This window comes from Vigna angularis, chromosome 1, assembly GCF_016808095.1.
Source record: "Vigna angularis cultivar LongXiaoDou No.4 chromosome 1, ASM1680809v1, whole genome shotgun sequence".
Lineage (NCBI taxonomy): Eukaryota > Viridiplantae > Streptophyta > Magnoliopsida > Fabales > Fabaceae > Vigna > Vigna angularis.
In genome coordinates, this window is record NC_068970.1 from 20,238,279 (window position 1) to 20,382,457 (window position 144,179).

At 30.4% G+C, this 144,179-nt stretch overlaps 7 protein-coding genes, 1 long non-coding RNA gene and 1 pseudogene across 11 annotated transcripts; 6 read left to right on the top strand and 3 right to left on the bottom strand.

Moving 5' to 3' along the window:
- Positions 1 to 17,683: 17,683 nt before the first annotated feature.
- Positions 17,684 to 22,435, top strand: LOC108319148 (protein DA1-related 1). Of its 4 annotated transcripts, none has more exons than XM_017550182.2 (13): positions 17,684 to 18,010; positions 18,234 to 18,317; positions 18,899 to 19,044; positions 19,199 to 19,289; positions 19,651 to 19,915; positions 20,099 to 20,219; positions 20,369 to 20,452; positions 20,638 to 20,757; positions 20,877 to 21,089; positions 21,199 to 21,261; positions 21,366 to 21,484; positions 21,574 to 21,632; positions 21,721 to 22,435. In XM_017550182.2, the coding sequence occupies exons 3-13, from the start codon at positions 18,934 to 18,936 to the stop codon at positions 22,068 to 22,070; spliced, it is 1,596 nt and encodes a 531-aa protein (XP_017405671.1). In that variant the 5' UTR covers positions 17,684 to 18,010; positions 18,234 to 18,317; positions 18,899 to 18,933; the 3' UTR covers positions 22,071 to 22,435. The 4 variants fall into 4 exon arrangements, with proteins under 4 accessions (XP_017405671.1, XP_052727404.1, XP_052727403.1 ...); XM_052871444.1 differs by having other exon boundaries at positions 18,242 to 18,317; XM_052871443.1 differs by lacking the exon at positions 18,234 to 18,317 and having other exon boundaries at positions 18,902 to 19,044.
- A 2,325-nt stretch (positions 22,436 to 24,760) lies between these two features.
- On the top strand, positions 24,761 to 35,789 carry LOC108319170 (V-type proton ATPase subunit H). Its single transcript, XM_052878472.1, has 12 exons — positions 24,761 to 24,896; positions 25,008 to 25,082; positions 25,251 to 25,376; positions 25,554 to 25,656; positions 25,735 to 25,805; positions 27,000 to 27,067; positions 27,201 to 27,318; positions 27,669 to 27,830; positions 28,205 to 28,330; positions 28,570 to 28,695; positions 29,693 to 29,872; positions 35,218 to 35,789. The coding sequence occupies exons 2-12, from the start codon at positions 25,053 to 25,055 to the stop codon at positions 35,464 to 35,466; spliced, it is 1,359 nt and encodes a 452-aa protein (XP_052734432.1). The 5' UTR covers positions 24,761 to 24,896; positions 25,008 to 25,052; the 3' UTR covers positions 35,467 to 35,789.
- A 3,477-nt stretch (positions 35,790 to 39,266) lies between these two features.
- Positions 39,267 to 41,408, top strand: LOC128194197 (uncharacterized). Its single transcript, XR_008245516.1, has 3 exons — positions 39,267 to 39,477; positions 39,626 to 39,703; positions 41,186 to 41,408. It is a non-coding gene; the product is annotated as an uncharacterized LOC128194197 (long non-coding RNA).
- Positions 41,409 to 41,819: 411 nt separating this feature from the next.
- LOC108338242 (probable calcium-binding protein CML41) lies at positions 41,820 to 42,675 on the bottom strand. Its single transcript, XM_017575015.2, has one exon. The coding sequence runs from the start codon at positions 42,618 to 42,620 to the stop codon at positions 42,045 to 42,047; it is 576 nt and encodes a 191-aa protein (XP_017430504.1). The 5' UTR covers positions 42,621 to 42,675; the 3' UTR covers positions 41,820 to 42,044.
- A 12,760-nt stretch (positions 42,676 to 55,435) lies between these two features.
- Positions 55,436 to 59,274, top strand: LOC108333432 (uncharacterized). Its single transcript, XM_017568869.2, has 12 exons — positions 55,436 to 55,782; positions 55,897 to 55,939; positions 56,149 to 56,175; positions 57,038 to 57,136; positions 57,253 to 57,365; positions 57,510 to 57,672; positions 57,972 to 58,073; positions 58,154 to 58,246; positions 58,377 to 58,397; positions 58,495 to 58,553; positions 58,659 to 58,749; positions 58,871 to 59,274. Exons 1-12 carry the CDS (start codon positions 55,559 to 55,561, stop codon positions 58,958 to 58,960), a joined length of 1,125 nt encoding a protein of 374 aa, XP_017424358.1. The 5' UTR covers positions 55,436 to 55,558; the 3' UTR covers positions 58,961 to 59,274.
- A 7,322-nt stretch (positions 59,275 to 66,596) lies between these two features.
- On the top strand, positions 66,597 to 67,275 carry LOC108328861 (inositol polyphosphate multikinase beta-like; annotated as a pseudogene).
- Positions 67,276 to 68,719: 1,444 nt separating this feature from the next.
- Positions 68,720 to 70,262, bottom strand: LOC108328852 (probable galacturonosyltransferase-like 1). Its single transcript, XM_017562741.2, has one exon. The coding sequence runs from the start codon at positions 69,861 to 69,863 to the stop codon at positions 68,826 to 68,828; it is 1,038 nt and encodes a 345-aa protein (XP_017418230.2). The 5' UTR covers positions 69,864 to 70,262; the 3' UTR covers positions 68,720 to 68,825.
- Positions 70,263 to 80,640: 10,378 nt separating this feature from the next.
- On the top strand, positions 80,641 to 81,858 carry LOC108333263 (elongation of fatty acids protein 3-like). The gene has a single exon (XM_017568662.2). The coding sequence runs from the start codon at positions 80,773 to 80,775 to the stop codon at positions 81,643 to 81,645; it is 873 nt and encodes a 290-aa protein (XP_017424151.1). The 5' UTR covers positions 80,641 to 80,772; the 3' UTR covers positions 81,646 to 81,858.
- Positions 81,859 to 94,362: 12,504 nt separating this feature from the next.
- LOC108322858 (calcium uniporter protein 2, mitochondrial) lies at positions 94,363 to 98,154 on the bottom strand. The gene is made up of 2 exons (XM_017555134.2): positions 97,573 to 98,154; positions 94,363 to 95,064 (listed from the first exon to the last, which is right to left on the bottom strand). Exons 1-2 carry the CDS (start codon positions 98,077 to 98,079, stop codon positions 94,582 to 94,584), a joined length of 990 nt encoding a protein of 329 aa, XP_017410623.1. The 5' UTR covers positions 98,080 to 98,154; the 3' UTR covers positions 94,363 to 94,581.
- Positions 98,155 to 144,179: the final 46,025 nt, after the last annotated feature.

A 144,179-nucleotide genomic window follows, 5' to 3' on the forward strand; every position in this document is an offset into this window, starting at 1 on the left:
ACTAATTTGTGATTTTGATTAAATGAAATTATTATTGAAAATGATGAAACTTATATGAAATTGTGGTAACATATTTAGGATTACATGTGAATTATTATTTTATTTATGTATTAAGTATTCACACTTATGTTATAACAAATCATTTTATTTCACTAATGGTCTAAATCACCAAAATTAACATATTAGGTAGTAAGAAGTTGAGTGAGATTTTTTGCACACAGTGACATATATAAATATGTGGCTTAAATTGTAATGAAATTACTCTAATAATTTTTTAAGCAAGTATTATGTTTTGAATTAGAAGTTAATCTGTGATAGAATATACCTTTTTTTTTAAAGGTGTTGGTTGATATTTTGTTTGTTAAATATATTTGATGTATAGATCCATGTTTAATTTATAGGATTGTTATTATTTTGATTTTTTGAAAGAAATTGGTTGTGACTTACTACTAAAAATGCATCATATTAATATATATATATTGTGTATTTTTGAATTACTATATAAATCTTGAGAGTTTAAGAGAAAACATGATTAGGAAAGAGCATATGTTATGAAAAGTTTATTTTACCGAAAACGTAGACTCTAACTCCGTAATTAATGCACAAAGAAATTAAGGTGATTGGATGGAACAAGGTGTTGGATGTATTAATAAATGGTGGGTCAATAATCTTTGGCTTTCTTTTGAAAAATAAAATGACGTGTTCCTTTCTTTCCCTACCCAGCAAGTTGCAAGCACGAGAAACTTGTAAAATGGACTAGTCACCTTCCAATAACTAGCCGAAGTGACTCATCAACTGCCACACCACCCTAATCCACAACTCAGACCAGACCATATTGTAAATTACGAGTCTTTTTGTTTTGTCCGACGCGCACAACCCTATTTAGAAATTTTACACCAATAACATATCTCATTACTATTTTTATGGTACTAGAAGGTAATATCATCTCATAATTATATAATATTATTTTCTTATATTTGTATTATACTTTAAAATAAAGAACTGAAATAGATTTAATAAGATAATTTTTCTGCATGTAATATTTATTTATAAATTTTAATTGCAATGGTAATTAAAATAAGAAATCATCTAAATATATATTTAAAATATTTGTATATAATATTAATTTTGAAAATTTGTAATTTATTTATAAACTTATGAAAAATAAACTATATAAATCAATTAGAATTTTGTATAGTTTTGTTGATATTCATTTATATAATAATATACACCATATTTTTTATTTAACATATTATTTTGAATGTATTTATATTTATAATGATTGGGAAACAAACATTTAAATTATATTGTTTATTATAATATTAAAACAAATAATAATTCTTTAAATATTTAAATTTTATTTCTTTTGATAAATTTTGTTATTTTTAATTGATTTTCTACAAAAATATTTTTTCATTGAGTGATCAAAATATTTGTATTTTTAATTAAATATTTATCATTTAATTTTATAGTTAATTGAGTGATGTGATAATTAATTTTATAATTTCAAACACGACAACTTAAACAATAATAAAAGGAAAGTTTTCAAGAATTATTTTGTTTTTATCGTACCTAATAGTTTCATATCATTTAGGAGTTGAGGTCTAAAATAATTTAAATAATTCTTCAACCTTTTGATGTATTTTTTAAGGATAAAACTATGACAAATTTTTACACTCTAAAACGAACAATACATTAAATATACAGTAATTGACTCTATCGATGTTACTTGATGGATTTGGGATCAGAAGATTAATCTTTAACTCCTAAACAATATAAACTATTAAGTAAGATAGAAATAATTATTTTTACCAAATACAACAATGTTTCTTTTTAAAATTAAATATTAAAGATATAAAATCAAACCATAAGGAGATACAATACGATCACTACAAAAAAAATAATTATTACCGACAACCAAAATTTGTCGAAAACGTCCAAAATCCATCGATAATCATTTTTCTGACGGCTTACCGACGGAGTTTGGTCCTTCGATAATAACGTTGTCGGTAATATTTATCGACGGATTATTATGGTCGTCGGTAATTATCGAAGACCAAATCCGTCGGTAATTACCACAAAAATCCATCGATAATTATCGAAAGCCGTCGGTAAGTCTGTTGGTAAATATCTCGATCTGGTTCATCTTCTTTCTCTTTCTCCTTCGTTTTCCTCAGATTTTAATTTTTTTATCAAACTTTCTTCATTCCTAAATCAAAACAACAATCAAATTCATTCCAAAACCAAAATCAAAGGCTCTACTTAGGTTCTCCAATTGTTTTAGAAAACCTAAAATTGGGAAAAATCCCCAATGAGTTTTTGAGCATCCCGACGGCAGCACTACTCCGCATGGTTCTCCCACGGCAGTGGTGGCGTTCTCCCATTGCAACGATGGCGCTCCCCAACGACAGTAGTGGCGCTCACCAACGACAGCGGTGTCGCTCTCCAATGGTAGCGGTGGCGGTTTTCAACGGTAGCGATGGCGCTCCGCGTGGTTCTCCCACGGCAGCGGTGGCGTTCTCCCACGACAGCGGTGGCGCTCTCCAATGGCAGTGGTGGCACTCTCCAACGGCAGCGATGGTAGTGTGGGAAGATGGTTGCACGAGAGAGAAAAATGGTTGCAGAGAAGGTGAGAAATAGTCTTGAGATGAGAGGAAAGAAAAAATGACGAAAGTGTTTTGTGAGATAGAAAAATATAGTCTTCTTCGCGGAGAGAGAGAAAGACGAAAATTTTTCCGCTCCTTTTATCGATGGATTTACCGACGAATTTTGGTCGTCGGTAAATAAAATATGTATTATCGATAGAATTATCGACGAATTTTGTCCGTCGATAATTACTGAAGACTTTATCGACATATTTTGTCCGTCGATAATTATCGAAGAACAAATATCCGTCGATAATTACATTTTTTACATCCGTCGATAAAATCCGTCGGTAATGCATCGTTTACCGACAGAAATAATTCCTTCGGTGAAAGTTTGTCGGTAATTTCATGTATTTTTGTAATGGATGTCATTTTTCGTAAGATAATAATGATTTAAAAATTTTATTTTTATTGTTCTCCATTGAAAGAAACTTAATTCAAGAATATAAATATTTTTAACCTTGAGCAAAACATTTTCTTAATATAAATTCTATTAAAAACGTTTAAATTTATGAGGACATAAAAAGTAATTAAATTATTTTTTTATGTTTTAAATGCAGACACGTATAAATAATTATGAAACAATATTACAACTAAAAAAAATTATAAGAATTACCTTTGGTATAAATCTAACTACAAATATTTAAATTTATGAAATACTCATAAATGAAATAATTGTTTCTAATAAAGCTTGATATTTGCACAAAATATTGAACATTAGTACAAATGGGTTGGTCCATGTGGCCCTTGTTTGTTTGTTTCACTTCACTCATTACACTTACACACAATAAGCAACACAGGAAGTTCGAGAGAAACGTGTGATCCAACCCAGGAGGAATAATGTGAGCATTGTTGGTCACTGATCACGCTATTTAGTTGCTGCTCATCGAAAATCGTGGAAGTAGTGGTGATGGATTTGCAGGTTAAGATGAAATGTGTAACACTCTCATCATCAAGCCTAGTTCAATGAGGGTTTTGGGCAAAGAAGGGTGTGGAGGCTCAAACGACGAAGACCCAATACAATGAGGGTTTGACGATTGACGATGGTAACCGCAGTGACATGCAATTCTTCCTTTGAGTTTAAGCCCTCATAATATACATCTCAAATAAAAAAAGGAAACACATCTCTTAATCATTTTACACATTATAATAATCATATCATAAGTGTCTGGTGACGTGACACTCGGTCTACCACGTAAAATAAACACTAATGTTGTTAACCACATAAAACTAATTTCATAAATTTCAAAAAATACAAAGACTTAACTAAATCAAACTTTCAAACAGAGACTAAAATGAAAAAACTCTTACTAGTTTAAAAACCAAAAGCATAGTTTAACCCTTAAAACAAACACATATACATACACACTACATACACGTACACACACAAAATTAAATTAAAAATAGGCAATCACATTACAAAATTTAACAGGCCAACTTACACCGATTGCATGAAAATATGTTGGAACAAAATGCATCATTATCACAATTTACCAACTATTACACAATATAAAAAGAATTAGTGACACTTCGAAAAACTTCAAATAAAAAAAAGATTGCTATATTGTTCTCCTTGTTGTAAAAAAATGAAAATTGAATGGATTACTATACATGAAAATCATCCTTAAGGTCTGATAGCATGATATTTCTTCTCATTTTAAGCTCATTACCTTTAAAATTCAATAATCTTAATTTTATTTCACAAAAATAAATTATGATTAAATAATTGTAATTTCTCATGTAAATTTCACTTACTTTAACATATATCATAAAATATTTATTTATCTAAAATTAAATACTCTTTGACCAACCATATTTCATTCGCATACATTGCTAGAAGTATTATTTTAACATAACAAAAAAAAATTGTTTTGTTATTTTCAATATCCATGTTTTGTCAATAATTTTTGTAACCAATTATCTAATATTCAATACAAAATCGTACGTCAACCTCAATAACAAAATGTTTTCAGAAGTTCTCGTTATGCCAACAACAAAATGTTCCACAAGTTCTCATATGTCAACATGCCGTCTCAAATTATGCTCCTCTAACATATTAATTTCAAAGAAATCCTTTCATCTTTTACTTATTATCTTTCAATTTTTTCAACAATCCATCTTTATTTTAATGATATCTCAGTAATTTACTTCCAATTTAATCTTACCTCGACAATATAAAAATAATAAATTAATTAAATAATTATTATAAAAGTATTCCAATTGTAAATGTTAACATTTAAAATAACATTCTTTATTTAAAAAAAAAATCAACAGTTAGCAATTTAAATTTAACAATATATACACATATTACACAATTTAGCATACATACAATTATAACTATTATTAAATTTAAAAATTAATTAAATTATTTATAAAATAATTATTTTAAAATGAATTATTATCAAATTTATTTGTATCCTTAATAATATTGAAAAGTAAATAATCCTTTAAATTGTTAATAGTACCTTCTACATTTTTCAAATTCTTAAAATGAATTAAAACTGGTTATATTATAAATTAATAATTGGTTATAGTTGTTTAATAACTAATAACCTTTACGTTAATTATTTATTAATTAAACTATTTCAAATTATATGTTTTTAATTATAATACAATAATATCATTTTTAAACTATATATTTCCTATTTATAAGTTTTTCATCAACATCCTCAATTTTTACAATGTAATTTATTTATTTTAAAAATTTATTAACATTTTCAGATGATTTAAAAAAACTATAAATTGTCTTCACAGACATTACTTTTTTCTTTTAAATTTTACCAGGCAAATTTTAGAAGACTTAACAAACTTTCGACCAATAAAAAAAATAAAAAATTAAATATTTTTTAAATAATAAAAAGGGGTCGATGAGAATTTGGTTACTCGTATTTCTCAAAGAATTTTAGAAAAAATAAATAAATTGCATGTTGAGAAATCGGGTTCATGAATAGAGGTTTAATGCTATATAACTACATAATGGCAGGAATTGGTTATTCAGGGTAAATTTCTAACTTTTTATACATGCTAATAAAAAAAGTCGCTGTCAACAAGTGAAAAAAAATAATAATAAATTTTACTATAACTAGCGAAATTTTAGTTCTACATTCTTAACCGTCAAAGCAGCTAAAAAATGAATTTACATATGCAAAGATACAAACAAGACATGTGAATATAAAATCAAATTTTAATATAAGTATAACTAATTAGTATAAAAACAACAATAAACAATTTAACAATTTCTCAATGACATGTCCCAATTTTAGTAATATGTTTTAACAAAATGTTATCATTAACTAGTTAGTCTGTTTATTGTTGTATCTGCATAAATTATTGTTAGAGAGACAGACATTTAGCACTTTAAAGTTTAGGTGTCAATTTCATTTACAGGGGAAGTTGCATCGAGCATGTTCGTTACTAAATTCAATAGCTGTCTAAATTAGATAAAGTAGTCAACCCCAAACTCAATTATAGATTAATTAGGTTCAAAACTATGCAAATAAAGTATTCATGTCTTTTGTCCCACTTCTCAAATTCATTATTGATTATTATCATAATGTCATATAGTTTTAACCCTTCCCAATCTGTGATGTAACTAATTTACAACTAATTTTCTTCATTATTTTATCAACTATGCAATCACACAACCATAATTTTCTTATTCATGATTTTGTCTTCTATGCAAAGAAAAGTGGTACAACAAAGGTTATTTAACTCCTAAATATTCCACTACCGAACGATTTGATATAACCAATGTTCATTTGTTTTTGGAGTGCTTTCTGTTAAATATATACCAACTTACTCCTTTAGATTCCAAGAATATATTAACCTAATTTGATTTTTTTTTTCAAATGTTACCGAATATAAACACTCAATAGTTTAACTTTTTAGTAGGAAGAAAACAATAGTCAAACCTAAAACAACATTACATAATTAGGCATTTCTATATGTGTTCATTTGATATAAAGATAAGAAACCAATTCGTGTGTTAATTTTAAAAATCTGCCCACTATAGTATTTATCATTTATTTTTAGCAATTTCTCTATTTTTTATTTATTCTATATTTTGCTTGAATCAGACACTTTTAGCTTCAATTTTAGTTTACACAATTTATACTATTTTTTAATATATTTTTATGTACATTATTTTTGTATAGTAGGTACCCAATTGGGACAACATGGTTGAGTCAAATCCAATTTTTGTATATAGAACATATCTAATCAGGTTTATATGAAGACCATCTAGTAAGTAAAAATGACTGATCAGGTATACCATTAGCATGGTTAGACTTATTTGTAGTGAGTAGTGTAAATAATCGTAATAATTACAATTAATAGTTGATTAAACTGTAATTAGGTCGGTGATAAGTAAAAGTCTATTACAATTTATATAAATAAGGAATCCATGTGAAGTAGTTAATTACATTGATTGTTGCATTGAATACTTAAGTGATCGGATCTCGTCTTACTTAAACATTACAGAGTATCTTTTGTAGGTATCATCCAAACGATTTTGGAACTAATGGATAGAAGACAACACTGAACGAGCTAGAGACAACAACAAACCGATAGAGACAACAGAAAATCGACAAGGAAAAAGGAAGAAGGGGATCAAGTTATCGAAATTGTGACTCATCGAAGAACCACAAAACCATGATTTTAGGTGATAAAACATGTCATATAAAGAAGTGGACATTATATTTTTTTCATTTGGGCTGAGGATGTGAACCACTTTGTCTATTATAGTTGGTTTACATATTTTTGTTCAGTAACATCATCAGGAGGAGTTGCACGTGATTTTCCTTTACGTGTTTTACCACTTTTTTCCCTTTTACTTGAAGAAGACAAAGTCATGTCCCATAATAGATTGTATGAGTTATAATGGATATAACAAGTGATCAAGTCATTAAACATATACATAGTAAAAGTTAATAAAACATGTTAGTTTAGTTAACCATAAAACATGAGTTGTTACATGTCAAACACAATTTAAATGTCAACGCATGATATTGAACCATAAAATATTACATATAGTTAATTGTTAGATAGAATAATTTGAAGAACCACCACCTTCTGCCATCATCTTATACAACTTGTTCAAGCAACGCAAGGGGAGTATTCCCATAAGTCGTTTAACAAAGAATAGGTTTACACACAATAAGTCGTAGCATTATTTCACCACCTAATCATCTGGTATGTTCATTGTTGCTAACATTTCTCAGATGTCGCTCATCGTGTATTGAAAAGTGGAAGTACGATGGAGAATGTCATTCCTTTGTTTGAATGCCACCATTCTTCTGATACAACCACCCGTCATTTGGCACAAGAAGAAAGTTTCTCAAAGTGAACATTTATTCTACCAAGGAGTTTTATGAATCCATCAAGTTGTGTTGAGAGCGATGCAAATGGAGAGTCAACGACATCAACCATGGGAGATTTTCTTTTAGACCTGTCAGATGATAAGGTCCTAGCAGATGGTGAAGAAGGTGCATATGGCACCGATGATGTTAGTTTAGGGTTATATAAGTCCACATGAGTAGGTGATGGTGGTTTTCATTGTGGCACTTGATCAAGTTCAGGTAAGTTGAGGATGTAATCCACATGGTCATTCAAATTCACGTTGAACATTTGTGCTTGTACGTCTTTTCTTGCTCTATGGGTTGTCCGACACTTGGCTCTTGTGGCACAATTAGACCCCCGCAACTCCTCCTTTAAGTCATAGTGTTTGATCGAATTCACTCTCCCTTTCGCAATGCTTGACTATGCTTGAAATTGATTAACAAAAATAAAGTAGTTACAAACACTTTGTTAATAGTGATATTTTAAAATTAATTTAATGTTCATTGATTACCTTGATTAAGTCACTCCAAACTTTGTCTTTAGCTTCCAAGCGCTTGGTTGAGTCATTCCAAGAAAACCTATTTAACCCAAAAAATAAGTCATGGACCTCGCGCCACTTATTTTTAAGTACTTTTTGTTTATTTTTTATATAATTCTTATTAAATGTGATAAGTGACCAATATAAGTTAATTTTAAGATCAATTTGACACTTATCTTGTTTTGATTTTGCAAATATTTGTAGAAATTATCCTAATTTGACTTGTTTTGCAGTTTTGTTTCATTACAGAAAGTCAAAAGAGAAAAATAAAGGAAATAGAGGAAATTTAAACAATTTTTGACAAAAATGACTTTATCACAGTTGAGTAGCGATCTTGAGGCTTGAACTATAGAGAAAACTCACCTTGGAGAGAAACCTCAAGCAATAAACCTGAGGCTAAGCCATGAAGATTCATTCTCAAAGAAGATATCTCAAGGGCTACAACACCAAAAGGACGAGGCATGAGTCACAAAGAAAACCCAACTTGGAAAGAAACCTCTGTAGTTGGAGCCACACTTTCACCGCTAAAGTCACACCTTGGAAAGTTTATAAAAACATAGTTGCTCCTTTATTTCAGGAGACTTCTATAGAGACCTTAGAGAGAGACTTTTTAAAGATTTTCTCAAACATTTTCCTTAGTACTTTAAAGAATATTATTGGAGGTTTAGGAGATAATGACTCTTCCTTATATTGTATTCTTTCTATCTATTATGAGGAGCTAAATATCCTAAGGTGTTACAGCAAAGATGTAACCCTTTAGAACTCTCTTGTATTGGTAGTATTTATTTAACAAAGTATGCTTTTATTACATGTATGTAATTATTTTGTGCTTGTTATTGGATGAACTGATCATTCATCTTATTTCACTAGCTTGAGATTAAACGGGAATTAGTTTCAAGTTGTGGTCCAACTAATTCTTGTTTTGTTTTTAGGTGCTAGGAATATATCTAAGACTCTAGCTGCTTATAGAGTATTGATCTTAATGCAAATGATTCATTCAAGAAGTCACTAAGGATTTATACGGAAGTCTAGTGATCTTAGGATCTAGGTGCTAGAGATAGACCTAAAGTTAAATTCAAAGAGAACTCTTAAGACATGAATAGCCGTGTCTTTATAAATAATAACTGAATATTCACAAGAGAAGGACAAAGTGGTGAAATCTAGCTTCAACACGCATTTATCATCTTGAAGTCCACCTTTTTTAATTTCAAATTTATTTATAATGTGTTACTTTGCAAAATTGGCTTTGTTTTCTTAAATCAAATCCCTTTCCACACCTTTCACGCACCATTTTATTTTTTTATTCAAAGTCAAGCTAGTTTAGAACATTGTGTTTTCATCCAAATCTATGTGGATACGACACTTATTGTACTCAAACTTCCTAGTATATTTGCTAGAAAAATTGATTGCTTCAGAGCATCAACAAAATGCACCAAATCAGACTGTTGGAGATTTTTAAGAACGTTGTTGTATGCTTGGGATGTCCAACTCTTGTCAATCCTATTACCATATCGAGCTTCATTTACCATAACAGACAACAGTCAGAGGTCCATATCCTCCATCCATTTCGTGAATTCATGAAGGTTGATAGATGAGTCTAAGGCAATACCTTTTCCCCTATTCATGATTACCTATGGGACAAATAAAAAAAACATGCTCTGATGTGAAATAAAACTAAATTTAATTGTTTTCATAATCTCTCCACATTTAATTTGCTATTTCATCCCTAAGGTTACACTCATGTTTGTAGTCAACTTCATGATCTTGAGTATTTGAAACATCTTCAACTTGGTCCATCAATTCTCAATCCACTTTTTCAAGAAAGGTGTCATCATTCTCTACTCCTCGTAAAAAGTTGTGAACAATGCAACATATCAACTCTATTTTATTTAAGTCATTATATCGAAAGAATAATGAGGCTTCGTTCCACTTGCTATAATGGAAAATCATTTTTTCAACACACCAAATGTCCTTTCAATAACATCTCTCAATGGTATATGATGATGATTAAACAACATCTATATGTTGTTCTCCTTCAAGTGATATCTTACACCTCTATATGTTGTAATTATGTTTCTTTTCAACATAAACCCCACATCTCCAAGGTAATACTCTCCTACAATTAAAACCAAAATTCGTGATTGCAACTAATTTAAAACCCATAAACTTCCAAGGTATAAAGAAACATATTTTGTTGACCAAAGGATCCAATGTAATTATAGTCTCCTTTAAAATTCTTGAATCAGAAGTTATTCCCTCTTACCCAACTAGTACATATCTGAATTTCATGTTAAAGTCACATGTTATGAATACATCCTACATTGGTCAATCTTTCCTACCTCAATATTTGACAACATGTAATCTTGGAGCATTTACTCGAACATCAGTTCCATCAATAACTCCTAAATAATCTTATTCATACAAATAATTGTGTAAATGACAACGGTAGCACTAATATATATACTATAAAACATTTTCATTGACCATAAGATGTTACCTTCAAAGTATGGACAAAACCTACTATTATTAAGGATATATTGATAAACCTTATTTGTTGATGGTTGGCATAACAAGTTTGATTCTAACATCAAAATTGCATTCAATACATTATAAAAGTGTTTACTAATGATTTCTCTGGATTGATGGAAAAAAAATTATACACTTAGATTCTTCTGATTATGTCAATGATCTATAGAAATTTAGCAATGTGTTCCTCAACAATTGATCGAAATGCATCCTTAACTAACCTAGTTGCCCTTAAGCATTGATACAAATTAATAAATGTTTTTGGTCTTATGCGAATAATGTTACGACACGGATTAGTATGTACCAAATATGACATTAGTTGCTCCTTACGACGCTTATTTTAGGGCACAAAGCCTCTAGGTCTATTTATCATTATTGGACTTAAATCCCCATATCCAATAATGCATAACATTATTATCATGTTAACTCTTGTCCTCAATTGTAATTGTTGCATGTGTGATATAATATTAAATCCACACTTACCACATCATTTATGAAGTCTTCATCATTGACAAATGAACACTCTTCTTCTTCTTTTTTCCATATCGACAACCTTTTAAAATATATACATATCTTAAATATAAAAATATTCAATACATTTTGTTTATTATAAATTTTTGAAACAATATAAAATACAACTATAATCCTAAATGAACTAATTCATTTCAAATTTAACACATTAAAAAATAAACTATAATAAACTACAAAAATTCATCATAGAAAAAATATGATTTGATTTGTAATAAAATCATATAGGTTAAATCGTTCTGTTCGTCCCATTTTATAGGGAAATTTCAAATCAGTGCCTTATTTTTATTCATCTCATTTTGATCTCTATTTTGGAAAATTTGATGTAATCAAGTCATTTTTGTTAGTAGTGTACTAACACCATTAAAGATGTGACACGTGTCAGTTTGGGAATTTTTTATTTTTTAAAATATTTTTAAAATTTTTGAAATTTTAATTTTTTTAAAAATAAATTTTTTTAATGACTCAAACTGATGTTGTGTCACGTGGTTGTGGCAGTGACAATGCCACGTGTAATTCGCATGCTATGAGTCATTACCTAAATTTCAATTTTGTGTCTAGATTATTATTTCATTTCAATTCAGTCCCAATTTTTTTAAAAAGGTTTAATCATATATATGGTCCTTATTTTTGGTGACATTTCTCAAATAGTTCCTTCACTTCTTCTTTTCTCAAATGAGTCCCTATTTTTGAAAAATTTAAGTAATTAAGTCATTGTTGTCAGTCCCGTACTAACACCCCGTTAAAGAGGGTGTCACGTGCAGTTTGTGGTTTTTTTGAATTTTTAAAATATTTTTTATTTAACTTTTTAAAAAAAAATTACAATGCCACGTGTCAAAATAACATTGTTCCACGTGGCAATGATGTTGCAACGTATCATTGTTAGGTCACATGTCATTGCATTAGTCTCAATTTGGTCCCTATATTTTTACTTTTGTCTCAATTTGGTCCCTTCATTTTTATTTTGTCTCAATTTATTCCTATTTTTTTTAAAATTAAACATTTTTTTCTCTCCCCAAATTGAAATAAAATTTAATTTGCATATAAATATTATACAAATATTTTTATTAAAATTAATATTTTTAATAAATATTTTCAACAAGATTAAGTTTATTTATATTTACATTTAGTTAATTATATAAATGTTAATTATGTTCTTTAAATATACCTATGAAAAAAAGCAATGAACAATTAATAACATGGAATCTCATTTTTTTTAAAGTAAAAAATTGGAGAAAATTTTGTGAAAATCCTAAATAATGTGGAAGATCATGAAAGAAGAAACTACCCTTAATTACTGTTTCCACATAAAAAAAAATTTAAAAATCATTGACACATGACATCCTCTTTAAGCCCTTGTTCAGTTGAATGGATTGGGGAGAGAATGATTGAATGAAATTTGAGAGGATTTGAAGGTGATTTTTTTTTTATTTGGAAGTAAGTGAGACTGGATTTGGAAGTAAATTTTTTTAATCTGTGATATCAATCAAATTCTACATTAATTCTCACAAACTTTACTTCTAAATCCACTCTCACTTACTTCCAAAATCCACTCAAAAAAACAACAAAAAATTTAACTTCAAATCCTCTCAAATTCATTCAATCACTCTCCCTCAAATCCATTCAAGTTAACATGAGCTAAGTGTTAGTACGAAACTAATGACAAGTACCTAATTGTTCCAATATTTTAAAAATAAAGACTTAACTTGGACAAAAAATAATGAGGGGCCTATTTAAGAAAAATCACCATAAATAGAGATCATATGTATGATTAAACCTAAAGATTTTTCTTCAACTTAACTTGGACAAAAAATAATGAGGGGCCTATTTAAGAAAAATCACTATAAATAGAGATCATATGTACGATTAAACCTAAAGATTTTTCTTCAAAACAATGCTTAATTATAATAACACGGAATGAGTTTATTTTTGTCATTAATTCAATTTTATATACTTTGTCGATGCATCTTAATTATATTAATCCAATTGAACTTAAATTTAGACAATTAATGCTAGCTATTTTGTTAAAGTAAGATATATGGGTATACATATTATTCATATTCATATTTATATAAATTTTTTATTAATGTGAAAGATGATAAACTATCTTTAATTATTCTTTTTACGAAAATTTTCTCAAAGTTTTATTTTAAAAAAAGTGGAATTTCACATTAATAATTTGTTCACCGAGCCACATCATTTGAAAAATCCGCACCAGCGTGTCATGTTGCTGTTTTTTTAAAAACTCTTATAGATATATTTAAAAAACATAATTAAAATTTATATAATTAAAAAAATATAAATAAACCTAATCTTGTTAAAAATATATAATAAAAGTATCAATTTAAAAAAATATTTGTAAAGATTTATATACAAATGAAATTTTGTTTGAATTTGGGAAGAGACAAAATTGTTTAATTTTAAAAAAAAATAGGACTAAATGGAGACAAAATAAAAACACGGGAAATAAATTGAGATAAAATAAAAATACAGGTACCAAATTGATACTAATGTAATGACACGTGACCTGACTTAACACGTGGCACTATTAGTAAAAAAACACTCACACATGCTCTTTAACCCGTGTTAGTACAAAACTAACACGACAAACACCTAATTGCTTCAATTTTTCAAAATAAAGACTCAATTGAGACAAATAAAAAGTGAGGACCTATTTAAAAAAAAAAAATAGAGACCATATGTGTGATTAAACCTAAAGATATTTTTTCAAAATTAGAAACGCTTATTAAGAAGAAGGCGGTCACGGAATGAGTTTATTTTTGTCATTAATTAAAATTTATATACTTTGTCCATGCATCTTAATTATATTAGTCCAATTGAACTTAAATGTAGACCATTAATTCTAGCTATTTGGTTAAAGTAATATATATATATATATATATATATATATATATATATTATTCATATTCATATTTAGATAAATTTTTTATTAATTTTGGGTGTCAAGTTTTTTTATATATATTTTTTAAAATTCTTGTAGGTATATTTAAAAAACATAATTAAAATTTATATAATTAACTAAATATAAATAAACCTAATCTTGTTAAAAATATAATAAAAATGTCAATTTAAAACAATATTTGTAAAGATTTATATACAAATTAATTTTTTTTGAATTTGGGAAGAGACAAAATTGTTTAATTTTTTTTAAAAAAATAGGACTACATGGAGACAAAATAAAAATACAGGAAATAAATTCAGATAAAATAAAAATACAGGGATCAAATTAATACTAAGGTAATAAAACGTGGCATGTCTTAAAACGTGGCACTATTAGTGCCACGTTACATTCTCATTGTTGTGTGGCAGAATGTCAGTTTAACACATGACATTTTAAATAAAAATAATTAAATTTTTTAAAATATTAATACAAAAAAGCCATCACACATGCTCTTTAACCCGTGTTAGTATGGAACTAACACGACAAAAACCTAATTACTTCAATTTTTCAAAAGTAAAAAGTGAAAACCTATTTAAAAAAATCACTATAAATAGAGATTATATGTGTGATTAAACTTAAAGATATTTTTCAAAATTGGAAACGCTTATTGAGAAGAACGCGGACACCGAATGAGTTTATTTTTGTCATTAATTAAAATTTATATACTTTATCCATGCATCTTAATTATATTAGTCCAATTGAACTTAAATGTACACCCTTATTTCTAGCTATTTGGTTAAAGTAATATATATATATATATATATATATATATATATATATATATATATATATATATATATATATATATATATATAGGTATAAATATTATTCATATTCATATTTATATAAATTTTTTGTTAATTTTTTGGTGTCATGTTTTTTTTATATATTTTTTTAAATTTTTGTAGGTATATTTAAAAACATAATTAAAATTTATATAATTAACTAAATATAAATAAATTTTTTAAAAATATTTAATAAAAATATCAATTTAAAAAAAGATTTATAAAGATTTATATATAAATTAAATTTTATTTGAATTTGGAAAGAGACAAAATTGTTTAATTTTAAAAAAAATAAGACTAAATGGGGACAAAATAAAAATACAGGCAATAAATTCAAAAAAAATAAAAATACAGGAATCAAATTAATACTAATGTCGTGACCTGACTTAACACGTGGAATATTAGTGCCACGTCACATTCTCATTGTTGTGTGACACAATGTCAGTTTGACACACGACATTTTAAATAAAAATAATTTAGTTTTTTAAAAAATTAATAAAAAAAAGCACTCACACATGCTCTTTAACTCGTGTTAGTACAAAACTAACATGACAAAAACTTAATTGCTTCAATTTTTCAAAATTAAAGACTTAATTGAGACAAATAGAAAGTGAGGACCTATTTAAGAAAAATCACTATAAATAGAGACCATATGTGTGATTAAACCTAAAGATATTTTTTCAAAATTGAAAACGCTTATTGAGAAGAACGCGGACACATAATGAGTTTATTTTTGTCATTAATTAAAATTTATATACTTTGTCCATGCATCTTAATTATATTAGTCCAATTGAACTTAAATGTAGACAATTAATTCTAGCTATTTGGTTAAAGTAATATATATATATATATATATATATAAATATTATTCATATTCATATTTATATAAATTTTTTATTAACTTTTTGGTGTCAAGTTTTTTTATATCTATTTTTTTAAGTATATTTAAAAAACATAATTAATATTTATATAATTAACTAAATATAAATATAAATAAACTTAATCTTTTTAAAAATATTTAATAAAAATATCAATTTAAAAAATATTTGTAAAGATTTATATACAAATTAAATTTTGTTTAAATTTTAGAAGAGACAAAGTTGTTTAATTCTTAAAAATATTAGGTCTAAATTTAGACAAAATAAAAATACAGAACCAAATTGAGACAAAATAAAAATACAGGAACCAAATTGAGACAAAATAAAAATACAAGAACCAAATTGATACTAATTCAATGACACATATCATTGTAAGTGCCACGACACACTATCATTGTCGTATAGTACAATGTCAGTTTGACACGTGATATTTTAAATAAAATTACTTAAAAAATTAAAGAAAAAAAACACAAAGTGATGCATGACACCCTTTTTAATTATGTTAGTACAAACCTAAGGACAAATATCTAATTGCTTCAATTTTTCAAAAACTTCAATTTTTCAAAAATAAAGATTTAATTAAGACAAAAAATAGTGAGAAACCTGTTTAAGAAAAATCACTATAAATAGAGACCATATATATAATTAAACGTAAAGATTTTTCTTTAAAATTGGAAACATTTATTAAGAAGAACGAGGCCACGGAATGAATTTATTTTTGTCATTAATTAAAATTTATATACTTTGTCCATACATCTTAATTATATTAATCAATTGAACTTAAATTTAGAAATTAATTCTAGCTATTTGGTTAAAGTATGATATATAGATATAAATATTATTCATATTCATATTTATATAAATTTTTTATTAATTTGTTGGTATCAAGTTTTTGATATGTCTGCAAAATATACTGATTTTATTATGTAAAAAAAATTAGTATATTTTAAAAATATTATAATTAAAGGACATTAGTGTATTTTGAAAACTGAAAAACAAAACAAAATACCAAATTCAATAAAATAATTAACTTCATATAATGATTTCTCATCAAAACGCGTACCAGAAGAATCGGAATGAGTTTATTTTTATCATTAATTAAAGTTATATACTTTGTCAATACAACACAATATTGATTGATTGATGTTATATGGTATGCTATCTATTATTAATCCAATTAAATTTAAATTTAAACAATTAACTGTACGTGGTATTCGGTTAAAGTAAGAAATGAAGGCAGAATTGATACGGCACAAGGCATGCATGAAGACTGAAATAGGCAGTAACTCATGGAGCAGAAACAAAATAAAACAAAAACTCAATCTTTCACCGTCCCGGTCTCCCATGTGAAAGAAGCCACCGAAAAGTTTTATATACTTCATGTTGCTATTGACATTTGGTGGAATGTGGCAGAAAAAAATAGTAGAGGACCCCACATGGCAGAGTAAACAGTGACATTGAATTTGAAACTCAACTGCTTCTTCTGATTCTCCATATCTACCTTCCAATCCGTCTTTTCCTCTGTTCCTTTAAGATAAAAATGCATTCATCCCTTCTTAAAACAATCCACTATTAGAGTTTTTATCCCTTTTCGCCTCCCTGTATTTGCGTGCCATCCAAGCACTCCCCTTTTCACCCTTTGCACTCAAAAAGCTAGTCCCAGGATCACACACAGTCACAGACAGAAAGAGAGAGAAATAGCTATTGCTCTGTGGTTGACTGTGTCTTCATGGGAATAAGAATCCACAAAGTGTACTTCAACTGGGATTCATCCGATTCCTTTGTCTCTGCTGATTCATAATCTCCTTAAGGTGCGTTTTCTTCTGTCATAAATTCTCTTTCTTTTACTCCTTTTTTCCCCTGTCTGCTCTGGAATATTATTTTTGTCTATCTGGGGGCCTTCATGCTTGCGGTCTTTTCAATCTATAATCAACAACATAGATGGTGGGGTTGGTGGAAGTTTTTTCTTTTATGCATGTCCAATTATTTGAATTTCTCTTGAAGCAATTCAATTTGAGTCTATTCATTATCAAGCCTCATAGGGCGTTGCTTTAAGGGAAAAACACAGAAGAAAGAGCCAATTCGGTGCTGCAGAACTGAAGACATTTGAGCTAATTCGTACGTTTGACATGGAATCAATGCCTTTCTTATTTCCTTGCTTGAAGAACTGCTTGATTGATTAATCTATTTCTGAAACTGTGACATTATTTGATCGTTCACACAAATATCCCGCTGATTGGATATAATTTTTCTTGCGTTTTCAAAATGTCTTCAGAAGAACATCTTAGCCATTCTTCCTTGAAAATTAGACACATGCATTTAGCAAGCTTTCTTACAAGTCATGCTAATTCTCTCTATTCATTTAATATTTTATTTGTCAACCTCCACCCCTCCTTTTCTTTTTCTTTTTATCATTTTCCTTGGTCTGTCATAGTGTTTAGGATCTGAGAATCTTGGTAGCATGTGATTCCCACAATAAGAGGTGATATGGATTTTTTATTCCGTGATCTATCTACTCTTCATGATACCTGCTTTGCCAATGCAAATGTAATACCTTTAATATCACTGGTTTGTAAAAGTTTTGGGATCACAACATTTTTTCCTCGAGCATTTATTTGTGTACGATCTTTTAATTCGTTAATAGTTCTGATCATGCTACATTTGAAGATTGAATTGAACTTGAGGTCTTGCTGTTTCAGAAGAGGTTGTACCAACTTGCACCAAATAATATTGCATGGGTTGGTTTACTAAACTGCTCAAGGGATCCAACCGTAAATATTCAGGAGGAGGATATCATGGGAAATATGAAGAGGACAGATATTCAGACAATCATGATAATTCAGCGGTAATCACACTTTCTGCTTCTTGTAAAAAAATTATCATTATTTCAACTTATCATGTCATTTTCTAGCACGATAGTTGCTTGAACATAACACAGCACTAGTTCCTTTCGGATTTGGTCTAAAGTTATGAATTCTAATAGTCTGAACTGAGAGCAGGATGATTTGACGGAAATTGAGAAAGAAGAAATTGATCGGGCAATAGCACTCTCTCTTTCAGAGGCAGATCCGAAAGGGAAAAGAGTTATTGGTGAGATTTATGCTTTTGCTTTTTTATGTATCTTGTTAAAATCAGGAATTCAGTGTGCCAGGTTACCTAAAATGTATACTCTAAACATAATGCATATCGATTTATTAAGTTCTTGTGTAACAATCTAAGTGTCTTGGTGTCAGTGATCAATTATCTCAATTAAAATATAATTCTAATCTATACCATAATCAGGATTTGTTGATTCTGATGCTTGGTTGAAAAAGTACTGAACATATTTTTTATATGGTTAGAGTCCATTAAAAAGAATCTGAAATTTCATTTGGTAAACTTGTGTTTGGAAATGGATTCCTGATTTTTTTTCCCCTGCTAAATGCCTCATGTTTTTGCCTCTCAAAACCAGAGGACGACTCTGAATCTGAAGATGATGAACTGTGTCCACTTGACGATGAGGAAGACAATCGTGTTGGGGAAGTTCAGCAAGACGAAGATGACCATCATGCTCAAATTCAACAGGATGAAGACAAAAATCTTGATGAATTTCAACTTGAGGAAGATGAACAACTTGCCAGGGCAATTCAAGAAAGTTTGAGCATCAGTTCTCCTCCTCGATCTGACACTGATTCTTTATTTCAACCTCTTGCAAACTTATTCCCACCTGTTTACAGGTACCTGTGGAAAAGATGATACCTTTTATCTGTAGTTAGAGCCCAATTTCAAATACCACATATGGAAATTGCCAAACTTCACTGATTGTGGTAAACAGAGGGGGACAAATTATTGTCCTCATTAGTAAAATTGCTTTAATGGAACACATGCGGTAACCTGGTTTTTGCAAAATGTGCTTGCAGAACTTGTGCTGGTTGCAATGCCGAGATTGGCAGTGGAAGATTTTTGAGTTGCATGGGAGGTTTTTGGCATCCCGAATGTTTTTGTTGTCATGCTTGCAAACTTCCAATCACTGATTATGAGGTTAGATTCTTGGGTTGATTGCTATATGCTTCATGAAACTCAATTTGAACACATTTAGCTTTCTTCTGGAATTCAAAAATGAAGATCTTTAGCTTCTTTTTTTTGTTAATATGATTGTAAATAATGTTTACATCCGTATCTATTTGCAGTTTTCAATGTCTGGAAATGGCCGTTATCATAAATCCTGCTATAAGGAGTTGCATCATCCGAAATGTGATGTTTGCAAAAACTTTGTAAGTAATGGCAGTGAGTTTTCTCTTACAGATTTTTAGTCAATTCATTATGCCGGTGTTTGATTAATGGTTTCAATAAAATTTGATTGGCATACAAATTTCACTATATCATGTGTTTTTTTGGAAGACTATGGATATTGAGCCGTTTTCAAAGTTAAAGTCATTTTACACACTGTTCATTGCAGATCCCACCAAACTCAGGTGGCCTCATTGAGTATAGAGCACATCCTTTCTGGCTACAAAAATATTGCCCATCGCATGAGCGTGATGGAACTCCTCGTTGTTGTAGCTGTCAAAGAATGGAGGTCAGTTATAACAGCCTCCAAAACATGTGATCATTTCTTCGTGTATCCCATTTCTCATTCCTTTCTCTGTCTTTCTTTCGCCTTTTCATATCTGATATGAAACTTTCCAATCAATGCAGTCAGTGGATGCCAAATATCTGTTGCTTGATGATGGCCGAAAGCTGTGTCTGGAGTGTCTTGACTCAGCTATCATGGATACCCATGAATGCCAACCTCTCTATGTTGAGATACAAGAATTTTATGAAGGTTTACATATGAAGATAGAGCAGCAAATTCCTATGCTTTTGGTTGAGAGACAAGCACTGAACGAAGCCATGGAGGGAGAGAAGAATGTAAATGTTAACGTTTTGAACATTCATTCATGAAATTTTCCTTTCATTTTCTCTTCTCTACATCATACCCTTCTATTGTCCTGATTTTTGCATTGCTTTTTGAGTGTAGGGTCATCACCACTTACCTGAAACTAGAGGACTTTGCTTGTCTGAAGAGCAAACTGTTCCCACTGTAGAGATCTCTTCTTAATTTCAATCTTCATTAATGGTTTAAATTCTCAATAAACTATCTCTATTCATCAAGCAGTGGTTTATACTCTTTTCTTGTAATTCCAGATTTTAAGGAGACCAAGGATAGGGGCAGGATACCAGCTCATAGATATGATAACTGAGCCTTTTAGACTGATCCGTCGATGCGATGTGACAGCCATACTTGTTTTGTATGGCCTTCCCAGGTATCCTTCTGATGCCTACTATTTTTATGAACTCGAGTGTTTGCATTTGGAGTTCACTGTATAAATTCAAGAACTTTTTATGTTCATAGGCTATTGACTGGATCAATCCTGGCTCACGAAATGATGCATGCGTGGCTTAGACTTAAAGGTACCATCATCCTTCATGTGATCAATGTGGAAAATTTGTATTTTCATTTCATAGCGCTAAATTAGACAGATTTGTGGGGTTATGGCAGGCTATGGCAATCTGAGGCCAGAAGTTGAAGAGGGAATTTGCCAAGTCTTGGCTCATATGTGGTTAGATTCAGAGATCTATTCCAGCTCTGGGAATGAAGGTGCATTACCATCATCATCGTCTTCTGCTTCTTCCTCATCCTCCTCCTCACCTTCATCCTCTTCATCATCTAAGAAGGGCAAACGTTCTGACTTTGAGAAGAAACTTGGTGAATACTTCAAACACCAGATTGAGTCAGATAGTTCATCAGCTTATGGAGATGGATTCAGAGAGGGTAACCAGGCAGTGCTCAAGTATGGCCTTAAAAGGACCCTTGACCATATCCGAATGACTGGTAGTTTTCCATATTGAAAAGCGGTTCAGAGTGAGCAATTCATTTTCATGAATAAAGTAAGGAATCTCAACTGTTGATGAGAAAATTTAGGAGTTAGTGATATATTATGCACAAGCATATGATATCAATGGTTATTTTCATCAATGAGTGAGACTTCTTACTTTCTCTCTAGAGGATGGACTCACTTAGAGAAACCAAATGGAGAAACATGATACAATCTTTTTTCCTCTACAGCAACCGATATATCAGCTTTTTCATTTAAATTAAATAGGATGCAAAGATTCAAAAAGTATATAATTTTGACATTACACCGGACTAAATAAGGAATCAAAAAGGCTCCTGTTAGTCTCCGGTTGCCAAAAGTATATTTTTTCTCTTTTTCTTTCCAACGTTGTCTCTTATATTCTATATGTGTTACAAAATACCTTGCAGCAGTTGAAAATGCACAGGATTTTAAGTTTCTATTTACTCTCTGCGAAGGAAAAAGTCATTTTAATAACTTTTTTTGACAACTGTGTTAGTTTATAATTAATCCGTTTTAAATATATGAACTAATAAAATAGTGACACGTAATTGTAAAAAAGTTATTAAAAAAAGTTAACTTATCTTGCTAATGTCCTTTCAAATATTGATTTGATTATCTTAATAAAAGAGGTAAAAAGAGGTTGTGCTTCGTTTGTTGAATGTAAATCAATAACAAATCGTTGGGACAATCTTTCACCTTTCAAAACCAAACTTTCTTGCTCTATCTTGAATTCAGAATGCTAATCTTTTACACAATGAATTGCATTTAAATCCAAACCTAGATGGAAATTTCTTTTATGTCCAACCTCACAATATGAAAAGCAATAAACAATGTTGCAATGAAATGAAGTCCGTTATGTATTTCATGAATTCTCTACAATTCACCTTCGTGAGATCTAACGATCAGAATCATCAATTCTATTTTAACAGCTTTTATCTCCTTCATGCTCTCCATTTCAAATTTTGATAATCATGTTATTAACGGCAACTTATTGAACACACCTTATATATTTTATCTTAATAAATTAAAATTATTTATCCAAACACACTAAAATAAAATAGTAGATTGTTAAATATTGCTTATATTTTATGCAATGATAGCTCATAAAATATTCAATACTTTCTACGTGTGCAAGAAAAATTAACAATAAATAAATGGTTTAGAACTATTAATACCTTCATAAATAAATAAAAATCCTTTTTAAAGTGCCTTTTCAATTTCTAAAATGTTGGGATACAAACAACCTCCCAGTTAAAAGAAGAGGCAGATATGAGTTTATATACTCCATTGGTAAGAGGTTTTTGGAATGGTACCAAAAGCAAATTCGTTAAGACTTGACCTAAAGTGGACAATATCTCACTAGTGTAGAGATATGTTCAATTATACAAGTTAATCTCCCACCATTTTATCATATCCATTTTTTAGACTATTCTCATCATCATTCTAAATCAAAACATTTAACTCATTCATTTCTAATATAACAATCTGATCACAACATAATAATTACTTTACAAATAGTATTCAAAACCTCATCCATTTATCATAGTCTTCTCATTGACATCATAAGCATGAAACAATAATATTTTTAACTTTTACTAACTTCTATTACCATAAATAGTTATTTTCGAAAAGCTAAAAGTTGACAACTTTATGAATTGAGTTACTCACAACTAAAGACGAAATGCAAAGTATCCAACAAAACAAAAATTCAATATATTATAGGTTAAGTTAAGAGATCACTTCTCTTAATCGTTTTCACTAAGATTTATGACTAAAAATAAAAAAATAGAATGAATAATTCTATAAAATTGATAAAAATTTACACTATTTTAAAATCCAATCGATTTAAAGGATTCCCGAATTCCTCAATTTCACGGTGCAATTAATTTCTAAAAATGATGAAAATTTTTAAGAGAAGATGGATAAAGATAATGACATGTGATAACATGAAATTGAGAATGATGTTCAGGTACTGTGATTTGTACACGGGCACTACAATTTGTTAAATTTATTTTATACTTTTTAAATAATTTTTATGATTTGTTAGTGTGAAAATGATTTTTTTTTACTATCTACAGAGGAGATTTTATTTTTCAATTTTATCTTTTTAATAATTATTTTTTAAATTCAAATAAAAAATTATTTTTAATTTTATTTTTTAATAATTAAATTTTTAAATTCAAATGATTATTTATAATAAAAAAATATTTTTACAATAAAAAATCATAAAAATTATTTATAAATTATATTTTGCAAGTTAAAAATTACATTATATTTTTATTTTAATAATTAAAAATCATTTCATAATTAATAAAATTTTTGCTATAACATTAATGGAGGGAATTTATTTTTAATTTTACTTTTTTATGACAGTTTTTCTAAAATTTGAATAAAAAATTAACTTTTAATTTTATAACTATTTTTTTAATTCAAATAATTGTTAAAAATGTACCCGCTTTTTTATTATAGATAATTCGTTTAATTTAAAAAATAACAGAATTTAAATAAACAATGATTTAGAAAGATAAAATCTGTTATTTTAACTTAAAAGATAATTAAATATAAAGATAAAAATAAAAATATAATTATTTTAATTAAAAACAAAAATAAAAATATAATTATATATAAATAATAATATAGAAATTTATCGGTAATAAAAAATTTAACAGATAGGCAGGCACGTGGACCAGTATGAACATGATTGTAGCATGGTCGTGGCGAGGGATGCTTACCAATATGTGATTCCAAAACTGATCTATTTCCTTCTCCTTCTCACTTCTGTCTCTCTGCTACAAATCCAAAAACCACCAAATCGCGGGTAAAATAATCCTCATCTGGTTCTTCACTTTCTCACTTTTCTTCATTGCAATTTCACTTGTGTCTCCGTTACTTGCATTCATTTCACTGGATTTCGCTTCTGCTCTCGCAGTACCAAATTTAATTTTCCCGAGCGAGTTCTAGGGTTCCCGTTGCCATGGACCAGGCCGAATTAACCACCGAACTGGTACTTTCCGATCCGTTTCCTCTCTATTAGTTTCTTCGTTCCTCGATCTGATCGCAAAGTACCGATTGTGCTCGATTCCATTTGGATTTAGTTCTCGTGCATTTTATTCTGTTGGTTTTCGATGTGGTTTGAATTTCTTCACTGGCATTGTGTCATGTTTTCTTGAAGGTTCTGAGTAGGGACATTCCATGGGAGACCTATATGTCCACGAAGCTCATCTCAAGCACCAGCCTTCAGCTCTTAAGGCGCTATGATCACCGATCAGAGAGTCACAGAGCACAGTTGCTCGATGATGTAATTTTTTTCAATTTTTTTTTGGGAAAGTAATAGTAAATTATAGTTTGTTAATTGTTGTGCTGAACTTTTAAACTCGATTTGAATGCGATTTTGATTTGAAGTGGATTCAATTTGTGATTCCCAAGTTTGTTGTCTATTGGTATTGAAAGTGCAAGCTTGTTCGTTGTGTGGCAGGATGGTCCCTCGTATGTTCGCGTGTTTGTTCGTGTTCTGCGTGATATTTTCAAGGAAGATACTGTAGAGTATGTTTTGGCACTGATAGATGAAATGCTTGCAGGTAAATTGTTGAAATTGGTCCATTTTTTTCTCTCATTTGTTTGTCAACAGTGTAACAACCTTAAATTATATTTTGCAGCAAACCCCAAGAGAGCAAGACTGTTTCATGACAGTACTCTTGCAGATGAAGATACTTATGAGCCTTTCCTAAGTTAAGTCTTTACTCAAATATGTTTTTTTGTTCTAATTAATTATTAGATTTCTTTGTTTTGGAGGTGAGACTAGCTCATGTACAGTGTATGTTTATCTATCACACACACACGTTAAAATCTCTCAATAATACACTATATACAGTTCAGCATTTTTGTTTCAAATAAAATGTATTTGTTACCGTGTTCATTACTTCAGCCAAAGTTTTAAATAAGTTCCACATTCCTAATATATAACTATTTTTGTGTTGAGTACCGGATACTTTGTTTTTCAAATAACAAGTTAAACATTTTGGTCCATTCTGATACCTACTAGTTCTATAATACATGTGTTGCTAGGTTGAAGTATGTTTCCCATTGAGTGATGATACACATTAAATTCCTTTTATTAACTATATTGACAACCCATTAAAAATGTCTAATCCCACGCTCGAGATGTATATACCTCGGCGTGAGGGGTGTGTGTTGGAAGTCCCACATCGACTAGAGATAATGTCAATTCATAGTTTATAAGTGGGTGTAAACCTCACCCTATAAACCGGTTTTGTGGGGTTGAGTTAGGCTTAAAGTCCACTTTTAACAATATGATGGATAATTATAATGACAGGATACGCCATTATATATGATGGAAAACTATCGGCTGTCATGATAATAGAATAGGTTGAAAGTTCAAAATAAAGATAGAAAAAATACTTTAGGGATCAATTAAAAGAATCAATGTAATAGTGGGGAAAAAATATGAATAAATATTTTTTTTGGGATTTAAACCAAAATTTATATATTATTAGGTCCCAATTTTAATTCTTTTTTATTGGGTACTTAAAACAAATATTAGTCATATATATACTAGACCTAAAACTTATTTCAGCCTCAGCAAAACGGTTTTAAGAATTTTCTTTGCAGGGAGTCTAACCATTGATGATAGTATCTGAGTGTATGTAAACTAGTGCTTGTGGAAGATTATGCTTTATATGGTCATCTGTACTCTAATATTATACCTTTCTTTTGAACAGAGAAACTGAAAGTCAGTCGCTTTTAATTACATTTCTTTGTCATTTCTTTTACAGAAGATCAAATGCTATGTACGCTTGTTGTTTATATAATGCCATGTCATTGTCTTGGACTTCGAAAATTTCTTTGTACTTCAAATTTGTGATATTCAAAAAATGAGAAAATTTTTTTTTATCCATCTTGCAGATTGCTCTGGAAAGGAAATTGGTTCATACAAGAGAAAAGTTGTAAGATCCTTGCTTTAATTGTCAGGTAATACAAACTCGAGATCTTTTCACATTTTAATTCTAAAAAACTTCTCAGACTTTGATTAAATATCAGATTCAAGCTGTATAAGTTATTGCCTTACAAGTTATTACAGAATTTCACCCTTTTCTGATAATAGTGTCAGGCCAAAAAATCAGAATGGTGTTGTGTCTAATGGAGAAGCATCAAATGGAAAGAAGCCATTTACCACTATTGATGATGTTTTGATAGGATTAGTAAAATGGCTTTGTGAACAGGTATGCGATACTGAAAATTGTTTCCATCTCTCTAGATCCACTGGATAATAGTAATTCACAGATATGTTGACAATGCAACTAATCTTATCAACTTAGGCAGGAAGCTGCCACAATCACTTGACGTGTATGAAAATTAAGTTAGATTTGTGATTGCACAAGTGTGGCATTATTTTCTGAACGTGAACACTAAGTTATAAATTGTACCACAGAATCAATTAAACTACACTCATTAAGATTGAACTCAGATAAATAGGAAGTTTATGAAATATTCTGAAGATGTTAAGGATCCCTTTCTACCAAATATGCATGCTTTCTTACGTTCATCTATGATTGATTTATTAAATTTGTAGTTGAAGAAACCTTTTCATCCTACTCGTGGAGTCCCAACTGCTATCAATTGCCTAGCAACACTGCTTAAGGAACCTGTGGTTAGGTCTTCCTTTGTTCAGGCAGATGGGGTCAAGTTACTTGTGCCATTGATTTCACCAGCATCCACACAACAGTCCATTCAGGTAAGTTTGTCGGACTCTACCTCTGAGAATCTGAAAATCTGAGTAATTGAATTTTTCCGTAGTTGGCCTATACCAATAGGATAGGTGTGCTTGGGTAAGCATGGTATATCTAGCTATGCCTGTAATACTTGCTAGAAATCGAAGAGTCTGTATTGCATTTAGTAAGAGACGGATAACTTATGCTTGGTGCTTTTTACCAAATAATGATTGTTTTGATCAACATTGATAGAGTGATTTCTGATTTCAGATTTGTTGGCTTAAATTGAATTATCACTTAAAAAAATAAAATGTTATTGATGAAGTTATTTAGATTTCGTGGGTGATTTTTTAAGGATAGACAAAGTGAACTTAATTGATAAATTCCTCTGTAACAGCTTCTTTATGAAACATGTCTGTGCATATGGCTCTTATCCTATTATGAGCCAGCAATTGAATATTTGGCTACTTCAAGGACCCTTCCTCGACTTATTGATGTTGTTAAGAGCTCTACAAAAGAGAAGGTATTGCTTATTGAATTTATCTGCATCTCATTTCTCTCTTATAAACAAAATGTTGTTCACATCTCTCTATTTCTTACAATATCATCAGTAGTTTCAGACTTATTGTTCTTTTATAGCTGTTAGCTTAATTTGTATTAACTTTCTGCTATATCTCTGTCTGTATTAGTAGCAAGTAGATATTTTTTGTTTATAACTTACTCTGGCATAGCAGTCTAATGTTGGTACACTTGATTTACAAGGTGGTTAGAGTTATTGTGCTGACTCTTAAGAACTTGATGTCAAAAGGGACATTGGGTGCTCAGATGGTTGACCTTCAGCTGCCACAAGTTGTCCAGAGTTTAAAGGCACAAGCATGGAGTGATGAGGTCAGATAATTAAGACCTACACTACGTTAATTTCCTGTTGAACTTGTGTGCAAATTTATAGCAGGTGCCATGCAGAGAAAAATATTTTTGATTTATACCTTTTGCTATTTGAACCTTAACCGTAAAGTTACTGTCTTGTGACCTCACAATCAGAGGTTCAATTCCTGAAAACAGTGTCTTGCAGGATTAGGTATTATGCACCTATGCCTACCCTCCCCAAACCCCATCAAGTGGGACGGGGAGTCTTGTGCTTTAGGTTGCCCTCTATTTACATCTTGCTACTATTGAAGTATTTGCTATCAGAACTAATATTTTAGTTTTTTTGTCATCATAGTCAGTGTTTTTATATAACATGGCCTTTGCAATATTATGTATTATTTCTTGTCTTATGTTGTCATGCCGATACCATAAACAGTTAGATACACTTGCTGTTATCTGTGACTCATCACCCTTTTAATGGCACTTACCATTTGATGTATGCACTTAGGAAAGTCAGATTTACTGTTACAGCAGAATTTACTTATTGGAATGATATGATGCTTCCTTTCGAGTATTTATTCTTACTCAATAGATAAGTTGTGATTTACAACATGGTTGATGAAATTTGATTAATCTGTGATGCATTGCTTCCTGGTTACACAGTGACTCTTGTGTTGGGCATAACAATAGCGTTGTCTCTGTTTTCTATTTGCACTGTAATGCACAAGTGTACATGAACCCTTATGCATGATACACCAATCATGCTGCTAACTTTAATACACATTCTGGAAGGTTCACCGGACATCAGTTTTTGACTATTCTAAAGTGCCTTTTCCATTCTCTCCTTCATTTGCTTAAACTATATGTGTGTGTATTGCTTGAGATTTATCACATTATCTTAAATTACAAACTTAAAAATAGATAGCTCTTTTAAACCTCTATTATTACATTTCCTTTTGAGATAGCCTATTTTGTATTGCTAGCCCAATATTTCTATTGATTAGAAAAGTTTGTATAGGACTTATTGGAGGCACTGAATTCTCTGGAAGAAGGGCTTAAGGATAATATTAAAAGACTAAGTTCTTTTGATATGTACAAGCAAGAAGTTCTCCTTGGCCATCTAGATTGGTCTCCCATGCACAAAGATCCCTTATTCTGGAGAGAAAATATAACCAACTTTGAAGAAAATGATTTCCAGGTATATGTGCATTTCTTCCTTTATGCTTTAATTTATTTCTTATTTAAGCAAACATGAAAATTTAGGCTGAGGAAATAACAAGGGCTTCAGTTGCTTGTGACCGTACTAATTTCTGTTATTTCGTATAAAATTGGTATTCTCAGATTGTGCTCATATTTGATAGGTCCTTACAATCAAGAACCTATAGAAACCCAGTAACACCCACTCACACTGAATAACCTCCTTGTATTACCAAAGAATCAAGAGTACAAGATACACTGTGTGCCCGAGAGCTTAACCTCCCTCCAAAGAACTACAAGAGTTCCCGCCAAACAATAACACTTCAAAACTCTCCTCTCTCACCAACCAACCCACCCCTTTTATACTGACTTACCTAACTGCCAGGCAGTTAGGCTGGGTAATGTTTCTCCTTCTACTAGATACAATTAATTCCCTAACAATACACCCCTTCCCCAACAACCTTGTCCCCAAGGTTGAAAAACTGCTCTCTTTTTTTTTTTTCTTTTTTTATTATATCGCCCCATCTTCCAACGGAGGCACCCTCTTCTCACCCACAGCCTTCTTTAGTTGGGGAACATGAAATATTGAGTGTATTCTTGCTGTCTCGGTTAATTGTAAATGAAAATCTACTTTCCCCACATGCTGTAACCGTGCAGGGAGCTTCAGTCAATTCACCCATCATGTCACCTCTTGTCCCCTGTTCCACTACGCACATTTCCCAAACCCGAAAAACGTGGTAGTGCGCCTGCAACACGGTTTCCAATTCTGCTTTCTGCCCCTCCGTCAAATCCACTTGCCCCTCACCGTCCACCTCTTTCTCCACTTGGCCCATATCCCAAGCTATGACCCATGACTCAGCATCTGTCAATTTTAATAAAGATTGAGGCTCCACCAGCTGTCGGGCTAACGCTGGGTCTCCTTGTATCTTCACCTTCTTACCTTCCACGATATACCCCATTGTCATTTCCTTCCAATTTATCATCACCTCCCCCAGTTTAGCTAGCCATTCAACCCCCAATATGATGTCTACTCCGCCCAGTTCGAATAAATGGAGCCTCTCCTCAACCACGGCCTCCGCCAATCTGATCTCTACATGCTCACAACACCCTCTCGTCTCTTTCCGCTGTCCATCCCCCAAACTCACCTGATAAGGGGGCGTATCATTTATGGGTAACTTCAGCTCTTCCGCAAGTCTCCGACTAATAAAGTTGTGGCTGGCCCCGCTGTCGATGAGGACTAGCACCTCCCTGTGCCCAATCTTCCCCCTCAATTTCATCGTCTTCGGTTGGGTTAACCCTCCGACGGAACACGCCGATAGCTCCATAGGTTTTGAATTTTGATCTATCCCTTCTTCCGCTTCGTCATCCTCATCCTCCGCCAACAGCAAAACTCGCAGACTCTTCTCCGAGCATCGGTGGCCAGGAGCAAAGGGGCCTCCGCACCGGAAACAACGACCCTCTTCTCTCCTTTTAAGAAATTCCGGATACGGTAAGTTTCGCACCGTCCGTCCCCGATTATCGGCGCCTCCGGTCACACTCCCTATCGAGTTGCTCGCCGGCATCGCTCCCTCTCTCCTAGCTGATCCATTGCCTTCCGTTCCCCCTGTCCGGTTTGTGGACTGGCGTTCGGTTTCGCCACGTACTACCGACCCTATCATGCGCGACCCCGATGGGTTAATTTTCATCCCGTTCCAGCCCCCTCCTTTCGCCCTCATTATCGCATCTTCTACATCCCGCGCGATCCTGATCGCAACCATGAATTCTTGAGGATCTTGAATGCGGACTTGTCCCTTGATGTCTTCTCGCAGTCCAACGAGAAAAAACCCCATCACCAGCTCCTCCGATAACCCCCGAGTCTGACCTATTAATATTTCAAAGCTCCGGACGTACTCCTCCACTGATCCCTCTTGCCGCATTGTCGCAAGCTGTTCAAACACCGATCCTCTGGATCCCCCTCCAAACCGATTTACTAACGCCATTTTTAGGGCCGTCCAAGAACGAATCTTGGCTTTTTCCTTCCAAACATTAAACCAGTAACTCGCGCTGCCCTCCATACTAATATACGCCAGTTCCACCTTATCCTCCTCCGCCACTTTTTGAATGTGGAAGAAACGTTCTGCCCGATTAATCCAGCTGTGAGGTTCTTCCCCTTCGAACGATGGTAGATCCACCCGTCTTCGCCAATTGTGTGGTATCCCCCCATGATCAAGTCTTCCCCCATTATCATTCACCGAACTGTCACTCCCTTCAGAGTTTCCTTCGTGATTATTCGTTCTCACCCCCATCATCTGCATCATCTGCTGTATATCTCGTCTCACCTCGGCCGCTTCCACCTTCATCCCCTCCATTGTAATTTCCAGTGCCTCCATTCTTCCTTCCATGGCTTTATCCGTCAACCCAATTTAATCCGGCAGGTCGGACCAAATGATAGGTCCTTACAATCAAGAACCTATAGAAACCCAGTAACACCCACTCACACTGAATAACCTCCTTGTATTACCAAAGAATCAAGAGTACAAGATACACTGTGTGCCCGAGAGCTTAACCTCCCTCCAAAGAACTACAAGAGTTCCCGCCAAACAATAACACTTCAAAACTCTCCTCTCTCACCAACCAACCCACCCCTTTTATACTGACTTACCTAACTGCCAGGCAGTTAGGCTGGGTAATGTTTCTCCTTCTACTAGATACAATTAGTTCCCTAACAATATTGGGTTTCACCTTGATAGAAATGGTGGTTATGCACTAATACTAACTGGCTGGCTAGAGTGCTTGTGTAATCTATGAAGCTTGGACACACCTCTTCAATGGTGTGTCCCTGGGTATGACATATACCAGACATCGACACCTGTATGACACGTATTAAAGTGTCTAATTTAGAAAACATATTTTTGGGTCTATGACAACTCTGACAATGTGAATAAGGGCAGATACCATGATTTTTATTCTAAGTATCTATTATAATTATAGAAATAAGGAACAAGTTCTAAATAATGAAGAATGTTTAGATTATATATGTATTATTAGGATGTTTTTGTTCATTCTCCTATCGTATCTTTATTCAATATAGAACTTTTTGAACTTGTTTGTTTTTCTTTAGATGAATCTCGGCTAGAGTGTTCTTTTCGATGATGATTATTAAGAAGGGGATGCAATGTCTCAAATGAATTAGATTCTCTTTTCACTTTTTGGATTTTGGATAGATGGATTAAATTTATTTTTTGTTTTAGGTAACAATATGTTCAGATTTTTTTATCTGATTAACTTTTTTTTCATAGATGATTTTGACTATGTAACTCTTGATTGTGAATTTAAATAATTCATAATGATGTTCAATACACTACATACCACACACAGAGACACCCCTGTGTTGCTGTGTCCGGTGTCTATATCAATGTGAGTGTCTGTGATACCTCTCTTATACTTTTCCATTTAAGACGGTAGGGAATTACTTGATGTGTTCCGTGATAGAATATGACCTCACACATAGGACTTAGTCTCAGCATTACGCAGTTGATTGTGCAAGGTATATATGTTTTGTTTCTTATAGTAATTGTGATGGTATCAAAATGGATGGTGTTTTGCAAGCTGTGCAGACATGACATGAATTTCAATTGATAATTGGTGTGTACTCTGACGCTTTTGTTAGAAAAATAGGCTTGAGTTCAAGAGAGGGGTGAATTAAACTTGAAAAGAATTTAGAAAGTTTTTATAAATGATTGAACGGTTAACTTTGAACAATAAACAAACCATTTTCAGCTTCTAGAAATACTACTTTTAATGTTCTTTAATTTTCCATAACCCTGCAATATGTATATAATTCAGATGAGTTGTAAGAGAAAAGAAGAGAATAACACCAAGAATTATAGTGTTCATCCGCATCTGGTTGTTGAATCACCTTGATTAGACTAGTAGACTAATTTCAAGTTTTTAGAAGCACCTTACAAGAAATTTAGTACAACACAAGATCTTGAATCCTACTAGATCTCTTACAACCTTTTGTGAACCTTTCACAACAAAACCTTCTTGACAGCCCTAGTCTAGAACAACCAACAACAAAGAAAGCAATTTGGAATTGAATACAATTAAGTTCAAAAAATAACTCCCTCTAGAAGCAATGCTTGGTGATCCTCAACAAAAATGAGTTGCAACACTTAATCTTGATCTTTAGAAAGATTTTTCAGAATCAGAACTCCCAAAGATAGTTTTTCGGTCAACTAAAAGTAGGATTCTGAAGTTTAAATAAAATGTTGGATAAAATGCTATTTCGGGTTTTCTTTTTGAAGAGAAAAGATAGAAAATAATTCCGATGAATTGATATTTTCAACTGGTTGAAAATCTATTTCAATTGATTGAGAAGTGAGAAATTGGTTTTCAACAGAAGTTTCAGGTTTTTAACCAATTAAAAACTTGTTTTAATCGATTGAAATGCTATGCTTGTGTTTTCTACCAAGCTATGAACATTTCAACCTTCTAAAACAGATTATAATCAATTGAATTCTTAACTTTCCTTTAGACCCAGTGAATTCGTGTAAAAACTCTTTGGAAACAATTTTAGCACAAAATATCAAGATCAGGCATCACACCCTCACTCAAACAAACTCTAAACCTAAGAATTAAAACTCAACTAGACTCAAACAATAAAATCATCCAATCTTTATCAAGGTTGAGGCAAACTCCATTAAGTCATTCATCTTGAAATGGTTGGAAACATCAAATCATATCTTCTAATCTAAGTTTTCATTGGCGTTAATACATTGTAAATGATTGCAGCTGACTGAATCTCTTCTTTGTCAGTGTCATTAAGTTATGGTCAAAAGAGATAAATATGTTTAATTAATTTATTTCCTTATAACTATCATTTTGAGTCCTAAAGCGTTGCCGGTAAAACTTATTCCGTGGTCCAATATCATTTCTTTTTATAAAATCAAATAACTTTTAAACAGTTTATGGTTCTGTGTAGCGGTATTGTTACTTGATTTCATCGTGTTAGATAAATACTTTTGGTGTTTGTAAATTAAATAGATATGATATTCATCTCAAAGTAAATATACATTATACTGTACGAAATATAGAAAATCAATGTTAAAATGTTTTGTTCCTTTGAGTAGTGTGCTCGTGGATCCCATCAAATGAGATATGCTTGCTTACTATAAAACTATTTTCCTTGCTATCCATTTTGATAAAGAAAAATATTTTTATAGCGGGAACGGGTGATTATGCTATATTAAGTGCCATTTGATAATGCTAGAAAGGAAAGATGATGATAGTGTAATCGTGCACCCTCTATCCTAAACATTCTACTGATCATCTTCTATTTATTAATACTATCTTCATCTGTTACAGATCCTAAGGGTCCTAATAACAATTTTGGACACTTCTAGTGATCCAAGGACTCTGGCAGTTGCTTGTTATGATCTTTCACAGTTTATCCAGCATCATCCTGCTGGACGGATAATTGTGACAGACCTCAAGGCCAAGGAACGGGTGATGAAGCTTATGAACCATGAAAATGCTGAAGTTACTAAGAATGCACTACTCTGCATCCAGCGGCTTTTCCTAGGTGCCAAGTACGCAAGTTTCTTGCAGGTTTAATTCTGTTTTGTACGTTGGTGGCCTACTGGATGCACTTAATTCCTTCAACTTCACTGCTGTCTCAAATATTGGGTCGGTTCTCGTGTACAAGGCTTATTCATTGCTTTAGTAATTAATTTATTGTGTATGGCATATTAAAATTTCGGTTTCAACAGTAGAACAAATTTTATGTGAGAAATAAGTATTCTGCTGCCGAATAAAAGAAGTTTTGTAATTAAATACTCGAACTTGTGCTTGTAGTTACGTTGAATTTGTTAGAGAACAACATTTATTGTTAAATATGAGCTATCTGAATGAGTCGAGGGGTCAATGGACCAAATAAATGTTTATTTTATAGGTTTATAATGTTATATATTGTATTTTAGTTACTGACAATTTCTTTTAGAAATGTCGAAGTGTAAGTCAGAAATAATTATATATTAACTAGAGAACTTGGTGATGATTATACAAAATGGCATTTTCATTTTTAATTTTAAAATAGAAAATTAATTTTTAAAACTGATGTTCTATTTTTTTTTATTTTTTAAATAGATATCTATCCATATCTTTAATAAACATCAGTCACATTCATTATAATCTTTATTTTGTTTAATAAAGTAATAGTCATCTTTATTATGACTTTAATAAACTATAAATTCCTTAATTTAAAATCTTCTCATTCAAATTTGATTATAAAACCACAATCCAACAAAAACCCAATAACACAATTTAGTACAATTACATCCCATAAATCACAATTTCTACACTGCAACGACAATAATTCAGTAGCATATAACCAAACCATAATAAAATTTCAATTCATCTTCTAGTCATGCAACACCTTTCACAACAAACATTCAATCAACTCAAATTCACACTTACAACAAATGAAAATTTCACCAATGAATTATCTAAATTCAAAATTGACTCAAATTTTAGCTTATGTCAACTTTGAAGAGACAACCTAAAAATTTGAAAAGTCCCAACTGACTTCGAACTCACAAAACCTCTACCTTAACCTATAGACAATGAAAAGACGATCGAACCCAACCAACAAAACACTAGTTAACAAAGAGTAAAATTAAAGATGCTAGAAGTACATACAAACTCAAAAAGACCTCACACACTTTCCAAAAGAGAATAGGTGTGAAAAGGAGATGAAATTTCAACTTAACTGAAAAGATATTTCATTTATTTTTCCTTTCTTTTTACTATTAAACCAAAATAAAGTATAGAAACAATTTCATAAATTGTGATAACTGCTTTAGAACCACTCAAATTGTGTCAATTATGCTCATTCTTCCCATGTTTTACAATAGTTATCGTAAGCTAACTCTTTTTTCGATTTAGTTTTATTCCTTTCTTAACCCTGAACACATACTTTATTTAATATTATATTCTATAATACACTTATTGATGAACTCTTTATTGTCTGTTTTTACTTGAATAATTTTTTTTATCTTTCTCCTCAATCTCTTGTATCTTATACATTTTCCTCTTACTTACATCATATCATTCCCTTTTATCTCCTATCTCAATCTTTTCCTTCTATGTCTTGATTTTCAATGTCCTTAACAAACTTATCACTGAAAAAATAACAAATGAATGATAAATATAAAAAACATAAAATAAAAATTTAAGGGACTAAATGAAAAGAGTAATAATAATAAAAAATAGATAAACGTATAATTTAGGACTTAAAAATATCAATATCCAATATTTTTTTTATCAATGAAATTTCCTTTATTAAAAACCATAAACAACTTCATAAATTTATGATAAAAACATATTATATTATATGCATATTCTTAATATCCGTTCTTCATTTATTTGTTCTTTCTACCAGTGAAGGTAACTTTTCCATCGATTGTGATAACAACAATTCGTTTTAGCCCTTCAAAGTGTAAAGGATAACCTTATTGTGGGACTATACAATTTAGTGGTGCTACACTTTCAACTACAATTATTTTGGGAAACAAACAGCCACTCTCTCTTAAATGAAAGATGTTTTTTTCAAAATTTACCATAGGTTCACATAGTGTTGTAAAAACCTAACCCGACTCATATTCAACCAATTCAACTCATTTATTAATGAGTCGAAAAAATTTAGACTCGGTTTGACCCATCCCAAGTTGGTGGGTTAAATGGATTAACTTACTAACTCACTTAACTTTTTTTTATCCTCTTCTTTCAAAGACCAATTTATATAAAAAAATGTTTTACATAAATATAATAAGAGTTTGAGTTGTAATGTTTTATTTATTCGAATAATTAATTAATTTCATTTCATTAAAAATATATAGGTGGGTTGATCTAGCTCACTACAAGTTTAACTTGAGTGAACCAAGTTCTTAATAAGCCGAATCAAAATTGACATTTCAAAATTTTTTTTCAACCTAACCCAATCCAAACTTGTAGTAGATCAGGTTAACTCACAAGTTTCTAACCCATTTTTACATCACTAAATTCACATAGGATATTAGTTAAAAATGTAATTAAATAAGAAATTGTAATGGAATTGTATAAAAGATGACAGAAAATAATTTGTTTGTTTGTAAATTTGATATCATTGAAAAGAAATAAAAGAAAATACCCAGATTCCACCACTTCTGCAAAGGAGCATGCCATTGAATGTCAATAAATTGATTTTGTTTTCAGTTTCTCAATAATGTTTCATGAAAATCATTATTACCACGTGGCTCACATATCCAGAAAATGCTGTTGGAACTGTGATCTACAATTTAGATCACGACAGAAAAAAAGAATGTACTATTTTTCTTCTATTTAAATTACCTAAGAATATCTAATAATTATGTTTTGAATGTAAGTGTTTATCATATAAAATTATGTATGAGTTATTTTAACAATTTAAAAACAAGGTTATGATCTTTTGTAAGTTGAGTTATTTTTTATAAAATATTTAATAATCACTGATATAAGTTAAAATATTTTTTAAATACATCTCAAAACAAATACCTATTTATAAAATGAATTATAATTAAACTTCTTCACTAGAATAAAGATACCAGATTACTTTAAAACAAACTAAAGCTGGTGATTTAAAAGTTATGTATTCACAGGAGATTTTTCAAGTGATATTATACTTGAATATTTTAGTTAAGATTTTGAGTTTAATGGATATAAAAAATATAGTTAAAAAAGGTTTTATTGGTCTGATTAACCAAATTCTTCTATAGAAATTAATCATAAAAAGTTAATAAATATTTCATTCTAAATAGAAAAAACTAATCAATCAAAGCCGACATTGCATGTTATCTTCCTCTTTCTTTCGTGCATGTTCTTATCACCTTGCTTTAACTTTAGAGGGTAAAAAGTGCAATGGATGACTTACCAGTAAAAGTACAATTCTTAAGCCAAAGCAACCATTTTTTGTTTTCAAATGAGCTCCAAATCCATTAGCGCTTAATTTATTCGGGATAATTAAGATAATTATTTGAGTGTTCAAAACTATAAAATCATAAAGGATTCATTCAATAAAAAATAAGAGTGGTAAAAATTTATAATTTTGAATAAATTTTACTAAATCATATTCGATAAACCGTACGTATGATAATATATTCGCTGGTGATTTAGTCAATATGTATGAAGATTCTAAACTAGAATATTCTATGTGCTCCTTTTTTTATTAAATTATTTTGATATAAATATTTTTTTATTATCTAGATTTATCGTATTCATTAGAAAAAATATTCTTTTAATATTATTAAGAGTAAATTAAATATTTTTTACAGTTAACGTTTTACTTGTACATAAATAAAATGTAGGAGCCTGAAAATGTAAGACTATTGGGTCCTGCAGCCTGGTCCAAGAAGCTAAGGACACTAGGACCTTAGAAGAGGTCTCATTTTCCAACTCTGAGTTCTTCATCCATTTCCTCTTTTTCTCTCTAAGTTCAGCTTCACTTTCTTATTCTTGCTCTGATTTTTCTCTACTTTTCCACCACTTCCCACTGTTGTCGTTTACGGAGTTGAGAGCTTTCCCTTCATCCGATTAGATTTTCATTTTGGACGGGTAAGTTATCTTTTTCTGTTTCCCCTTTTTCCTTTGAACCTAGGGCATGCAATATTCTAGTTGCATGTAGTCAATGGTTTTTCTCTCTAGATTCTCTATCTATTCTAACTCTAAGAGATGTCTTTGTACCCAATCTGACGTTTTGTAGATACTGTTGAACTTGCTTCTGTGCAAGAGTACTGTTTTGGGGTTTCCTCTAAAGAGTGTTGTGCTTGTAACCCCTAAGGTAAGGGTAACTAATTATTTTTGTATGAATTTATTTTATAAAAATATATGCATATGAATGTTGAACTGGTGTGCTCTTGTGAAACTTGTTTTATGACTTTTATTGTATTGGGTGTTATAACTGAAACTGTGAAATTGTGCATGTTGTGATGTGATGAATTTAATCTGTTTTGAATGAGTTTGTTGGCTGAAATTGATCTTGTTGGAAGGTCTGGAGTAAGGGTTCTATAATAGCATGTATATGGGTATTAAATAGATGTACAGGTACTGTTTGAGGTTGCTGTGAGAGGAAGTGAAAATATTAAAATTAGGCATTTCAGATTTAGAGCATAAGAGAACATGGTAGATAATTTAAATAAATTAATTGTTAATTGTTGAGAGCCTTTCTTTGTTGGTAGGATAGAGGAACCTTAAAAACCTGAGTTGACACATCCCTCATCATAGAGCAGCCTTGACCTGGTCCAGTCAGTTGTGACTAGTCATATGTGCTGGCGTCGAAGGTGAGTTTGATGCGTTCAGACATCTGGGTCATCTCCGGTGACCAATTGGGGTAAAGAAAGATCTCTACTAGGATGAAAATAAAATAAAACAAGTTGATTGTAGATGCATAAAGTTATCATGTGTTAATTTCTAGTAAATTATAATTTTAGGAAATCAGTCACTGTGTGTTTGGAATTTAAAGTAAGGATCCATATATAAATATATATATATATATATATATATTAGTTTAATATAATATAAAAATATATATTTATAACGTTACGTATCATATATATATATATATATATATATATAATAAAGTAAGGATAGTTGTTTCTTATATTGAAACGAGTTGGAGCTGTTTGGTTCTTGGTATTGATTAACTTAGATTCAATTGTGGAGATGTTATTTTTATAATTTGTGAGTGGTGAGTAATGTATATTGTTGAGATTGTGTATATGTTGATTGTGGCAGAAAGTATATGATTACAAAGTGATGAAAGTATGATCCAAGTTATAAATCAAGTTTCATCTGTGTAGGATCTCTTGGTGAGATCCTTAGTGTTTTAGAATGAAAGTAGGAGCTCAGTCTTGGGGGTCATTCTGATACTCCAATGGCTAATCATACTCAAGTAGAGGGATTAATCCATGTGGTGAGGAGTAGCAGGAGGTCTTAGTCTTGGGGGCTTCTAGTATGCCTCAAGGCCCGGAACAGGCTAACCTTGTGAGTGTGGCAGGGTGGGGAACCCAAGTTTCATAAGTCACCACGAGTGCAGGACCCGCCATAGCTTGACTATCATTCTAAGTCCGGACTAGTCAAGTCTAGTTTATGACATGTTCCTTTGTATGGTTTAACTTGCTTGGCTTAAAGTATTTATTTGATGAATTGTTTACTTTAATATAGTATGCTTGCTTGTGAAACTAGCTCACTCTTGCTTGTGTGTTCGTGCTTTGTTTGGGTATGTTTCCTGTTGCAATGATCATCCTAAATTGGATGTGAGCAGATGAAGAGGAGGTGTCTGTGGAGCAAGCGCTGGAAGAAGGTGATGCTGCAGTTTATTATGTCTAGGATCTTGATTAGTAGTATTATTCTAATGATAATTCACAGTGGTTCTTTATGTTTAAGAGACCAACTCTGATTTTATTTTGGATGTAACCAATATAGTCTGTTATATGTCTCTAACTGCTTTCCAATATTATAACTGAATGACGTCTTTATTATATATACATGTCGTATATTATGGGGATGTCACACTTAACCTAGGGAGAACTGGATAAAATGTAAGTCACATTAGCAGTAAAAAAAATCCAATACTAAAAGTTACTTGTTTTGTTACACTCATTCTCTTGTGTAATTTTGACAATTTTTAAACTATATCCTGTTCCAACAACAGGTCGCTTCTATAAATTTTCAAGTAGAGGAATCTAAGGAAACAAATTTCATGTCTTACATTAGTAAAAATTAAAAAAAAAAATCACTATCTTAGAGGGTTGATCCAAATATATATATATATATATATATATATATATATATATATATATATATATATATATATATATATATATATATATATATATATATATATATAAACGCTATAAAACCAAAATAATTTTTTAAAAGATAAAGGAAAAATAAAATAAAATAGAAGACAAATATATTACCACTTAAGAATATGAATATATAAAACGTGCCTTATTTCAGAACACAACAAGTACTTATAGTTGAAATGGCCTCCATGTACATATATTTACATAAAATTTTTGTTGAAGTTTTGAAGCATCATCGATTAAACATTGCAAACGGTTTGGATTGAAATGAAAAAGATGCAAAGCAGAGAGAAACGAAGGGATTATATAAATTGACTAAGCCATCATTTGGTAAAACTCATCGAAATCAAGAACACCGTTGTGATCAATGTCAAAGGCACCAATCATGGCAACACACTCATCATAGGACCTGTCATCTCCAAGACGGTGCAACATCCTCTGCAACCCCTTCGGGGTGATGCAACCGCACCCTTCTTTCTCCCACACAAACATCTCAAAAGCCTTTCTCAGATCCCCCTCATCACCATCTCTCTTCATCAGCTTCGTGAAATCCTGCAAGTCCAACATGTTATCCCCATCGGAATCCAGGTCATGGATCACCCCTTCGACATCCTCGTGAGACACGTGCTCCCCAATGGACCCAAAATACGACCTAAGCTCGTAGGCCGAGATTTTCCCATCTCCATCACCATCAAAGTGACGAAATGCTTCCACCAGGCCGTTGATGTCTTCCTTCTTTGGGGTTGTGCATGTTGACATGGGAGATCGTGGAGAAGCAGTTGACGATTGTGATGGTGAGTTGGAGGATCTTGATCTTGGACGACGAAGGCTTAACTTAAGAGTTTTGTAGGAGAACCACTTAGAAGGGTTGAAAATTGTATCCGTAGCCATTGGAGGTATGAGAAAGGAGAAAAAGCAAATGGGTTTGTGAGGTTTATGTAAGTGGTACTAACGTATAAATAACAGCGTAGAAGTCGGTTTTAATATAGGAAAATGTTTTTTTAATAAATTTTTTTATAATTTCTTTATAACGTTTACTTGATAATTTAAAAAAAAATTGATAAAAAATCATAATCTTTAATATAATACAATGGAAGAGGCAGAAGGATTGAGACGTGGTGATGTATATGGAAAGTAAAGGGTGTATGGGAGTTGCTGTGAAAGTGCGTGATCACAAAAATAAGTGATGTTGTTGGGAAGGAAAGTGCATGGTAGTTTCCTACTGGGTCCAAAAATAAGTGGATGGAACAGTTTTCTCATTAAATCCAATCACTCTCTCTTGTGTTTTCCTTCTCAGTACCACACTCTACTGTTTAGGCCTCCCTTCTATTTTTTTCTTCTCTATTTTCCAACATTTTTACCCACAAACAAAATAATTACCATACCTTTTATTTTTTTTTTATCTCACAATAACTACTTTCACATAAATTAATTATAATAAATTACATACTTATCACCATGTTTTACTATATGATTTATCACTCTTTTTTTCTTATATATGGCGTTAATATCAAATGATTATGATTCTTTTTTCGCGAAATAATTGAAATAGCATTTGATTTACCTTTTCTAGCTTGTACGTCTTTCCTTAAAAACAAAAGTTGAGTGAACCACATTTTCTAAATCACCTTAACTGATTGAGTACTTTTGTTTCATAAAAGAACAGGAAAAATTCTTACCTAAACTATTACCACTCTCTTATCTCCTTCTTTTTCTTCCTCTATCTATCTTCTGTTTTCTTCAATAATCACCTTTTTTATAAACTAAAAATTATTGAAAATTATTAAATGAATTATACTTTATGATTTATTTTTTATTTTTAGCTTTAACTTTACAAAAATTTCTAAAGAGAAAAAATATAGTTAAGTGCATTATATATTCCTTACAAAATGACATGTGGATAATGAGGTGTTCAAATATCATCCTTCATGATGAAACGCTCTTAGACAACTTAATGAAATTTTAACATTGTTATATTTTGAAGATAAATCCATACATTTTTTAAAAAGAAATTCATTGTAATTTTTGAGTAAAATTTCAAATATAAAAACATATTTAATCCTAATTTATAATATATTTATGGTCAAATTTGAATAGAAAATTTATTACTTTCTTCAACAGATTCATCAACAAAAACATTTATCGATAATATAAATTTTAAATTATTTATAAATGAATTTTATCCACTAATTAATAATAAATCTATATTTAAATAAAAATTTATCGTTATTTTTATTGATGGAGTTTAAATAAGTATTGATGGATTTTACCAAAAACAAAATTATTTGATAATTAAAATTTGTATTATCAATAGATTTACCAATAATATTTACTGATGAAATAAATTCATTAATAATATAAATTTTAAAATTAATCATTGATAATTTGAATTTATTGATAAATTTATTTTTGTTGATAAAATTTTGTCAATAACCTTAGTAATTTTTGTAGTTAAAATGATTTATTTTATAAGTTTAGTGTAAATATGTTATAATTTTTTAGCTAATCAGAACCATTAGACTGAAAGATCATTAGTTTGCACAACTAATATCTTTGTAATACTTCTAATATTGTACTTTAATATTTTAATTATTCTTTTTAAATTTATATATGCTGCTGACTCATGATAATTTTGAATTTTAATTTTGTAATTACATAAATTATATATTAATTCAAATTATGTTATATAATTTATTTATAATAATATTTAAGATATAATGTGATGTGAGGTATAAATGTTAATTAAGTGTGGTTGTAAGTAGTCTATTTGATATATAATCAGATCCAAGACAATAATGCTTACTATGACTATTGTCACTAGAGTCATTGTCATATCTAGAAATTTCGATGTGTGTAAAAATACATTTACGATTCTAAATAGTTATTGAGTTTTTGTTGACTATGCATGTATTAATAACCGTTACAAGATTTTTTATTGTCCTCGCCGGTGGACCTCCATATTAATTCAACCTAACGTTAAATTTTCTGGTTAAGTTCAGCTATCACAGAATACTTCAACCAATGTATGTTTCTTTCTTCACGAGATTTCTGACAACATATTGGAAAAGTTTTTTTTATTCTAATTTGAGCTATTTTTATATAAAAAGTCATTTATTTACACCATAAGTTGATATTTGGAACCTCGACTTTAGTAAAACAAAATCTGAAAAATAATTTTGTTTACATCTAAAATTTGTAACCTACGATGATTTATCTTTTTGTCAATATATTTATTTTGACCAGATCAATGGGTTAATTATCTTAAAACTACTTTTAATCAAGGATGAATTATTTTTTATAAATTATGTTAGACATCCTATTATATATGAAAAATTTATTAAAAAATAAATAAAAATATAAAAAATAATTGATTTAGAACTAATATGAGTCTAATTATCATGTAAATCTTACAAACTATTAACAATACTTTCCTTCAAAGAAGGAAAACTAGTCAACGAATGAAACTATATTAACATATCACGTTAGAACATCTAAATTTTTAATTACAAAATTTATTCACAATACAAATATTATTATAATCTAATTCAACTTTTTTTTATTAATATCAAACAAAATGATGTTATTCAAGCATAACAAATAATATGGACTAATTTTTTAATTTTAAATGTTAAAAATTTTATATTAATAAAAGTTATTAAAAGTAAAATATTTCGATAATTCTTAACTTCATAAATCCTATTAATACATTTTAAAAAAAATAAAAATAGAATATTTGAAGGAAGCAAACTAATTTACTAACAACTTCAAAATCACTTCTTGTCATTTTTAAACAATTATAAAGACCCAAAATTTCGCATCGTCAGGTTATCTAGTTCTCAAATAATCAAGCTCAATATCTTAAACATAATTGATGAAATCAGTCCTGTGAGAGATAGAAAAACAAGGTTTTTTTCACCTCAAACTCAGCATTCCAAGAATCTACATCATTTCAAGATTAAAAAAAAAAAGTGGTACATTTCTCCGTAGGTTTGTTCTTGAAAGGTCTATTATGAGAATGGAAATGATCTTAAAAAATATTGGGCCGTATCATAGTTCTTCATTTGTTGAAAATTGTGTGTAGGGCATCATTTGTTGAAACTCTCGTATTTTTTGTTGGTAAAGTTTAGAGGATAAAAATACGTATATGCGCGTCTGGGCTGGGCTTACATAACTGTTGTGTGTCTGTGAACAATCCTACCTTTCACATTTGCACTTAGACTTCTTCCAGCTCTAGTTTTCAGGATTCGGTGTAAAATAGTCTTCTAGCTTGTCATATTCTTTTTGGAGATAAATATAAAAAAATAATTTTATTTTATATAACATCACAATTAATAGTACACAACTATAGGTTAAGATATTATATGATTGTTATCCAATAAACATGAACAAAGTAAATCATTGCTTCATTATAATAATATCAAAAGGTAATGTTGTAATAAAAATAAATTTATCTAAAGCCAAAAAACAACTATAAGAAGGCTAAGAACTACAAAGTTTTTCAAAATAAAGATAGAAAGGATGTATAGCTAATATAAAGATTAGACAACTGCACCATCATCATCATCTTTGGTTGAACCAATGCCTAACTCCTTATCTGCTCACATTAAATTTTTGAGATCATTGAAAAAAAAAATACATTAAGCATTAAGCACAAAGAAAATGTAAGCTAATTTATAAAAAAATAAGCATATAACAGTTAAACTAATTTGATCACAAAATAGCATACATAGAACTTTCACAAAATAGCATATATAGAACTTTCACAAAATATTCAAACATTCAATAACTAACTCATTGGACTCAATTATCCTAATACATGTATCGATATCAGATTCATTGGAAACATGTACTTGTAATGACATCTACTGCTCTACAGAGCCCTACAAAATGGGTTTAACTCTATTACACATTAAGTTAATCTCTTATGCGTCGTAGGCCAAAGAAAAACCTTTAGACTAAGATCTATTTCTACTCTCACCACATAACACATTCAACTCTATATGAGTGAGAATAGTTATTATAGCATCAAAATATCTTCTTGCTTGAATCCATATATATGCACACACACTAAAGAATTTACACATTCAATTGGATTCCCTCTTTGGAATGTCCTACAACTTATTCATTTATACCATGTTTTAGTGTAACAACATTAATACTACTATGAACATCATAATAATAGAACCATATAACCAAAGAATGTAAAAATACTGCAAAACAAAACACACAATCGTCTGGTGCTCAACGACAACAAGATGCGCTCAACACTGAAGTGCACATGAGTTCAATGTCAAGAGAGCACCCAATGACACAAATTGATACACAATGCTGACAACCCCTGGAGCTACCTGACTTGAGAGTGTTATGCGGTGAAGACAAACACTCAATGTTAGGGCCACTAGAGCTCTTTGACTTGAGTGTGCTTAGAGGTAGAAAATGTCCCTTAACATCCTGTCACGAAAATGTCCCTTAGCATCCTATCACGAAAATGTCACTAAGTTTAAGATTTTAAAGTCATTGTTTAGCTCTCTCAAACTATTGGTCAGTGTCATACCAGATGCTTCTAAATGTTAGATTTTGGCTTATTACTTTGCATAATTTGATATCTTGCATTTTTCTCAACTCAAATTCATTTAATATGTTTCATAAATGATACTGACCAATTTCAACCATTAAAATATCTCATTTTAAAACATTCCAATTGGTATAATTTTTCAAATTAACATATCAACAAAATATAGAAAAAGACACATGCAACAATCAATCAAAATAGCTCATGGATCAAAACACCCCTTATGCATCATAAAATCAGTATCCACAATACAAATTCAACATGCAAACAACTAAGGTAGAAAATCAACATACAATTCATAAAAAGTTTAGCTTCCTTCATCTTGTTGTGTTGGAAAGATTTCTACTCCCTCTAATATGCTCTAAGATTCAAAGACCCAAAAAAAAAATACCCTACAAACACAAATAAACTTCGATTAGTGATTCAAACGCTACATTAGGTTCACATTCTGGAAAAGAAGCTTTGGACATATCTATAAAGAAATCATATGCAAAAGAAGGTGGAACTTGCAATGTGAGAAAGGATGGACTTATGAAATGGAAGGGATGTACTTATCTTGAACTAGATTAGGACAAGGGAGAGAAAAAGCTGTCATTTCCTGGTTATATTTCCAACTTTAGCCAAGAAAAAAAATGAGGAAAGATGAGAATTTTGAAGAGGAAGAGAATAGAGAGAATGGAGAAGAGTCAAGATGTGAGAGTTATGTTTATGGTGCTGGCTTTGCACATTTAAAAAGAAAAAAGGGTTTTACATTTTGAACTAAAGATACTAATCAATTAAGCTTTTGTTTATATAAAAAAAATTCATTTTCTAAAATATTTCTAGTCATATTTTATGTAGATGATATTCAAATTTTAAATTAAATTAAAGCTATTTTTAGTATAACGACATTTCACTAACATGTGTGTGGATGAATTAAAAAACATAGCCAATAAAAAAGGAAAGCGAGCACTTATAAAAAAGTATATAAATATTGATGTTAGTTTATAATAGTATAAATAAAACTTCTACATTCTTTATAGTTTAGAGTGTTGAATGTCATGGAAATAAAAAGTGAAGTCCTAATTGATTTTAGTTGCACGGGCTTTATGGAGTGATATAAATTTGCAGAAAGTGGATTATATATATAACATTGATTGGTATTACAGTGATGTTATATGTTTTGTAAAATTAAATAAAAGATCCAAATGAATATAGAATATAGAAGAGGTGAATGGAGAAACAGAAAAGGTGAAAGAAAAAACAAAGAGACAGTCACAAAAAGGAAGTAAAACGATAAATGAAGATAACATAAAATAAAATAAAAAAGAAAGATAACAATAATGAGGCATTTTATATATAATGTGACCCATTACATGAATTATTAGATAAATAAGAACCTTATTAATGTAATATATCTCTGTTATATGTTTCACTTAGATAGATGAAACGCTGGGAACATTCTGGTTCATACGATATATGCATGTATCGCTTTCAGACCTAATAAAGCTTATATTTGTGTTCTGGATTCTCTGCACCCAATGATATCACTGTCACATAGTGGATATGCAGAAGGTAGGGTTTGTCTGGCAAGTGGGCACTGTTAAGAAGATAAGGTGCACCCATTTGTTACACGTCGGCATGCCTTGGTCATGTCATGACTTGAGTCAACATTGCATCAAGTTGCGCGCGGCGATCGACGCTGTTTCTTAGTGAAATGACGTAACCCTTCTCCATACTCATCTTTTCATTCTTCCACTTTTCAAGATTAATGTAACCAACCTAATTATAAGAAGGACAAACCAGGCAATTATGGTGACTGCTGCATTCAAGTGGCATCTGATGTAAAATGATGGAGGAAAAGAAAAAGAAAAGTCACGATGATTGGTGAAAGAAGGTTTAAATGAAATTGTTCAGCTAAACCTTTCTCTTGTGCTTCATTTATTTTTAAATCTGTTCATCTTATTTACTCTGTAATTACTACTACACTTGTACCAAATGAAATCTCTTCATCTATTTTTTCTGCGTTTCCATTGTTGCTTTAGGAAATCTTTTCAACAATTCCTCTTAAAGCTTGAAGGATAAAACTCGATTGTAAAGTAAAGAAAAAGTTGTCAGGGAGCTTCTTCAATTAAGAGGAAACCACGTCATGTTATTCTCAGACATCTTAACACAAGCACAAAGGCACAAACTATTTGAGATGATAAAAGCAAATAACAATTATATTAATCACAATAATAAGGAGAATTAAATAAAGCAAAACAAAAATTTTGATGTATAACAGCGCATCTTTGAAATCATTTAACCAGAGTCACTTGTCCCTTCTAAGAAAGAAAATTATAATCTCAGATGCTTCGATTTTAGATTTTTCCACGATGAAATATGTAACAATGACCGGTAAATTCATCTAGAACCTTTTGAAATAGATGGTTGACAAAAATGGTCAGAAAGTTTGAGTGCAAATTTTTTCTAAACATTGCACAATGAAATAAAACTATAAATGGATTAATAAGAGAACATATACAACGGGAGTAACTAGAAAAAGCAAAAAAAAAAATCCAATACTCAATTACTAATTACTACAAAATGACCATGAGCAATACCAATATATATCATGCAATCTATACTATGCAATCTATGTTATAATGCTCTCTGGTATTTTTAAAGGGTATAAGATAAAAATTTTTAGAGAGAAGATAATGAGGAGAATGGTTCTTTTCTCTTTTTAAAGAAATAGTAACTTTTATAATAATAAATTTTATTTAATTGTTATCTAGAGGATGGTTATTTTCTCTCTTTAGAGAAATAGTAACTTTTATAATAATAAACTTTATTTAATTATTATCTATTTATATAAAAGTATTTTAATAATAAAATAATCGAAAGTATGTTATAAATTTTCTATCTCATTTGAAAAGGTTTTTTTAGGGTCTTACATATAATTTTGACTATTAATCTTTTCTTTTATACATTTTGAGATCAATCCATTTAAATGGTATATTTGAATGAAAATTATAATTATGTTAGAATGTTCAAAATTATAAAAATTTTACTACATATAATTAACATTAATATAGTTATATATTTTAAGGACTCCAAAATACGAGGAAAAACTATTTATAAAATGAATAAAAATGATCTATAACTAAATTATAAAAATTATTTATATATGTACGGTTTTTCACTAATATATCTAAAGAAAATTGAAAAATTATATATTATGTACCATATAACTATCCGACCAACGTACTTTCCTAATTATAGAATGGTTAAGTATCTCAAAATCTAAAAACCCCATAACAATATCGTCTGATCGATTACCATTTCAGATATGGACCGATTGGTAATACATGTTAAAACCTCACCACAAATCCAACATGTTTAACAAGATAAAATAATATTTATAAACTCTTATATCGTAATTGGGCCAACTTTAATTAAAAATCCACTTTGAAACCTATAAATACAAAAGTAAGGTAATGAGGCAGGTGATTGCATTTATTTTGAAACTTTATTATAACAATCGATCAAATTCATTACTGACTTGAGTGTCGGAGTCGGAGTGTCTTTAACAAATACACCAATGCTCAGCTTTAAGATTAAAGGAAGAAGACTAATAACAATTGAAATGAAAATAAAAGACAACGTTGAAAGATTTGTGAAAGAGTAATTTTTAACCTCACATACGAAACATATTAAAATATGAATAAGTTGTCAAATCTTTATGTATTCATATAGGTACATGTTTCGGGTGTTGTATTACCCTACACAATTTGTCAATCAAATTATATTTTGAAAGAGTAAACTCTAATCTATAGTTATTTTTTATATTTTTAATTTAAATTTAATTATAATTTGAAAATATTTTAAAACAAAAGTAAGTGATAACGAAAATAAAAGTAATATAATGATAATTAATTAGAATTATAAAAGGTAATAATAAAATATTTTATTACCAATTAAATTTTCAGAAAAAGACATTTCGTATTAATGAGAAATAAATAAAAACATTTTACGCTCTAATATACTCTAACAGTAAATCAGCATTCCTTTTACTATAATATCAATACTATTTACTACTCCTTTTATTTTATTTTTTAATGTTAGATAGGGTTTTCTTGAAATTAAAAAAACAATACCAAATTTTATGATAATAAATATTTATATATTTTTTATGTTACCATTATTTTTATATCACAAGAAATACATACAACATATACATATATAGAATGTAATATCCTAATTTTAGTAGTTTAAAACAGATATAATAAGACATTATAAAATTGATAAAACAAAAAACAGTATCTAAATAAAATATAGTCATAATAATAAATATATCTAAAACAACTATGAATAACTACTAGATGACCAAGAAGAAAACTCCATTGTATCATGGTCTTCACCATAAATTTTTCAACAGCTATCTCTCATCTACTCACACCAATAAGGTGATCATCGCAAAAGAAACAAACATAAATACAAGAAACACCAAAAGAAAGAACATGGTAAGCTAATGTGCAAAAGAGATATACTATCATATATCACTCATTCATAAAAACATTCATATCACATATATGAAGACTCATACTAGACTCGATTATTCAAATACATGTATTGATATCAAACTCTTGTGAGTTATGCACTTGTGGTGGCCCACCCAAGCTACAATACACAAGTTTAGTCCATTAACATCTTTGGACAAAGTAAAACTCTTAGACTAGAACATTTTGCACCTCTTACTACATACCTCACCCTTCTTCACTTGAGATTGATGATTATTGGAATGACAATATAACTCCTAATACTAAATTCATATATCAATACACACTAAAAAAAAATGCCAAAAATACTCTTAAATATACATAAAGTCCATTGTGTATTCATTTTAAACAGTCAAAGAAGAAGATAAATATAAATACTGGCACTCAGAAGTGGGCTTAACGTTGGACCTCTTGCAAAAGGTGGTGCTTAACGATAGTCATGACGCTCAATGACAGACATGATACTCATCACTATTCTTCCCGTAAAAGATGTGTTCAACGACACTTTCTAGCGCTTAGCGACACTTTTTGACACTCAACGACACTTTTTGACGTTTAATGACAAATTTTATAATCGAGAAAAACACGGAAACACTTTTCGCCGTAAGGATCAATCCTATGATTTTTGTTCTTCAAATATACCAACAAAGATGAATAATTCTTAGAAAGAAATAAGAAAATTCTAGAAAAATGTTTTACAAAGGATATTGTGTTTTAAAATAATGAAATAACAAAACTATTTATATTAAAATATTTTAACATTAAAATAATCAAGTCTCAATATTTCTAAATTATTATCACTTTTAAAATTGGTTTAAACCCTTCCTTGCACCTAATTTTTGTATGGAAATCTCAGTTCGATCCTCATTTTTTCAATTGTCTCAATTGAGTCTATATATTTGTAAAATATCTCAATTGAGTCCAAATATTTGTAAAATTGAACCAATTTCGCCCTAACCGTTAAGTTGCCACAAGCGACGTTAAAATGTGTTGAGGTGGATATGCTGAGATGGATATTTTATTAAAAATAATATGCTGTCGGTGACAAGGATTTTAATAAATTAAAAAAATTAGAAAAATTATACCATTTGGAAGCTCTTTGTTTCTTGTGGGTGGATGAAGGCAAACCTTGCTCTCTTTCTCGAGAAACAACCTGTTGTCTCCATCACCACTAACATCCACACTGCGTTCCTCTTATTTTTATCCATAGCCATATTGAAAGCATATTTTCATTTTTTTTTTCTGTTTTATCCTGTTTTATCCTTCGACGTTAACCACTCCTTCACTCTGAAGAAATATTGAAAGCATATTTTCATTTAATTTATTTTTTTTCTCGTAATTATTATTTTCTTGAAGAAAAGTGTACAATCTGTTTCCATGGAGTCTGCCACAGGGAAGCCGGCCTTACTCAGAAATGTTTTGACACAATTACTCATCATCGGTCTTCTCATCGTCACCGTAAGGTTTGCTTACGTCATCACCCTCGCTGGAGAGTCTTGCACCCTCGACGACTTCTGCTTCTTCTCCTCGGAGGTTCGCTCCGCCTCCGTCGCCCCGACGGCACCCTAGCGATACGCCAGCAAGGATTGGATCAACAACGTTCAGTTTTACTCGTCTATGTTCCAGGAAATCTGCCAGTCCATCCCAAGCCTGAGAACTCCACGGTCATCCATCACCGCAACCTCTATGGCTCTCCGTTTGCAGCAACCACCCACAGCCACTCCAAACCAGGACTTTAAAACGCATAAAAACCCAAAATTTCTCAAAATATAACCCTCAATTCCAGAGACGAATCTCGTATCGCACCCATCAACCTTAATCGAACCACAAGAACGTGGGAAACCCAATTTCAAATGGAATGAAACCCTACATCTAAAGTTGCAGAAGAAATCAGATGATCGAACAGAAAAACCCTCAAATCTTCAGAACAACTGAAACCCTAATCGCAATCTTAGAAGAGGAAGAGGATTACGCCCTGAATCAAAACCTGCAGAACAGGAAATCAAAATCATCTACCCAAAACGTGTCGCCGCACCACGAGAAAGGAGGAACTCTACCAGGCCCAGAGAAAGAAAGGACGCCTCCCTGAGTCGCGTCATCGCCTCCCTTAGTAGCACCATCTCCTCCCTACAACTTTTAAACATAACCAGCAAATAAAGAGGGAAAGAAGAAGAACGTTCAACACGTAATAAAATATTTTGACGTATTAATTTTTTTTTAATTTATGAAATTTCATGTCATCACTGCCAGTATATTTATTTTAATAAAATATCCATCTCAGCATATCCACCTCAGCACATTTTAACGCCGTTTGTGACAACTTAACGGTTAGGACAAAATTGGCTCAATTTTACAAATATTTGGACTCAATTAATATATTTTACAAATATATAGACTCAATTGAGACAGTTAAAAAAATGAAGACCGAACTGAGATTTCCATACAAAAAATAGGACCAAGGGAGGGTTTAAGCCTTTAAAATTTATTTTTTTAGGTCTTTACATGTAAATTAATAAAAAAAATTAGTTCTAAAAGAAGATTATAAATTACAAAAACTCAACTATTGTTGCCTTTAATTTAAAAAAAAAATATAGTTAAAGAAATATAAGAATATTTCAAAAATATAAAACATAAAAAGAAAAGGAGGGACGGAGAGAGTAAATCAATTAGAAATTATACATTATCATGAATTTTATTTAAAAATTGTTATATAATAATAATAGTATGAATTTTAGTTATTAAATTTAATAAGTACAATCGTCAATATTAAATAATTTATTTATTTATATATTTATAAAAGTACCAACTTAATAATATTAAGTGCTCTATTAATCCTTAAGAAATAAACATTTTTTATTTGAAATATTTCCTTTTCTATGAACATAATTAAGTTTATTAAATTATTAGATTCAACGGTTATATGAAACTTAGATTTTAAAACTTTTCATATATACGGGTACAGAACTTTTAGAAACAGAAAATCATCAAAACATTGTATATAATACGTTTTTATTGAAAAATTACAAGACTTCGATTTTATCAATGAAAATGTTTCATTTAAGTTTTTTTTATGTTTTCCACACAAATTAAAACTTAAAAAACTTATAAAATTATATATATATATATATATATATATATATATATATATATATATATATATATATATATAGTATTTTAAAAAAAGTAGAATACTTAAAATAACTCATTTTTACACTAGGAAAACTAGCATCGAAGCATTCGAAGGAAGTTTGGATTGTGTAAATTGTGTCAGATAAGCATGAAACTAGGCTTTTTCAGCAACAAAAATTAAAAACATGAAACGAGGCTATATTATCATTATTTTATGAGTTAAGTTATTGATACAATATATTTATAGCGATTTTGTCAAATGTCTATTGAATTTTTTTAATCAACATTTTTTTTCTTAAATGTTACCAAATAAATAGCAGCATTTTTGTGATACAAAATTATTAAATGCGGAGTCAATTTTTCTCATTATTTGATATGATTACGCAGAGTTACTGTGTCTGATTTGTTCTGAAATTACTACACAACATAACTGAAAAGGCAATAAGATTCGGTACATTTTTCAGTCAATGGCTTGCTATGTAATTTGGTAAGGCTTCTCTTGCTATATATAAAACCACCCTCTTCAAGCCCTCTCCCTGGCTTTGTTAAAACCACCACAGAGAAGCGAAAAGAAGAAAGAAAGTTAAACAGCTAGAAAGAGAGAGAGAATGGCAGCTTCTTTCTGCGTTAATGAGAGAAAGGTATGTGTGAGATGGGTGGAGAAATATTTCAAAGATTGCCTCTGCAATATGAAGGATGAAATCTCGTTCGGTTTGGGTCTCACAAGTCTAGTATTCTGGGGAGTAGCTGAAATTCCTCAAATAATAACCATTTTTCGTACTAAGAAAAGCCATGGAGTATCCCTCATCTTTCTCCTCACTTGGGTCGCTGGGTTAGCCAACAATTTTCATTCTTTTTTTATTTTCCTTTCATTCACTTTCTGTAACTAACTTTTTCACTTTGTATTTTCTAACCAAATCAACATGACTAATTATATGTGATTCAGGGATATATGCAATTTGACTGGTTGCCTTCTCGAACCAGCTACTGTGAGTGATTCTTAACCATGTATATGCACTCTTAAAATTTGTTTGAGCATGATGGTGGTCCTACAAAAGATAGACACAAAACCCTGACTTACAACTGGCTGGCATTAGTCTCTCTTTAATAATCAATTTCGTGTTTTCTTACTTTAATTTCATGTTATTGTTGGCTAACGTTCTTCTTCTTTTTCTTCTGGAACGATTGATGGGGGCAGCTGCCAACACAGTATTACACAGCTCTGGTAAATTAATTGCTAGCTGTCAATTTTTTGCTGCATCTTCTTTACTTTGTTGTTCGTGTTGAATTAATCGTTTTCTGTCGTTAGTTGATCTTAGAATCCTTTTATTAAAACTGCATGGTGATGAATATCATCTTTAGTATCTATTTTTTGAAACCATGATAATAATTTAGGAAGAATGTGTGAAAGGATTTGAAGGTCTGTTTAGTGCTGGACACGTGTCAGCTGTTTGGCCCCAAACCAATATCGCTGGCTTCACTTGATTGGTGCTGTGATCTGGCGCAGCCTATTAATACTGCCAAATCGGCCTTCAATAGCTTCATTTTATTTTGAAATCATTTATTATTTCTCTTTCTTTTCTTATGACAGGATTTCACATTTTACCATGTATTTGCAAAAGCAGTTTTTTCATTTGAAAATAACTATAAAATGAAAGTTTAAATAAAGTAGAAGTTCGTCGATTGTATAAACAAGGAAGATGATATTTTGACATTAGAAAGCATTTGTGTGACATTATCTTTTACTATTTTCTATTTTCTTTTTATTTTTAACAAATATAAAGGCTTATTCCTTTATTAATGTTTAACTCTACAGTGAAATGTAAGATAGCTATTTTTCGAAAAAAGTGGTCTTTTACAACCCCTATAAGAATTTAGTCAGTATTTTCTTTTGTAAAGTTGCTTTTTGATTATAAAAATTCTTTTACTAATTCTTTTTTACTTTAAAGAAAATAATTTTGGTTTAACTTCTACTGTAGCTATGTAGCGTGCCCGTAGTTAAATCTCATTATGATAATTCTTCGTTTTAACCAACGAAAACTGCAATTTTGATCTTATTAATGAGCAGTGAAAGTTGTGTTTCACAGCTTTACACAATCACTACGATCGTATTACTTCTGCTAATCATATATTACGACTACATAAGCAATTGGTACAAACGTCCTCAGAAGCTCAACCACAAAAGGGTACAATTACAAATTCTCAGATTCCTTCTCGTCGATTAATGAAATGAGCAATTCACAAAACTTTGTTCTGTGGCTCGTTGAAGGGGTAATTATCAACATACCTTGTTATTTTGTAGGATGAAGAAGATGAGAGAAAACCATTGAAGGCACCGAAGCCAGCCTACGACTCTGGAATTCCAATACCAAACGGCACACGCAAAGCAGTACCTAGACAGGAGCACTATTATATGTACGCATATAGTTTCTTCCCAGTATTATGCATAGTGTGCACTGTAAACGCTATTCCTTTTATCTCGGTTACAAAAATCTTCATGGGGACGTAATCAACTGAAGTGTAATTTTTCGAATTGAATTGGATTAATTAATTGTGCAGGTCAGCAAGATCATTGGCTGGAAGTGGCACTCCACCCTGGGGAACTTACATGAGAGCTGCTAAAAGTGGTCCTTCAACCATGGAATCCATAGATGCCTCTTCTTCCGAGGATGATGAAGCTTATCCTCCAATCAAGGCAAGGCCAATCCAACGTCCTGCAGTTGTGAGTTCTTCAACTGTTTAACATGAAGCCAGCTTTATTATATTTGCATAATCAGATAACGACACACAAATAAAAGCACTTTTGCTCCGAAAGTTACCTCTTTATATTCCTTAAATTTGTCTTTCACGCTTATTGTGGTCGAAATGGCACACTGATTGTTACTAATAATACCGTTGACATTTCAACTTTACCCTTAACCCATTATTCCCATACAGTTAGTCTTCCATATTTTGTTGTCATCGTATACTAATACACATACTATAATACTATAGTTGTTAATTAAACAGTGTACGTTTCAGGGAAGTTATGGTACATTTCTAGCAGCTGCTGTTAGTTTGCCTCTCAAGGCTAATGCTTTGAGGGAAGGGTACATGAGATTTGCTGGAAGAAAACTTTTGCAGGTGCGACTCTGGTGCCTTAATAATTCACAGTCACCATTTTGTTTGGTGTTATTTTTGCTTTACATAACTAATGTTCATAGGAATACGAGACACATAGTACATTGGGTCAATGCTTGGGATGGCTCATGGCTGGTATCTATATAAGTGGTCGGCTTCCTCAAATATGGTTGAATGTAAGTATCAAAATAAACCATGCATTTTTTCTTTCTTGGGTTTCATCTATATTCATTTTCAGTTTGATTACACTGTTTATACACGCTTTGTTGTTACTGATGTTGTTGTCTTAAATTGATGATTATTCAGATTAAAAGAGGCAGTGTGGAGGTACTAATAATACTCAGAATCTTCATCTCTTGCTATCATATTAAAATTGTATTTCAATATTTTTATGTATACTTTCCCTTTTCTTTCATACCAACAGGGCTTAAATCCTTTCATGTTCGTCTTTGCATTGGTAGCTAACGTCACTTACGTGGGAAGGTTCCAAACTCCATACCCTGCTGCCCATAGATTTGCGTCCAATTATTTATATTCTTCAAATTAAGCGAAATAAAATGATAACTCTAATAACACTTTTTGATGCAGTATTCTTGTGAGAACTACAGAAATGCAAAGCATCAAAGCTAACATGCCATGGTTATTGGATGCAGTATTGTGCGTGGCATTGGACCTTTTCGTATCCTATACACGTAGTTCTCCATGCAGATTGTTATTTCTATTGGATTGATATATATAACTGTAATTTATTTACTTTTAAAGAAAGTGAGATTATAATAAAAACCTTAACAATATGACAGATAATAATGCAGTACATCTACTATAGATACTTTCGAAGGAGAGAAGGAAAAGGAGACAACTACGAAGAAGAAAGAGCTGCATCAGCTTGAGTTTTGTGGCTAGTTGTGCGGTGGCTGTTTGATGTTGAATTGAAAAACTAATGGGACGTTAAAAAGATTGATCTACAATTACACTTACTACTGTGCAACACTTTCAAGAGAGAAATATTTGTCATATATATGTATGGTATATGGGAAATTAGTAGCTTGTTTACTTTTTGAAGACATGACAAGGGTTACTTTGAAATTATGTTCTTATCCAATGACTAACAAAGCTAGTGAAATTATGGGAAATTAAGACTATGGCAGTTCTTAAAGAAAAGAAAATATTTTAATACAAATTTTTAGATAATATTTTGATACAATACGCATTATTTATTTTATTGGATTATTATTTAATTGTTATTGTACTGATGTATTCTAAATTAAATGATAAAATAACACGTATACAATATTAAAATATTGTAAAAAATATCTGTATTAACATAGATCACAAGTTGTTCACACTTAACTCTTTCTTTACAACTCTCGTATACGTCTAATAAAATATGCTTGAAGTGTTTTGTTTATCCAATGACAAATGATTATTCAATTCATTTATTCCATGTATTTTTGTTTTTATAACCGAATAAGTAAGTTGTTGTACACTATCAACTGAATAATCAGGAGGTATTTACAAAGATTAGATTGTTTCAATACCAGCATTTATAAACAAATAGTTATATTTTTATAATTGATTATAATCGAAATTAGTTTTCATTTGAATAAATTTTGATGAAAAAATTGATTTTAAAACAATTAATTTTGCTTGGATATAACAAAAAAATCGATTTATCCTAAAATTTATGAAAACATTTTCATATTCAAGAAAATAATTTCATTCAACAGACTTCTCTCGGTGAGCGAACTCATTATTATCATTTTGAAGGGATGTAGAGTCAATGAATTGATCACTATAACTATGCAAAGAAAAAAATAACCTTATCCCACAGAACCTGAATATATTTCAATAATAATGCACAGTTACCGTATTGAAAGCCAAAAAGAAATGTAGCTTCAGTTTCATTCAGCACCAGATTAAACATAAAATACAATATATATATATATATATATATATATATATATATATATATATATATATATATATATATATATATATATATATATATATATATATATATTATTACCCTGATTACAAAGAAATCTTGAAACTTACAAAATCCGAGAAAAACATTTTCATTTAGAAAACTGTGTCGTTTTTTAATCCCTTTTCCAATCCTTTCTGTTTCTGGGTTTGTGCTTTCGCATACATTGGGTGATCAACGCGCATGAATAGAGGAATTCAATAAAGCATAATTTACACGTTAAAACCATATTTTTAGGAGATGTGGAAGTAGGTAGTGTTCTTGTAGGGTTTAAAGATATACTAACACTTTTCGTTCTTCTTGTTGCTTAATTTTCTTTTTTCTGTGATTCTTTTCTCTTTGGTCTATCGGATTGATATATGTGAAAGACACTTTAAATTTAAATTTAAGTTAGTGTTCGATTAAAATAAAACTCAATAAATTTAAAAATATTTAATGTTTTACTTACACATTGTATTTATAAATATTTGAATGTGTTAGATTCCATTAAAAACACACTCAAATTAGTGGGATCCATATGTCAAGGAGGGAGTGAGCGTTTCAGTTAGTGGAAAACAAGTGGCTGTGAAAAACAGGTGGCTGCATGTCTTCCTTCTTCTCCAAACTGCTGAAACCATTTTATCCTCCTTCTCTCTAAAATCCCCATCTTCTCTCTAAGAAAATCCCACTTTTTCTTCTTCTGATCACCTCTCAGGCACCGTTTGAACACTTCCGGCATCAAGAGCTTTCATTTAAATCGATCGGTTTGTGATTCTTAGTCGGTGAGTTTCTTTCTCTTTAGCACGTTCGTTTAGTCTCGCATGCAACCCTCTATTTCTGGTCGCCTGAGTGAATTGTATAATTCTGAGTGTTTCTGGTTTTCTGTTTGGTTCAGTACTCCCAAAACGTGATTGTCGAACGTTAAGTCTTTGGTAGTGGGAGCTCTATTCTGCCTCGTTGAGCGTTCGGTTACGTATAGAGGTAAGGGGAGCTTATATAATTTGATTAAATTCTTGTTTTGAACGTTGGTATGTTTGCATGATAAGTTGTTTGATTATTTGATGAGTATGAAATATACGTGTACTGCTTCTTTGGATGTGTGGAATGGATGACTCATACATGTTGTGAACTGAGTTGAGATAGTGCTTGATATTCAAACTATAGAATTCTGAGTAAAGGTGATAGTATGGTCGAGCGTCATTAGCGAGCGTTCGGTTCTTCTTAGGAGGGCATGGTCTTAACTGATTTCTCATGCTTTAGGGATAGTGTCTAAGAGTCTTTCTGTAATACTATATAGGATTAGGTAAACTGTGACCGAGAGTTCGTATTAACCGTTCTGTTTTCCTTTTAGCGTCCGTCTATACTAAGCTTTTTGTCTAGAAAGAATTTCATTAATGAAGATCGTTTTATAATATTAGATATATGTAAATGAGTGTTCGGCCTAAGTGTAGTCCTTCTTTAGTTTTCCTAAACAGTTTAGTTAACGTATTTTATACTACTTAAAGTCGTAGACGTTATCGTATTTTTCATTAAAAATAAGCGTGGGGCAATTGTATATACATATATATATATATATATATATATAGTCATTCGTTTTATGTGCTCGGTCTTGGACCAAGCGTTCGATCTCAGTAGTGCTCATTCCTGATAAGTACTTGGTCTTGGACCAGCGCTCGTTCAATAGTGTTCGGTTTCTACAGGGCTCAGTCTTAAACCAAGCGCAGGGTCTTATTTTCTGTAATCTATTATTACAATTTTAGAATAAGAGTCTTCAGCCAAAATCGATGACGTTCGTTATTTCATAATTTCTCATTAGTATTAGTATTAGGTGTCAAAGAGTGTTGGTTTTTAAAAGGTGTTCGGCCTAGAGTCTTAGTACTCGGCCTAAGCTTCGTGGCGTCCGGTTTGAACTCTTAGAGGTCTGTTTATTGAAGTGGATAAGTAGCGCTCAGTTATGTTAATTTTTAAGAAATGTTATTCCAGTCGTACTTACGCTATGATGAGAGAATGTGGTCGTATTTTAGTTGAATGTATTAATGATGAAGTATGAGAAAATTTGAAATGCGATGTGAATGAAATAGTTTGATTATGAACGAGTATTCCAGGGAGGAATATCTCAGAAAGTGGTTATTGGTTGGTAAAGTATGAATGTGGGCAAAGCTTAGCGGGCGTTCATCCTGATATTCCATGATTACTCGTTCTCATGTAGAGAGGAGTAAGTCATGTGTGGGAATGGCAGGAGGTCCTAGTCCATAAGGTTAACTTGGACGGAACGGATCAACCTCGGGTGGCAGCTGTTGAGGGTATCCCAATTACTACATCACCCGGGTGCACGAACGTAGTAGCTACACAAGATTCATACAGTCCAGACAGTTAGAGTCTAGTGGTCGTTCTTTGCATGTTATGGTGTATGAATTATGATGTGGTTGTTGTTGATTGAATCATGAACGTTGTATGTTGTTATCACATTAATCAAATTACATAAGCTTACCGTGTTTATCATTTAGTTTGTGTTGTGCGTCCTGTCGTTACCCTGTTGCAATGATCATCCGTGTGGATGTAAGCAGAAGGAGAAGAGGTGTTGGAAGAAGTATTGGAAGATGTGGCGGAAGTGAAGGCCGAACCTTAGGAACGTTCAGTCTGTTGTTAGCTTTACCTTTTGGAAAGACCGTTCGGTATAAGTTATTTTTGTACACCATTCGGTCTAGTGGTAGCTAGCGTACGGTTTTAAATTTCCTGCTGATTGTAAGGTCGTTCGGCCGTAATTGTATCTCGCTAAGTGTTAAACTGATCTGTAGTATTGTTAATATGTGATTATTCTCGTATATGGTTTTACACTATATTTTTGGGCTGTTACAGAATCAATCTTTTATCTTAATAATAAGCAGCCCAATTACCTTTTAATTTTATTAAACATAATAATCTTATAAATAATTACTAAATTTGTTTTTCTTTTAATATCAATTGACTTGGAACAGTCTGATCTCTTTATTCGTCGTTCGATCTCTCATTTCTCATTTCATGTGATATGTATAGATAATAAAATAGAAATATGTGAAATTAATTAGTATACCTAAGTATGATCATTATTAAACAAACAAATATTATTTATATAAAAACTCTGATTTGATTCTTATCGGTGAAATTAGAAGTCTTTATTAATGACAACATCAAAGTAGTGATCAACTTCACAAACCTACATTTAAATTTATAAAAAAAGTTAAAAGCTTATTTATAATAGATAAAAAGTAAAAAATGAATAAATTATTATTATAACAACCTTTATACTTAATATGTTATTCAATTTTGTTGTAAATATTGTTAAATGTTTATTTGTGAATCACATTTCTAGTTATAGTGAATATATTTCTAGTTGTAGAGGGAATATATTTCCATCTTCATTTAAAATGAAAATCTTCAATATTTATGTTCTAATTCTAGAAATTGCAATAACACTTTACATACTGATATATGCATCTAAAAAAATTGGCACACGTTTGTTAAAAAATAATCTATTTGGAAGGATGTTTACAAGAAAAATATCTCAATGCTACATGTCACCAGTAATGTACTTCTCTTTGACTTAGTTTCATCCTATTATATTATATAACTTGTTATATTTTACATTTATTTAAAAATATGTATATGTTTAATAAATGACCCATCACTTTATATTAATCCTCTCAATTAAAAAAGAAACTTGAAATCTTTGGTCGTTATTAACTTTATTAATGAAATTATATATATAGACTTATTTTCTCACGTCCACACCGTCTAAACATGTTCACCTCAATCTAAAAAAAGAAACTGCATTCATTATTTTTAAATAAAATTAAGATTAAATATTTCAAAATACTATAACTAAATTGAAAACAATTATTAGATAAAATATTAAACAATTGTTTACTTTTCATTTTTAAATTTGAATACAAAATTTTATAACGAGTTATCAAAAATAAATAAAGAAACGAATACTTAACCCACCACAAGAAAAAGCATATTTACCTTCAAACAAAATTTATTAGTAAGAAAAAAATCGTTAATAAAGCAAAATTATTGAATTATATGCAATTACATTTTTTTTTCTTTTTCTTTCTCTTATTTCTCTTTGAATGTCATTCGTTGCCGCCACTTCTTTTTATGAGATATAAAAATTGAAATAAATATAGCAGGACATTTAAAATGTCCTAACCTTTTACAAGATCAACCTTTTTATAAGATTACAGAAACATTACATAATTAAATACTATTACGTTGTTTTGAGCATTTCATATAAGCTTCCCAACCTTACTTAAGTGTATGTTTAATCTTGATCTTCTTGACTTTTATTCCTTTTTCATAAGTTTCACTAATTGCATGCTCATTATCGTTGTTGCTTATTGTTATTGTCATTTATTTTATTTATAACACATTTCTGTAAAATTTTGTGAAATATTTGGAGCCCCTTTTGATGAATTCACTGTCGAGTTCTATCCTGCCAAGGTCCATGCTAACAAATTGGGTTATTGTATCGAGCTCCATACTGCTGAGGTTCCATGCTGCTGGGCATCTATGTTGTTAGGCTGATATACTGTCAAATTAACAACGAATTTATTGATGAATTTTTCAAAAAATCAATTACTAATTGATTAATAATAAAATTTCATAGAGTTAAATTATTAATAGACTAAGTGATGGATCTTACAAAAATTATTATCTGCAAATTTGCAAAAAATTTACCATGACATGATCAAAGCTTATTAAATAGAAACTTTGATACTCATTTTATCGACGAAAATATTCTTCATTAATAAAAAAATTTTATTACCAAATAATTTTACCAATGAATTCAATAATAAAAATATTTGTAAGTAAATAAAATCCTAAAATCTATCAATAAATTCTGATAATAATTTTTATTTTCTCATTAAATTATTTTATTGGTAATATGGTAATTATTTTTATAGTGACACTACATAGGCTTCATTATTACCCTAATAGTAATAAATCAGTTTTTATATGTTTTTTGTAAGCACATTAAACTTTGGTTTTTGAACAATATATTTACTAAATTTCAAAAATCATATTTATATTACAACTAAATAATAACATAATATATTTTTAACCATAAACGTGAAATTAAGTTTGATTACATATTTTATCACTCTAACTGTTATCGTTTTATAAAATTTTATTTTATCTTTCTTCATATTTTAACATTAATATTTTCAATTATCACAAACTTATGAATCCGTCAAAATTATAATAAAGTTATAAAATGCTATAAAGATAACTAAAACTACGTTTTTTTTTCTTATTTTGTATAAAATATAATTATTTTAATCTCATTTTATTTTTATTAATATTTTAGAACACTTCATTACTCAATTACATGTAATTAGCTTTAGAAAGTATTTTAATTTTAAAAAAAAAGATATGAGAAGACAAATAAAAAAATATTTTAAAGGTTAAATTTAAATCTTACCTTATTTGAATGATAAAAAAAATCATCCTAATAACTCTGTCTCTTTTTTCTCTTAATTAACACGGACTGTAAAGTTCTTCGTCATCAAGATACAAAGATAACAAATTCATCTCAAAAAAATTTCGGCCCAGTTCATATACACGGTAATTCTTAGACTCCCTCAACCAAGGCATGAAAAACCAAGAGAGAATAAAAAACATATGAATATTAGGTTACATTTTTTTATATACAAAATAAAAAGAGTATGAAACTTAGGAGGCTAAAAATAGAATTAATAAAAAAAAACAAAATATTTAACTCCATTAAACAGTTTGTTTGAATTTTAAATTTTATCGAATGTTTACTATATTTTAATATATTATATGTTTAGAGTTTAAGCATAGAAAATATATTATTTAACAATTTGATTATAGATTTTAGGTTTAATGGTTCTGTAAGTCCTTATTTTAGTCCGGAATCTCAATTAAGTTCCCTTTCTTTTTGGTGTCTCAATTGTATCCTTGTTTTTGTAAATTGGAGCAATTAGAGACTTGTCGTCAAATTCAACAAACGACTGTTTAATTGTGCATTACGTGGTACAGAGAGTGTTTTTGCTAATCACACGTGGAATTAAAAAAAAAAATTGTATTAAAAAATATGAAAGCTATAAAATATTATTATTCCAACATTTTTCTACTCCAACCTAGTACCCTACCCTTCTAAAACCTAAATTACTTTATCTTATACACGGGGCCACCCAATACTAGATAACCATTTCCTATTTCTCTTTTCAACAAAGAATTTTAGCATTCTAGTACACTTACGTCCCTCCACCTCTCTCCAACTCTCCTTCTTTCTAATTAAATTTCTTTTTCTCTCCGAAAGCCAAACCTATTCCCAGTACTTCTCTCACGTCTTGCTCCATTTAAACATGAACCCCTCCACACATCAATCCAATTTTGTTTCTTCCCTAGGCAGACCGAATTGATCAATGTTTCTACTTCTCCTCCTCCAACCTTTTTCTACTTCCCCAGACAGTATAATTGGTTTTGTTGATTTGTTGTATTATGGTGGGTGTTTTCTTCCTCATACCTCTCTTCTCCGTTTTGGAATTGTGAAAATGCTGAAGGTGCGGGAGCACCAGGTGGCGGGTCACATGGCAAAGAACGACGTTCTGGGTCCGCTGGTGGACGATTCTGGAAAGTTCTACACGCCACTGCAGGAACATGACAGGGGCTCCGCCGAGCTCTCCTTCTACACCTCCCTCGCCGTCCCACCCTCCATCTGCCCCTTCTTCCTAGCATTCCACGGCACCGCCGTCGTCCCCGCCTCCGACGGCTCCGGCCCCCACACCCACCTTCTCCTCTAGGACCTTATCGCCCCCTACACCAAACCCTCCGTCATGGACGTCAAAATCGGCTCCCGAACCTGGCACCTTGGTCACTTTGAAGACTACATCGCCAAATGCCTCAGCAAAGACAGAACCACCTCAACCATCCCCCTCAGCTTCCGACTCACCGGCTTCAAGGACTCCCTCTCCTATTTGGAACCTTCCAGAACCTTCCTCCAGACTCTCTTCGCCGAGGGTGTCGCCCTGGTCCTCCGCAAATTCGTCTCCTCCTCCAACTTTGACGATTCCCGTTCCAACCCCGATTGCGACTTTGCGGCAGAGGTTTTCGACGCCGTCTTGGAGCGGTTGGTGGAGCTGAAGGCGTGGTTTGAGGTTCAAACTCTATCATTTCTATTCATGTTCTGTTCTGGTGGTGTATGAGAAGGAGAAGGGGAACATGGATGATTGAAGTGGGAATCGTAATAAGTTCCCCCCTGTGCACTTTCCCAAAAGCTCATTTAACATATGTGCTTTCATATTGAGATTACCGACGATCATAAGTCGTCGGTAATGTATAAAATCTGTCGATAATTAGCATTTACTGACGGCTTACCGACGGCCAACATATCATCGGTAAAAACGTTGTCAGTAAACTTTACTGACGGATCTTTCGTCCGTCGGTAATTACCGAAGGCTTTTGGCCGTCAGTAAAGCCTTCGGTAAATCCGTCGGTAAATGTCGCGACCTGATTCATCTTCTTCCTCTTACTTCGTCGCTGTGTCAATTTGTTTTTTCATTTACACGAACTCCGCCACCAAAACGGCATCACGCGAGTAACAAACTAGTTTCCAAAGTATCAAACAACCAATTTATTTTCAATAGTTAAAATCATAGGGAATCATGGAGAGTTTTTCTGCAATTATCAGATTTGTAAGAGAAATGTTCCTAATCGTAAAAATGTGGTGGAGAGAACGGTGGTAGAGGGCAGCGATGGTGGAGAGAACGGTGGTAGAGGACAGCGGTGGTGGAGGACAGCGGTGGTGGAGGGCAGCGACAGTGGAGAGCAGCGGTGGTGGAGAGCAGCGGTGGTGGAGGGCAGCGGTGGTGGAGGGCAGCGGCGGTGGAGGGCAGCGGCGGTGGAGAGTAGTGACGGTGGAGAGCAACGATAGGAAGAAGTATTAGACTGAGATAAAGAGAAATGAGAGGAGAAATGAGTGTTTGCCACATATATTGGCACTGGATGCGAAGCTGGTCTCGAAAAATTCCGCTTTTTTACCGACGGTCAGAGGCCTTCGGTAAATCAGTCGGTAATGTCGTCCAGCGAAATAATGGGCGGGAAAATTCCCGCTCTTTTTACCGACGGCCAAAAGCCTTCGGTAAATCCGTCGGTAATGTGCATGTCACTTACCGACGGCCAAAAGCTTTCGGTAAATCCGTCGGTAATGTGCATGTCACTTACCAATGACCTTACTTAAGGGTTTTGACCGTCGGTAAAAAAGATAAAAAAACACCGTCGGTAATTCCGTCGGAAATTAAGATATATCGACGGATATTGATCCGTCGGTAATATTAATATTTTTTGTAGTTTTAATACAAAATTCTTTTTTAATTCCACGTGTTATTAGTGAAAACATTGTCCATGCCACGTAACACACAATGTTCACTACCCATGCCACGTAACGCACAATTAAACTGTTGTTAGTTGAATTTGACGACAGGCCTTTAATTGCTCCAATTTTACAAAAACAAGGATCCAATTGAGACGCCAAAAAAACAGGGAACTTAATTGAGATTCCGAACCAAAATAAGGACCTACAGAAACATTAAACCTAGATTTTAACATAATTTATAAATATGAGAGAAAACTAAAGTTATTAACATTAACAATTTTTTGTATTAAAAATATAATATTTAATAATTTTACAATGGCAAAAAAATTTTGAAAATTCTGTTGAATCAAATTTAAATTTTATGTTTGATTGTAATAAATTTTTAATAACAAAATAAAAAATTTTAGAACTAGGGAGTTTGGAGCAGATCGTACGGCGCCCACAGAACGTCCAAAGGGCAAGGCATCTTTGCATCGAGCCTGACCCAAGGCTTCCCCTTCCCACTCCAATGCAGCAGACTCACGGGCCCGGGATGCAGTTCCCGGCAAAGCCCACGAAAATTGTCCCCGCCGAGTCCGTGCTGATTCCAACGGCGATCCACCGCCGCAATCCTTCCGGCGAAGACGAGCAGGAATGGCGGAAGCGACCCGAGCTCGTAGATCCGCATCCTCTTCTGCAACTCCATCCACTCTTCGATGACTGTTGTGTAGTCCCCGGCCCGCCACCGCTGTAGGTCGATCACCATAACGCCGGTGTTGAAGTAGCACGGCCGCTTCCTGTTCGAGAAGGAGAGCGATAGCGAGGGGTTGGCCCAGAATGAGGGCGTGAAGTAGGTCGAGAAGTTGGCGGAACAATACTCCGGCGCGGCTAGGACCTCCGTGTCGCTGAGCGGCGTGGAGGCGAGTTTGGCGATGTCGTCAACAAGGATTAAGTCGGAATCAAGGTATACGACTCTGACGACGCAGTGAGGGAGGAGGTCTGCAAGGTAACTTCGCGCATAATTGAGGGGCGTGTCCAGCGCGGAGCGTATGGAGGTGGAGATGAGGCGCGAAACCGCGATGTCGTCGAAGGGATAAATTTGGAAATTCAAATAAGGAAAGGAATTAGTTAGTGTTTGGTTTAGGGTAGTGAAGGAGGAAGGTTTGGAAGCTGCGGAGAGGAAGTGGAAGATCACGTTTTCTGGGCATGAGCTGTGTTGGAGCACGGAGAGGATTGCCGCCATGGATCCTCGGATGTATGCCACGTCCAGGGTCATTGCCACGTGGACTGCATTCCTGGGGCACGTGTCATTCGGGTGGTGCTGCAGGGTGTTGCATGTGGGGGAGTTATAGAACTTTGGAGCTTCTTTAAAACGTTGTTGGGTGGTATTCTGGGAGAAGACGACGGTGGTATATTGAGATTTAAAGATGAAGAAGAAGAAGAAGGAGAATGTGAAGCTACGTGCCATTTGACAACAAAATGGAATTCGTTCTTAACATGACAGAAAGATATTGCTTCCCTATAAAAATGTTTGGACTTGTGTGGGATTGTTCCACTTTCAGCTCCGCTTTTGACAAAGAATGAGCTGTCTTAAAATTATTTTTTCTCTTTCATCTTATTTAAGATTACACTACTCTAATATTTATTTACTTTTTCCATATTGGAAAACAAAAGTAAATTCAAGCTTTATTTAGATTGTTATCTTATATTGTTTTCCTTTCTCATTAATTTGGCAGACAAAGCTACAGTTAGTTAAATTATAAAGCCAAAGTTAGATTTGTTAAAGTCAATTATTGTGGTAATGAAAGGGAATATTCATATAATTTTATGAAATTCCATTATTAAAATTTCTAAAAATAAATAAAATAATTTATTTTGTTAATGAAAATCACTTTCCCATGAACTAAACAAAGTTAAAGTATGATGGGAGGAGACTTAATGTAGGGAAACAACTCTCTGTATATATTATAGAAAACCGAAAAAGACAATTTTAATATTAGTTTACAGCTGAAACATTTTAAGTTGAAGAAAACAACATATTAAAGATAAAAACACGACACATTATATTTTATTTTATTTTATTCAAATCAACATTATCAAAGTAATCAAACAATTGTTGATAGAAAAATAAGTTTTCATGCATAAAGCAAGAGCCAAAATATAAATAAAAATGTAAAACAAAATTAATGTAAATTTGCACCTCAAGTCTACGTCATACATACTCAACAAATACGGAATTTTTGTTTGGTAAAAATTAAAAACCTTCAAACAATCTTTTTTAGATAAACTACAAACTATTTTCGAACATCTTTTTACGGACAAAATTATAAATCTCTCTTGAACCATTTTTTCTTGACAAAACTATACATTCTTCTTATAAAAACAGTAACATTTTCATACAATTTTTTGTAGACAAATCTGTAAATCTTTTCACACAAACTTTTATGGACAAAACTATAAATCTTTTCCTACAATTTTTTTGTGAAATTAGATCCAACTCTCCAATAACCATCAAAGTTTTATATTAAAGTTTTATATTAGTTAATGGAGTGTAGTTTGGTTCAAGTCAAGTTAATTTTAGTTTAATTAAATTTTTAATTAATTTTATATCTCTGTTCTTTTTATTTATATATATATATATATATATATATATATATATATATATTTATATTTATATCTCTGTTCTTTATATACATATATATATATATATATATATATATATATATATATATTTATATTTATGTGACCAATATAGTTTTTCGTACTCTTAAAATATATTTTTATGAAAAGTTTACTTTTGATTTTCTCTTTTGTCAATACTAGAATTAAAGAAAAACATTTCTTGTTTCTTGGGTCCAAGTCAAGATTAAACTTCCTTCGGTTCTTTATCAATATGATGGATGATAATGTTAATTTTTACTATTATTTTAGTCATATCTTATTAACAAAATTAATATTCTCTAGTTTGTAACCTTCTTAATTCTCAATTTTATATTATTTTTGTAAATAATTACATTTAGGGTTACATTAATCCAATTATATTACTAATCCTCATTTTTTGTGTCTAGTTTAGTGATAAGAAGCTTTGCATCCAAAAAAGTTGGCAACTCATAAAAGTAAAAAGAACAACATAAATAAAAGATCATGAAGTCATCTGGCACTAAGCGCCACCTCCTTATCGTTGAGTGCCAGCATCATAGAGACAACCTGGTCATATTCATCCACCATTAAGCGACAGAAAAACAGTGTTGAGCGCAATTTTGTTCACAAAAGTAGTCGTTAAGCGCAATTATGCAGATGACACAGTTTTAACATAAAACAACACTACTTTGATGCTTGATAATTCTTTCAGAATTCAAAATTTGGAAGATTTAACTTTTTTTCTTAGTCTCGAGGTGGTAAAGAGTGCAAAAGAAATACATCTATGTCAATGTGAGTACACTTTAGATTTGCTGCATGAAGCTGGAATACTTGCTTCTGCGCTTGTTCCCACTCCCATGAGCTTCTCCAAACTCCCCTTTACCAATCCTGCATATAGCTTCTTCACAATCCCATGTTCTATAAAGGACTTATTAGCAAACTTATATATTTAACCAATACACGTCTAGATATAACATGTGTTGTACATAATCTCAACCAACATGTTTCTACCCCTACCATTGTTCAGCATCAAGCTTCTTTTCAAATCCTCATATACTTAAACAAAGTCTTAGTGATGGTATCATTTTAAGTGTTGATAATGAAATCAATATTAATGGTTTTAGTGTCACTAATTGGACTGGTTGCCTTGAAACTAGGAAATCATTAACATAATATATTGTCTAAATTGGTCACTCTCCCATAGCTTGGAGATCAAAGAAACAAAACACTTTTAGCAAAAGTTCCTCTAAATCCCAATATAGAGCCTTAGCATCCACAACATGTAAACTACAGTGATTCATTACTTTATCGATGATCTTCACATCAGTCATCCTTAACTAGTGAATCTTTATGTGATAACTTATCTGTCATTCAAAATTGTTTTAGACCTTGTGTTCCACAAGCAGACAAAACATATTGAGATAAATTGTCATATAGTAAGAGAAAATCTCCAACAAGATATCATGAAATACATACACACTAATACTCTCACAAAAACATTGTCTTCTTCCATCTTTCATCTTCTTCATTCCAAACTGGAAATGCTTTTTTTTATAGAAAAATAAAACTCATATAAAAAAAATGACATTATTAAGTATTTAATGTCTATGCATTTTTTTTCAATATTAAAGATTGAGAAAGAAATTATAATTATGTAAATGTCAAATAAAAATAAAAAATTATAAAAAAACATAAAAATTATTGAATGTGTGTATTATAAGTAATTATAAAAGAACATACCAAATAAAATTTAATATAAATTTGTTAAATTAGCTAAATAAATCAAAAGGGTTTTAATAATTTAAATGTAAGATGACATATATGAATGTGAAAATTTTCTATTAAAATAAAAAATATTTCAAACAATTAAAAAAAACATGTGCATTTCACGTTCCTAGTTGCCGATACTATTTTGTTATTGTCTATCATAAAAATAAGGAATAAAGTATAAAGAAAAACGTTGGATAATAATTTATTTCCCTTTTTTTCTATATCAACTGCTGTAACTCACACATAACAAGACATGGCGGAAAAGAAAAAAAAATTGAAAAGAAAATGACATATTTGAATTAATAAACTTCAACAGCTCATATTTAAATATGTTGTCATTTGACATCATTTTCTCAAAGACTGAAAAAATATATAATTTTCAACGATTAAATTCATCCCATCTAGCACAGCTGGTGATGGATCTCTTGGACTTGGACTTTGGACTCGTTGATTGGTATTGGGTGAGGGACACTCCCATTTCCCACCCCTTCCAAAAACACATTCCCTCAAGGTTTAAATATTTTACAAAATATAAAATAAATTAAAAAAATAAAAATAATGTTACCCAAGTAAATCTCACGTGCCCTTTCGAAAGGTTACTTCATGTTTCGTGGAAGCAATTTTGTACAATATGTCAACACGTGCTACATATGGCAAAGCTGATCGATTGGAAATTACCAGAAATGACTTAAGTGGGAACTTGATGCATACCAAACAAGGATTATCCTATATTTGACTAATAGAATTAAGAAGGAAAATTGAATTGTTAAATTACATACAATTAAAAACCGATATTGTTTCATGACCGGCTCTGGCCGCCAAGACGGCCGGAAAAGTCACCTCTACTCAAAAGTGCTTATTTCACCGTCTCAATTTTCTTTCCTTCTATTCATTTTAAAATAAATAACACTTCGAAATATAATTATTATCTAACACTCAAACGCGTATTTTGGGTATGGCATTTGGAGAAAGCAACATTTTTTTACATATATTAAATATTTTGGACCGACACCTTTCATAATGGCATCATTTTCAATTTCTCCTTCTGTTTTCTTTATTGACTTCTTAGAGAGCAGTAGGATTTGTTTGGTATCGTGAGACATAAAGTTAACAAACTTCTTAGTAAAAAATTATTAATTCTACTCGTTCTATTAGTTGATTCGTACCTGAGCTCTACATTTTTGTTTCCTCTTGAGATACTAAGCGGAAGTTTAAAATACGAAAGTCAAAATATGGAAGTTAAAATAGCATGGACTAATGGTCTCAATGAACAAATACCAAACTTGCCTCATGCTAAGTATTATGTATATATGTAGGAAACTTGCCTAATAGTACCATTTTATCACAATTTTAATAACATGTATATTTATTTATATTTAAATAGTTTTTTTTTTTCATATTTTTACTTTTTAATATTTTTATTTATAATTTATTTTTTATTCATATGAAACTATTTGATTTTTAATTTCAAATATTCAATTGCATAACTTTCATTTACTAGCTGATACAAAAAAAAATTATCTTTTTTACTATTTTTTTTCTTTAAATTTTTGTTCTACTTGGAAAAAAATTTGTTAATTTTCTTTCGTTATCTATTAAAGATTCCATTACTTTGATATTTGGAAAGTTCTTTCATATATTTTAGGTACTTTCCTAAACATATGATCACTTTTATTTTTTTAATATTTTAATTTGTTATTTATTTTTATAATGTAAAATATTATTTTTTATGATTGTTTACATGATTATTTTCATTTTTAACTCATTTTCATAGTATAATTTTATAACTACGTGTAAAGAAATTTTATTTACTCTAATATAATAATTTAATGTTATTATTATGAATCTTATTTATTATCATCTAACACATAACTTCAAAAAAAGAAGTATATATGTCTAAATTTAAATTGTTATTAGTTTAATTACTTTTGTGATTTTGTTCAAGTTGTATATTATAATTTTTATTAGTATAATAAAATAGATTTCACTAGAATTTGGAGAAAGAAAGTATACTTTTTTAAGCTTGAATATTTTGTTTTATTTTTAAAACAAATTCAAAAATATTTTTAACTTTATCAACTTTGTTTCATTACATTTTTTATTAAATTAATAAATATTTTGATTGTCATAAAATTTTATTTATATATAATTATGTAATATTTTATATAATTCTTTCACTTATATCTAATTATTATTTGATAATCTGATTTAAAGTGTATAAAATTATAATTTCTTTATAAATATTTAATATTGAGTGAAAAGAATACATAATTTTATTGTTGAATATTTCATAATAATATGTTTAATATGTCGTGATTTTTTTAAAATTAATTAATTAATATTAAAAATATAAAAGAAAAAAATATAAGATATGAGTATAATATATCAATATAAAAATACAGATGATATAAAAATTTTACTTTAAAAGTTAAAATGCAATAATGAAATTTATTTCCACTCCACTCTTATCCTAATTTATAAGCATTTAACGTGTGTACATTTTATAGTTGGCTTAATTACTTGTTTCTTTCCATTTGATTGCAAAGTTTCAAGTTGGTGTTTAACTTTTTTCAATTGCTTAACTTATGATAAATGATATCAATTATCTTCTTTTCAAAAACAAAATTACAAATAATATGTTCTTTTTTTAATTTTTTTAATTCATTGTTTTTTTTTTGTGATTTTTCTTTTTGGAAGATTTTTATTGTCCACGTGTGACATCCATTAATAATGTCACATGGCAGGATAATGTCACATGGCAGGATAATGTCATGTACTAGTGTTAGTGTCAAGTGTCATTATCTTATCCTAATTTTTTTTAAAATGAAACAATATTGCTCCTCTTCAAATAGACCAAATTTATAATAATATTTTTATTAAAAATGACATTTTAATATATTATATTATTGTATATTTTTAATTCATGTTTTCTTAATCTATATTTTTTATAAGATTAAAACTAACTAAGTATAAATGTTATTACTTAATTGATTGTTCTACACCAAGAGCATACTTCATCTTCATGTTCACTGCATTCACTACTATCCTGACAATATAGTTGAAATTCAATGTCCCCATAAATATTGAACAATCTCCTAAGATAAATTGTCTCAAACCTTTTCCAGTCATACATATCTACCTCCTATTCTTGATATGGTGACTAAAAATGAGAGATATTTGATACAACTTTTGCTTCTCAGTTGAGGTTTCTCGTGCTTTCTTGAAAAGTCTCTTTCTTATATTGTTACTTTGTCAAATTATTCATTCAATTTTAAGATCATAAAATAATTTATTAATCAAAGTATTGCCTCTGGGTTAATAGATAAACGTTTATTTATATAAAAAAATTAAACTATATATGGAGTTTGATATATTTTTTTGTTATTATTGATAAAGCTCTCAATCAGTCCTTATGTGTTAGTTACATCTCTCTTGATGATCAAATTGATGACCTCAAACCACTCTCTCAAAGATGCTTTTGTCTTTCCCGTGATCAACTCAATGTTATTGAATCTTTTTAATAACCTTGAGTTTAAGGGGTATTGTTAGAGAATATTAGAGGAATATATTTGTTTAGTCTTTTCTGTTTCTCTCTCCATTCTGTTTAATTTACGTGTTATATTTCTATTAAGATGATAAGCATTTTGTTAGTGATAGACTGACTCATGTTGTATGTCACTTAGCTAAGTATATTTATAAATACAAGTCTGAATTATGACAACAATAAAGCTTTCCTCGTATTCTTGGTTAAATTTTTTAACAATTTCAAGTTTCGGATTTAGTTAAAGTAAGTTAATTCACATAAAACGAGTTAATAAGTTTGATCATTCTTGCACAATCGAGTGTTTGCAAATTTAAAAGTTTACCTGTTAGTCCGCATAATTTTAAGAAAAATATTAATAATTTGTTTTATAATTTATTAATTTTAAATTTGAGCCTTTATAAAAACAAGAATTTACCATAAATACAAGAATTATAAAAAGAATAAAAGATTAATGATTTATTATTTACTTAAGGATAGTATAAAAATATATATTAAGTGAACCACGAAATAAAATATAAATGTGTATTTATAAATATGTGATGTTGAAAACTAATATGTTAAAATATTTAATTATATTTAACACACAAACAATATTAAAAGATTAAAATAGAAAAAAAATCCAATAGACATATTGTTCTATGTTTCATGCATGTGATTCGAAACAACTCAAGATGAATATCTATTTGTTTATGATAATGAGGATTTATTATGATTTTTGACAAAATTTTTTGTATATAGTTAGAACATCTTATGAGAATTAGAGCTATAAAAATAACTTTGGATTTTTACTCCAACTAAGAGAAACCAGTTTTGATTTAAAAAAGTATTGTTATATGATGAGATTGAATTGCGAGATGATTGAAATATAATGTTGAAATCTAATTTACAATGATGTTTATCTACAATTTAACATGTAATGTTGTTTAGTATATATTTTATGCTTCTCTCTTTGCACTAATGGTGATTCTAATTAGTTATGTGACTAACTAGATTTGTGCGAGACAATGACAAAATTATAATGTATGTGTTTTTATCTAAAATATAAGTGAAATACTTAGATAGATAAGTTAGAAACCTCACCATTAAAACTTGTGCTACAAAATTATACATATTCTTTAAATGATAATGTAACTCGTTGAGCAATTATACATAATTTTCATTTTAGATGACTCACTTTTTTTTCTATCATTATTTTAGTCTCATGTAAGGTTAAAGATGAAGAGGGAAAAAAAGATGAGTTATTTTAAAGGTGTATTTAATTAATAAATTAATTACTTGAACTTTAAAGAGTAAATATCGTATTATGATCTTTTATCATGTTGAATGATTAATGACTTGAATTTTATTGTGATTTATGTTTTAATTGAGATATTTTGGATTATACTTTACTATGGGCCTTGGGTTGGATTTTAACTATAGAATATTGAAAGGGAGTGAGAAGAACGTGTAGGTGGTGTTAAAAGTAAGTGGTTGGACATACCATGTAACTGGTAGCAATGAAAATTGTTGAGCAACAACCTAAATAATCGCACATCAACTCAACAATCAAATCATTGTTACTGTTTCCAACTACACAATAAACCCCACATAACTGCTTAAATGCTTCTTTCAGATTCTTTACATAATGGAAATAGATAACCTAATTTTGGCGTTTCCACAACATAACTATTTACGCAGCCTCTTAGATCAATTCAAGTGCACAAATAAATGGGACAAATTCCTAAGAAGGTGATAATTCATAACATATGTTTCTTAATAGCGAAGGACATAGATAAATGACCCACGTCGATACACGTCCACAGGTAGGTACAGATTTTTATACCAACACATGTGATATATAGGGCTAAGATTCATAAAAAAATTTAATGTAACACTAGGTTAAATAATTTTAACAAGAGCTTTTAAACTTTCAAATATATTTTTAACCTTTTCTAGTTCTAACTTTTTTTACAATTAGTTGTAGTCGTAGAATACCGACTCTGTTAATGATCAATTACACTTACATGATAAAATTCCATTTAATATCGCTCATTTTCTTAAGTTTGTATAATTGCTTATCTCTAGTTATATGTGAAGGCGAAATCTTGTTTTTTAAGTTTAAAAATATTTTACCACATATAAATACCTGACAAATATATTCATCATAAAAAAATATATTCAATTACTCTTTAAATTCCTAACAAATTTGTAATTTTTTTGAGAGATAAAAAAAAATTAATATTAATCAGAATCATACTTAATTTTGAAAACTTATGATTCTCTAAATCATAATGTCTACATCAAAATACGGGTAAGACATAGAATAAGAATTAATTTTAAAATTAATCTCTGATTTTATTATTTCATTTGTATAATTATAATATGATAAATTTATTAATGCTAAAAACTATGTTTCTTAAATTTAAAATAGATTTTTTCTCATCAAATGTATCCTTAATCAAATACTTAGAAATATCATGACCTAAAACCTTATCAACCACTTGCTTCTTGATAGGAGAGAAACTTCTGTAAAGTAAGTTCTTGTAATAATAGAAGCTTATGTCAAAATTTTCACATCATTGTCTTTATCAGGTAAACGAAAAGTAGTTTTCAATTTATTAACTTTCCATCAAACTTAACCAAGGTTTAAAATGCAATAAATTACTAAATATAGTTTTGAAGCCTAAAATAACAATACAGACATTTACTCATTCTTTTTTCCAATAATTTGATTTCGAAAGTTAAATTGGTTATAAAGTAGTCATTGAACTTTTTTTAAGATAACTTAATTATTAAATGTGTTAAATAAATAAAAGGTATTTCTAAAGCTTGATTTCAATTCAGTATTTTAAAATACAGTTTAGAGTTAAATTCTTTAACATTATAAATTTAAATAATATTTTTAATTGAGCTTCTGTTAAAAATATAATTTTCATTGGATATTCAAAACAGTTTTTTTTTTATCACAGTACCATATTATTTGATTTTAATATAATGTTGTCATTATTTCAGTCTTTTTATTTTTAACTCATCATTAAACATGTATTTTTTCATTTTAATATTTTTAGCACATTGATCAATTTATTTTTAAAGAAAAAAAAATAGTTAATCGATAAGTTGGAAATGATTGAAGAAAAAAATGGAATGAGGTCAAATAAAAAAATAAAAAAAACAAAATAATAATTGTATTATTTATTGTTAACAAAACTTCAATATAAAATTTACCTTTTTGTCATGTTCTATTAATTAAAAAAAGGTTTGAACATGAAATAAGTATTGCTTCTAAGATACACGAGTGAATGAATAATGAGAAGTGTACTGCCTTATAATGTTACGTCAATACAATAGTTTTCTGAAAGTCGAATATGTAGTTCTTGATATATAAAATAGACAATTTGATTGTATTATTTGTGGTCTTGTGTGTGAGTGCAAATTTAATGTTTAATGTGAAGTCATATACTAATTTTCATAATTTACAATATAAATTTGTTTCTATTTAAAAGTGATATGTCTTATCCTTTTTTTTAAAATAATTTATTTTGGAAACTGTATATGAAAGATAGTAAAATATATACTTTTGTATCTATTCTTAACTATGAACTCTATTTTCAAATGGGTAATAATGTAGTTGATAACACTTAATTGCTAAAAACTGGGTTATTATAGTTATACTTATTACATTAAAATCAATAGTTTTTTTATTGACAACTACACTTAAAAGATCTTATACGAAGAATATATAATAAATTAACACATCATCCATGTTTAAGGATGCAAATTAAAGAATTTCGTTAAAACTAAACAAAACTTGAATTGATGTATTAAGATTAATATTTTCTTTTATTATTTGCCAAATACATGTACTCCAGCATACAGATATTCATATTTTTATTATATTAAAATAATAAAGTTTAAAAATTATATTTTAAGAGACACATACCCTTTTTAAATGAAGAAATTGTTTTATTTATTACGAGATAAATTATTTAATTAAAAAATGATATGAAAATAGTTAATAAGAGGGGATTGCGATATTAAAATGAGAGAAAAATTATTATAATTGTTTGAAAAGGCATATCTTAAATTTTAAAAAAATATATAGTTGTGGTTGTTGTGAGGAGCTACCAATTAAAAACTACACAAAAAAAACGCGAGGTGAAGTGGAAAATATTATAAAAAGCAGAGTGGACCCAGAGGAGTTCGATACACATGAGAAATTGCGTAAGCGGAAAATAATTTCAATCGCACGTGGCAATGGTTGTCCGTGACCTCCACACTTGAATCCAATGAGAAGGTGCCACGTCATTGCTTAACACTTTCCATCACATTTTAATGTCCGCCAAGTCCCTACTCTTGAATTGATTTTTCACTCTTCAGTTTCAGAGTCTAACCTTTTCCAAGTTCCAACCAGACAGAAAGACGAAATGTGAAAGCACTCTTCACGATGCCCAAGGCGCCACCGCCACTAATCTACTATCTCTCGGAGCACCCCTCCATCGTGGGGTTCCGGTGGAGCCATGCCCAATCATGGGGCGCCACGTGGTCCTTCCTCTTCTATTCCATCGCCACCTACCTCATCCTCTCGCTCTTCCTCCACCTCTCGCTTGTTCTTTTCCGCCGCCACCGTCCCATCCCCATCGGCCCCCTCGCGGCACTTCACAGCCTCTCCATGTCCCTCGCCTCCGTCACCATCTTCGCCGGAATCCTAATATCTACCGCCGCCGAGATCCGCGACACCCGGTGGTTCTGGCAGCGGTCCAAAACCCCACTGGAGTGGCTCCTCTGCTTTCCTCTGGGAACCCGCCCCTCCGGCCGCGTCTTCTTCTGGTCCTACGTCTATTACCTCTCCCGCTTCCTCCACATGTTCCGAACCCCTCTCACCATCCTACGACGCCGCAGGTTGTCGTTTTTCCACCTCCTGAACCACTCCATCTCCGCTTTCGCTTCCTTTCTCTGGCTGGAATTCTCGCAGTCCTTTCAGGTCCTGGCCATCCTCTTCGCCACCCTTGTCTACGCCCTCGTTTACGCCTACCGCTTCTGGACCGCCATAGGTCTGCGCGGCGCGTGCTTCCCCTTCGTCCTCAACTGCCAGATCGCGCTCCTCGCTTGCAATGTGGCGTGTCACGTCGGCGTCTTCTTCCTCCACTTCTTCTTCAAAGGCGGCTGCAACGGGATTGGCGCGTGGCTCTTCAACTGCGTCCTGAACCTCGCTCTTCTCACGCTCTTTCTCAACTTCTACGTGAGGATGTACGTCGGAAAAAGAAGAATGCTGAGGAGCGTTGCTCCTTCGCTTGCGGAAGCGCGTGACTTCAAATAAGTTGAACTGTAAAATGAAAATTAAAAATAAGACACAGGTGGTTGCAGTTTGGGTCCCAAAGTGTTTTGTCCTTTGGTAATGTTGATGATCACTTTTAGTACATAATAGATGAACGAAGATGTTATTACACAATAGAAGTAAATTGTAACTTTTTCTTTTAAATTTTGAGTACTAATTATGATTTTTTACATAATATATATTTTTTGTGTATTATGACTCAAATGTTTTTTCATTTGTTATTAGTCAGTTCATTTTAATGCTATAGGCGGGTAAGTCACAATCACATTAGAGTAGTGTCCGTAACAATCACATTCGTTAGTTCATTTTTATGATAAAATAAAAATGTCTCTCCGATGGTATATAGTGACCATAAAACTAATAACAATATAGAATATAACGAGCATAAAACTAATAACAGTATAAATTATAAAAAGAAAAGTATATACATATTAGAGGAATAAGTATTATAAGGTCTCATTCACTCCTTTATGTTATCTTGAAGAATGAACCTAATTATGAGAAAGGTTGGAGAAACAATGAAGAGATAATGAAAGATCAGACTTAATTTATGTAGTAGAAAATGCTGATAAAATTTAGAATAGTATTTTTTGAGGTGTGTAATTTTATTGATTTTAATGATTTATTCGTGATGTATGGTGCAAATTTCCTTCAAAACTAATAAGGATTGTAAAATGAGTAGAAAATAAATCTTGAATATTTTTAGAAAAGAAAAGAAGAAAGGATGAAACTAAGAGGAAGGAGAATGAGAAAAAATGTTGTGTTTAAGAATGTAAGAAATATTCTATTTATAAGAGGGTAAGACATCTCCTAGGTGAGAAACTTGGTCAAAGACTTTTGCCAACAATAATGAATAATAAATCAATAAATAAAAACTGAACTTTGCACCAAAGAACATTTTGTTTACAATAATGAATAATAAAAAACTGACCATTTGTACTTTTAAACGTCGGTCACGTTCAAAACCAACATTTTTTTTGTAATAAATTATTATTTTACAGCAATCCCCCCATATTGCAAAAGAAAGAAAATAGAAAACTTGGAAAATAATTATATATAAAGCAATGGTGCAAACCTGTGTTCAGATGGTTAAACAAAGATTAAAAGAAAGATAAGAAACTTTTATTCTGGGTTTCATAGGTTGTAATGCATCAAAGCTAGTATAGCAGCTATATGAACTAGTCTTAAATCAAGAAACTTAACACACAGTGTAGTTGACATAGCAAACCATATGAACCAAAGACACTTGACGTGTGTTATAAAGGTTTATCAATTACAACACACCCCCACAATCCTTGTTGTTATCGTTGTATTGTGCTTATTATGTCATATGTGAGTTCGGTATTCATGAGTGCTCTAGAGATTATGCCAAAATCTCATGGAAGTAGTCTCACTTGACACTCATAAGTGCTCATCAGGTGCAGTAAACTCCCAATTATCTAGGTATACTGAGGCTGAGAAATAGATTCTCTTTTATTTTTCATTAATTTAGAATTAACATCATAAGAGATACTCACTGGTTTAAAGTTATAAAACTCAAATTTCTTAAAAAGTTATTCTATTGAGATAGGAATATACTATCTCTCTTCCTTATGATTCTATCTTTTAAAATCACACTAACTTCACCTAGAACCAACTTATATTTTACAATAAAATTTTAGAAATCTTAGTTCTAGAGACTATCTTATTGCATGTATCAATCATTAACTTATCATTCACATATAAATATAATGACATATTCTCTACTTTTAGATTTAGAGTACTATCAATATCATTAGGTAAAAAAATTTATTTGTTCGAGTAATTAAGTAAAATTAACATACACCCATCCTGTTTTTAAATCAAAACTGTCATTGTACTAATACTGAAATAAAATGTACCAACTAGGTTAAATAAAAATAATATATGCCAAAAGCACTAAATGATATATTAGCTTTTCATCCAATACCATGTCTCAATCTTTAAAAAAAAATTGTAGAAGCTTAAAATTATAGCAAATCATAAGATTGCGCTGATTTCAAGCCTAAGCATTATACCAATCCATTATATGCCATGCACTAAACCCATTATGTCCCACAACATTGAATCCAAATTTTTATGCACCAAAACCAAAATATATATGTATGAGGATATGTTCCACATTACTGTACAATTGTTTATCCAAACTAAACTCAATCAATCTGTTGAAGGAAAAGCTAACATCACTTAATGGCAAAAATAATTGAGTTGACCATTAAAATAGTTATGCCTCAACACATTTCACATATAAAGTCACGACCATATACCCTTTTTATATTTAACAAAACTTTCATACCTTTTCCCATATCAAACACCTAAGGCATCTAATAAAAACAATCATAGTAGTAGTAAATAAATTCTAGAAGCTTAACATGTATCAATGTTCATAATTTTCTTTTTCTTTTGTCCAGTACAAAAGAAGGAACTAATATATTTGATTCAGCATCAATTAAAAAAACATGCTTTGCCTTTTTAAAATAATATTCTAATAATATAATCCATGTAAATAATTATCACATAAAACAAACAGAAGAATGGCAATAACACCACATAGACTAAATAAAGGTATGACAACAATTTGAGTAAAGCCACTAGAGTATGCAAAACAACATTCAACCCACTAAGAAATGTTCACAGCAATTACAACACCTATAGAAAATTTTAAAACCCAATTCATTCTTACCATTCAGTCATCTATGAATTAAATTCTAAACGAACTTAAGTAAACACTGGAAATTCTTTCATACAAATAACCTTAGAGCATATTATTTACAACATCGAGATACAAGACTTCCAACTATTCATCAATTAGAAGTATCACTCTTAATTAATCTACTCCTTACGAACACCACAATCATAGCAATATAACATTACAATCAGCCTTGCACCTTAAAAGATAATAACAATAGTGTACAAAGCATATATTTTCATGCATTCTAATGAACATTCAACATTGGAATACATGTATCCACATAAGTCCTGTTATGAGATACCATTCAAGTTACTCTAATATATTTTTTCTATTTGAAAAAACATATCACAGAAATTGGTTCATGTATAAGTAAATAGTTTTCAAGATTTTATTGAAACAGAGCAATCTCAAAGAATTAGAACCAATGCAATCAAACTCAAAGCACCGAATAGATAAATACCATTTTCTGACTCACACCATTTATACCACATACCACATTTATCCAAAAACCATTCGAACATTACCATTCATAAATGCGGACAAAATAACGAATAGTATTTCTTGATGCGTATAATTTCACTATCCTTAAGGACTTATTCACAGTGTATTGTGCAAGCTCCTAGAATACAACAGGAACTTCTAAAATTTTTTTGAGATCATAAAACTAGCAAGGTACTCTAAGAGGATCCCAAAACTAGCAAGACACTCTAAAAGGAGATAGGATAAAACTAAGAGAAGGAGAATGAAAGAAAATGTTGTGTGTTTAATAATGCAGGAAATGCTCTTTTTACAGAGTATGAGACCACTCTCTAGGTAAGAAACTTGGTCAAAGATCATTACCAACAATAATAAATAATAAATAAATAAATAAAAGTTGAACGTTGCACCAAAAAACATTTTGCCTACAATAATGAATAATAAAAAAACTGGTTGTTTAGATTTTTGAACTTGCTTACGTTTAAATCCAACGTTTCTTTTGCATTAAATTATTATTTTACAACAATTTATTGTTGATTTAATTTATCGTTCAAATCTTTTGATGATACAAGAAAAATGTCTCTAATGATATATATTATGACCAAATAACTAATAGAAATATAATAATAAAAGAAAAGTATACACATACTAAGAGAATAAATATTGTACCGTCATAAAATGACTCATATATTCTCTTGTTGATTATGGATAGAACTGATCTCCAAGAATGGATCTAACGACATAATGTTTGTGGACTAAGATATGAGTAAGGTTAGAAAAACAACGAAAAGATAATGAAATACAATTTGTGGGCTTAATTACTCATCGCCAGTGGGTCAAACATACGCGGAGTCCAAGTTTGTGAACATGTTTTTTTATTATTACTTCTCGATCTTTAATTATTCTTGTATATCTTATAGTTTATCTTCACAATTTTTTAATATCTTTATATTTTCAAAATTCAAATGGTAAAATTGATAGATATGGAAGTTGAACCATAAAATTCGCAAAATTACATGTTAGTAGTAAAATTCACATGATTGTAAAAAGTCAAATAGTAATATAAGTAAACTAAAATGTATTTCATATTCCACTCTATATTACAAGTCACTCTACATTAGTCACACTATTACATTACTGGTAATTCGATAATGATTTGGAAAAGAAAATGTTAAATTCCTAAAATTAGAATTCGCAAAATATATAAAATAAAAATGATAAAAATATTTGTGTTCACCAATATTTATTAATAAAATTCGAACAGATAATTGATATTTATGAGTATTATTGTATGCAATAGTGAATAACGGGTCAGATGAGATATAACATTATCTATGTCCACAAATATTTATTATCTAAAAAATTAAAATTAAAATTTAATTTATATTTTATTATGTTAAAGTTAATTTATATTTTATTAACTTAAATTTAATTAAAATTAAAATTAAGTTTTATATTTATTTTATTTTATATTATTTTTTAATTTTATTTATATTTTATTTTAAAAAATTATAAAAGTTTAATAATTGAAAATATTGTATATAAAAAGAAAGTTTATCTTCCGCGGAAGCGTGTATACCGAACACGCTTCAATGGGTGGTGTAAATTTTAGTACCTTTTAAAGTGCTTGTTATGATTGATTGATGACGAAGGAAATTGAAAGAGAATATCGTCCACGTAAATGCGACTTCAATTTTGGATGCTACAATATCGTTTTCGTAGAGTTATCTTTTGGAGCTGTACCATTCACCTGAATCAATTACGCCAACCAAGCTTTGTTTTATTTGGGAAATTTTTTCTAGTCTTCTCGTGTGCTCAAAAAGCCTTCCACCCCTATTTAGGAGAGAATGTTAGTTTAGTTTAGCCATAAGTCTTCCTAAAGATGTTTTCATTTGGTAACACCACCACATCCTTCTCACCCACCAATCTCTCCCCACTTTCTTTTCCTTACCATACTTTCTTAATTTCATTGCCTTAATATCTCACCAAATTGAACGCGAATATGCCTTTGCAATAATCATAGTAAGGGGAATCATATATGGAATATTATGGAATCATACTAAATGTCACAATTATAGACAAGAAATTTGACCGAGGTCGTTGAATTTGTAGAAAATGTCTCTTGGTAGTTGAGAAATACATAAGGGTAATTCTTTTCATAAAATTAGATTAAACTATAGAGTAAATTTTATTTTACCAAACTTTTATATGATTCAGTTAAGTTTAAAAAATATGATATTAGAATTATTCAAAATTGATCTTAGATTTATCGTACAATTATTATCATATCATTATCAGATTTTATTAATAGTTAGTAGTAAATTTAAGATTTATTTATCTTGATGTAAAAAAATATATTAAAAATCTTATCTGACTTAAATATAAAGACTAAATTATAATATATAAATCTTATTTTATAAAAGACGTATTACGCGTGAAAGCACGCAAAGACGCAGGTTGTTAATTGCACGCCGTGGACTTCACGTAATTTGAATACAAATATGTCATCGTAATAATAATTTAATAAACCAAATCTAAGTGACAGGCTTATAGGGGAATGAAAGATGGAATCTTATCCAATGGATTCTGGGAATCTTCACCTCTTATTCTTATTTTTTGGATGATCATATACGTTTGTCAGGTACAATTAGAACATAGGAAGTAAAAACGTATAGGTATAGTATGCAATAATATCATAAAGGAAAAACAAACAGATGACAAAATATAAATGAAATAGGCGAACACAAATTATTTGCTTATAATTTTTATTTTATTTTAAGTAAAATATTAAATGCTCATTTCCTTTTGGAGTTCATTTGGATAAAACAAGAAAAATATTATAAAGATAACCATATAAATGTGATGAGAAAAACAAAATCAACCTTATCTTGTTTTTTGGAAATGAAACTGATAACCTCATTGAATGTATTTGAAAATAAGATAATAATGTAAATAACATGAGAGTGATAATGAGATGAAGTTATATTTTTTAATGGAGGTGTTAATTTTATTAAAAGTATAAAAGAATATAGTTAAGGTAGGGATATTATTTATTATATTGTTACAAATTCATATGTTAATAAAAGTTAAATGTATAAGATATGTTATTTATATTTTAAGTTTATTTGACTCACAATTTGAATAAAATACGTGTTTAAGCATGTGGATGATTTTTATTACATTTGAGATTGTACTTTTATTTTTATTTTTATGAAGATCAGTGAGTTTTATTAAGTTTATTAAGGTATAACTTGGTGCAAGAGTTGTAATTACGTTTAGGAGCTTATTAAATATAGCTTAATTTGAAGCTCAACGTTTTAAAAAGATGCTTAAATATCATACTAGTTAAGATATGTGTAAGGAGGAAGATTTTTGTAGTAATATTTTTAGTAAAACCATCACTAGTGTAGAAAAGGTTTTAGACGTCTGTTATTTTGGGCTTTTAACGTCAGATCCCGATCCGACGTCTTTATGGGTGACGTTAATGGGACGTCGGACTCCACAGACGTCCGACATGCATTAACCGACGTCTAAGGGCACTATAGACGTCGGACATGGCATTAACCGATGTCTAATGCAGCTTGTTTCATTGGGTAGCGTAGTAACACCTTCTTCCTTTGCTAGTTTCGTCATAGAAAATGTTGCGTCTTTTGGACCTCTTATGACATTTCAACCGAAAACTAAATCTGGGTCCTTGCCTAGTTCCATTCCAACTGGCAATGAAAACGAATATGGTGACATGAGAACTAGGCAAGGACCCAGGTTCGGTTTTGGGTTGAAACGCTATAAGACATCTAAAAGACGCAAGCTTTTCTTACAAGGAAACTAGCAAAGGGAGAATGTGCTACTACACTACCCAAAGACACGAGAAAAATTGCATCAAAACACAACGAAAACTCATTTTAATTGGTTCAAATGGAAGATAATCCATCAAAGACTAATTTAATTGGAATAAAAGTAAGTTTAAACGGTTCAAAAGAGACAAAAACGCACCTGAAAATGCAATGCCGTGGAGAGAAAAGGCGAAAAGGAAGACGATGAAGTGCGCGTAACCGCGAGTTCGATTTTTGATTTAACAGCAAACAAGACGTCGGACACAGAGGGCACCAACGTCTATTCTCGCCTAGACGTCGGAGCCCTCACTAATATGACGTCCAAAACAACTTTTCACCTACCCTGTCAGGCCATTTAGACGTCGGATGGCGGGATCAGACGTCTATATATGGCGAAAAAAAAGAACTTTTCATCTACCTGTCAGACATATACACGTCTGTTAGGAGGGGCACCGACGTCTATAATCATATATCAACGTCGGAGTGGCGGGATCGGACGTCTATATGGCGAAAAAAAATAATTTTTTATCTACCTATCAGACTCATAAACGTCACGTCTATGTGTCTAATTTATTTACAAAATGTCACCTGTCAATAATTTACATTGATTATTTTGTGATCCGACTTGGTGATGTTAAAAACTAATTCTCCACTAGTGCGTTGAATGATAACCTAACATATTGTTATTAATAACTGATAATTTGAAATACATCATTTAAAGCATGAGTCTATTATTAAGTATTAATGAGAATATGAGAAAGATTTCATTGTCTTGGAATTTTAAATCAGAGGTATAGTGTTAATATCTGATTTGGATTTGACTTATATGTCTTTTTCTTGTTGAATTATTTATGATGAAAGATCTATCAAGTCTGTCATCTAGAAAGAGATTGAATTTTGTATTATTTAAAAGTATGAGAATTAAATTTATTCAACAGACAGTATAACAATCTGCATCATATTTAATTAAAAGCAAATTTTTCACTTTTGTTTTATGATTTTCACTCTATTTATTTAATTTGACTTTATACAACGTATGAGTCAATAAATTTAGTTACTACTCAAGCTTGTTGTTGGACAAGGTTATGGTACTACATCCACCTTTGCTAAATTTTTCTCTGTTTTATTTTTAAAATTTTTAAAATGGTGTTTCTTCCTTCACCCATCAAATTTCTTCCTGCAACCCATCAAGCTAAATTTTACATTCCGGAACATATTAGATTAATTCTGGAAATATCTTTCCTAAGAAATTCATCTCACTTTTATTCTGGATTAAAATTTCCAAAAACCTGTGATGGAGTGTAGAAAGAAATTTGATAGATGCAGAAAAAACACCCGTTTTGAAATTGGTCAAGCCCTTCCAAGCCCAATAGCCCAAGCCGAACAACCAATCCCAATGTACAAGAGCTTTTGTATTTTTCACCCTATTTTGCTAAGTTCACCCCAATTATTGTATTTAATCTATTTCTCTTTGACAAAAAGGCGCCAGACAGAAACACGTATACATAATTTACACAGTACATGGTGGAAACATGCTTGTTTTGTTGCAAGTGTTTGTTAAAACAATACATATTTTTGCGTTTTTAATTGGTTTGCAGCAAAAATCGCAAACCTGTTTTAAACGTGTATTTTAATAAAACATATACAGAAAAATTATTTTTTTAATATAACTGTTTAGATTTAACCAAACAAATAATGCTATATTTGATTTTTTTAAGTTTTGAAAGGGGACTATCACCTTTGACAATTCAACTATTGTGGTGGTTGTCAAAATCAACCAAGTCGCTCTTAACGTGCACGAGAAATTGACCTTTCTAATTATGTATCAAAGTAGAAAAGTTGGTGTAAATAACATGAGTTAGCAAACACGAATGAGTATTATAATTATATAATAGAAAGTTGAATTGAATAGGATAAAACTTGTTGGAGGTGAATATCTTTTTAAGGATTTCAACTGTGGAAATAGTTGGTAAATTTTAGTTAAAATCTTAAAAAAGAAAGTTAGAACGTAATTTTCGTTGAAAAATGTAAAACATTACACTAATTGAATATAAAGATACGTGATAGGTAAAATTAAAGGTTTAATTTACTTGTACATGAAGTTGTTGGAACCTCTGTGGTTGTTTGCAAGGACCATATGGCTAAGGATGCTAATCAAAGATGGTTTAAGTGTCTTCTCCTAGGACTTTTGGGTGAGATTCTTTGGAGTTTAAATCTTTTTTTCTTTAAAAACCTTAAATCTATTTTCCCTTTCTTCCTTCTTTAGTAGCGACATTAAACTGCACTCTTGTTCTTCGTTGCTTGTTGTACGGTCTCTTCTTTTCTAAAACTCTTCGTAGGCACAGTTCTATTGATGACCCATTCAAAACGACTACGACTGCGATTCCAAACACCACGTGATCAAGCTCGGTTTTTATAGTCGCAGGAAAGCTCTGGGAGGCGGTTGAGGAGAATGGATAGAGAGGAGTTGAGTTTTTTTACATATTTAGACAAATTTGATACAGTAATTATGTAAATATGTAGTTTAAAAAAAATTCAAGAATAAACAAGTTATGTAGTTACTTTAAATAAAGAAGTTGTGTACTCTCATGACTTTTACTTTGATTGTCACATCACATTGAAATTGTTGGGCACTTAACAACTTTCAATCTTATAAAAAGTCGTTTTGAGATAAGATGATTTTCAATTTCAATCTCATGAGTCAACTTGACAATTTAGCTTCAATAAAAAAAATTTGAACTCAGGTCATAACATTTTATATTAACATAGCCACATAGTCCAATCAAGGTTTGATATAACTCGATTAAGACCTTTGTAACCCGAGTCAACCCGTTGTTGGGTTGGTTTGTTTTTTTTTTTTGTCATTAAAAGTCTAAAATCACATGAAAACGAGCTTATGACAGGTTGTCGGGTTTATTCTAGGCTAAAACAAGTTGTTGTCTAGGCTATTTCAAATCTTGGCCGAACTGTATTAGACCTTAGCCAAGTTGTATCAAATCTTATATGAGCTGTTAGGCTCTCTTAATATGAAATGTTGTGGTACAAATTCAATTTTTTTTTAATGAAGTCTAGTTGACCTAAATGTCGTTGAACTCCTTCCTAACATAATAGGAGAAGTTGTCGTTAATAGTTTCGATTATTAAGGTCACTAACGAAGAAGGAAGAAGGAGGGTGATATATAAGTTTTTGTTTTGCATAATTGTATGTTAGTATTTAAAAGTTATTTATTAAAACATATTTTAGATAACAACAATATATTTATAGTAAAATTATTAATTTGAAATATTTACTTTAAAATATAATATAAATTTCATATTTTTTAACATTTATATATTATATTATAAAATTAAAATGAATGATATTCATCCATTTATAATCTCACACATTTGAATTAGTTATCTTTTTTTTTCTTTTATGTAATTATACAAATTTTATTTTAAATTGCGTCATCTTCTTATCTTTGTTTTGTTGCATATAACTCTATTTTATCGTGATATATCATGAAAAATTGATCAACTTGTTCTGGTGAAATAATATAATTTTATAATTTATATAATTTAAGAGAAATTTCTATTAGAAAAAATAGAACTAGATAACAAGATATCCTAAAGTTCAATTAATCAATTTGTATTTGTAAACGAGTTATTTTATTGCTATGAAAAGATTTTATTTGATTTAATTTATTTGAAATAAAACTAAATAAATAAAAGTAATATTGAATTGACATTTATTAAAATTTAAAAATTAAAAAAATTCACAAACAACATTTTTAAGTAAGGCAGAATAAATTATTCTTATCTGATTTAAAATGTTATCTTTCTGTATCTGATTAAGTTTGATATTTTGTGATAACTTCTATAATTTTAAGTATACATCCAAAATAACATAATTTAACACATGCATTAAAATAAAATAAAACATTCGTAGATTTATTTGTTTAGAAAAGAAAATTATTATGAGTTACAGTACTTAACAGAGTTTTGAATTGTTTTGTGGTTTAGGTTTTAACATTGATTCATATGGCAATCCTGAAACTCAAACTAATTAGTTGATGGTATAATTGTTGATTAAGATATTGTAATGGAATATAAGTTACTTTTTATCATCTTAACATCCAAATTACAAGAGCTTTTCTTTTAACTTACAAAAAGTTCTCTGATCTAAGAGATAAAGGCTAAAAGGGACCTATAATACTTTTTTTATTCAAAAATCAATATCAATATTTTTATATTAAATTTATTAAAATAATATCTTTAAAGGAACCATCATTCATTTTAAAACTTTATATTTTTGTTGTCTTTAAAAATATTTCAATAACTTTATGATGTTTAAACAAAGTATAATAGTAATGATATTTAATTAAAAAATTAATGAATAATTAAATTAATCTCTCAAATATTAAATATGAGGAAGAAGAAGAAAAAACAATAATAATTTTGTATTGAAAGGGATGGAAGAACGCAAAGAGTTATTAAAGTTGTCGAGAGAGACACGTATGCTCTGAAGATGGACCGCTTATTTTGTCTTACAATAAAAAGGCCTTGGGAAAGTTCGAGAAGTCAATTAAGGTCCGTTGAGAAAATACCTTCCCCAGTTACGCAATTTCTGTAAAAACCTTCCATATGCGTGTGAAAATCATCAATAACAAGGTGCACATCAAATGTTCAACCGTTTAGTGTGTTTGTATTCCATGCATGAATTATGACCATAGAAAAACTTATTACAAAATGGTGTGCAAAAATATATAAATATGGCATTGCGAATATCATCTTGCAATTTACATTTCATTTTTGGACTTCTACTATTATCACTAGGCATACATTGAATAGATAAATGTAAAAAAACATAGCTTTTATAACCCGCACACATAGCAAACTTTTTCTATAAGTGTAACATTTATTTATTTCTGATGTGACTAATACATTGCTGGGTCTGTTCATAAGTTTACTTTATATTTATATTTAAAATTTAAATAAGTTTCTAGGATTAAAAAATTATATTAAAATAAATAAATAAAATGTAAGTAATAAATGTAAATAAATAACTTCATGTTCAAAAGGCATACATTATACATGATAATCATTTAATAAAATTATCTTTCAAAATATATAGATAAAGAAAATTCTTGAACAAATGTCTTTTTTTCACCCATATCAAACATTATATCATTATCCTATTTATTATTTTTTTTGTATTATATTATATCATGTTTCGAAAAAGAGAAAATGTGCATTTATTTAGATACTTTTTGTTTAAAAATTCATATATCAGGTTATATTTTCCTTAAAAAAAAAGTGAGCTATGCATAACTTAGTGAATTCAGTATAATATGACTAAGTTTACTTTAATATTTTTAAAGAAAATAATAAATAGTATTTTGAACTCAACAACTTATGAATTATATAGATATGGAAGGTTGTGATTATACATTTAAATGAATTTGTTAATGTATGATTGCACAATTTGAAAAAGTAATTTCATTTTCATTTAATCAATCACATGATTTACAATAATCATTTATCAGACTTTAATTTTCTTAATAAAATAATTATAAAATTTAACTATAGATTTCTCTCTGCCAAGACATGGGTTTTCCCTTTTTTTAATGTGTGACACATTATATTGTAACATTTATTATATTATTATATAAGAGAGAAAAGAAGGAAAACACGTATATAATATATAAAAAAAAAGAAAAAGGAAAAAAATCACTCTGCATATATTGTACACCAAGCCGCACCTAATGCTAAGTCATCTTGATCATAAAACATTTTTTATCTTTTATCTTTTTTTTTTTGTCTCTGGTTTTGGGAAGGACTGATATGGAGAAGAAAAGGTGGAGAATGATTCCCCTTAATTTGGTGGAGAGAGGGAAAGGGATGATTATTATAGTAGTCACTACAAGTTTTTGTGAAATTGCTGAAATGGTTGAATAGCAAATGATGTATCAATCTGGAAAGAGGGTGGCGATGGTGGTGCAGCAGCAGCCTTGAGTTCCTTATACCTGTCAATGTCAAAATTGTGAAGTTTCATTAGACGCTTCTGCTTGCTGGTGAAACGGCTTTGGTAGAAGCCTTCAAAGCAAGGCTCTATGGAGGTTCTGACGAAGAAGGTGTAGCCAGCCATGAAGTACATGGAAGTAACATAGAAGCATATTGGTTCCATCACATCCCAAGATAGTTCCCAAAATGTGAGTCTCATGAATCCTAATGTCTGTGCCACTAGGAACCCCAACCCAGCCCACAGTTCCCGTCGAACCAACGTGTTCGCTCTCTCGTCAATTGCTGCTTTTACTTTCTCCATTTCTTCCAACTCTTTTCTTTCTGACTCAATAGTCCTTGCTCCTGCTAGAGGTAGGATAGACTGAATGGTTTTTGCTACCTGTAACAAATTTTACTGAATTTGGGTAACATGGCTCTATTTTCACTTCTTTTTAATCTTACACTACTTGGATGGGATCGAATAAATATTTTACTTCAATAAAATCACATCAAAATAAATAGATATATAAAATAGTCAAAAATAGTAAATGTATAGAAAACAGCTTTTGACCTAAAATTATACAATTAGAAGTAAGGTTTAGAAGAATTACTTAGTCGAGTCACTATTCACGGAAGTGATCCTGAACATATTCAATTCAAAACCTTAACTACAAGTTAAGATGGCATATTCCTTGCACCCAAAAGATTACATCCACTACCAAAGTTTAATGTTTTATATTCAATCATATAGCATTTTTATTCTTATCCGATTTTTTTTACCATAAGAATATTACATGTTGATTAATGATATCTTAAAAAATAAAATTTCAGCTAGAGTTGTCATTAAATTTAATCTTCACTTGTGTCAAACTATTAGGTACATTGCCAAATTTATGATATATAAAGTCTTAATTATCCAAAACAATCAATGCATTAATACCATCAAATCATTCTTCATAGAAACATAATAATAAAAATTTCAAAAAGTTTCGTTTTACCTGTTAACACATGATTATCTGATAACATTTAATAGAAGTTTTATTTATGATTTTAAAATGTTATCTTTTATATTATCTTACTATTTTCCTGATGACATAAGTTTCATATTAACATCTCATATTTCTATAAAATGCTGCCTACCCACTTGCACCGGAAAGTAACTCCTTTTGCACAATTCACCGTTCATAAAAGACAAAGCACTATGCTAGCACAAAGCATATTCTAACACAAAGCATATGCTTAATAGCCTAATGCACATTATTTCTATCCTCAAGTTAATTTTTATGTTATAGTACTATTTTCTTGATGCATAAATTCGTTTTGTAAACATCCCAATTCCTAGAAACTATGAAAATAGCTGCCCCACCACTTGCCCCGGGAATAAAGGGCTCATTTCCCATAAATGCACCGCCCCTAAATGTCAATATAACACTAAAAAGCATGATGATAAGTTTTTTCATCCTACTGTAAGATTATTTGATTAATAAAATCTGATAAGTTTAATTTAATCTTCTCTAAGGTACAAACTTATTAAAGAAAGATTTTATAATTAAAATTAAAAGTTAAATCAAAGGTTTTAAATCACACTTTCAAAGTAATTGTATAACACTTTCAAAACATTTCTTTTTCAAATAAAGAAATAAAGTTTAAACTAAGGCTAATAACATGAAACACGTCTCAGTACAAAACAGCAGACTGTTTAAAAGAAATTGTATTAGTATTTATCTTTTCATGTATGAAAATAATTTATAATTACCATTTTTAGGAGATATATAAGAAATAATTACAGAACCTACCAAATATTGTATTTTTCTGGCAAGCAATTATTATAGTTTTGTGCTGCCCTGCAATTATTATTGTAGTTTAATTCCTACCATTTTTCAATACATATATAGGAAAGACAAACTTTTTAATTACTTAAATAATGAAATTATTGCACTCTGCATAATAACCTGCCAGTCTGTCACTGTCATCTCTTCCAAAAAATAGTGAACTTCATAAAAATAAAAAAGTAAATCTCGAGAAACGTTTTCTATAATAGATGATGCCGGAATCTATGATCCGGCCATCTACAAGATAGGTTAAAAAACGATTTAAAATAAATTTAAGGCAAACTAAAGTATAAATTTAATAATAATAATAATAATAAATAATAATAATAATAGATATTGCATCATTTTATATATTGTTATTCACTCATATACTAATACTAATAATAATAAAAAAAAAAATCTTTTCAGTAAAATTGATTTTTGTTGAGCAATCAATCAAAAAGTTGTTTATCAAAACATCACTTTCCATGGGATTGGATCCCAATAAATAAACAGGCAAATCTCGCTTTCAGTCACGGTGCTAGATTGGTTATGCATTTGAAAATCTTCAAATCATAGTTTAGATACAAATTCTAATAATTTGGAATTTGTATCCAAATCATAAATTTAGAATTTTTCAAATAGAAAACCAAAAGCCCTGTCCTATGTATCAGTAAAAAAAATTGAAAAATTCTCCCAAAAGAATGAGGAAGAAGGGTATGAAAGCAGAAGGGCTTTTCGCGGGTCCGTTAAAAAGCCCCCAAATTTACCATCTCAAAGGTAGAATCCCTTTACACGTTTGATTACAACAAACTTTCAATTTCCTGTGGAAAAACACAAATCACCACAAAACCTTATCAGTTCTCGGTCGTTTTCAAAACAAACTCTCCCTAACATTGAATCAGAAAAAAAAAAAACTATACGCGGATAGATAGAAAGCCAGAAACCTATCTGGGATCTTAATTTCATAATCTCCACCACCAATCTCTCTGTGTCAGCCCACACATCAAAACACAACCCAACAGAGCAAAACAAACAAACAAACAAAAAATAAATTAAAGCATAAATTAAAATATAAAGACGGAGAAGAAATTAACCTGTTCAGGTCGGAGGAAAACGACATCGCCTAAGATGATAACAGAGGCTGAATCGTCCAGCATCTGCGCGATGCTCCTCGCTTGCTCCGGATCGGAGCAACCCTCCACGCACATTCGCATGAAATCCGAGTAAGGTATGCAACTCTCCGGAATTTTCCGTAACTTGGATTTCACTGTTTCTATTTGAATGGCTCTGAGCACCTTCCTCACATCTTTGGCCCCCACTTCTTGTTTTTCCGGTGGAGTGAGTCCGTCCAACCGGATCCGGCTCCGTGCAATGTCCATCTCCCGGAGGCGGTGGAGGATGGATCCGGAAGCCGGCTGTCGAAGCTCCGAGGAGAAGACTGGCCTCTTGTGGAGGAAGCGGCGGAAGATTCCGCTATCTCCGGGATCCGGGGCAATGTCAGGTTTGGCCGGATTGGGAGAACGAACGGAGGAGGAAATGCGGTAATTGGAGATTTTGGTGATGTTGAGGAGGCGCTGGGCTAGGGTTTTCTTAAAAGCCATGGTTGAATAGAGAGAAAAAAAGGAATGGTGTCGTTTAGATGGGTTGAAGTGAAAGAGGTGTGGGGGAAGTTTATTTATAGGTGCCCTATAAGAGCGGAAGTGCTCGATTTATGCGTTTTTGCGTAATATGGCATGTTGTAAATGACTTATTGAGATAACGTTAGTGAGATATGTCGTGAGAAATTGGAAGCGATCTCGTGGCGATATTTTGAATTGTTAGAACGTGGATATGTATTTTTGCGCGATGGTGATGTCAATGTGGTTGAATGGGGAGAAAGGTGGAAAAATATTCGGCAGGCCAAGCAGAGACCCGATAAATTGAAAATGAAAATGAAAATGAAAGATGAGTGGTGTACACGTGTTTGGATGAGGTGTGAAGACTAGGTCGATTGCGATTATGAGCCGTGTGATTTTGTAAATAATAGATTTTATTTATGTTAGGATCATAGCGAGAGCGGGTTTCGCTTGTGGGGGTTGGTTCGTGGTGGCTATGTGGGGATGCTGACTCAGTGTGAGCCTGGACAGGCTGGGCGTGCAAATTAAGATGTAGTTTATTATTTTATTTTTGGAATTAAAATAATACAAATAAAGATAATTGATATTACTTGAATGCTAAAATAGGCATGCTTTGCATGAGAGGGGTCAAAACCACAAACCCAGGATCAATTAGCTGGAGTCACTGTTACGCAAACATTGAAATGAATCAAGTGTTGCGTTCACGCAAATCTCTTTCATCTCCCCCACTTTGTTCATTCAATCTGTCCATCTATTTAGCTTTGCTTCTTAAGCCATTTTAATTAGCTTTAATGTGTATTATTCATCCCTGTCCAGGATTATTATTAATTAATCACATTGCACAATTATTATGATTTTCATATATTTTAGTTGTAGAGTTGCATAAGCTTTAAAATCTTCTTTTATATGCTGAATATTAATATCTTTTCGAGTATGGTCGTGTTCGTTCGCTCTCATATTGAAGGATTGTGTATCTTTTCAATTTGAAATCTTATCGTGTGTTTGTCACATTATTATGTGCCTTTCAACTTTGGTATCTAATTATGTTCTTTCAAATTCGACAAACTCCATTCATAATTATATTTTATGTATTCTATCTATTAACTGATAAAGGAAATAAACTTTTTCTTTCTTTTATAAATGTTTTTTAATACTATTTTTTAATTAGGTTTTTTTTTTAGTTTTACAAAAGAAGAAAATTTCATTATGTATGTTTTTCTTATGGAAGATCGAGGTCCACGTTTAATTTCTTTGTGATAGTTTAAATGATCTAAATATTATTCTTTCCTTCTAATCTATAGTGATTGTTTGTCCTATATTATTTGGATAACATTTGTAGAAGATGCTCCAATTAAGATAGGTCAAATATTATTTTAGTTATAATTTAGGTATTATTATAATTTGTGCATATGTCATTCTTTTAATAAATGAGGAATAATAGAATCCAAGTATGATAAACTAATATCTGAAATAATACATCAGAATTATTCTTTTTTTCATTGAATATTTCTCATGGCTTCTTTCGATAAAAATCAATTGGAGAAACATCATTCTAAAACTTTTGCGGCTTCCATTGTTGTCAGATTTGTGACTAAGTCAGGTATATCTAACTATGTCCTTAATCTTTTTTTTGTTACCAGGGGTAATGATTGGATAATTGATTCAGGTGCTACTGACCAAATGATTGAAGGTGTAGGTATTATATCCCTCTCACCCTCTTTATTGATTCTTGATGTTTTATTTGTTCCTACATTGAACTGTAATCTTATCTCCGTCAGCAAGTTAACCAAATCACATTCTTGTGTTACCTTGTTTTATCCAACCCATTGTCTTTTTCAGAACATCCATTCCAAAGAGAATATTGTTAGTGGTAGAGAGAGTGAATGACTATATTATCTTGAAAATGTCGCACAACAAACCCATAAAAGAGCGTTGGTGTGTCATGCGAATGATCGCATACAAGATAAAAACAAAAAGTACATTTAGTTATGGCATAGACGGTTGAGACATCCTCTTTTGGTTATTTTAAAAAAATTATTTTCATCATTATTTCATAAATGCAATATTTCTAATTTTCTTTGTGAAACTTGTGTTATGGCAAAAAATCATCATGTTGTGTTTCCTTTAAGCAATAAAAAAATTGATTTTCCTTTTTCATTAATTCACAAATATGTTTGGGGTCCTGCCCCACAATTTACACATAACGGAAAAAAATGATTTATCAATTTTGTTGATGATTGTACTAGGATAACTTGAGTGTTTTTTTCTTAAACATAAAAGTGATGTGTGTGATGTGGTTCGTACCTTCCATCATATGATCGTTTCATAATTTAACACATCTATTAAGATCATTCGATCAGACAATGGAGGATAATATTTTAAGATTGAATTAATAGAGTTCATGACCTCTAAAGGCATCTTGCATCAAACTACATGTCCTTATTCACCACAACAAAATGGAGTGGTTAATAGGAAAAATAGAATTATATTAGAGGTGATAATATCTCTTTTGATAGATGGTAATATCCCATCTCATTTGTGGGGTGAGGTTGTGAGCTCTACAATTTATTTAATTAATCGAACCTCTTCTAGTGTGCTTAACTTTCGAAGACCTTTAAATATATTGTCTGATCATTGTCCTTCCTTCCATAGTTTATTCACCCCTTTATGTTTTTGGATGTGTTATATATGTTCACTTACACCCACATCAACGTACAAAGCTTGAAGAACCAACTATCTGTTGTAATAATGTTAGATTATTGCAAAAGAAAAACGTTGGATTGCAACCTTCAAAACTTTAATTGTCAATAACGTTTAAATTCATTTTATTAAGTGCTCCAATGGTAAAATATTTAATGGCTTTTATTGTCTTTTATTGATTTTATTCTTTCCTAGCTCTATAAATAGAGAGCTTTTCCCCCATTCCAAAAACACACCAAAAGCAGTCTTCTCTCCTTCTCCTTTCTTCTTTTCCTCTTCTAAAATTATTCTGGGTTTATTTTATACTCTTTTTAGAGATCCTTGCTAGTTTTGAGATCCTCAGAAATTCTGAGAAGTTCCTGTTGTATCCTGGGGGACTTGTGTAATACACCGCGGATAAGTCCTTAAGGATAGTGACTCTACACGCCTCAGGAAATACTGCTCGTGATTTTGTCAGCATTTTTTACAACACTATCAAATGTGTTTTTGTTGGGTATGGATCAACTCACAAAGGTTATCGTGTTTATCATCCATCATGAAAGAAATTTTATATCTGTGACATTTAATTAGCATAAATTTTTGTGTGTTGATTTTACGCTTCAAACAGACAATGAAAGTGAAGTGCATAATCATGATGTTAGTATGTTTGATATCTCAGATATAAAATTATATTGTGAAGATAAATTATCATGTGAGGATCATTCTGCAGGAAGTGAGCCAATCCTAAATATGGACACTTCTCTTTTGGATAATACAGTGTCTTCTGATCATAACCAATTGGCTCAATCTTATCCACAGGTTCGACTTGACTCTTCAGAGGTACCTTCTAATATTATCTTTGATAATACTAATGTAGATGAAACTAATCATGAACTTGTTTCTCTTGATCCTACCCTTGATAATACTAATTTAGATGAAACTGATCATGAAATTGATTCGTGTCTGCGTGAAACTACCAACGCACCAAACACTGAGTCTACTACTATTCAATATAATCTTCCACCCTGTTCTAACCATGGTCAACCTCCTGCTAAATATGAAAACCTCCAAGTATGTGTCATCTCACAGGTTATCTCAATCATATGCATAATTTGTATCTCAATTATCTTCATTTTTTTATTTCTAGTATATATAAGAAACTTTGGCAGATCCTAGATGGACCAAAACAATGGTTGATGAGATGGCAACTTTAGAAAGAAACAACACTTGAGACCTTATGTCCTTACCAAAAGGAAAGAAAATTGTGAGCTGCAAATGGGTATTTACAATTAAGCATAAAGATGATGGAACTATTGAGAGGTATAAAGCACGACTCGTGGCTAAAGGTTACACTCAGTCTTATGGTGTAGATTACCAAGAGACGTTCGCACCGATAGCCTAGCTCAACATTGAGAATACTTTTGTCGCTAGCAGCAGACCAAGATTGACCTCTTCTACAATTTGATGTGAAAAATGTTTTCTTACATGGAGAAATTTTAGAAGAAATTTATATGGATTCTCCACCATGCTTGACAAATTCAATTGGAATGAAGGTTTGTAAATTAAAGAATGCCCTATATGAATTAAAACAATCACCAAGAGAATGGTTTGAAAGGTTTACCAAGTCTATAAAGACTTTTTATTATAGAGCAAGCAACTTTGATCACACCTTATTTTTGAAGAGATGAAAAGGAAAAAATACATATTTTATTATATATGTAAATGACATGATTGTTACAGAAATTACCAAGATGAGATTTCTAGTTTACAATAATACCTTGTATCTAAATTTGAGATGAAACAACTTGAAAACCTCAAATATTTTTTGGGCATTAAAGTAGCTAGATCAAAACATGGTATTTTTTTGTGCCAAAGAAAATATACTATTGACTTACTATTGGAAACTGGGCTGCTTGGGAGTAAACCAGTTGATACACCAATTGAACAAAATCATAAATCTTTAAATGCTCAAATTCAGCAAGCATAGACAAAGGGAGATGCCAAAGGCAGGTACGAAAATTAATATATTCATCCCATACACGTCCAGATATTACCTATGCAGTGAATGTTGTTAGTCAATTTATGCATGACCCACAAAAGCTTCATATGGATGTTGTTGAGAGGATTTTGAGATATTTGAAGTCCACCCTTGGAAAAGGAATTTTGCTATCAAATAATAGAAAGTTAAAGGTAGAAGGGTATACTGATACAGATTGGGTAGGTTCAAAAGATGATAAAAGATCTATCTCTGGATACTTTACTTTTGTAGGAGAGAATCTTGTATAGAGGAGTAAAAAACAACCTATAATAGCAAGATCTAGTGCTGAAGCAGAATTCAGAGGCATGACACTAGGTGTATGTGAACTGTTGTGGATTAAAAATGTGTTATTAGATTTGGGCTTTAAACCAAATGAAACTATGAGTTTGTATTGTAACAATACGTCGGCTATAACAATTGCTCACAATCTTGTGCAACATGATAGAATAAAGCATGTGGAGATTGATAGACATTTCATTAAAGAGAAGCTTGAAGCTGAAATAATTTCCTTTCCCTTTATAAGATCAAAAATTACAATTTGTTGATGTTCTCACTAAAGGAGTGTCAAGCAGAGTGTTTAATAAGTCTCTATTCAAGTTGGAAATGTGTGATGTCCATGCACCAACTTAAGTGAGGGTGTTAAGATATGTCAAATATTTTGTTAGCTATAATTTAGACATTATTATAATTTGTGCAAATGTCATTCCTTTAATAGATGAGGAATCATAAGACCCTTGTTTGTATATATATAAGGTACACTAATTTTTGAAATAATATATCAGATTTATTCTTTAAATATTTTAATAGCTTTGATACCAAAGTGAGCTCAAGTTTGATAATTCAGATATTAAATACGTAATAAATACAATCACTTATCTCTTTTTGGACGGACTGTTCTCTTGATCGCACGATCACAAAGATTGTCCATGAAAATATTTGATCAATGATTAACCGTCTGATGTGTGACTGACCAAACAGTACATATATAATACATAAAAGAAATACTAGTTTGTAACAACTTATTGTTATTTTTAATTAGATTATTTTATTGAATAAAATAATTTCATTAGAGTAAAAATATAAATTGCTAATTATATAAACCCTCACACGATGTCTCCACAAATTGCATTATCTCTTTGCTCCAAATAACCGTCGTATAATAATTTATAAATGATATAGGTATTTGACATCATTAAATCTTGGATTAAGAAAAAGATAATAAATAAATAAAATGAGAAAAAAACTTGTAAAAATTATTGAAGAATGTAATTAGTTTTACATATTAAAATATATTTTAATTAATAAAATTATATGAATAACATTTTATTTTTATCATAAAAGAAATTTAAAATAAAATACAATGTGAGTTAAAATAAAATATGAGTTATTATTTAGAATGAAAATAAAGTCAAAAAAATAAAACTATATTAAAATAAAATGAGATTGGATAGAAATTAAATTGAAATAACTTCTTGGTAAAATATTAGTTTAAATAAAATTATTATTATTTTTATTTAATGTATACATTATTATTTATAGTTATTATGGTTTTATTATAGTATATTATATTATATTAGTTACTGTATGTATAAATTATTATTATTTTATTATATATCTTGATAGCAAAATAAGAGTGAAAGAGTGAAATGAAAAATTAATGGAATTAACATTAAACTAAAGTTGACACTTTTTTTTAAACGGAGATAAGTAAACATACAAGTAGGAATTATCCGAACAATTATATCTATTTTAAATTGATAAAACTTGTGAATAAATAAAAATAAAATAGTTGAAATTTATTTATAATATTGTTCAAAGAGACATATTCATTTTAATTGAAATTATATTTCCTAAATTTAGAAAATAAATTTTGCAACTATCAATACATACAATACATACGTATACTAACACACTCAAATAAGTATTTCCTTTCTATATATTTTTATATATTGTTTCTTTTTTTTACTACACCTATTAATTTATTATCTAAAAACAATACACTATTTGCCAAGAATTACAGGCAACATTTCAAAACAAAACTATTTTGTTTCATTTTTCCTTAATAATATTATTGCACTTATCATATAAAATGGAAAATGAGAGACCAAACGACGAATAAAGAGACCAGACGACTAAGTTTTATGTCCAATCGACCATAAAAGAAAGACGAATCAAATAATTAATTATAAAATTATCATATTAAACCGAATTAAAAAATAACCATTATGAAATTGTTATTAAAGTAAAAGACTCATCTAAAGGTTTATAAATATAAAGTGTATATAAGACATTAAATATTTTTTAATTTTATATTTATTAAACTCTCTCTTAATTAAATACTAATTTGAACGGCGTCTTTTACATATAATTTTGAACTAATCAAATAAAAGAGAAAAGAATCAGAAAAAAATATATTAAATAATGAACCATATAAAAACAAAATAAACAAATGTTAATGTATCCTTAAGACCTATTACTGAATAATATATATTCATTATGCTATAAAATCTGTAAGTTGTGAGAAGCAAAAGAAGAGAGATTTGGATGGCCAATCCTATTGTCATGTGTTTGAACAGATAAAATTATTGGATGGACATTCATGTTGGTTATGATTATAGCCATAAAATAAATAGACAACTTCCGTAGGATAGGGAATTTATGTGAATCCCTTTGGTTAATTGGATATATCTCCTTCCTTCATGATTTTTTTTTTCAATTATTAAAATCACGTATCAAGCATGAAAATGACTTCATTAATTATGCATAAAAAGAAATAACCTACCAAATTCCATCCATGATAGTTGTTACATAAAACAATAATCTAATTTGGAAACCTACAAAAGGAATAACATACTAATCCGTTTAACACAAATTAGGTCTAATTTTTATTCTTTTGCTACTAAAAAAGTACATAGATCACGTTTTTTTTATATTAGGTCTAATTTTTATTCTTTTGCTACTAAAAAAATACATAGATCACGTTTTTTTTTTCATAGACCGTGCTTTTTAAGCATTGTTTATTAATACACAATACTTTTAAAAAAAGCGCTATATATTGGCAAACACTAATAGACAACATTTATTTGAAAAATATTGTCTATTGGTGTCTATCAATAAACAACGCTTATTTTAAAAAGCGTTGTCTATTGACAACACCAATAGTCATTATTTTTTCAAATAAGCATAGTCTATGATTCAACTTTTTTGAAAAAAAGTTATTTTAATTTCTCAATAGACAACGTTTTTCCATATAAGCGTTGTCTATTGTCAAACTTTTTTAAAAAATAATTTATTTAATTTTTCAATAAGCATAATTTTTTCAAACCTATATATATATATATATATATATATATATATATATATATATATATTGGTTCGATACATACAACCACATAATCCAATTCTCAACCTTTAACATATCAAATAATACAATATCTAATATCAACACTGAATACTCTATTACATCAAGCAACTTAAATTGAAACCATAAAATTGCACCAAATAACATAGTGAGAAACAAACAGAAATGCATTAATAATACACAATTTTCTAAAAAATGATTCCTCATTATTTTAGTGTATGACTATGTAATCGCTTAGAGTACTAACCTATAAGCATATATACAATAATAACATACTAGCCTATAAGCATTTACTAATGACATAAAAACATTAATCTTCCCTAATTTCAATTATTTGATTGTTAGAATATTGTTGACATTTACAACTAAGAAAATACTACAACAAAGGAAAATTACATAAAATTAGCCAATGACAATTCTACTACAATTAATTATGTATAGAATCAAGATAAGTTATATTTGTTGGGATTTTTCCTCCTTCACAATATGTGATAATTTTCTTCATATAACGACAAATGTAATACCCACAATCATTGTCCTTAAGTTATTTTGGACACTAGAAAACCAAAAGTAGAAAACGTTAGTATAATTGGTATGAATATATTTATGTATGCATGAATGTGAGGCATAGATTGAACAAAAAATACAAATCCAAAAATAGACATTACAACAAGTAGAAACCATACAAAACTCACATTTAAACACAAACTGGTAAAAAAGGCTACTTTATTGGTGAATCGGTTTATGACTTATTTTATATTATCATAATAATTTAAAAGCACTAATCATATGAAATAAACAATTGTAATGTATCTTTATTGGTGTCCACTCGATATTGTTTAACTTAGACTTTGAAATCATGTATTCTCTTTGAGCTCGATAAGTTTGTATAATCCTAATTAATACATAAGTTTAAAGCATATCTATAAGTAAAAACAATACAACTAAAAATATACATATATGTGAATCACACTATTCTTACATGTCAAACAACTTTTTCAAACCTTGTCTCATATTGATGTCTACACTCAATGGCTCAAGATAATGAATTATCTCTAGTTTAAGATTAATTTCGAACGAGATCCAATCTTGCCTAAAATATGAAATAATCTAACAAAATTAGAATTCGTGCATTTAACTTTAAAAATAATACATTAATAAAGTTGGGAAGTAAAGTATTACCATGTATTGAGAGGTATAATAACAAACTTATCAATCACCCATTATAAAAAAAAGAGAAACTATCTTTTGGATTCTCTTTCATTGATAGTTTGTGTGTTGTGATTTAGGGTAATAAAAAAATATCTTATCATTTGACTTAATAAGATTTTCATATAGGAAATTTTTTAAAGGAAGTTTCTTTTAATTTTTAAAATAAAAGTAAATCATAAATAATACTTATTTAAATAAACGTTATCTATTGATATTGATGTTATATTGTCACAATACGTAACACTTTTTTTAAAAAATCTATTAAAATCTCAATAGACAACGCTTTTTCGAAAAAGCATTGTTTATAGGTCCATTTTAAATTATTAAATAATAAAATAGTAAAAATTAATAATAGACAACACATTAATACCACAATAGTATTTATTTTTTCGTGTTTTCATTTATAGTGTTTATATAAATCAGTGTTGTCTATTTGCAAGTTTATAATAGTATTTTTATTTATTACATGTTTTTTCTACTATTGATTAAAAACTAAAAATGATTATACATAACGTAAATTACCTCAACAGGAGAAATAAAAAAACTGAAAAATTAAATATTAAATTTAATTACACCAAAAAATTATTTATCACTTAAAATTTATAGTATTTAATGGCTTTTTTTTTCTAGCATTGTCAATTTTCGTGGGTGAATTTAGTGGAAACAAGTTTTATGTTGAAAATAAAAAAGGTTCAAAATGTTGTCTAAGAAAAAGCTCTGTATTTAATAATGACAACATTAATTTACATTTGAGAATTGTGCTATTATTATTATTATTAATAATAATAATAAAAGAAGGAGAAACTAACAATATATTGCAGATAAACGAGGAACACGTTGCTATTTTATAACTTCAACCTATGCCTAGAAAAGTCTTTATCATCATTAAGTACATCTAAAAATAGTGTATAGTTTACAAATATACATACATATATGAAATATAAATTTAAATACAAAATGTAAATGCTTAAAACTTTTAGTTTCGAAAAAGTAATTTAGTAATATTGACTGAAATAATGGGCGTAGTTAAAAATACTAATACCATATTTCTAAATGTTTTAAGTATATTTTTTATCTATTAAATTTAATATAAAATTAAACATTCTTATGTATGTTGTTAAAAGATAATTTTTTGAAATACTTTTTTTTTCAGTTGGGTTGAGATCTCTAACCCAAAGCATTTAAAGTTGTCAATTCCATCATCCAGTTGCTTTATTCTTTCTTTCTCTTCTCCTTGTCCTAGCCGTGGGGGAGAGTGCATGCAAAAGACACTCTGACACTTAAGTCAGTGACCTTGCATAATAATCTTGTAATAAATATTAGTAGTTAGAGTCTCATACTTGTGTTTTTTGTCAGATATATTTATAAATATTATAAAAAGCTTACCATTAGGTCTAACTTATTTACTACCAATAAATGATATTATTAATATTATTTGTCAATCAATTACTATTATTCTCGTTAACTGTCCATTGACAACTATTATTGCTTAGATTAATGGTCATTATTGACTATTCCAGATCGATCGGTCATTTTCTTGTTAGAGGGTTGACCGCCTGATCTTTGATTGACCGGTAGTCATACAATACACTTTTATATTAATAAACTAACCTTAAGTTTTAAATTCTAAAAAATCAATTATTAATTTTAATTAGTAGTTAACTTTTCAGCTTGTGAGTTATATAACTTTTTCAACCAATTATTATTTTTAATTAGTAGTTAACTTTTCAGCTCGTGAGTTATATAACTTTTTCAACCATAGAGTATATGTATTGCTCAGAAGCGTCCACGTCTCTGTATAGATTCAGTTAGTTGCATGAAGGAATATATCGAAAACATTAACGTGTGGTATACACGATATATCAAAAAGCAAACTCACATATTACACATGTGGTATAAATTTCTATCAAAAGAAAAAGACATATCATAAGACAACTCTCTTCAATAAGTTTTTTCTTAAATATTTTAGAAAATCACTAAAAAATATTTTTAAAGTTATATAGAAATAAATTTTATAAAATAGTTTATACATAGATTAATTTTCAGCTTATAAAAACTGTTTGCTTCTTATTTATTTGTCATATAAAAATTATATAAGAAATTTCTCCAAATAAACTTATTAAAAAGATAATGTCATTAAAATGGCAGAAGAATTACCATCGGAAGTTCTTGATTCCTATGATTTAACAACTCTTAATTCCTCCTCCGTATATTTATTGACTCTTAATATGCTAATCAGGTAATGTGTGGTAAAAGATTAAGTAGTCATCTATGTAGACATGAGGTAAGAAGTTATGTGTTGTGCATGCGTAATAAATTTTAATTATTTTCTACAAATAAATTAATGCATTAGTTTTTTAACAAACCACAAACAATTAATTTTTAGTATTCTTAGTATTAATGTGTTTCGGTTGTGTTCTAGAAAAAAATACAAGAGTCCGATTAATCAGAAGTATTTTATCATCTTCCTCCTTCAAGGTTTTTTTTATGTTTATTTTTCTTATAGTTTGAATTATTTTTTCTTTGAATGCTCATTAAATTTCTCAGTTTAATTTATGTATCTTGTTATGTCTTGAACCGTATGAGTTATTAACTTTAAACTCCTTATTTATTATTTTATATTTTCATCATAACAATTCTATTCACATTAGATTAAAGACAAAATCAATACTAAGCCTAACAAACTAATCCATCTTGGATAGTTAAAAACTAGATCGATCTTTGACCTAACAATTAATTGGTCTTCAAGAGTAAAAGACTATATTGATCTTGGGTCTAACACTACATAGCCCTTTAGCCTTCGGTATAAAAGACTACAAAGACTATAAAGACTATACAATGTAAAGAAACACTCCTTTATCATTTGGTATTAGACCTAATGATGTTATAAGCTTTTGTCCTACCATCACATCTACAATCAACGATAAAAATTTTGACTCTTAGTCATGTTTTACAAAATATCGGTAAAGAAACACTCCTTTATCAATTAGTATTGGATTTAATGATGTGATCAACATTTTTCCTGCCACCACATCTACAAGCAATGATAGAAAATTTGACTCTTAGTCACGTTTTACAAAATATCGGTAAAGAAACACTCCTTTATCAATCAATATTGGGTCTAATGATGTGATCGACATTTTTCTTACCACCACATCTACAAGTAACAATAAAAAAAAATTGACTCTTAGTCGCGTTTTAAAAAATATTGGTAAAATTGCTTACTTGGGTCTTACAAATGAGTGATCACATTTTTTTCCTTACTCATTTTACAAGTAAGAGATCAACATTCGGCTTATTGACCCAACCGACATTGGACCTAACACCAACTAGCCCTTATTCCCTTTTTTGAATAGACACCTCGATCAATTAGCGATCAATGTAAATTATAATCAGATGTTGAACACTTACGTTAATGTTTATAAATCAAAAATTTTCTAAGATACCTGAAATTCACATTAATGTTGTTTGACCAAATGATATGCAAGTAGCTTAATCAAATGATACATTATCATCTTAAATCGATTAGATGATACTTAATGGATGATACCTTGATAGGATGATACTTGTTCATCATATTACAAATTAGATGGTACTTGATCATTTTTATACTTTAGAATGATACTTGATCATTTTGTTATTGATCTGATTATACTTGATCATCTTAGGATGATGCATAATAATCTTTTTTTCCGATTACATGAATCTTTCTCCTTTAAGATGATACATGACCTTTTTCCTTTAAGATCATACTTAATCATCTTTTCACCGACTAGATGATACTTGATCATCATTTAACTGATCGGATGATTCTTGATCATCACTTTTGGGATAATATTTGATAATCTTTCTTCTTTAGGATGATACACTATCATCATTCTATTGATCGAATGATTCTTCATTACTATTTTACCGATTGGATTCTTGATCATCATTTGGGATAATATTTTATCATCTTTCTTCTTTTACTATCATAGGGTTCCTTTTACCTTTGTTTAATAGTGCAAATCATCTTACGTCTCCTTTTTTTCTTTATGGGCACCTTAATTAATGTCTGAAAAGTAACCTTTCAATTTTGATTTTGCAGTTTCTGACAGAGGATTTGACGTCTGGTCTGAGGGGCTGACGTCTATGTCGTAAAAAAAATTAGTATTGACACTTAAAATAAGGTATTTTTTGACCTTTTTGATGTCCGTGGAAGAGGGAGCCGACATTAAATTTGAGTTAGACGTTGTGGATTGTAGCCGACATGTAAAGGCAATAAAATAATGACTTTTCAGTTCTGTATGCAGGCCATTTGACGTCTGAACCTAGAGGAGCTACGTTGTACCTTATTTGATTTCGGAAACTTCTCTAACCGACTTCTATAATGACATTTTATTTACAAAACTGTCACCGATAATTTTTTACGGTATATTTTTTTTCGTTAGACGTTAAACATGTAACGTTAAACACTATTTCTATACTAGTGTTACATCGTGACTTTTATCATTTTCTTCCACGAAATGTAAAATATTAACGACCTTTAAAAATCAATAAAAAAGAGATTAAACTATCATAAAAAAAGTAAACAAAAACAAAATGTTTATGGAATTTTCCTGTTAGTCATCTCCCGTCATTCCGGTTTTTTGACCGTTTCATAAAATTAATTATTAAAATTTTATATACTTCCATATTTCCTCTTTCTTTTTTTTACTATTTGGATTTTAAATGGTTTTAAATTTTTAATTATTGTTTTAACATTTTAATGCAACATTAATTATTTTTACTATTATTTAATACTAAATTAATGAAATATTTATTTATTATTTTTTATTGTAAACATGATACAAACTCCTCATGATATTGTTATTAAAAAAATACTCAAATTAATTAAGATACTTATCTTTTTATCACATCCAATTGTCTTACATGATTTAAAAGTTAATGTTTAAAATAATTTAAATATTTATTTATTGTTCCATCATTTCAAACATCTTTTATAAACAAAACTATAATTTCAAAATAGACAATATCTTTAAAACGAAGTCGACTTAGAATAAGAACAGTGTATTTATAGACTTTTTCAAAATATATATATATATATATATATATATATATATATATATATATATATATATATATATATATATATTGAAAATATGGAATATAATTATTTATTGTTATTTTCCATCTTTGTAATATAAATTTTTGGATGCAAATTTCAGTATATATGTTACTTGAAGGGAAAGAGATAAAAAAATTCATATTAACATATTGAGATAGAAGGAGAGTATAAATTTTTAGTTCAAACATTTTAAAAATTGCAATCAAATCCATAACTGCCTCGTTTCTATTCCAATAAACAATATATAAATATAAATGAAAAAGTAAAAAAAAAAACTAAAAACTATTCCATTGAGATTAATATAATATCTCTTGATTTAATTTTATTAAAATTATTTTTTTAATAAAATAATTACATATTATAATTTTTAACACGTTTGAGTCAATTTGCTTAAAAAAATAGAATTTATGCTTTTTCTTTAAGAAACATTTAGAAGTAGTAGAATAAAGAGAATATATTTTAAGAAACATGGAGATGAATACTGAATTAGCTTCTGTTTATGTCAAAATTATTTAAAAGTAAATAATTTTTTAACACAAAAAGCATATCTATAATTGGTATGTTTCTTTCTAAAACAATAATATACGACACAAAAGAAAGAGAAGTATTATTTAATTATTACTTTTAAAACAATAATTTGACTAAATTATACTTTTCGTCTTATATGATGATTATAAAGTGTAAATGTCATAATATCATATCATATATAAACGTCTTCTCCACTTATAATTATAAAATAGACTTCATTAAGTTTTCATGAGATAAATTTGGAAATTTTTTTATTTATTTTTTTATTAAATTTTTGTGATTAATTGAGTTATTAACATTTTAAAAAATTTCAATTGAGTCACTGATATTATATATATTTTTTTGTAATTTATACTATGTAATTAGAATGGTTAACTAATTCATAATTTTTAGGTCAGGTTTAATCCTATTTTAAAAAAGTTTTTTTAGGAGGTCTTTTTAAGTAGAGACAAAAAAAAAATCATAATTCCTAAAAGTCTTTCTTAAATAGGTTAGGATTAAAATTAAAATAAGTTTCATTTTATTACAAAATTTTAATTAATTTTTAAAAGGAATATAATTTATGTACACATATAATATTAAAAATTTTAATTGATAATCTAATATGTTATAATTTTATTATATTTAAATTAATATTTTTATATCATACTTATTATTATATTATATTAAATAAAAGATATAATATATAATTTAATATAATTATTAACTATAATTTATTTATTAATTTTTTTAATTTTATAATGAATAAAACATATAGCATTTCATAATAAAGTCTCATCATGACAAAAGAAATATGAGAATATTTTATTAATTATGATAAAATTTACATATCTTGCATAGTCACATTATTAAAATATCATCACATTTTCATATTCCTTTTACAAGAGATTATAATAACGAGATGTCTCTTAAGGATTATATTTAACTAATATTATTCTTAATTTCATAATTTTATAATATTATAATTTTAATTAGCTTTAAGAATAATTCTTGTTAAATATAACAAATTCTTGAAAAAAATTCTCATCATTATCTTGTAACAAAATATTATATGATGATATTTAAGCGAGATAATGTTGCAAAACAACTATCATGTTATATAGGTAATGGGAAAATCTAATTATAGAAACTCAATTGATAAATTTTAAAACTTTTTGTAGTCAATATGAAAATTTAATAAGAACTCAATTGTAAATTTTTAAATTTCACAAAACTTAATTAAACCTATAAAATATTATTAACTTTGTGTGAAAATTGAAATGTAATGCATAATATATAATAAGTTTCAGAGGATTCAAGCAAATAAAATAAGTATTATAATTTTTTTTGTCATATTTAAACTGTATTATTTTCTGAAAACTCTCTTCAACCATAGTTGGGTTTGAGAGCAGGGCGGTGCTAAACATAGTTTTCAGTTTTCTATTTTATACACCTCAACCGTGTAACATGCGAGGCCAGAGTCAAAACTTGGACGGTAAGAGAAGGAAATCAAAATTCCACTCAAATTATTGTTGAGGTTGATAGCTTCTGCATTCTATGCAAAGAAGCTTGGTTTTTCTTAGAGCTGTCAAGATAGATTACAATTTGCGAGTCAATTTGGTCCACCACAGATTCGAGTCGGGTTGGGTTTGAAAAAATTGTATTTATTTTAAGTGGGTTAGATTTCAACCCGACTCATGTGGGTTGAACTCGTGGTGGGTCGGGTTGACTCACCAACCCACATAACTAATTTTATTTTATTAAAATTTAATTTTAATTTTATAAAAAAATATTTATTATTATTTTTTCTTGAAAAAATGATTTAAGTTCTTTATTTTCAAAATTAATTAAACACCCATGTTTAGTAAAATTTGGGAGTGAAATTTGTTTAGATTTGAATTATAGAAAGTTTGTAATTTTCTTTTATTTAAAAAAAATGTAATTAAGTGAGCTAGTGAGCCAACCCGTTTACCCAACAACCCGTGGTGGGTCGAGCCGAGTTAAAATTTTTCTGGCTCGCTAATAAATGAGTCGGGTTGGGTTAGCTCACTAAGTGACCAACCCGTGGTGGACCGGACCGAGTCGGGTCGGGTAGCCCATTTTGACAGCTCTAATTTTTCTTTATTCAAATCTTATTAATCATATATTTAATAGGAATTCTTAACTTAATTTTATGCCAAAGCGGTATTATATTACTTTTTTATATCTAGAAATATTACTCATTTAACTTGTAAATTCCTAATTTAAAATGGTTTTTACAGTTAAGAATTAAATTAAAAATACACGGATTGCATTACATAAAAAATAGTCTAGATTAAGAATATGTAATATTTGTATATATAAAGATTAAATTATATGTTTAACTTTAATTTTTTTTTATAATCAAAGAGAAGGAAAAAGAATTAATAAAAAAGCAAGGAATGAAATTAATTTATTAATAACAGGGATAAAATATATTAGTTAGGCTAACATAGCCAGTTAATTTATGATCTTTATCTATCTTTACAGAACACCGTAAGTACTTAAACATTATTTGTAAAAATAATGAAAGATTCCATTATGAGGGTGTGTTTCTTTTAAAGTAAATAAGCTATATATTAACTTATTTCACTAATTTATAAATTAATCTGTTCTACATAAGATTATAGCAGCTTATCTTTTTTTTTAACTTACAAACTACAAAGTTATATTAAATTTCAAACTTATTTATTTTTCTTTTATTAATATTTCTTATATTTTAAAATTTTTTATTTTTTTAACCTGTTGTAATATATTTCAATCATATACAAATAAATAGACATTATATTAATTATAGTATTTATATAGTTACTTTCTTATGTTGTTTAAATCAAAAGAATTAATCTTGTAAATTGAAATAATCAATGTTTCATCACATGATGGCATGTAAAAAGTCTTACATACAATAAAAGTTGTAAGAAAAATTAATATAACAAAATTTAAATTGAAAAATAAAGAATTATAAAAAATATATAAAAGATAAATTTAATTAATACTTACTAGATCAACCACTTAAACAAACAATTAAAATTGTAATCACATAATATTTTTTTATACTAAAAAATATTAATTTCATTTAAAAGAAAAACGTATATGTTATATTATTTTAATTATATTTAGAATCAGTTTATCAACCAGTCTTAGGAAATGCTTTCAATCCAACCAGTCAATTTATCTGTATGAAATTTATCAGGTTGTAATTTAGTTTTATGATACAATGACATTGAAGAGAAAGTAATGACTGCCACATTATCACAGTGAGAAATGAAAATTTGTACGAAGTTGACCTGGTGAATTGTTTCGGTTGATTATAGGCAGAAAGAAGAAAAATCAGTACTGACCCAGCTGAATGAAATTCAAATTGTTTGGTTAAGTGTTCTGTCAAAATAATGAAGCAGATGAAAAGTTGAAAGGGATTGCTTTATGTCTATCACATGGAATCGAAACCTTTCTTAGATTACATGATCTATGGGACCATGCAACTTAACACCAAAATCTCTAAAAGGAGTAAAAGCCCATATTGGAATGTAGGAACAACTTCCAGAGGATGTAAAAATGCATCAATATTTCTGACCTTACATTTCTGAAGATGGAACTATTGTGAATCTAAAATGTTCTAAGCATATATTCTGTAGCATTATCGTCCTCTCGTCTCACCATGCTGGAATATTAGTTTTATCATCTCTGCGGTTTTTTGTGGGATTTAAATTTCAGCTGTCACTCAACATTTATTTGTAATATTCTCAAATATATTGCATTATTGACTGTCCAAAACTCCTGGTTGTCCTGTTTTATTACTTCTGCTGAAGATTATGGCTCAAAACATCGAACAATGTATTATTTTGATAACATTCATGTAACATGCAACACAGTGAAACAAGAGAATGACGAGTGTTGGCAATAATAAATGTTCTTTGTACATGTAATATTAGATGCTGTGCAAGAGACCAACCAGTTGGCATTCAATTAGTAGGGCGTTGACATTGATGGAGGAATTTATCATATTAACAATTCATCTTCATCTTCCTCATCATCATCATGTGTCTTGTTCTTAAAATAAGAGGCATTCAGAGACTATTGGAACCATTATTGGAACCATGACGCTTGCAGATGTTGGAATAAAATATCTTTTGTCTTTTAATATAATCATCCCCCTTAAAACATATACTTAAATTACATTATCATTAAGCTCCTAAGGATTAGATTGCTAATCAATATATATAAGAGTCAGATAATAATAACATAAAATAAAAAAGTATCTTCTTAGATATACTATTCAATATTTCTTAAGCACTAACAAATAATCTTAGGTTTCTTAAGCACTAACAAATAATAACAACTAATCTTCTGAAAATATTATTATTTTATTATAATCTCAAATCATTTTCTGAAATTATAATAAAATTATCTTTAATATTTGTTTTCAATTTTGTACATTATTTCATTTTTTATAAAATGTAAAAGGCATATAAATATGAGCTAAAATATCAAAGAATTAATTGTATTAAATGTTTTTGACAAACTATAATATTACTATAACATGACTTAAATAATTAATACTTTTTAAATGATATATTTATGAAATGGTTCATCTTTAACATATTTTATGTAACATCCCAAATTCTCACATTAATGTAACAACCCAACTTTTTACATTAATGTAACATCCCAAATTTTCACACTTGATAATTAACATTACATTTACGGTAACATTCCGTAATCTCACCCTTTAAAATTTCCTAGTTACTATAAGTCTATACATGTAAAAAGATTCTAATTATAGTTCTTCTACTCCTCCCTTTCCTTGGCACTATGTGAGGCGACATTCCTTCATCTGCTCCCGTATAACGAATTATACGATCATCGCACATACCCAAACACAAAACAAACACAAACAAGTAGGGTGAGCTAACATGCAACAAATCATTTAAAACATGTATAATTACCTTGATATAAACATCATATAATAATTATGTTCGACACCCTCATACCACAATCCCTATTAGACACTCGTCTCACAATACCCAATAGACACCACAATACCCAATAGACACTCATCCGGATGATACGTTGATGAGCGGTCACGGGAGGTTATGCACTTGGAATGACTTCTACTTCTTCTTACAAATACACTTCCAAAATACTTCATACCATTCACAAGGTTAGTCCCCTCACTATGTCCAAAACCGGCACATAGACCAGGACCTCCTGCTCCTCTCACCACATAATTCATCCCTCTCTACTTGAGACTAGATGATTATTAGAGTATCAGGATAACCTCCAACTACGGGACCCTCAACATCAACATATACACAAATACTATAATATTACTGAATCTCTCCACGAGACTCATGCCATACTCATATTCCTCAACTCATATTATACCATTACGAAATCTACCCCTAATCCTCATACACATACCCTGACATTACAGAATCTCTCTGCGAAACTCATACCATACTCACATTCCTCGACTCATATTATACCCTTACGACATTTCCCCGTAATACTCATACATGTGTAGATGCATAAATTCAAATCAAATAAACTTCAATCATTTTAGAAATCATACAAACTGAATATATTCCAACAAGATATATTACATGATAATTTAACAGTACATAATCTGTACACAAGATTTAAGTTAAAAACCTGTCGAGTAGACTTCCAGGAAAGAGAGGTGCGTCACAATGGACAACTTAAGTACCAAGTCTTTCCTTAGCCAAAGTGTTCCTCAACTAGTTTTTAACAAATTTCTTATTAACAGATTCAAAACAACAGCATATAATATTTATACCGAATATCAATATAGATAAACATACAGTAAGCATTAACAATATTCATACATAATTTCAAGACATGAATAGTAATAAAACAGTACTAAATCATAATATAAAAGCTTAGAAAAGTTAGCTCCCCTACCTCTATTCCAGACTTAATCTCCTGCTCCGAATTTGTTTTCCCCGAAACCCTTCAGAACCTCTACTCTTCTTGCAACTAAAAATTTCTCCCTAACTCTTTCTTCTCTATTTCTCAAGCTCTCACTTGATTCCTCTTTTCTTGGTGCAAAATACCCTTCCCTCCTATGGCTATTTATAGTAAAAAAAAAATTTACTATTCATTAATATTTTAATATTATTTATTATTTTAATATTATTTAAAAATAATATTTCAATCATTTTCTCACCAAATCTGATCCTAATTTCTACCTACTACTTACTTCCATGCTAAGGAATCCAAATGCCTCACCAAATTTCATCCTAATTTTTACTAAATAAGTTATCAAAAATTTTAACTTCTCCTTATAAAATTACTATAATTTTATATCCAAAATTTATATTTTTCTATCCATTAAAATTATTATTACTAATAAAATGCTAAAATTTACTATTATAAATTTTTTCATGGGTTTTACATTTTACAATTTTTAAAATATTTGAATAGTGCTTACTTTTTTTTTTCAAATTAATAATATATGTTCAATTTATATGTAATATATATATATATATATATATATATATATATATATATATAACAAACAGTTTTTAATATTATAAGTATATATAGAGGTATTTTCTTATTGATGTTGTTTATTAATTTCTTTCACTACAAGAAAATCTCTAAATAATAACTAATTTTTAATGACAAAACATAATTAATTACTATAATAAATAATTTAAATACCATTTTGTAAATTAAAAATTATGAATAATTAAAATAGTTTTTAAATTGGTGGTTTTAATGAATTGATCTCTAAATTAATCATTAACATTAGTTATTAAGATTTTGAGTGTCAAAAGAATTAGTCTCTAATAATAATTAATTTACAGATCAATTTATTTGATAATCAAAATTTTGATAACTAATATTGGTGACCAATTTAGAAAATAATTTATTATAGTAATTAATTTAAAATCTATTTTAATTACTAATAATTTTTAATTTATAAATTAGTATTTAAATTGTGATTAATTATATTTATCATCAAAATTGATCATTGTTTAAGAATTCTTTTATATATTTTCTGTTTCTTCAGTATATTGAAACAACTTAATAAGATAATTTAATCACAATAAGAAAAAAATATCTAAACATACATCTCCAATAAAAGATATTTAAATGTGGCAAATTTTATCTATGAGAAAAAAACATTTTATAATATGCAGGCATGAAATAGAATTGTTAGTTAAGTATGAAGATATAGTGAAATAAAATTGGTTCCACTCATTTATTTTTCAAATATATTAGGTCTCCTAACCAAGAAGTTTTACTAATTTTGTTTTATAATCTATAGTCTGACTTCCTGATATTTGGCCAGATGTTCGGTAGTTGGCGTGAGTACATGCATTTATTATAGACGGAAAATATTGAAAATAAGGTATATAGCACACACTATATGGCTCATATTCGAACCTGATAATCCAAAACAAGAAGCTTTTTGAAAACTTAGTTGATTTAAGCAATGTTCTTACGCTATTGATTGATTGATGCAGCCGATCACATATTTTTAATTAGCAGAAAACACGTTTCCAGGCTATGCTTAATCTTCAACAACACGTACACAAATTTAAAACTAAATAAAATTTTCCTCACATTGACAATGAAAAAAATTATAATAAGAAATGTGTGCAAGTGTGTGTTAATTTTTTCTTCATACTAACTATATTTTATTTAAGAATTATTTTAATTATTTACCTAATACACATATTCAAATAAGTACTGTAAATGAATCTGTTTAGGATTTAGAGTTTAAACAAGAGATAAAATTTGGAATATAGATGTGTTGCATCAGGTTAGGTTATGACGTATATATACTTGTAAGGAGAAATTGCATTTGGCTTAATTTAAAAAAGAAATAATACAAAAAAGATAGTGAGCAATGTTATATATGAATAATGTAATTCATTTGTGATGATCTTCCAGACATTCACGATTTCATCCATTAAATGCACATTTATTGTTAGGCCAAGTAAAAATTAATTAATATGATTACTTATGTTAATTTGATTATAAAGGAAAACAAAATATGAAATATATTTTTACAATTGAAAAGCAAAATCTATTCAATATTTTAGAAAGAATGAAGAGTCAAATAATTCATAGTTTTTTTTCTCTCTCTCATAGTTTAGAGCCCTTTTAAACATTCATTTTTCACGTGTACTGGAATACAATATGGTGGTAATGGAGTTGAAAAAACTTGCTAAAATGTTAATTTAGTTCATTTATTTATTTCTTAATTTCTTATGTTTGTTAGCAAGTGTTTTTTTCGTTTTTCTCACAGCAAATAAAATTCCACACTTATTCAAACAAATGCAATTGATGGAGAACGTGTCCCTTACCCCTAACTTTTCAAACATTACACAGTATTCTTATCTATAACATTAATTAATAGGTTTAATACCCAGCATTACACAGTATAACATTAATATAGTAGAAGAGAGAAAAAAAACTACTGCGTTGCACAGAAAAAATAAAAAAAGTAGAAAAAGTATAAAAGAAAGAAAAATAATTAACGCTATTTGTACGAATTTATCGAAAGGGATTTTATTTATATAAATTTTATTAAGTAAAGACGTAATTGACGCACTTTTTAAAAGATGAACTAATTTGATATTTTCGAACGAAACTTGGGACAAAATAGAGTATTAAACTTAATTAATAAAAGAGAATGTTTTATACACAAATTTTTACTAGTTTTACTTTTTTTAAGCAACAATATTTTTAAACTTGAGAATTTTTTAATTTGATTATTCCTTATAATTTAACCATTTTTTAAAGTAAAGTATCTATTTATAATAAAAACAAATACCTACATAATAAATAAATAAATATTATTTATATTTATTTATTATTATTATAATATTATTATTTTTATTATCATAAAAAATAATAAAAATGTGTGTTTCCAATAGTTATAACATTAGTACTATGAACTTGTCAATAATCAAATGATTTCATTCAGTTTTAGATTGATTTTGAACAAATTGAATTGATCATTAAACAAAACGATCTCTTTTAATACATATTTTACTTATGTGTTGTGTATGTCTTATGCAAATTGTCATTGGCTGTCATCAACAAGTACAAATTAGTACCTTCAGTTCAATTATTCCAATTTTTTTGTTGAAATTGGATTTTCCTTGAAATTGGTGTCTTGTTTTTGACAGATTCAAGGAAAATTAGGTTTGATTACGAAAAAAAGAACATTTTCAGTGAGAAAAACTAAATTATGTCCCGACGTGTACTATTAAATTGTTTTAGATGTTAAAAAAAATTGTTAGTTTCACTATAATATGTCGATACAAATAAAATAATTTAAATATATCTAAGTCATAATTTAGAAAGATAATATACTATTTGAATTTTTAGATGATTTTTCTCAAAGTCTATTTATCTAATATACGAATATTCCAACTATCTTGTAGGGAATTAATTTGATTGTTTAAGCTTTTATTTATTCATTTTCATAATTTTTAAAAAAAAAATTGTATAGACTGATATAAAACATAATTCTTTCATGTTTATTATTAAAAGTTATATATATCCCATAAAACTATTGACGTATAATATATATTCCTCTCATTTTGAATCTTTACGTTTAATTTTTTAGGTATCATTCTTTAATTTTGATTATCGAAATTAGATAATAAGAGTATATATGTAAAGATATTTCAGTACTTGATTGAATATTTAATTAAAAAATTGTTCTAAAATTATTCTTAAAACAATAAATTTTGTTTATAAATTTTTTATCTTTCTATCTTAATCTTTAGGGTTAAATATGTTTTTGGTCCCTTAACTTTCAGCAAAAATTGGAATTAGTTTCTCTTCAAAACTTTGGACTAATTTAGTCTCAAATTTTAGAAATATGTGAATTTACTCATTTTAACTAAATTTTGTTAACTTTATTTAATGTTTGAAACGCATTTCTTAGTGAACATTGAAGCAAAAATGTGTCAAACGGTTTAAACAATTCAAATGCTATCATGAAACGCACTTGAAACATCAAATAAACCTAACAAAATTTTGTTAAAAGGACTAAATTCATACATTTCGAAAGTTTGGAGGCTAAATTAAGCCAAAGTTTTGAAAAGGGACTAATTCCCACTGAAAGTTAAGGAACCAAAAACATATTTAACCCTAATCTTTACTTATTTATTTATACAATTTCTTGTTAGGTCTTCATTATTATACGATTTAGTAAAATTGAAGTATGACATGGTTATTTAGATTGTATTTTTTGTTTAATCCTTATTTTATAATGCTATTAATTTTGTAATAGTTAAATAGTTATAATGGATGCGGTGTAAATTATATAAATTCTTTTAGTAACTATTATTAGCCAAAAACATATATTCAAATTCTAATTCAATCTTTGGAATTAGCACAACAAAATTTATCATGGTCTCCAACTCTTGAAGTCTGTAATCTGTTTGTTAATATTTTAGTTTGCATACTTAAATCTATTTATCAAACATTTACTATTTTTTATAAAAAAAAAGGGTACCCTAAAGAAATAAAGAACAGCCCAAACGAGAAGATGGATGCAGGATTCTTTCAGAAGCTAAAAATCATTATGTAGGAATTTCTTTACATTATTACTTTGATATTTATAGATTTATCAAATTGAGTTTTGACAAATTTGAAAAAATGTTTTATGCTAACAGTAGCTTGGTTTTATTATTTTAATAAAAAAAAATCGTGTGAATTTAGCGTGATAATCAATTATGATAAAAAAATAAAATCTGTGATTGTTATAAGTAGTAAAACGAAAAAGTATTGGAATATAAGATTAAATTTTAAGATTTTAAATCTAATTCAATCTTATAAAATGTTGACCTTATTTTTAATTGATTACGCTAAAACATATTCATCTATATCTAGTAGTGTTGACCCGGCTAATGATGATCTAAGACAACAACTACAAGCTTGTGATTAGGCTAATGATTTTGAATCTCCAAAATCTGGTCATGAGATTCTTGCTTCCAGAAGTATAATATGTACAAAATCCTTAGTCTACACCAACACCGACCTAACAATGATACTCTCCAGTCTAATCCACTCAGTCTAGTAATCTCCTTGACAATAGTAGGATAGAGAAAAACAAAATAAATCTAATAACTATGCTGAATATTAAGACTTTTGTTAGTTTATGTATATTTACTTTAAGACTTCTATGTTTGTATTAATGACATTATAACTATGTTTTTAGTGGTATGAATTTAATTGTAACTATATTGTTTGAATTGTCTGCATTTGATTGTTACATCTAATTATGTCTAGGTTTATTATGGTGGATAAAAAATGTTATTTACTACATTTAAATCTATTATTCCATTTATCGACAGACTTATCAATAGATTATTCTGTTGATAATGTACCTTGTTGGGTTACATAATTATTATTATTAATAATTGTCAATAATTACTAATAAATAATTATCTTAAGTAATTATCCATTACTATTATTTATTGATAGTTATTTTTGACAATATGAATTTTGATATTATGTCGATAAATCCATATTTTTTTAGTGTGCTTATGGATATGAGAATTTTTTGTCGGAAATGAAAAATGAGCTCCACATATTTGTACCGTTGTACACGGATGACAAGGGGATATGTACAAGTAAAATTTGGGGTGGATATATTTAGTGATGACAGCGGCAATACATGTATTTAATTATTTTTATTGATGGAACATATGCGAATATGATGTATTTCATATGCTAATATTTACTAATAATTTTTTTAGATTTTTATTTGAGTTTTTATTTTTTAAATTTAAATTATTAAAACAAAATTATTAGTAAAAAATATTAATATTTATTTTTATATATTTCTATTTCTAAAAAGACTAAATATATTTACATTAATATTTTATTAAATAATTTGATTTAAAAGAAACTTACAGTATTTTGTTCAAGAATACCCAACAAATAATGAGACAAATACAAAAATCGATTTTCAAAATACCAGATTTCAATATTTTAATATATATATATATATATATATATATATATATATATATATATATATATATATATATATATATATATATATTAAAATTAATGAATTTTAAACGTATAAAAAAGTGTTTTAAAAAAAATGAAGGTATATTATCTGATTAAATGCATTTGAGCCTTATTTCAAATTGATTTTCAAACAAAATTATAAAACGTTGCATGTTTCATTGATAGAGTTGGAATTAAAATAGAATTATTGATATAAGGCATTGAACTTATTTCCAAGTGTGAATCTAAAATGTCAAATATTTGAAGTGGTAATTGGGATAGTGGTGAGATTACTCACAAGCAGAGTCTTGGTATATGTTGATAAAGTGTTTCTTTTAATTTACCAAACTAACGTGTTACATGGTATTTGTGAAAATTTAATGGAGAAAGTGAATGTATAAAATAGAGTAAAGATGGTTTTATAAATGAGAATAAGATAAAGATTGGATTAAGGACATAAAAACCATCGTGAATGATGAAAGTTGGTGAAAATTGGACTGTACCTAAGTTGATTATTTAGGATTTTGGGTTTAACAAGACTTTAGGAGTACAATCCAAAGAATCGCTGTCCAAATTTTTGAATCGAATAATAAAATCTGATTAGTAAAATAATCTGTCACTGAGTGTGAGTGGTCACAATTTCAACACATTTGTTTTAAGTTATAATATTGTATTTTGATAATTATACATTTAAAATTTTATAATTAATTGTTATTTTTGTAATATATTTAAGAAGATATTTGTTTCTAAAATATTACTTAGAATTCTCAACTTTCTTAAAAAATGTTATATTCTCATATAAGATAAAATTTCCTAAAATGGTATTTTCAGGAATGAGTAATTTCCAAAAATACTCCTTCTTTCAAATTCGCATTATAAGAGGAAAGATATTTTCTAGATTAACTACTCCTTCCTATTTCATTATTTTACATGTTACACTTTTATATTTATAAAATTACTATATACCAACGATATATATATATATATATATATATATATATATATATATATATATATATATATATATATATATATATATATATATATATATATATATATATATATGTGTGTGTGTGTGTGTGAGGATAATATTCTTAGACATTAGATTATAATTTCCAAAAAGGCCACATTTTACCTTGAAATAAAGACATCTTAAAAAACTCAGTTACATTTAGATACTTTTTAGAATATGTTTTTAAATTTAAAATAATTAAAGAAAAAAATATTACAAAATAACTTCTCAAATTCTTATTAGAATATGCCACCACCACCCTATACTTTCTTCACCTCTCCACATTATTTTAAATATAATTATATCCTTAAGTTAAAAAGATTTTTACTTTTATCCTATTTTAAATAATTTGAAACCTTAATTTTACTTTCCCAACACCCACCTACGGAACTCTCTTCCCCTTTTCCCATTTCCGTTTCACCTCTCCACCTCCATTCTTTTTTCCTCCAAGTTTTTTTTTTGGTTTGAAAGCTTCCATTGCCGCCGTGGTGTGAAGGAGCGTCGCCGCCGTGGTATGGAGAAACATCAAGGAGCGTCCAGAGTATCAACCAGCGTGAGGAAGTATACATCAACAGAGGTGACATCCTTCAACGGATGTCCCCTAATAAAACAAACCCTAAAATAAAAAACTAACCTTTAAACATAGGTGACATCTTCAACGGATGTCACCTCCGTTTAAAGGTTACGTTTTTTATTTTAGGGTTTTATTTCAAGGTTTATTCGAATACGCTCCTGAAGGAAGCACGACACGCACTGCACCACTCCATGCACTGCATCACGAGAGCGACACTGCACCACGATAGGGAGACTGCACCACGATAGGGAGACTGCTTGATAATTCTTTCCACCACCACCAACCTTTGCAACTTGTAGTATCTCATAACGACAACATTTGCAACTTGTAGTATCTCACAACGACGAAAGAAAGAGAAGAAGAAATATAATGTTAAAATAAAAGAAAAGTATTTTACTCATGTATGGACTAGAATAAGTTATTATTAGTGAAATAGATTGTGAATGGGTAAAATTAAAAAATAATAACTCTAAATATAAAATTTTACTGAGGGACAAAATAGTAAAGAAAAGGTAGAGAGAGAAAGGTCTGGTGGTGAAAACAGCCTTTGAATATAGCTTTCTCTCTTCTTAAAATGGGTATGGAGATTTTACCCTTTTTTATAAAATAAGGAACTAAGATATGTGATAGGGCCGATGGAGAAGACGTGTGAACATATTCTTGAGTATTTAAAATGGGCTGCTACTTCCTGCAGCCCTTTTATTCTTCCTGCACCACCATAGTTTCTGTCCTTGTGAATTTATAATATATTATCACTTTCTTGCAATGTTGTTGTGTTTCCTCCTTCCTCCACTGTCTCATCTACAAAGCATCTTAAATACATTTCGGTTGTTTTGTTCAAATTTTCAGTTTCACCATTACTTTGAGGGTGATAAGAAGAACTCATTGCTAATGTTGTACCTTGAACTTTGAAAAGGTGTTGCCAAAAGGAGCTCATAAATACCCTATCTCTGTCGGAGACAATGGTCTTAGGAAAGCCATGAATTTTGACCACTGAATTAATGAATGCTTCTGCTACCATTTTACTACTTAATTTATGTGTCAGAGGGATAAAATGAGCAAATTTGGACGGTCTATCCACAACCACCAAGATATTGTAATAACCATGCGAATTGGGTAGATTAGATATGAAATCCATGGCAATATCCTCCTATATTTGTTGAGGAACCAACAATGGTTGGAGCAATCCTGAAGGCAAAACCTGGTCCACTTTTGCTTGCTTGCAAATGGAACAATTTCTCACAAAGTGTTGGATATCCTGGTGCATTTTGGGCCAATAAAACTGAGTAGAAATTCAAGCCAGAGTTTTTGTGACACCACCATGGCCACCGACCTTGGAAGCATGAAATTCCTTTAAAATTTGAAGTCAGAATGACAATCATGCAAATTGTCTTGCCAATCTGTCTTTCCAGAACAATAACCCTTCCTTGCAAGTATAATGCCAATCATGCAAATTGTCTTGCAAGCACTGATTAAAAATTACTGCTAAGTGTGTATCTTCCTGACTGCTATCTGCCACTGCTTTTAACCACTCATTATTAGATTCAGACCAAGCCATCATACAACTGCGCGATAATGCATCTGCATGTATATTCTTAGTCGGGTTTATATTGGATAGTGAAATCATAGCCAAGAAACTTCGGCAACCATTGTTGTCGTTTTCGGGTATGTAAATTCTGCTCAAGCAATGATTTCAAACTCTTTTGATCTATCCGAATGATGAATTTGTGGCCAAAAAGATAATGCGAAATTTAGCTAAAGCTTCCGTGATTGCATAAAACTCCCCGAATGTAGGCAATAGGGTGCTGGCCCTTACATAGAACAACTCCTATTCCCACACCAAATGCATCCGTTTCTAGAATGAATGCACTAATATCTCAATTTCTTCCTTTTGACTATGAGAATATCGATACGCCTTTAACTTTGACAGGATCATATCCTTCAACCAATTGAATATTATGGTCACGAGTTCTTGGCGGTAGGGGGTATTAAAAACATAGGTATAAGCCTGAAGTAATGATGCCTGAAGTAATGATGCTAACTCAGGGTCCATGGTAGGAGGAAGAGCCAACAAGGGGCTTGTAAGAGAGTTAGAGTCCACCACTTGCATACTAAAAATTTCTGCTATTGCATCAGTGTGCATCATGCTTCGAGGGTGGGGCAATCAAAGACAGAAGGTCCAAATTGAGATTCTAAGGCTGTGTTAAGCTCATTCCAAGTTCAAATGGAGTTCAAGCATTGCAACATCTTAAACCAAGGAACCACGTCGTGCTCAAAATGGATTCTTGCAAATCCACTTTCTCCGCATCCGGCGTTTTGTGATAACTAAAAAACTTTTCCGCTATGAAAATCCATTCCAACACCGGTGTAGTGCCATCAAAATGGGGAAACCCTAACGAAATGTCTTTGACGTGGAATGCGGAATCCTTGTTTGAGTTCACGCCACCAAAGGGTTGAGAATGACCGCCAAGCAATAAATCAATTTCTTTCTGCATTTGGTCCAAGCGCGCATTCATGGTGGTCTGCAACTGAGTTGCCATCTTTTGGCGTGTATTATCACGGTCCTGTTGTGCTTGGTCCCGTAGGTTCCATCAGACTCATTAACCGCTGAAGTTCTTCACTATGATGATTAATAAGAGAAAGTAAGAATGGAATTCCAGAGAGCAGAAGAAGAAGAGCATAGAGAAGTTTATCAGCAAGAAAGTTCATACTAACATTCATCCTTCCGTCATTCCACAAAATCTTGTAAATAAGTGTTTTTCTTTCCAATTCCTTTTGTTCTCTTCAATCCCTTGAGAAAAGGATCAGCTGCCACGTGCTCTTCTGTTGTAACAAACTCTGATTGCACGTTTCTATTTTCCACGTCATCGCCCTGATGTTACACATATCCAATGCAGTTAAGGTCTTTCACTTTAGTTTTTGTCAATGTCATACTCCAATTTATCACCGAAGTATATCCTATCCAGATAAAGTGAAAAAAGTGAGGGTTAAGGTTTTGAACTAAAGCCTATATTATCATAATAGAGTTCAATTGTTAAGCCAACTAAAACTCAAAATAATTTAAAAATATTTAAAATTAGAAAAAAAAAAATAGGTACCGGTTCTTCCCAACAAATAATATTTAAAATAATTATAGAATTTTTAAGGTCAGAAAACAAGGGTACAAGTTTCGATTTTTCATATAACCGAAACCTATTGGTGTTATATGTTTCAGTTCTTCTAAATAAGTATAGTTTATCAGTGTCTAAAATAATTCAAAAATATATAAAGTTAGAAATCAAAGGGAATAGGCACCAGTTTTGTAGATTACTCAAATCTAACTTTTTTAATATATTTCGATTTTGATAATAAACAAAAACTTATTGGTAGTATATGCTTTGGTTTTGATAATAATTGAAATTTATTATTAATTTGTTTTAATATATTTTTTGTTTTGTTTTTTTTTTACATAATAACAAATTTAGACAGTTTGAAACCACAATAGAATACAGGCAGAAAATACAACAAAATATTGACAGCACTTTAAAGTATATTTTAGAATACACACAATACTTTAAATAATGTATAAAATATATTTTATATCTAATAATGATTACAAAGTAGATTCAATTAAATCAATGTACATTTTTAATATATATTTGGCTCAATATTGCCTTAGATACGTTATTCATTTTCTCTGTATTAGCGTGTGAGATGGTGTAATCTTAGCACACAAAAAAAATAATAATTTCAATTAATACATAAAAAAGACAAATTATAACATACTTTGAATCAATTAAATTATGATCTATTTCTAATCCTTATAACATGAGTATGGTTGTTATTCAATGTATAATATAGTAATTATACTCAAATGAACGGTTTAAGGTTTAAGAGAGGGTTAGGGTTAGAGTTTAGGTTTACGATAGGGTTAGGATTATAGTTTAGGGTTAAGATTAGTGTTTAGGGTTAGGGTTTAGAGTTAAGGTTAGTGTTTATGGTTTATAGTTTAGGGTTAGGGTTAGGGTTTAGGGTAGAGTTTAAGGTTATAGTTTAGATTTATGGTTTAAGGTTTATGATTGAGATTTAGGGTTAGGGTGAGCGTTAAGGTTAGTGTTTAATGTTAGTGTTAGGATTTAGGGTAGGATTATGGTTAGGGTTTAGGCTTAGGGTTTAGGCTTAGGGTTAGGATTTATGGTTATGGTTAGGGGTTATAGTTCGTGTTAGGGTTAGGGTTTGGGTTAGAGTTCAGGTTAGGGTTAGGTTTAGGGTTAAGATTAGGCTTTAGGGTTTAGAGTTAGGGTTAAGATTTAGAGTTTATGGTTTATGGTTAGGGTTTAAGGTTTATGGTAAGGTTAAGGTTAGGATTTAGGGTTATAGTTTAAGGTTAGGGTTATGGTATAGGGTTTAGGGTAATGTTAGGGTTATGGTTTAGGATTATGGTTACTGTTAGGATTAGTGTTTAGCGTTTAGGATTTAGGGTTAGGGTTAGGGTTTAGGGTTTATGGTTTAAGGTTTAGAGTTAGAGTTAGGGTTTGAGGTTAGAGTTCGGGTTTAAGGTTCGTGGTTTAAAGTTTAGGGTTATGGTTTAGGGATAGGGTTTAGGGTTTGGGATTAGGGTTTAAGTGTTTAGGGTTAGGGTTTATGATTTTAATGTAAATGGTTGCAATTAGAGTTTAGGGATTTTAGGGTTATGGTTTAGGGTTTTATGGGTTAGGGTTATGGTTTATGGTTAGGGTTAGAGTTTAGGGTTTAGAGTTAGGGTTAGGGTTAAGGTTTACGGTTTACGATTTTAGGTTAGGGTTTAGAATTTAGGGTTATGGTTAGGGTTTAGGGTTAAGGTTTAAGGTTAGAGTTTAGGGTTAGGGTCTAGGTTTAGGGCTTAGTTTTTCGGTTTGGGTTTGGGGTTAGGGTTTATAGTTTAAGGTTTAGGTCATGGTTAGGGTTATGGTTAGGGTTTATGGTTAGTGTTTAAGGTTAGAGTTTAGGGTTAAGGTTTAGTGTTAGGGTTAGGGTTGAGGGATAAGATTTAGGGTTTAGGGTTGGGGTTTAAGGTTTAGGGTTAAGGTTTGGGGTTAGGGTTAAGGTTTATGGTTAGGGTTATAGTTTAGGTTTAGGGTTAGAGTTAAGGATTAGGGTTAAGGTTTAGGGTTTTTATGGTTAGGGTTTAGGGTTTTTAGGCTTATGGTTATGGTTTATGGTTAGGGTTTAGGGTTTAGTTGTTTGGTTTAGGTTTAGGGTAAGGGTTTAAGGTTAGGGTTTCGGATTTTAAGGTAGGGTTACAGTTAGGGTTTATGGTTTTCAGGGTTAGGGTTATGGTTTAGGTTTTATGGTTTAGCGTTTAGGGTTAAATGTTTAGGGTTATTGTTATGGTTAGGATTTAAGGTTTAGGGTTTAAAGGTTTAGAGTTTAGGGTTTTGGGCTTAGGGTTAAGGTATGAGGTTAGGGTTAGGGTATGGTTTATGGTTAGGGTTTAGGGTTAAGGTTTAGGGATAGGGATTAGGGTTAAGGTTAGGTGTTAGGATTTAGGGTTAGGGTTTACGGTTAAGGTTTAGAGTTAGGGTTAGAGTTAATATTAGGATTAAAGTTATGATTATGGTTAGGGTTAAGGTTATGGTAGGGGATTAGGATTAGGGTTAAGGTTAAGGTTAAAGTTAGAGTTTGTGTTTAGGGTTAGGGTTAGGGTAAGGGTTAGGATTTAGGGTTATGGTTTAAAGTTAGACTTTAGGGTTTGGGATTAGAGTTTAGGGTTTAGGATTTAGGGTTAGCTTTAAAGGTTGGGTTTTGGATTTTAAGTAAGGGTTACGATTAGGGTTTTGGAATTTAAGGTAAGGGTTATAGTTATGGTTTAGGGTTATGGGTTAGGATTTTTAGGGTTAGTGTTTAAGGTGTTCGGGGTTAGGGTTATTATTTATGGTTAGGGGTCAGAAGTTAGGGGTTATGACTTAGGGTTTTTTTTAGGGGTTTGAGGGTTTGGAATTTTGGGGGGTTAGGGGGCTTTACGGCTTTAGGGATTTTGGGCTTTGGGCTTAGGGCTTTTATTTTTGGTTTAGGTTTAAGGTTTAGGATTTTAAGGTAATGGTTACAGTTAGGGTTTAGGGTTTTCAGGGTTAGGGTTATGGTTTATGATTAGGGTTTAGGTTTTATGGTTTAGCGTTTAGGTTTAAATGTTTAGGGTTATGGTTAGGGTTAGGATTTAAGGTTTAGGGTTATGGTTAGTGTTTAAGGTTTAAAGTTATGGTTAGGGTTATAGTTAGGATTAGGGTTTAGGGTTATGGTTAAGGTTTAAGGTTTAGGGTTCGGGTTTAAGATTTAGGATTAGGGTTAAGATTTATGGTTTAGGGTTAGGTGTAGGGTTAGAGTTAACGGTATGGTAGGGTTTAGGTTTTGGGGTTTAGAGTTTAGGGTTAAGGTTTAGTGTTAGAGTTGAGTTGGGGGTCAGTTGGGGTTTAAGGTTGTGGTTTAGGGTTAGGGTCTAGGGTTTAGAGTAAATATTGAGGGTTATTCTTTAGGGCTAGGGTTTAGGGTTTAAGGTTTAGAGTTTATGGTTAGGGGCTAGGGTTTAGGGCTTAGGGATAAGAATTAGGGTTTAATGTTACAGTTTATAGATTAGAGTTAGGGTTTAGGGTTAGAAATTATGGTTAGGGTTAAGGGTTAGAAATTATGGTTAGAGGTTATGGTTAGGGTTTAGGGTTAGGGCTTAGGGTTTACGGTTAAGGTATGAGGTTAGGGTTAGGGTTATGGTTAGGATTTATGGTTAGGGTTAAGGTTTAGGGATAGGGATTAGGGTTAAGGTTAGGTTTTAGGATTTAGGGTTAAGGTTAGGGTTTACGATTAGTGTTTAGGATTTAGGGTTAGGGTTTACGATTAAGGTTTAGAGTTAGGGTTTAGGGTCAGGGTTAATATTAGGATTAAAGTTATGGTTATGGTTAGGGTTAGGGTTAAGGTTATGGTAAGGGATTAAGATTAGGGTTAAGGTTAAAGTTAGAGTTTGTGTTTAGGGTTTAGGGTTAGTTTTAAAGGTTGGGTTTTGGATTTTAAGTAAGTGTTACGATTAGGGTTTTGGAATTTAAGGTAAGGGTTATAGTTAGGGTTTAGGGTTATGGGTTAGGATTTTTAGGGTTAAGGTTTAAGGTTTGCGGGGTTAGGGTTATTGTTTGTGGTTAGGGGTTAGGGCTAAAAGGTTAGGGGTTAGGACTTAGGGTTTTGTTTAGGAGTTTGAGGGTTTGGAGGTTTGGTGGGTTAGAGGGCTTTAGGGAGCTTTACGGCTTTAGGGATTTTGGGCTTTGGGCTTAGGGCTTAGAGTAAAGATTTAGGGTCAAGGTTAATGTTAGGGTTTAGGGTTATGGTTTAGGATTTAAGGTTTATGGTTAGGGTTTAGGACTTAGGGTTTATGATTTAGGGTATAAGGTTAGGGTTAAGGTTTAGGGTTAGGGTTTAGGATTAGGGTTAAGGTTAGAATTTTGGTTAGTGTTTAGGGTTAGGGTTATGGCTAGGGTTAGGGTTAAGGATATGGTTTAGGGTTAAGGTTATGGTTTAGGGTTAGAGTTTAGGGTTTGGGGTTAGGCTTTAGGGTTTATGGTTTATGGTTAGGGTTTAGGATTTTTAGGTAAGGGTTGTGGTTAGGGTTTAGCGTTTACGGTTTAATGTTTAGGGTTAGGGTTAGGATTTAAGGTTTAAAGTTATGGTTAGAGTTTAGGGTTTAAAGTTATGGTTAGGGTTATAGTTAGGATTAGGGTTTAGGGTTATGGTTAAGGTTTAAGGTTTAGGGTTCGAGTTTATGGTTTTGGATTAAGGTTAAGATTTATGGTTTAGGGTTAGGTTTAGGGTTAAGGTTAGCGTTAGGGTAAGATTTAGCGTTGGGATTTAGCTTTTGGGGTTTAAAGTTTAGGGCTAGGGTTTAGCGTTAGAGTTGGGTGTTGGGTTAGTTGGGGTTATGGTTGTGGTTTAAGGTTAGTGATGGCAACCCCTTTAGGGACTTGTCATCCAAAGAAGTATCAACTTAATATTAAGACTAAGAAAGAGAAGTTGAATAAAGTCTTTTAAACAAAAGGATCTTTCCTTTCTAAGTCTTAGAATGTTCTCTTCATTAAACACATTTACATTGTTTTGTAGGACAATAATAAAAGATTGGAAACCATAGTCAATCAGCCAAAGAAGCAAAGGAGGCAAAGAAAGGAAGCCAGCTAACACCCACTGCCACTCACCAGCGTTCCAACTTTTAAAGCACGTTTTTAATGTTTTTCTTGAATGGAACGTGCAACTCAAGCTTGATAGCATTTCCAACACATTTATCTTGTCATTTTCGTAGCTTGCTAGGCACTTCAGAGTCATCTTTTCCTTTATAAAAGAGAGACTCTCGTCTTTGTAAATTCAACTTGAATGCCATAAAGAATTGTTGCTGAAATTAGCCTAGCATCTTTGCTTCGAGTTCATTGCTTCGTGTCACTTTAGGACCATCCTCCTCTAGCTTCCTTCCCTCTTGGAAGGCCTCTTGAGCTTGAGAAACTTCACGCACACCTCCATACTTCGCAAAACATTTCACCGAACACCTTGAGTGTACCAGATCATCCATCAACTTCTCCCAATCCACTACATCCTTTTAAGTCGAGGAGAGCTCTACTGTCCAGTGGAGCTGCTTCCATCATTTGACATCAAGAGTCAGCACGTCCACGCATTGCTTCAAGAGCTAAGCCACTTTTTCTATTCATTTTTTCTTACGTACGTGTTGTGCAGTGCTCATGTTCACTGTTTTTGCAAAAAAATTTCACTTCTGTTTGATTCAATTCGTGTTTGTGATCACTGTTCTTGTGTTTCCAATTTTCCATAGTGATTGTTGCTCATTTTAATCGGTGAATTTCGTTTGTTTAGCTCAATTCCAGCTTGCAAATTCATTTTCCATTTTTGTCTAAAGTCATGTGCCTTATGTGCAGTGTTATTTCTGTCATAAAGTGTTGATTTTGTTCCAGCCTTTATTTTATGTGTTTTTCTTTGCAAATCTGTGTTTAGATACATGTGTAGCAATATATCAATCCATAAAAAGCAATGAGGCAATGTCTAGCCTGGATGATATAAGTTAACGCATCCAAAAAAGTGATTCCGTTTTTCAAAGTTTGCACAGAATTTTCAAATTTGGTGCAATATCCAAAACCTGTTCCAATGCACATTTTGTTGTTCTCAAGCTTTGAACAAGTTCATTTCATGTTATTACACATGTCTCAAGTACTGGCAACTTGTATTAATCCATAAAATGCAAAAAGCATATCTAAGTTGCTTAAAATCCATTGTCAAGGCGCTGTCACAGTTTTTAATCAATCTTTTCACCGTGATTGATATCATTGCATGTGTTTTGGATCACTCAAATTCTGCTAGCTCATATTCTACAGCTAGATCTAGTCAATTAGGACTTTCTTAAACATTTGATTGAGCCATCCAACTTTGATTCCATTGAATTTTCAACTCTGGTCCAGTTTTGCTTCAAATTTCTGCATAATTAGCAACTCCACTTGTGATTTGGAGCATCTGGCTGTTTCTGTGCATTGTGAATGTTTGTGCAAGTTTATTTTGTCATTTGAAACTTATGTGCACTGTTCATTTGGTCAAATTTGAGCTTATATGCAAAATCACTTCGTAAAGCATAAATTTTTCCTAAATTTGAAAGTGGACTAGTGATTTTCTTGTGCTGTGTGTTTCTTTGATGTTTCAGTGTCTAAACACCTTCAAATGATGATATAAAGTTGGTTGAACCATCACTTCAGCTTTAGAAACACTGCCATTCACTTTTGGGTTTGAAAGCACACTTTTAAAGCCACTTTTCTGGTGCAGTATGCAAATTGTGTTGTTTGATTTTGTCCAACCTTTACATCTCATTTCTGGATTGGCAAAAGCTGGTTTTATGTTCCAAATACAATTACATGATCAAACAAGTGTAATACAATCATAAAAAGCAATTTAAACCTTGCAATTCAGTTTTGAAAGGTCAAAAACCAGAAAACAAAAAATCTGCATCTCTTTGAGACATTTTGTCAAACAATTTTTTTTTCCATCAAACACTTTCCCTGCACACGTTTTTGCTCACTGTTTTTATTTTTTTTCTTGCTTGCTTAATATGTTCTAGACCCTATCTTAGGTTCCTTTTGTGTTCCCTCTTTTATTCTAGCCCAAATTCATTAGAATTCACCAATTTTTAGCTTCCAATTGTGCTGTAAAATCTGGTTTACAATACAAAAATCTGGTGTAGTGACATTTTGGTGCCGATTGTTTTGGGTTGATGTGAATAGTTGTGTGAAGTATTGATGCAGTTTCTATAGTTCAGATACCTTGCTCCAAGGCGGTAGCATCTTAGGAAGTGGAAGATGTGTTAAATTGGATACAAGCTTGCAACTCAAAGTGCAAAGTTTTCTTGCTGGTCCAACATCATTTCTACAGCAAATCCAACACATTTTTCTCAAATTTTGGACCTGCCCAAACCTGAAACAGCAGCCTACTTTTACTTGTTCTTTTGTAAACACATTTTCTTGTAATTTTGCCATATGGTATCACGGAACATTTGAGTTTCCTTGCTTTTACATTTCAAACTTAAGTGGCTTGGAAAAATGCTTCTTCAGCAATTCCAAGTCCACCATTAAACATTGTAATAGTCTAGTCTACGCATCTTAGTGTGAAAGTGTGTCAAGAGGCTCTAAGTGTCACTTGAACTTTCACTTAGGACCGTGTCTCATTCTCCCTTCCATTTGCATTCTTTCTTTAATTTTGCTTGACCGTTTATTTATGTTTTACGTCTCCGTGATACATAGGAGCGCGTTTCATTTAGCTAAACCTTCATTTGGTTTCTAGGTGCATTTCCATCTTGCATTCAAAAAGTTTTTGAAAGATTTTTACCTAGAAACTAAGGTAAGAAACAACCAAAGACATTTTGGCTAGGAAGGACAAGGTTCTTAAACTTATCCATTTGTGACTCACCTCTCCTTCCTAGGAGCTATTTGGTTTATTTTACCTTTAGAATCTTTCTAGAAATCATTCACCAAAAAAATCTAAAAAACAATTTGTGAAATTTTTAGACTCTCTACTTGTGCAAGTTTTTCAAACTTTTGTGAAAATCTTTTCTCACTTCACAAGTATGAGTCATTCAAGTGTGCAAGGCAGTATAAGAAATGATTGTGACGATGTGCAATTAAGTGAGGAGCTTCACAAAACTCAAGCTCAACTTAATATGACTGAAGCCGAGCTTAATCGAACTCAATCTGAGTTCCAATTAGCTTGACAAGAGATAAATGAGCTTAGGCAAATGGTTACTAGCCTCACTCTCAATCAAAGAGGTCAAAATCATGTTGAGACTTCTCATAAGCCAAACCATGATCGTGGTGATCATTCCCATCATAGTGATCAAAATAGTGGTCATCATAATAACTACTATCAACATCAACCTAGAAGACACCACCATCATATAGATCATTATGTGGAACCAAAACTTGACATTCCCCTTTCTATGGCCGAGATAATGTAGAAGAATACTTTGAGTGGGAGATGAAGGTCGAACAAATTTTTGAGTGTTACCACATTGATGATAGGAGGAGAGTTACCTTAGCAACTTTGACCTTCCAAGGTGCAGTTCTACAGTGGTGGACATCAGTAATTAGAGAACAAAGGATGCAAGGTGACTACATCATACAATACTGGAATGAACTAAAGGCAGGCTTGCATCGAAGACATGTCCCATCCTACTATGTCAGGGAGATCATGGACAAGGTCCATCGACTCCAATAGTGAAACATGAGTGTAGAGGAATATCGACAAAAGATGGAATTACTCATGTTAAGAGCTAGTATTAAAGAGGGAGAAAGATTCACCATAACTAGGTTTCAAAGTGGCCTTAACTATGAAATCCGTAATAAGGTAGAGTTGTTACCTTACCTAGATCTCAATGATTTTGTTCAACTATGTGTGAGAATGGAAGAGCAAAATAGAAGAAAAGCTTCCACTAGAAGGACTTCCCCTAACACCTCCATGTATAGGAAAGATCCTAAGAGGAAGGGTAGTCCAGCAAGGTATGAAGAACCTCGAGAAAAAGAGAAAGAGAGAGTGAGAGGAAAATAAAGAGAGAAAGAAAGAGAGCGAGAAAGAAATACCTCTCATAAAGAATCTTCAAAGGAAAAAACAGGTAGAGAGACCCGATGTTTTAAGTGTGGAGAACGAGGACATTATTCTTCTGACTGTCTTCACAAAAGGTCTACTTATCTCTTAGACCATCATAGTGAAAATGAGGATTCTTCTAGTGAATCAGATACTTCCATATATGAGGAAGAAGCCTTACCTTGTGAAGGTGAGTTATTATTGGTTAGACGACTTCTTGGAAGTCAATCTAAAGAACTAGAACAATCTCAAAGGGATAACCTATTCCAAACAAGATGCAACGTTTTTGAAAATACTTGTTCATTATTTGTGGATAGTGGTTCCTCTTGCAATTGTAGCAGTTCTAGAGTGGTGGATAAATTGGCCTTACCTACTATTCCTAATCCCAAGCCTTACAAGCTTCAGTGGATAAAAGAGGATGAAGAAATAGTAGTGAAAACACAAGTAAACATACCAATATCCATTGACAACTATGAAGAAACAATTTTATGTGACGTTGTTCCAATAGATGTTGGGCATGTATTACTTGGTAGGCCATGGCAATGTGATCATAACTCCACTCATGATGGCTATACCAATAAAATAACTTTCCTCCATCGAGGCAATAAAATTACATTGATTCCTTTTACACTTGAACAAGTGAAAGAGGATGAAATAAAAATAAAAATGAAAATTGAAAAGGAAAGAAAAAAAGAAGATAGGTTGGAAAAGCAACCTTCTCAAGAAAAGAAAAAGGTATGCATGTTGTTAAATTCTTCATTCATAGGTAAATACCTTAACTCTTCTTCTCAAAAACATCACTTTGTTTCTACATTTCAACAAGGGGAATGTTCAAAACAAAGTGAAACTTGTCGGTATCAATACAACCGATATTGTAGAGTCGCGCAGTGGAATAAAATAACGGAAAGCGTGTTACGGTCACAAATTAAGTTAAAATAGTCGATTTCAAAAATTTATTTTCTTAGAGAACTTTTATCAAACAGTTGATGTGCTAAGAGTTAAAGAGTGTAGAGTTCAAGAAAATCAACACAGAAATTTTATCCTGGTTCGAATCAAAAGATTCTATATCCAGTCGTTAATCACTATGAATAATGATTAACCTTTTTCACTAAAATAATGTTTGTACAGATTACAAGATATGAAGTAAAGATTAAGAAACGAGAACACCTTTCGTTCGATAAACAAACGGAAGAACCTTCCTTCAACAAACGAATCGGAAGAACCTGCTCAGCCAACTTGAAGAGAATTGTTTCGACCTTAGACACACTAAGCGCGAGCTTCTCCTATTCACAAGACTTGACTTAAGCAACTCTATCACTTGAGAACTTCCTTAGAAAAACTATATTCTCAAATGACATAGATCCCTTTTCACTCTCAGAGAGCTTCCCTTAGGCACAAAGCTCTAATGCTCTCAAAATGAAAAGTTAACCCTCTAAGGGTTTTAAAACAACTATATATAGACAATTGGTCTGAAATTGAAAAGACACATTACAACTGCTAGTGATAATCGATTATTGTTAGTGATAATCGATTAATCAAGTCTGTTATAGAGTTTTTCAAAAAGTGATAATCGATTATCCTGAGGAACAATCGATTAGGGACATGGGCAATTCTCATCAGGACCAGTGATAATCGATTATTTGAAGTAACAATCGATTATTCCAAAGCGAAATGGTTTTTCAGGAAAGCTCATGATAATTGATTATTCCACCACATAATCGATTATATACATAACTATCTTAAAGATACGAGATTTCTAAGTTTTACATGTTTGAAATCTTTCCTAATACATTTGTAAAGTACAAAAGTGCTTTTAAAATAATTATAACTTGTAGCATCATCAAAATCATTTATCTTCAAAGTACCAATGCTTCTCATTGGAAACAAAACCAAAAATAAATTAAAGGCCAAAACTTCTTCTAATAAAATTTGTCAAAAGGCCTTCATTTTATCTTCTTATCTTTTCAAACATCCTTTCAATCATACTAATTTTTGTTGTTTTTTGTAGATATACATTTGATCCCGGAGGAAAGCAATAACAAAAGTTGTACTTCTTTCTTCCCGATTTGAGGACAAATCGTTTTTAAAGAGGGAGGGAATGATGACAACCCCTTTAGGGACTTCCCATCCAAACAAGTATCAACTTAACACTAAGACTAAGAAAGGGAAGTTGAATAAAGTCTTTTAAACAAAAGGATCTTTTCCTTCTAAGTCTTAGAATATTCTCTTCATTAAACACATTTACATTGTTTTGTAGGACAATAATAAAAGCTTGGAAACCATAACCAATCAGCCAATCAGCCAAAGAAGCAAAGGAGGCAAAGAAAGGAAGCCAGCCAACACCCGCTGCCACTCACCAGCGTTCCAACTTTTAAAGCACGTTTTTAATGTTTTTCTTGTATGGAACGTGCAACTCAAGCATGGTAACATTTCTAGCACATTTATCTTGTCAGTTTCGTAGCTTGCTAGGCACTTCAGAGTCATCTCTTCCTCTATAAAAGAGAGACTCCCCTCTTTGTAAATTCAACTTGAATGCCATAAAGAATTGTTGTTGAAATTAGCCTAGCATCTTTGCTTCGAGTTCATTGCTTCGTGCCACTTTAGCACCATCCTCCTCTAGCTTCCTTTCCTCTTGGAAGGCCTCCTGAGCTGGAGAAACTTCACGCACACCTCCATACTTCGCAAAACATTTCACCGAACACCTTGAGTGCACCAGATCATCCATCAACTTCTCCTAATCTATTGCATCCTTCTGAGTCGAGGAGAGCTCTATTGTGTCCAGTTTAGGGTTTTGTTTTAGGGTTATGGTTAGGATTTAAGGTTTAGGGTTATGGTTAGAGTTTAGGGTTTAAAGTTATGGTTAGGGTTATAGTTAGGGTTATGGTTTAGGGTTAAGGTTAAGGTTTAAGGTTTGAGTTTATGGTTTAGGATTAAGGTTAAGATTTATGGTTTAGGGTTAGGTGTAGGGTTAAGGTTCACGTTAGGGTGGGGTTTAGCGTTGGGATTTAGCTTTTGGGGTTTAAAGTTTAGGGCTAGGGTTTAGCGTTAGAGTTGGGTTTTGGGTCAGTTGGGGTTTAAGGTTGTGGTTTAGGGTTAGGGTCTAGGGTTTAGAGTTTAGAGTAAAGGTTTATGGTTAAGGTTAGTGTTTAAGGCTAGGGTTTAGGGTTTAAGGTTTAGAGTTAATGGTTAAGGTTTAGGGTTAGGGTTTAGGGATAGGAATTATGGGTTAATGTTAGGGTTTATAGTTTAAGGTTAGGGTTTATAGTTAGATTTTAGGGTTAGAAATTAGGGTTAGAGTTTAGGGTTATGGGTTAGGGTTAGGGCTAGGACTAAGGTTAGGGTTTAGGGTTATGGTTAAAGTTATGGTTTAGGGTTATGGTTTAGAGTTAGGGTTTAGGGTTTAAGGGTTTAGAGTTAGCTTTAAAGGTTAGGGTTTTGGATTTTATGAAAGGATTACGGTTAGGGTTTTGGAATTTAAGGTAAGGGTTACGATTAGGATTTAGGGTTAGGGTTTGGGATTTTTAGTGTTAGGGTTTAGGGTTAGGGTTTATAGTTAGAGTTTAGGGTTAGGGTTAATGTTTAGGTTTAGCGTTTAGGATTTGATTTTAGGATTTAGGGTTTAAGGTTTAAATTGTAGGATATAGTGTTTAGGGTTGAGGATTTAGGGTTAGGGTTAAGGTTTATGGTTTAATGTTATTGTTAGAGTTTAGGGTTTAAAGTTATGGTTAGGATTTTGGTTATGTTTTAGGATTAGGGTTATGATTTATGGATTAGGTTTAGGGTTAGGGTGAAGGTTAGGGTTTAGGGTTAGGTTTAGCGTTATAGTTAGTTTTGGCTCAGCGTTGGAGTGTAAGGTTATGGTTTAGTGTTCGGGTTTAGGGTGTAGGGATTAGGGTTAGAATTTAGTGTTTAGAGTAAAGGTTTAGGGTTAGGGTTAAGGTTAATGTTTAGGGTTAGAATTTAGGGTTTAGGGTTTAGCGTTAAGGTTGTGGTTAGGAGTAGGGTTAGGGTTAGGGTTTAGGGCTTAGGGATAGGAATTATGGGTTAATGTTAGGGTTTATAGTTTAAGGTTAGGGTTTATAGTTAGATTTTAGGGTTAGAAATTAGGGTTAGAGTTTAGGGTTATGGGTTAGGGTTAGGGCTAGGACTAAGGTTAAGGTTTAGGGTTATGGTTAAAGTTATGGTTTAGGGTTATGGTTTAGAGTTAGGGTTTAGGGTTTAAGGGTTTAGAGTTAGCTTTAAAGGTTAGGGTTTTGGATTTTATGAAAGGATTACGGTTAGGGTTTTGGAATTTAAGGTAAGGGTTACGATTAGGATTTAGGGTTAGGGTTTGGGATTTTTAGTGTTAGGGTTTAGGGTTAGGGTTTAGAGTTAGAGTTTAGGGTTAGGGTTAAGGTTTAGCGTTTAGGATTTGATTTTAGGGTTTAGGGTTTAAGGTTTAAATTGTAGGATATAATGTTTAGGGTTGAGGATTTAGGGTTAGGGTTAAGGTTTATGGTTTAATGTTATTGTTAGAGTTTAGGGTTTAAAGTTATGGTTAGGATTTTGGTTATGTTTTAGGATTAGGGTTATGATTTATGGATTAGGTTTAGGGTTAGGGTTTAGGGTTAGGTTTAGCGTTATAGTTAGTTTTGGCGCAGCGTTGGAGTGTAAGGTTATGGTTTAGGGTGTAGGGATTAGGGTTAGAATTTAGTGTTTAGAGTAAAGGTTTAGGGTTAGGGTTAAGGTTAATGTTTAGGGTTAGAATTTAGGGTTTAGGGTTTAGCGTTAAGGTTGTGGTTAGGAGTAGGGTTAGGGTTTAGGGCTTAGGGTTAGGAAGTAGGGTTTAATGTTTGGTTTTATAGTTTAGGGTTTGGGTTATGGTTACAATTTAGTTTTTGTGTTTAGGTTTAGGGTTTGGGTTATGGTTACGTATTAGTTTTTGTGTTTAGGTTTAGGGTTAGGGTATGGAGTTTAGGGTTTATGGTGTAGGGATTATGGTTTAGGATTTAGGATTTAGGGTTTAGAGTTAGGGTTTAAGGTTTAAAGTGTTGGTTAGAGTTTATAGTTTAAAGCTATGGTTAGGGTTGATGGTTTATGGTTTAGGAATTAGGGTTTAGGGTTAGGGGTTAGGGGTTAGGGTTTATGGTTTAGGATTTAGGTTTAGGGTTTCAAGTATATAGTTAAGGTATAGGGTTCAGGGTTCAGGGTTCAGGGTTCAGTGCTTAGGGTTAGGAAGTAGTTTACGATTTAGGGTTACCCTTTAGGGTTAGGGCTAGCCTTTAGGGTTAGGGCTAGCCTTTAGGATTAGTTGACTAGGGTTGAGGGTCCAAGGTCCAGGGTCTAGGGTCCAGGGTCCAAGGTTCAGGGTTTAAGGGTTAGGGTTAAGGTTTAGTGTTTAGGGTTAAGGTTGAGGGTTAGGGTTTAGAAGTAGGGTTTAGGATTAGGGTTAGGGTTAGAGTTTAGGGTTAGGGT

What these genes read in the sequence shown, in the direction of transcription:
- LOC108338242 (XM_017575015.2), bottom strand. Translation starts at nt 42,620, where the DNA reads ATGGCTACGGATACAATTTTCAACCCTTCTAAGTGGTTCTCCTACAAA.
- LOC108333263 (XM_017568662.2), top strand. Translation starts at nt 80,773, where the DNA reads ATGCCCAAGGCGCCACCGCCACTAATCTACTATCTCTCGGAGCACCCC.
- LOC108322858 (XM_017555134.2), bottom strand. Translation starts at nt 98,079, where the DNA reads ATGGCTTTTAAGAAAACCCTAGCCCAGCGCCTCCTCAACATCACCAAA. An exon ending in TTTTCCTCCGACCTGAACAG is followed by an intron (nt 95,065 to 97,572) that starts GTTAATTTCTTC and finishes AATTTGTTACAG; the next exon opens with GTAGCAAAAACCATTCAGTC.
- LOC108333432 (XM_017568869.2), top strand. Translation starts at nt 55,559, where the DNA reads ATGGCAGCTTCTTTCTGCGTTAATGAGAGAAAGGTATGTGTGAGATGG. An exon ending in CTCCTCACTTGGGTCGCTGG is followed by an intron (nt 55,783 to 55,896) that starts GTTAGCCAACAA and finishes TATGTGATTCAG; the next exon opens with GGATATATGCAATTTGACTG. An exon ending in TTCCTCAAATATGGTTGAAT is followed by an intron (nt 58,247 to 58,376) that starts GTAAGTATCAAA and finishes ATGATTATTCAG; the next exon opens with ATTAAAAGAGGCAGTGTGGA.
- LOC108319170 (XM_052878472.1), top strand. Translation starts at nt 25,053, where the DNA reads ATGGACCAGGCCGAATTAACCACCGAACTG. An exon ending in AGAGCTCTACAAAAGAGAAG is followed by an intron (nt 28,331 to 28,569) that starts GTATTGCTTATT and finishes TTGATTTACAAG; the next exon opens with GTGGTTAGAGTTATTGTGCT. An exon ending in CACAAGCATGGAGTGATGAG is followed by an intron (nt 28,696 to 29,692) that starts GTCAGATAATTA and finishes AAGTTTGTATAG; the next exon opens with GACTTATTGGAGGCACTGAA.
- LOC108328852 (XM_017562741.2), bottom strand. Translation starts at nt 69,863, where the DNA reads ATGGCACGTAGCTTCACATTCTCCTTCTTCTTCTTCTTCATCTTTAAA.
- LOC108319148 (XM_017550182.2), top strand. Translation starts at nt 18,934, where the DNA reads ATGGGTTGGTTTACTAAACTGCTCAAGGGATCCAACCGTAAATATTCA. An exon ending in ACAATCATGATAATTCAGCG is followed by an intron (nt 19,045 to 19,198) that starts GTAATCACACTT and finishes AACTGAGAGCAG; the next exon opens with GATGATTTGACGGAAATTGA. An exon ending in GTAGCTGTCAAAGAATGGAG is followed by an intron (nt 20,758 to 20,876) that starts GTCAGTTATAAC and finishes CAATCAATGCAG; the next exon opens with TCAGTGGATGCCAAATATCT.